Source organism: Heterodontus francisci, chromosome 19 (assembly GCF_036365525.1).
Source record: "Heterodontus francisci isolate sHetFra1 chromosome 19, sHetFra1.hap1, whole genome shotgun sequence".
NCBI classification, from domain to species: domain Eukaryota; kingdom Metazoa; phylum Chordata; class Chondrichthyes; order Heterodontiformes; family Heterodontidae; genus Heterodontus; species Heterodontus francisci.
In genome coordinates, this window is record NC_090389.1 from 87750395 (window position 1) to 87894573 (window position 144179).

Consider the following 144179-nt stretch of genomic DNA (forward strand, 5'->3'; position numbering starts at 1 on the left):
GCTGAAGTGGCAATTCCATTTTCCAGCATTAAAATTCTTCACCTTGAGCACAAGTGTAACTCCTCAGTCTATTCTGTCCTTCAATTCCACAGGAACATTCATGTGGACACTCCATATGAGATAGACCGACAGCCCGATGAGCTTCACTACACCTATCTGGACACATTTGGACGGCCTGTCATCATTGCTCACAAGTCTAACCTGGTGGAGCAGCATATTCAGGATATTGTAGTAAGTGATTGGATGGTGGTAGAGGGACTGGCAATGGATACAGTGATTGGACGGTGGTAGGGAGGGGTAGCGACTGATACAATGATTGGACGGTGGTAGGGAGGGGTAGCGACTGATGGTGATTAGGTGGCTCATATGGTACTAATGCTGTTCATATTGTGAATTTCCAAAAATGCAGTCTGTGCTACCATCCTCCTGGCATAGTTCCGCTTGCCTTTGTCCTTTACCTGACTTCGGACAGCTGACGTTGTGTTTGCACACCCAGGATCCATTCCAGAGCCACTGCCACTTCACAAAGGGATTATCCTGGGTTGGTGTTTGACACTGGGTCGGTTTTACACCACCCACCCTGTGTTCTGGAATGTAGTATTAGACCCTCCCCCTCAGCAGCAAATATACAATTGTCATTTGGAGCCCACTGTCTGGGACAGCCCCTGAATTGTGAGTTACTCCTTTCTTTACACTAGTGATATTCATTGTGGGCTCCTGATTTTGAGGTGCTGTCCAGTAACTTTCCCACACCTTCCCAAGGCGATTCTTAATCTGAGATTATGTACTGTGGTTGCCGATGGGTCATTCAACCACACGAGGCGTCACAGTCCAGCCTAATAGTATTGGCATGCCCATGGCTTCCAACAACAATCGCTGGCCTGTGACCAAGAACTTCAGCTGACCTTTGTTCCTCTTAGCCTCCTTCCCCTTGCACTGAGGAGAGGCAATTTGCAGCTCCCCATTTGTCGGCTCAGCCCAGGCTGTCTAACTTGGCACAGAATGGGGATCAAACCAATGACATGCCAGTCTGTGTGGCTTTGTGCCCGGCTGGGGAGGGAGGGGGATGCGTTTGACCATTGAAACATCAGGGAATTGCCTCCAGTAATACTCATGGGTTTTTTTCCTCACCCTCTCTTCAGATCCACTACACTTTCAACAGAATCCTGATGCTGCAGGAGCCCCTGCTTGTGGTTGGAGCTTTTTACATTCTCTTCTTCACCGTCATCATTTATGTGCGTTTGGACTTTTCCATCACCAAGGTGAGCTGGTTACGGTGACGTGTTTAATCATGTCTGTGTCACAGTGCTTCCCTAATTTGTCCCTCCAGAAAGTCTGGCTTGACCAAAACTCTGCTGCCCGTACCCTAACTTGCAGCAACTTCTGTTCAGCCGTTATCCCCTGTGTTCGCTGACCTACATTGGCTCCCAGTCCGACAAGACCTTGATTTTTAAGTTCTCATGCTTATAATCAGCCATGACTCAGTTGGCTGCACTCTTGCTTCTGAGTCACAAGGTTCCGGGTTCAAGTCCCACTCCAGGCTTTGAGCACAAAAAACAAAGCCAACACTCCAGTGCTGTACTGAGGGACTGCTGCACTGTTGGAAGTGTCGTCTTTCAGATGAGATGTTAAACCGAGACTCTGTCTGCCCCATCGGGTAGACTTAAAAGATCCCATGGCCACTATTTCGAAGAAGAGCAGGGGAGTTCTCCCCGGTATCCTGGACAATATTTATCCTTCAGTCCACATCACGGGAACAAATGTTCTGGTCATGATCACATTGCTGTTTGTGGGAATTTGCTGTAAACAAATTGGCTACTATGTTTCCCACATTGCAACAGTGACTACACTTCATTGGCTGTAAAGCACTTTGGAATATCCAGAGGTTGTGAAAGGCGGTTTATAAATGCAAGTCTGTCTGTCTTATGTTCAAATCTGTCCATGGCCTCGCCTGGGCCCTATCTCCGTAACCACCTCCAGTCCTACAACATAGGATCTCTGTACTCCTAAAATTCTGGCCTCTTGTGCATCCCTGATTTTAATTGTTGACGGCTGTGCCTTCAGCTTCCCGGGCTCTAAACTCTGGAATTCCCTCCCTAAACCTCCCCAACTCTCTGCCTCTCTCTCCTCCTTTAAGACATTCCTTAAAACCTTCCTCTGGCCCAGCTTTTGGTCACTTGTCTTAATATCTCTATGTAATTGTGTAAAATTTTGTTTCACAATTGCTCCTGTGAAGAACCTTGGGGCATTTTACTATGTTAAAGTTGCATTAGTTAATTACTAAGTCTACAATTTCACATCTATTAAACTTGCCATATCAGAATCTGCTTGATTCTCTGTTTTTTGAATTTCTTTCCCCAACACCACATTTCCAGGCTCTGTGAAGATATTGAATTGTACTGAGACCAATTTGATGGGTATAATTTTTTCAGCTGAGTGTATCAGCAGCATTTCTTAATTTTGCTTTATTTCTCTCCTTTCTACAAAACCACCACTATCCCCATCCCCGCAGGACCCAGCAGCAGAAGCCAGGATGAAGGTGGCATCCATCACAGAGCAGGTCCTGACTTTGGTGAACAAAAGGCTGGGCTTGTACCGCCATTTTGAAGAGGCTGTGAACAAGTACAAGCAGTCGAGGGATGTTGGCACGCTGAACAGCGGCCGCAAGACCCTGGAGACGGAACACCGGGGTCTGTCCGCCGACATAAGCTCCCTGCAGTCGAAACTGAAGGCTGAAGGATCGGACCTGGCTGAGAAGGTAAGAGATTTGTGCTCAGCCTGTTCTGGGACACTTTACCCATGTCAGGCTTCCCGCATCATTAAAGGACAGGTACAGCATGGGGTTAGATAGAGTAAAGCTCCCTCTACACTGTCCCATCAAACACTCCCAGGACAGGTACAGCATGGGGGTTAGATACAGAGTAAAGCTTCTTCTACACAAAAAAAAAATGGGGTTAGATACAGAGTAAAGCTCCCTCTACACTGTCCCCATCAAACACTCCCAGGACAGGTACAGCATGGGGTTAGATACAGAGTAAAGCTCCCTCTACACTGTCCCATCAAACACTCCCAGGACAGGTATTGCATGGGTTAGATACAGAGTAAAGCTCCCTCCACACTGTCCCTTCAAACACTCCCAGGACAGGTATTGCATGGGTTAGATACAGAGTAAAGCTCCCTCCACACTGTCCCATCAAACACTCCCAGGACAGGTACAGTATGGGGGTTAGATACAGAGTAAAGCTTCTTCTACACAAAAAAAATGGGGTTAGATACAGAGTAAAGCTCCCGCTACACTGTCCCCATCAAACACTCCCAGGACAGGTACCTCTACTTGTTAACTGGCTGAATTATTGGGAAGCCAAACGTATGTACTTCGGTGCTATTTTCACTGCCCTATCTGCAGATGATGAAATAAATCCCAAAGAATTTCTCTGAATTAAAATCCTACTAAGTTCAGACACACTCATTCATTGAACAACTGACCATATTAAACTTGAGGGAGGGAGGGCAGGGGGATGAAACGAAAGAGTCACCCAGTAGTTTGTGGTCTTGTCCTACACTGTGGAAGGGTCTCTATCCCCTGTTTTCAGAAGGGAGGAGTTTTCACCAAGCCATATCAGGTCCAGTTCTCTAACCAAAATTACTCAGTAATCCTGGAAGGCAGAGGTAACCTCTGGTTTCTCCTCTTCGCTGCACACCACTGCCTCATCCATCCTCACGAACGTGTGCGGAGCTCATGGATTTCTTTGTCTCCAAGATTGAGACCTCTGCTACTTCCCCTTGCCCAGCCCTGAACTTGCATCTTGCTCTAGTTTCTCTCCTATCTCTCATGCCCTCTCTGAGCTCATCTAGTCCATGAGATCCACCTCCTGCTCCCAAGACCCCATTCCCACTTTGGATGTTTTATTACATTAATGGCCTATAGAAATGCATGTTTTGTTTGCTGGGAGCTTGAGGTCACTCCCACCTGAATGTGGGAAGGAAAGTAGGTGGGGGGAGGCAGAGGAAAGAAGACTGTGTTGGGCTGCGTGTGATTCAAGGGCTGACTGTGTCCACAGGTGGCCGAGATACAGAAGCTGGACAGTCAGGTGAAGGACCTGGCACTGAAGGCATCTCAGGAAGCAGAGCGGCTGGTGGCTGGCAAAGTGAAGAAGGACACCTACATCGAGAGCGACAAACACCTCTCCTCCAAGCGGCAGGACCTGGTGTCCAAGATCGATACCATCCTGGACACCTTGTAGTGACCAGTGGAAACCTGCGTGTGTTTGGTTTATCTCCTCCTCATTTCCCCCTGCCCCACCCCTGTCCCGTAAATGCAAGATCGGATGGTATTAAAACAAATCGTTTCTTTTTTGATATATAATGTGGGTCGAGTATAATTAGGTTGAGGGGTGGGGACTGCTTCAGACTTTGAGGCTGTGCGCCTAGGAGAGTTTTTCGTTCAGTTTTTTCCATTCTTGAGCATTCCTCATTTTTCCCCCCTTCCTCGCCCCTTCGGTCCTAGCGACTGGTACTTTGAGCTTTAACAGCAGTGCCAAAGGCCCTGATGTTGTACGCTGGTGGGTGGCTGTTGGTGTGGAATAAAATGCAGTGCGAGGAGCTGGGTGTGAAACTGACTGCACTGGTTTTTTTTTTGACAAACTTTCACAGATCAAACGTTCCCCTCATGTAATCAGTTGTTGGTGAATTTTTTTTTAATACATTAAGAAAAAGCTGTTTTTCAACTGTGAATCTTGGCCACCTGCAGGACACTGGGCGGCTGTTCTGCAGGGGTGGTATCTCCCTCCCTCACTTCACGCCACCCCATCTTCCCCCAGTCCGAAGCTGACTAATTTCAATGCTCTTGGAATTCTTAAAATTGGACGGAGGGAAAATTAAAAGTACAACTGAACCTGTTTCCCCGTGTCTGATACTTGTGGCTGTTAATGTTGTAATTTTTATATAAATTTTTACATATCTCTGTCTTGTGCACTGCTGAGGGAGGGGAGAGTTGGAGGGAAAGCCAGAGCTGGATGCTAGAACAGAAAGGCACACTGCTCAACAGGAATATACCCAGCAACTACAAAACATCCACCAAGAAGTCTCAGTGTAGGATTAGTATAAATGGGTGGTTGATGGTCGGCACAGACTCGGTGGGCCGAAGGGCCTGTTTCAGTGCTGTATCACTAAAAACTAAACTAATGTAGGAAATTTGTCAATTTGCACAGTGTTTAACAATTTGGCCTCACTGGGGCTAGGGGTGAGGAAGAGAGAAATATCAGCCAGAGCTCTAACTCCTGATTGCTGTCGGGAGATCTTGGCTGGGAAGTGAATGTGTGACCATCATGACAGGATCAGGTTCCGCGGCAGGTGAATGATCTGTCGGCTCACCCTCATTCACATGTGCTGGCTGTCTTTGAAACTACAAGCACCTAGTCGATAAGGAGAGCTCCCTCAGCCCTTTTGTACCCGGAAAGAGTTGAGGTAGAGAAGGGGATAAAATTCAAATCCGACTGTTAACTTCACAGCTTGTCCCAATGTTGATTATACACTCACTTCAAAATTTAATTCATTTGCATTCTGAGGTGTTTTGGTGCAACCAGCATTTCTCCCTCAGCCACCATCACCAAAGCAAATGAACTGGTTATTTCTCATCAGCATGAGATCTTGCTCTGTTTAAATTGACTGCTGTGTTTCCTACAACAGTGATTATTATACTTCAAAAATACTTTGGCTCTAAAGGATGCCCTGAGGCTGTGAAAATTCCTAATGAAGGCAAGTGTTTACATTACTGAATCAGACTGGCTGTGAAAAAGTGAAATAACATTTTTTATTGCTAATTTTCCCCCTCAGCTCAGCCACTCACTGCTTTCTTATCCAGTTGTGATGTGTACTTCCTTCTGTTGATGATTCTGTAAAGCATGTGTTCCCACTGATGATCATAGATGCACACAAATCTCCAACCCAAATCCTTAGCCTATACAAGTTTGGTTCAGTCTGTAAATGATCAATTGCTTTGGTCAAGCAAAATGCATGTCAGCCCTCCGTTCACCAGCACCATGTTCACTACCAATGTGAAGTGTATTCTTTTTGCCAAAATTCCTGTATGCCACTCGTTTCCTAGAAGTCCCACTGTGCACTGAGTCACCCAATTGCTGGAAGGAATGCTGCAATTGGTTCCAACAGCCCTGAGCAAAGAGGAAAAAATCAGCCAGGTTTGTCTGCTGTTCCCAGGCTGGAGAGGTGTGATACCTACAGTCAAATAGCTGGGGAGCACTGAACAACATTCAGGAGGAGCCAACAGAGCTTGAAAATAAACAAAACTGTCAATTGGACTTAAGTTATCAATTCTCGTACAGGATGAATCCAGGAGATACTCTCATTAGGGCTGTTAATTGTAGTTAACTTAGGTAATTAACATAAGATTTCTAACGTGCGGAGGTGGAGAATGGGATACGGAGAGAACTGGGTATGGGGAGGGGGTAAGATTGGGAGAGTAGTGGACAAGGGAGAAAGGAAAGCCTGAGTCATTTGCAAATAGAGTTTGGGTTGGCACTTGTTACCCTTGCTAAAGGCTGGAAATGATTGAATAATAACTTTCCTTTACTGCTGCTGTTTTCCATTAAGAGATTTTTGAGTGCCTTTGTATTATGCTGTTAATTCTAACCACCTATATTCCTTGTACTGTCTAAGCCATCTTTAATTAATTTTGTTCAGACAAATCCGCTGCTCGTAACAGTAAAGATCAGGTTGACACCACAGAGGCCAAAAACGGCACCAATATAAGCAACATAGAAGTCAGAAATTATGAAAAATAAAACAAAATACTGCAGATGCTATGTGAAATGCAAATGGAAAATACTGGAAATGCCCAGCAGGTCAGGCTGCAGCTGAGAGAGAAACGAGAGTTAACCATTACGCTAAAAGTACAGCAGGCACAAATACTTAGCAATGTTACCAATTAAATGTGATTAAATCCAAGATTAATATTTAAAATTTTAATTGATTTTTTAATTGCTTCACAGTCCTAACTCATTTCTGTCTCAAGGTGAACAATGATTATGTAACTTCTTAACTCATGTTTATGCTTTGAATATCAATGCTGGGTGCATTTACCTATTGAACCACCAGAGAGAGCCTGTGGATTATTTTCACTCATCCTGTAGCCTCTGATTAAATTGTCAGTTCTGTGCTGTGGATACTGGTTTGAGCATGCTGAAACTCACTTTGTGTAGGACTTTTGCAGCTGAATGGGAAAGCCTCATCCCATCCGCCATGGCTAGGAATCAAAGTAGCTGTTCCAGCATGTGGCTGAGTTTAGTAGAGCTGGAATTTGGAATATTTATTGCTCAGAATTATGTCAGTTACAAGCTCACGTAATTATTTGATTATCTGCTAGTTTCTGCGCAGTCCAGATGAGGCTGAGTTAGAGGGTTGGGGTATATCCTCATCCTTTTCAAATCCTTTCATTGTTTCACACTTCCTATCTTGGTAACCTCCTCCAGACCCTCAGCCCTCCAAGATATCTCCACTGCTCCAATTCTGGCCTCTTGGGTATCCCCAATTTTAATATCTCCATAACGGGTGGTTGTGCCTTCAGCTTCCTTGGCCCCAAGCTCTGGGATTCCCTTCCTAACCCTCTCTCTACTTTAAGTTCATTGCATAAACCAACTTAGTTAGAAAAATGTACAGCATTTGGGAAGTAGTGGATTGGAGGGAATGGGTTTCGTTGCTGTGTGGGTGAAGGAGCTGCAAGATGGGTTTTTTCCTCCACTATCTTTAGTGGAGCCCTGTCCCGTATGCATTTATAGAGTACTTTTCATGACGCGGGACATTCCAAAGTGCTTTGTTGAAGTGTAGTCACTGTTGTAATGTAGGCAGTGCAGCTGATTTGTGCACAGTAAGCTCCTACAAACAGCAATGCGATAACTACCAGCTAATCTGTTTTGTGATGTTGGTTGAGGAATAAATATTGATCCAGGACACACTGCTTTTTAACAATCGGATCTTTATATCCGCCTGAGGGATCAGCTGGGGCCTTGGTTTTAACATTTCATCTGAAAGATAGCACCTCTGGCAGTGCAGCACTGGAAGTATCAGCCTTTTGTGTTCCAGTCCTGGAGTGGTGCTTGAACCCATGACCTGATTCGGGGGCAATAGTGCTACCAACTGAACTATGGTTGACACCCAGACTGTTTATCACATTGCACCTTTTGGGAGCTCGCTGTGCATGAATTCACTACCGCATTTCCGACATCATGATCGTGACTGCACTTCAATAAAGTACTTCATTGGCTGTGAACTGCTTTGGGAGCTCCCGCGGTTGAGAGGCGCTACAGAAATGTAAGTATATGTGCAAGGTATTCCTCCTGGTAACTTAAAGCCACCAATCAGAGCATCAAGGTGTAAAATATGTTTCTCATCCCCAATAAATAAAGACATTAGGGATCCTGATGCAATAAAGTAGCTCCCATTCTCCCGCCATCTCTTGTAGCAAATTTAACCCAACTAACACATCACCTTCCAACAGGACCCAGGCAGAGCTGGCTAATTCATCCGCCTGATTGCAAAAGGATTCTTTAAGAATAAAAAGTTTTGAAACAATGGAACTTGCTGCATAAACACCGCCTTTTAAAAAAAATCATAGACAATGTCAGAGATTTTCAACAAACAAAAAAATTGTTAATGAGGTCCTTCCTGTGACCAAGCCCCTTTATAGGTGGCTAACATATTCACCTATCCTATCAGCCGTCTTTTGTCTTTTTTTTCCTCGTGTGCGTGTGTTTACATAAACTCTTTTTGAAGGTTTATTTACGTTTAAATTTTAATTTAAACTTGGACTTTTTTTAATTCCAGGGTCCTTCCCCTTCTGATGTTATCATCCGGGGATTTACTCCTAGTCTTGCGCTGTCTGCAGTAATTGCCTGTAAAAGAATTATTTGTCAATACTTATTTTCTTTGCATTATGATTATGTTTAAAAACTCTTCTGAAATAAATGGAAAAGTAGTATAACTGTTACTTTAAAAAAAAACACGAGATCAATCGCCACTTCCCTTCCCATCCCCCGAGGCTGGACTGTTTTGACAGCCGGGTATTATGCTTTTCCGGCCACGCCTTCTTTAGCTGCCCGAGACGTTTGCCTGATAAGTCCGATCGCGCGAAAGGATATTTAAAATAGTGAGGTCATCCATTTGATGTTTAAAACAATAAAAAAATCCAATAAACTGTTAAAAATAGGAGAAATGGGTTTGAAGCGAAATATTTCCCCGACTAGTGGCTATTACAGGCCCATGGTTGGGGCAGCCCGAAGGAGGGGGCTTGACAGAGGTGGGGTCCTGCGTAAACAACATCCGGGCTCTCTTCTTCTTCAGCCACAGCTTTTTCTGGGAAAGCGGCGCCAAGATGGCGGCTCCCATACTGAAATGGAAGCGCGTAACCAACTCGAGCGGGCCGGTACCCAGGCCTCGCCACGGCCACCGCGCTGTCTCCATTAAAGAGCTCATGGTCGTTTTCGGTGGGGGTAACGAAGGGATCGTGGATGAGTTGCACGTTTATAATTCAGGTATAAAAATAAATATATATATTTTTTGAAACGTGGGAGCAGGAGGAGGAGCGGCTGGTGTTGGAAGTGCGCGCGCGCGCTCTTGCTTGAGGGGCGGGGGGGGATGAAGAAGAAACCAAGATGGAGCGGGAGAGACTCGGCTGATCCTCGTCGCCGCCGCCGCCCCTCCCCCCCGGTTCCGGCTTAAAATGGCGGCCGCGTGACCGGCGGACAATCCGGAGCGCGCCTTTTGGCGCCAAATGTTTTAAAAATCAATTTAAAAAAAAAACAACCTTCTATTTTTAAAAGCAACTTAAAACAAACAAAAATCTCACTTATCAAAGCAAATCCTGAGGTAAAGTCGGTGAATTCCGATTGTAGGTTTGGTTTATCGAGCAAACGTCAGAGCATTTCCCCCCCCCCCCCTCAACAGAAGAGCTGCGTCACCTTTATAAATGTACAAAAGGCAATTTTCTAGAATTATTCATTAAACAATTTTATTGGGTTTTTATTTGAAGGGGACCGACCCCTTTGGCTCTGTAAAGGAAACTCAACATGGCGGCGCCCGGTAGTTTAGTTTCTTGCCTTGTTTTTGTGGCTGTTTTCCAATAAAAGTTGTCATTTTTCTCCTCTGTTAAAGTATTTGGTGCTGTTGCGCTGGGTCTGTCTGTACGCATTGTTTCCAGTGGCGTAATCATGGTTTTATATATAGTTCTCTCTTCAATGTGTACAAACGGCGCCATTTCTGTTTGGTTGTCAAGGGAAGGAACCTCAAGCTTCATCATGTGTAGAGGGAGGTTTTGAAGACATTTAACATCCTCTCCAGTAAAGGAAGCATAATAGCCGGAAAAAAATGAACCTTGAAATCCTATTGTGCAAAATTACTACAAACATTTTTTAAATTTGCCTTTCTACTAAAAGCACCATTTCCTATCGGATTTTTCTTTCACTGCTGCATTTTCTTTCAAAAATTGAGGTTTATATTTTTCAATATTTTCTGATTGAAATTTTTTTTAGTTGTTGAGTGAGTTCTAAAATTTATCAGTGGTCCAGCTGCATTGCCCAACGTGTTTTGGAATATTTTGTTTCATTGACTTGGCTAAGATTGTTGCAGTCAGTGTGAGATCTAGTCTTAATTTAAAGTTGCAAAGATCTGGTGTTTTTTTGGGGTGTTTGAGATGCTGCTTCATTCTGTTGTAAAACTGCCTCATTATAGCTATTAAATAATGCGAATGAAGAGATTCACTCCCTCAACCTTGGGTATAAACACTGTTTTCACGCATTATGCTTTATTTTTTTTTAAACGTCTGTATTTAATTCTTCCTAGTTGCAGTTTTCTCCTACCTGACCTTTGTTGGATTTAAGGTCCCTTGAACACTAGCAGCTTTCCAGTAGCTCACTGCAAGTAACCACTCTTCATATGGTCTTTTGACAGTACAAAGCATCGCTTCGAAACCCAATCTTTTCCTCGGCTGGTGGCTGTAATGGCAGCACAAGTGATCAGGAGTCATGGTCGAATTTTTCATAGCCTTAGCTATGGGGACCAAGGCCAGTTATTACTGCCACTTTTCCTTGAAGTCCAAATACCTCTCCCTGCTCAGTGTCAGCTTTTCTTTCTCCTTTTATGTGGGGAATGCATTTGAAATACAAGTCTTCACAGTCTAGCAATCAAAAGTGAAAACTCTTGCTGAATACTTTTTTATTTTCTCCCTAGTTCATACTACGCACATTGTAAGATGCAGAAAACGTGTAGAGCTAAAAGATTTCATAAGTTCAGAAATTTTCTTGGGCTATTGAGCTATGGCATTAATCTGCTCTTAGTTGGGAATTTATTATCTGAATTTTAAAGGGGGTAAAAGGAACAGAGACCTGGGGATGTGTATGTACACATTTCGTTCCGTAGCCACCAACTCTGCTCTCCCTGGCTGCTGTCTGAGGCTCACTCAGGTGGTTTGCAACCTTGGTGTCGTATTTGACCCCAAGATCTTCTGACCATCACCTAGACCGCCATTTTTGTAGTTTCACCATCTGCACACCTGCCTCAGCTCATCTGCTGCTGAAATGCAGAACCGTGCCATTGCTACTTCTATGCTTGATTTTTCTGATGTTCTGGCTGACCTCCCATTTTCCACTCTCTAAGCTTGAGCATATCCCAAACTCTGCTGCCTGTGTCCTAACTCGCACCAAGACCTATTCATCTATCACCCTTGTGCTTGATTAATGTTGGCCTGGCAGTGCCTCGGTTTTTTTAATTCTCATACTTTTCAAATTGCTCCATAGCCTCGCCTTTCCCTATCCTGTAATCCCCCACCCCCCCAGCCCCACAACCCTCCGAGATCCCAGTGCTCCTCCAATTCTGGTCTCTTGCGCCTCCCCAATTTTAATCATTTCACCATTGCTGCCCTGCCATCAGCTACCAAGACCCTAAGCTCTGGAACGCTACCTCTGTCTAGCTTGTTAAGACGATCCTTAAAACCCTGCTCTTTGAACAAGCTTTTGATCATCTGTCCTAATATCTCCTTTTGCAAATTGGTGTCAAATTGTGTTTGATAATGCTCCTGTGAGATGCCTTGGGATGTTTTACTATGTTCAAGGTGCTATATGAGTGCAAGTTACTGTTTGAAAGTGGCACAAATTGAAAAGGCTATTAAGCATATGGGATCCTTGGCTTTATAAATAGAGGCATAGAGAACAAAAGCGAGGAAGTTATGGTGAATCTTTATATGTCACTGGTTTGTCCTCGGCTAGAATATTGTGTTCAGTTCTGGGCACCACACTTTTGGAAAGGTGTCAGGTCTTTTAGAGAGGGTGCAGAAGAGATTTATTAGAATATCAGAGATGAAGGCCTTCAATTTCATCGAGAGACCAGAGAAACTGGATTTGTTCTGTTATGATCGGAGAGGAATGCTGCAGTACTAGGTATAGTTTGAAGCTGGTAACAGTAACTTGCTTCATTGAAACAATGAACTGACAGCATCAGCAATACACTCCCAGTAAATTGTGCTGCTACATGCAACCCGTGTGTCTGCATGTCGTTTTGCATTTGTTTTCAAATTGGAGTCCACCACATCATTTGGAGCCAGTCTTGCCATATGTTGCAAACTCAAATTCACTATTCTGTATTTAACTAGCAAATCGCTTGTGTTGGTGTTGGCCAGTATAAAAGTCTACTGCAACAATGGCACACTTTTCCTATGGGTAGCTGATATTGACTTTTGGAATTTCTGGAAATGTATTGCTATTTTCAGGGTGTGTCTCGCACAGAAAAGTTTGAAATCAGTGCTCAAGGGTTCGTTTATAAGGGTAGACCGCTTTCTGCGCAAATAATGCAGCCTCACAGAAATATAAACTTAGCAAAGAAATAAGCTAGGTCTTGTTGCCATATTTTTATCGCAGTTGCCCCCACCGATTTATAAATTCCTACATCCACATTTAACATGGGACTCACCTGTGCAAACTTCAGTTCATTACCCGGCTGCATGGTGGCTTTGTGCCTTACCTGTGAACATCCCCACAGAACCCCTTGGAAAAATTTCAAAGCCTAGGGATGCAATGTTACTTTCTTTACAGATAAACTTTCTTAAGTCCTTTTTTAAAATCTTCTCTGCCTCCTCCAGGTAATTTGAATTTCAGTTGTTGTTGTCATTTTATCGATTCTTTCTGCCTCAAGCCTGTTGCTGTCCCATTGAATTCAAAAGTTCAATCTCATTTTCTTTCTCCACTGCTTTTTGAACCTGTCATAGACACTCAGTTGCCCTTTCACAATTGCTGCAGCAGAAAATCTTGCATTTTTCAATGGTGGATTGCTAATAATTTGAAGGGACCTGAATTTTAAATCCCAATTTCCTCTAGTTTGCTGAGGGGAGAAAGACGAGTAATAGTAGGGTAAGAGAGTGAATAATAAAATGATCCAGATACCCTCCCTTTTTCCCTTTTGAATTACCAGTGTCCGCCATGGCTGTGTTCTTAGCACTCCATCTTGAGTCAGAAGTTTGAGTTCAAGCCCCACTCCAGAGACTTGAGCACATAACCCAGGCTGATGCTTCCAGTGTAGTACTGAGGAAGTGATGCACTGTTGGAGGTGCCGTCTTTCAGATGAGATGTTAATCAAGGGCCCATCTTCCCTCTCAGCTGGACGTAAAAGATCCCAGAGCCGCTATTTCAAGGAAGAGCAGGGGAGTTCTCCCCGATGCCCTGATCGATATTTATTTATCCCTGAATCAAACTCTCAAAACTGTTGATTATTGCATTGCTGTTTGTGGGATCTCACTGTGTGCAAATTGATTGCTGCTTTTCCTACATTACAGCAGTGACTATGCTTCAAAAGTACTTCATTGACTGTAAAGTGCTTTGGAGAATCCTGAGCTCATGAAAGGTACTATAGAAATGCAAGTCTTTCTGACTTTTTACCAGCTTAGGTCTTGTATCCTCTCCTCTTCCCTCATCCAGGGATGTGGGTGTATGTTATTTGATCAGTGCTGCATTTATTGCCCAGCCCTAACCTGAGTGGCTTGCAAGGCCATTTTAGAGGGCATTGAGAGTCATCCATGTACTGGAAAATAATGTCACGTATGAAACAGATTGGGTAGGGGTGGCAGGTTTCTTCCCTTGGAGGAAATCGGTGAAACTGTTGGTTTTACGGACAATCCAGCATGTTCCGTGGTCGTTAGTTTGTGGCATAGCACCAGACATCAGATTGATTGAATTCAGTTTCACAAATTAATGTGATGGTGGCTGGGGGAAGGATTGTAGACACAACAGGTGAGGTGAGAATCAGTCTCTGCTGCCATCTCCTATGTTATCAGTCTGCTGACGCTCTAGCATGGCTGGTACCTGGGTAAGTGTTGGCGCTTTCAGTTGGGAAATCACACAACTCGTCCAAAAGAGAAAATATGTCTAGTTTTTAAGAAGAAACCTATAGTTTTTCTGCTAACCTTGTTGCAGGATCCAATTGCTTCAAGAGATTTTTACTTCACTATCCTGTCAGGAAGAATTTCATGCCACCTTGTCCTGGTATAAATGGTGGCTGAAAACATTATAAAGCAGCAGTGAATCTGTGTTTTAACAGTGCAGTGAAACAGTTACTATACTGATGTACATAAGGTGGCCATTCAGCCTGTCTTGCTTGTGCTGGCTCTTTTGAAAGAGTAGTCATGCTTGTTCCACCAGCTTTTTGTCCTTGACCCTGTAATTTCCTCATTGTCAAGTATACCTGTCCAACTTCCATTTAAAATTATTTATGGAATCAGCTTCCACCACATTTTCCAAGTACAACATTACAGATCCCGATGAGTCTTTTTTTTAAATGGCTCCTCATCTCCCCGTCTCCCCGCTAGATCTTTTGCCAATGATTTTAAATCTATGACCTCTAGTTATTGACTGCCTTTTACAGCAAGTTATCTGAATTGGAGGTGCAGTGCCCTGACTGCAAATTTTTTTTTCCCCTCCAGGGAGGGTTGAAGTTCAAGGTGAGGCCTGTATGCAGGAGGCATTTATATGTAATTCAGTGTTGATGTTTTGTGCTTTAATCTTGGTCAGGCTTACGCCAGATTTAAAAAAAAAAAGTTCTTGTGGCTAACAAGTCTGCATTTATTGCCAATCTTTAATTTCCCTGGGGGGGTGGGGTGGTGTGTGCGCGTGCGAGCCTCCATGGTGGTGGTCCCATGCGTCTGCTGCCCTCACCCTTCTAGGCGTTAGAGGTCGTGGGTTTGGAAGGTGCTGTCAAAGGAGCCTTGGCGATTTGCTGCAGTGCAGCTTGTAGATGGTACACCCTGCTGCTGGTGGTGGTGGGGGGGTTGGTGGGAGAGAGGTGGGGAATGAATGTAAGCTGGTGGATGGGGTGCCGATCGAGCGGGCTGCTTTGTCTTGGATGGTGTCGAGCTTCTTGAGTGTTGGAGCTGCACCCATCCAGGCAAGTGGAGAGTATTCCATCACACTCTTGACTTGTAGATGGTGAACATACTTTGGCAAATCAGAAGGTGAGTTACTCGCCACAGAATTCCCAGCCTTTGACCTGCCTTTGTAGCCACAGTATTTATATAGCTGGTCTGGTTAGGTTTCTGGTCAATGGTAACCCCCAGGATGTTGATGGTGGGGGATTCAGTAATAATGCTGTTGAACGTCCAGGACAGATGGTTAGATTCCCTCTCGTTGGAGATGGTCATTGTCTGGCACTTGTGTGTCACATGTTACTTGCCACTTATCAGCCCAAGCCGAAATGTTGTCCAGGTCTTGTTGCATGTGGGCACGGACTGCTTCAGTATTTGAGGATTTGTGAATGGTACTGAACACTGCAATCATCAGTGAACGCCCCCACTTCTGACCTCATGATGGCGGGAAGGTTACTGAAGCAGTTGAAGACGGTTAAGTCGAGGACACTGGCCTGAGGAACCCTTGCAGCAATGTTATGGGGCTGAGGTGATTGGCTTCCAACAACCACAGTCATCGTCCTTTGTGCTAGGTATGACTCCCACCATTGGAGAGTTTTCCCCCGATCCCATTGAGTTAAATTTTGTTAAGGCTCCTTGATGCCACACTGGATCAAATGCTGCCTTGATGTCGAGGGCAGTCACTTTCACCTCGCCTTTGGAATTCAGCTCTTTTGTCCATGTTTGGAATAAGGCTGTAATGAGATCAGGAGCTGAGTGACCCTGGTGGAACCCAAACTGAACATCAGAGTAGGTTATTGCTAAGTAAGTGGTGCTTCATAGCACAGTCGATGACACCTTCCGTTACTTTGTTGATGATTGAGAATAGACTCATGGGGCCGTAATTGACCGGAAGGATTTGTCCTATTTTTGTGGGCAAGACATACATGGACAATTTTCCACATTGTCAGGTAGATGTCAGTGTTGTCGTTGAACTGGAACCGTTTGGCTAGGGGCACAGCTAATTCTGGAGCACAAGCCTTCAGCTGTACAGCCAGGATGTTGTCTAGGTCCATAGCCTTTGCTGTATCCAGTGTGTCCAGCTGTTTCTTGATATCATGTGGAGTGAATCGCATTGGCTGAAGACTGGCATCTTTGATGCTGGGGTCTTCAGGAGGAGGCCGAGATGGATCATCCACTGAGCAGTTTTGGCTGAAAATGGTTGCAAATGCTTCAGCCTTTTCTTTTGCATGATGTACTGGGCTCCCCATGTTTGTGGAGCCTCCTCCTCCTGTTAACTGGTTAATTGTCCACCACTGTGCATGACTGGATGTGGCAGAGCTATGACGTGATCCATTGGTTGTGGGATTGCTTAGCTCTGTTTAAAGCATGATGCTTCCCACTATTTAGCATTCATGTAGTCCTGTGTGCAGCTTCACCAGTGATTTTTATAAATGACTTGGATGAGGAAGTGGAAGGCTGGGTTAGCAAGTTTGCCGATGACACGAAGGTTGCTGGAGTTGTGGATAGTGTGGAAGGCTGTTGTAGGTTGCAACGGGACATTGACAGGATGCAGAGCTGGGCTGAGAAGTGGCAGATGGAGTTCAACCTGGAAAAGTGTGAAGTGATTCATTTTGGAAGGTCAAATTTGAATGCGGAATACAGGCTTAAAGACAGGATTCTTGGTAGTGTGGAGGAACAGAGGGATCTTGGGGTCCATGTCCATAGATCGCTCAAAGTTGCCACCCAAGTTGATAGGGTTGTTAAGAAGGCGTATGGTGTGTTGGCTTTCATTAACAGGGGGATTGAGTTTAAGAGCCGCGAGGTTATGCTGCAGCTCTATAAAGCCCTGGTTCAACCACACTTGGAATATTGTGTTCAGTTCTGGTCGCCTCATTTTAGGAAGGATGTGGAAGCTTTAGAGAGGGTGCAGAGGTGATTTACCAGGATGCTGCCTGGACTGGAGGGCATGTCCTACGAAGAAAGATTGAGGGAGCTGGGGCTTTTCTCATTGGAGCGAAGAAGGATGAGAGGTGACTTGATAGAGGGGTACAAGATGATGAGAGGCATAGATAGAGTGGATAGTCAGAGACTTTTCCCCAGGGTGGAAAGGGCTATCACCAGGGGGCATAATTTGATTGGAGGAAGGTTTCGGGGAGATGTCAGAGGTAGGTTCTTTACACAGAGAGTGGTGGGTGCGTGGAATGCGCTGCCAGCGGTGGTAGTAGAAGCAGATACATTAGGGGCATTTAAGCGACTCTTGGATAGGTACATGGATGATAGTAGAATGAAGGGTAGGTAGTTAGTTTGATCTTAGAGTAGGTTAAAGGTTCGTCACAACATCGTGGGCCGAAGGGCCTGTACTGTGCTGTACTTTTCTATGTTCTATGAAGTGGTATTGTTACTGAACCAGTAATCCAGAGACCTGGACTAATGATTTGCAGACATGAGTTCAAATCCCACCATGGCAGTTGGAGAATTTAAATTAACTAAAAAGCTAGTATCAGTAGTGGAGACCATGAAACTGCTAGATTGTGCACTAATGCCCTTTTAGGGAAGGAAATCTGCCGTACATACCTGGTCTGACCTACACGCGACTCCAGGCTCTCAGTAATGTGACTGACACTGATTCTTAACTGCCCTCTGAAATGGCCTAGCAAATTGCTGTTATAGTCAAAAAGACAGCTCACTGCCACCTTCTCGAGGGCAATTAGGGATGAGCAATAAATGTTCGCCTGCATCCCGTGAATAAAAGGATGAAGCCACAGATCATCCATAATGTGCACCAGGGCATGAAGATAACTCTGTGACACTGTATCATCTCCAGTTGCTTTCACTATCGGGAGCTTACTGTGCTAATTTGGTAGGTAGGATTGAAGTCCCTTCACGTAGCAAAACCATCAGAAGTTGTTATTGGGTTTATTTACCCCATTGGTACCAGTATGGTAGAACTCAAACCAAAATATTCCCTGTGCAATGCTTTTTGTTCAAATTGCTTCCCCTTACAGCCACCACTGATACTGGTTACAGATATTCCACAGTTCAAAATGCTCTCCCCACGCTTTAGGTGAGAATCATAGAGTTATACAGCACAGAAACTGGCCCTTTAGCCCACCATGTCCATGCCAGCCTTCAAGCCTATCCATTCTAATCCCATTTTCCAGCACTTGGCCTGTAGCCTTGTATGCTACGGCATTTCAAGTGCTCATCTAAATACTTAAATGTTGTGAGGGTTCCTGCCTCTACCACCCCTTCAGGCAGAGTGTTCCAGATTCCAACCACCCTCTGGGTGAAAATGTTTTTCCTCAAATCCCCTCTCAACCTCCTGCCCCTTACGTTAAATCTATGCCCACTGGTTATTGACACCTCCGTTAAGGGCAAAAAGTTTTGTCCTATTTACCCTATCATGCCCTTCATAATTTTGTATATCTCAATCAAGTCCCCCTTCAGCCTTCTCTGCTGTAACGAAAACAACCCTAGCCTATTCAGTCTCTCTTCATAGCTGAAATGCTCCAGCCCAGGCAACATCCTGGTGAATCTCCTCTGCACCCTCCAGTGCAATCACATCCTTTCTATAGTGTGGTGCCCAGAACTATACACAGTACTCCAGCTGTGGCCTAACTAGCATTTTATACAGCTCCATCATAACCTCCCTGCTCTTATATTCTATGCCTCGGCTGATAAAGGCAAGTATCCCATATGCCTTCTTAACCACCTTATCTACCAGTGCTGCTGCCTTCAGTGATCTATGGACAAATACACCAAGGACCCTCTGACCCCCTGTACGTCTTAGGGTCCTACCATCCATTGTATATTCCCTTGCCTTGTTAGTCCTCCCAAAATGCATCACCTCATACTTTTCAGGATTAAATTTCATTTGCCACTGCTCTGCGCATCGAAATGGTCCAATAATCTAAGGCTATCCTCCTCACTATTTACGACACCAGCAATTTTCGTGTCATCTGTGAATTTTACTGAATATTCACATTAACTCATTTATTTTTATTTATTTATCTTATTTAGAGATACAGCACTGAAACAGGCCCTTAGGCCCACCGAGTCTGTGCCGACCAACTACCACCCACTTATACTTCTTTGGCCTCCTTATCTCGAGAGACAATGGGTAAGCGCCTGGAGGTGGTCAGTGGTGTGTGGAGCAGCGCCTGGAGTGGCTATAAAGGCCAATTCTAGAGTGACAGGCTCTTCCACAGGTGCTGCAGAAAAATTTGTTTGTCGGGGCTGTTACACAGTTGGCACTCCCCTTGCGCTTTTGTCTTGTTTCCTGCCAACTGCTAAGTCTCTTCGACTCGCCACACTTTAGCCCCGCCTTTATGGCTGCCCGCAAGCTCTAGCAACTGACTCCCACGACTTGTAATCAGTGTCACAGGACTTCATGTTGCGTTTGCAGACGTCTTTAAAGCGGAGGCATGGACGGCCGGTGGGTCTGATAACAGTGGCGAGCTCGCTGTACAACGTGTCCTTGGGGATCCTGCCATCTTCCATGCGGCTCACATAGCCAAGCCATCTCATGCGCCGCTGACTCAGTAGTGTGTATAAGCTGGGGATGTTGGCCCCCTCGAGGACTTCTGTGTTTGAGATACGGTCCTGCCACCTGATGCCAAGGATTCTCCGGAGGCGGCGAAGATGGAATGAATTGAGACGTCGCTCTTGGCTGACATACGTTGTCCAGGCCTCGCTGCCATAGAGCAAGGTACTGAGGACACAGGCTTGATACACTCGGACTTTTGTGTTCTGTGTCAGTGCGCCATTTTCCCACCCTCTCTTGGCCAGTCTGGACATAGCAGTGGAAGCCTTTCCCATGTGCTTGTGGATTTCTGCATCTAGAGACAGTTTACTGGTGATAGTTGAGCCTCGGTAGGTGAACTCTTGAACCATTTCCAGAGTGTGGCTGCCGATATTGATGGATGAAGCATTTCTGACGTCCTGCCCCATGATGTTCGTTTTCTTGAGGCTGATGGTTAGGCCAAATTCATTGCAGGCAGCCGCAAACCTGTCGATGAGACTCTGCAGGCACTCTTCAGTGTGAGATGTTAAAGCAGCATCGTCAGCAAAGAGGAGTTCCCTGATGAGGACTTTCCGTACTTTGGACTTCACTCTTAGACGGGCAAGGTTGAACAACCTGCCCCCTGATCTTGTGTGGAGGAAAATTCCTTCTTCAGAAGACTTGAACGCATGTGAAAGCAGCAGGGAGAATAAAATCCCAAAAAGTGTGGGTGCGAGAACACAGCCCTGTTTCACGCCACTCAGGATAGGAAAGGTGTCTGATGAGGTGCCGCCATGTTGAATTGTGCCTTTCATATTGTCATGGAATGAGGTGATGATACTTAGTAGCTTTGGTGGACATCCAATCTTTTCTAGTAGTCTGAAGAGACCACGTCTGCTGACGAGGTCAAAGGCTTTGGTGAGATCAATGAAAGCGATGTAAAGGGGCATCTGTTGTTCACGGCATTTCTCCTGTATCTGACGAAGGGAGAACAGCATGTCGACGGTCGATCTCTCTGCACGAAAGCCACACTGTGCCTCAGGGTAGACGTGCTCGGCCAGCTTCTGGAGCCTGTTTAGAGCGACTCGAGCAAAGACTTTCCCCACTATGCTGAGCAGGGAGATTCCACGGTAGTTTAGTTTTTAGTTTCGAGATACAGCACTGAAACAGGCCCATCGGCCCACCAAGTCTGTGCTGACCATCAACCACCCATTTATACTAATCCTACACTAATTCCATATTCCTACCACATCCCCACCTGTCCCTATATTTCCCTACCACCTACCTATACTAGGGGCAATTTCTAATGGCTAATTTACCTATCAACCTGGAAGTCTTTGGCATGTGGGAGGAAACCGGAGCACCCGGAGGAAACCCACGCAGACACAGGGAGAACTTGCAAACTCCACACAGGCAGTCCCCGGAATTGAACCCGGGTCGCTGGAGCTGTGAGGCTGCGGTGCTAACCACTGCGCCACTGTGCCGCCCTTGTTGCAGTCACCTCGGTCACCTTTGTTTTTATAGAGGGTGATGATATTGGCATCGCGCATGTCCTGAGGTACTGCTCCCTCGTCCCAGCACAGGCACAGCAGTTCATGTAGTGCTGAGAGTATAGCAGGCTTGGCACTCTTGATTATTTCAGGGGTAATGCTGTCCTTCCTGGGGGCTTTTCCGCTGGCTAGAGAATCAATGGCATCACTGAGTTCCGATTTTGTTGGCTGTATGTCCAGCTCATCCATGACTGGTAGAGACTGGGCTGCATTGAGGGCAGTCTCCGTGACCAACATTCTCCCTGGAGTACAGTTCTAGGTAGTGCTCAACCCAGCGGTCCATTTTTTTGCGTTGGTCAGTGATTATGTCCCCTGATTTAGATTTGACGGGGGCGATCTTCTTGATGGTTGGCCCAAAAGCTCTCTTAATGCCATCATACATTCCTCTGATGTTTCCGGTGTCTGAGGCCAGCTGAATATGTCTGCATAGGTGTTGCCAGTAGTCATTTGCGTAGCGCCTGGCTGTTCTTTGTGCAGTGCTTCTGGCTGCTTTAAGTGCTACGGATGTTAACTCGCTGGGGGCTTTCTTGTAGTTCAACGGTGCAATGCGCTTAGCGGCTATGACAGGTTCCAGCTCTTCATTATGAGATTGAAACCAGTCTGCATTTCTCTTCGTACGTTTGCCGTAGGTGGTCAAAGCTGACTCATAGATGGCGTCTCTGATGTGGGCCCACTTGGTCTCAGCATCCCCTGTGGGAGTGTTTTGAAGGGCTGTTTACAAGTGAATTTAGAAATTTTTGTAACAGCTGTGGATGAGAAATTCTGCTCGTGTTGATGCGCGGGTGGCCCTTCTGCTTGGAATGATGCAACCTCTTTGGTCTGAGTCTAACCTTGCTGCACACCAGGGAGTGGTCGGTGTCGCAGTCCGCACTGTGGAAGCTGCGTGTGATTTGAACACTGTTTAAGGAGGCTCGCCTTGTGACGATGAGGTCTAGCTGGTGCCAACGACGCAATCTTGGGTGCCTCCATGAAACCTGGTGACAGGATTTAGTGTGAAAGAACGAGTTGGTGATGCAGAGGTTCTGATATTAACCCTACAGTAATCCCATATTCCCTACCACCTACCTACACTAGGGGCAATTTACAACGGCCAATTTACCTATCATCTGCAAGTCTTTGTCTGTGGGAGGAAACCGGAGCACCCGGCGAAAACCCACGTGGTCACAGGGAGAACTTGCAAACTCCGCACAGGCAGTACCCAGAATTGAACCCGGGTCCCTGGAGCTGTGAGGCTGCGATGCTAACCACTGTGCCGCCCATTATGTGCACTACAAACAGCAAGGGACCCAGCACTGATCCCTGTGGTACACCACTGGTCACAGGCTTCCAATCGCAAAAACAACCCTCAGCTATCACTCTCTGCCTCCTGCCACTAAGCCAATTTTGGACCCAATTTGCCAAATTGCCCTGGATCCCATAGGCTCGTACCTTCTGAACCAGTCTCCCATGCGGGATCTTATCAAAAGCCTTACTGAAGCCAATGTAAACTACATCAACTTCTTCTTTGGCCTCCTTGTCTCGAGACAATGGGTAAGCACCTAGAGGTGGTCAGTGGTTAGTGGAGCAATGCCTGGAGTGGCTATAAAGGCCAATTCTAGAGTGACAGACTCTTCCACAGGTGCTGCAGATAAAATTGGTTGACAGGGCTGTTACACAGTTGGCTGTCTCCTTGCTCTTCTGTCATTTTTCTTGCCAACTGCTAAGTCTCTTCGACTCGCCACGCTTTAGCCCCACCTTTATGGCTGTCCGCCAGCTCTGGCGATCACTGGCAACTGACTCCCACGACTTGTGGTCAGTGTCACAGGACTTCATGTCGCATTTGCAGACGTCTTTAAAGCGGAGACGTGGACGGCCGGTGGGTCTGATACCAGTGACAAGCTCGCTGTACAATGTGTCCTTGGGGATCCTGCCATTTTCCATGTGGCTCACATAGCCAAGCCACATCAACTGCTTTACCCTCATCTACACACCCAGTCACCACCTCAAAAAATTCAATCAAATTTGTTAGACATGATCTCTCCCTGGCAAAGCCATGCTGACTATCGTTGATTAATCTCTGCCTCTCCAGGTGGAGATTAATCCTGTCTCTCTCAATTATTTCCAATAGTTTCTCTACCACTGATGTTAGACTCTTCTTTCTTCTTCTTCTTTGGCCTCCTTGTCTTGAGAGACAATGGGTAAGTGCCTGGAGGTGGTCAGTGGTTTGTGAAGCAACGCCTGGAGTGGCTATAAAGGCCAAATCTCGAGTGACAGACTCTTCCACAGGTGCTGTAGATAAAATTGGTTGACAGGGCTGTTACGCACTTGGCTCTCTCCTTGCACTTCTGACTTTTTTCCTGCCAACTGCTAAGTCTCTTCGACTCACCACGCTTTAGCCCCGCCCTTATGGTTGCCCGCCAGCTCTGGCGATCGCTGGCAACTGACTCCCACGACTTGTGATCAATGTCTCAGGACTTCATGTCGCGTTTGCAGACATCTTTAAAGCGGAGACAAGGATGGCCGGTGCGTCTGATACCAGTGACAAGCTCGCTGTACAATGTGTCCTTGTGGATCCTGCCATCTTCCATGCGGCTCACATGGCCAAGCCATCTCAGGCGGCGCTGGCTTAGTAGTGTGTATATGCTGGGGATGTTGGCCGCCTCGAGGACTTCTGTGTTGGAGATCCGGTCCTGCCACCTGATGCCAAGGATTCTCCGGAGGCAGCGAAGATGGAATGAATTGAGACGTCGCTCTTGGCTGACATACGTTGTCCAGGCCTTGCTGCCATAGAGCAAGGTACTGAGGACACAGGCTTGATACACTCGGACTTTTGTATTCCGTGTCAGTGCGCCATTTTCCCACACACTCTTGGCCAGTCTGCACATAGCAGCGGAAGCCTTTCCCATGTGCTTGTTGATTTCTGCATCTAGAGACCGTTTACTGGTGATAGTTGAGCCTAGGTAGGTGAACTCTTGAACCACTTCCAAAGTGTGGTTGCCGATATTGATGGATGGGGCATTTGTGACGTCCTGTCCCATGATGCTTATTTTCTTGGGGCTGATGGTTAGGCCAAATTCTGTGCAGGCAGCCGCAAACCTGTCGATGAGTATCTGCGGACACTCTTCAGTGTGAGATGTTAATGCAGCATCGTCAGCAAAGAGGAGTTAGTTCCCTGATGAGGACTTTCCGTACTTTGGTCTTCGCTCTTAGACGGGCAAGGTTGAACAACCTTCCAGCTGATCTTGTGTGGAGGAAAGTTCCTTCTTCTGAAGACTCACGGCCTGTAATTACCTGACTTATCCCTACTATCCTTCTTGAATAATGGTACCACATTCGCTGTCCTCCAGTCCTCTGGAACTTCTCCTGTGGCCAGAGAGGATTTGAAAATTTGTGTCAGAGCACCTGCAATCACCTCCTTTGCCTCACATAACAGCCTGGGCTACATCTCATCTGGGCCTGGGGATTTATCTACTTTTAAGCCCGCTAAAACCTCCTCCCTTTCAATGCTAATTTGTTTAAGTATATCACAGTCCCCCTCCCTGGTCTCTGCACCTACATCGTCCTTCTCCATAGTGAACACAGATGAAAAGTAATCATTTAAAACTTCATGTACGTCCTCCTGCTCCCCACGCACGTTGCCACTTTGGTCCTTAATGGACCCTACTCTTTCCCTGGTTATCCTCTTACCCTTAATATACTTATAAAACACCATGGGATTTTCCTTTATCTTGCCTGCCAGTGTTTTTTCATGCCCCCTCTTCGTCCTAATTACTTTTTTTAAGTACCTTTTTCCCCCCCCCCCCTCCCAACACTTTCTATACTCTAGGGCCTCTGCTGTTTTCAGCCCTCTGAATCTACCATAAGCCTCTTTTTTTCTGATTTCTTATCCAATCTATATCCTTTAACATCCAGGGTTCCCTGGACTTATTGGTCCTACCCTTCACCTTTACGAGAACATGTTGGCCCTGAACTCTCACTATTTCCTTTTTGAATGACTCCCACTGGTCTGATGTAGACTTTCCTACAAGTCGCTGCTCCCAGGCCACTTTGGCCAGATCCCGTTTTATCATATTGAAATCGGCCTATCCCAATTCAGCACCTTTTTATTTCCGGTCCATCTTTGTCCTTTTCCATAACTACCTTAAATCTTAATGGTCACTATCCCCGAAATGCTCCCCCACTGACACTTCTACCACTTGTCTGGCTTCATTCCCTAAGATTAGGTCCAATAACGCCCCTTCTCTTGTCGGACTTTCTACATGCTGGCTCAAAAAGCTCTCCTGGATGCACTTTAAGAATTCCACCCCCTTTGAGCCTTTTGCACTAAGACTATCCCAGTTAATATCGGGGAAGTTGAAATCCCCTACTATTAGAACAAGAGCAAAGAAAATTACAGCACAGTAACAGGCCCTTCGGCCCTCCAAGCCTGCGCCGATCCAGATCCTCTATCTAAACATGTCGCCTATTTTCTAAGGGTCCGTATCTCTTTGCTTCCTGCCCATTCATGTATCTGTCTAGATACATCTTAAAAGACGCTATCGTGCCCGCGTCTACCACCTCCCCTGGCAACACGTTCCAGGCACCACCACCCTCTGCGTAAAGAACTTTCCACGCATATCCCCCCTAAACTTTGCCCCTCTCACTTTGAACTCGTGACCCCTAGTAATTGAATCCCCCACTCTGGGGAAAAAGTTTCTTGCTATCCACCCTGTCTATACCTCTCATGATTTTGTACACCTCAATCAGGTCCCCCCTCAACCTCCGTCTTTCTAATGAAAATAATCCTAATTTACTCAACCTCTCTTCATAGCTAGCGCCCTCCATACCAGGCAACATCCTGGTGAACCTCCTCTGCACCCTCTCCAAAGCATCTACATCCTTTTGGTAATGTGGCGACCAGAACTGCACGCAGTATTCCAAATGTGGCCGAACCAAAGTCTTATACAACTGTAACATGACCTGCCAACCCTTGTACTCAATACCCCGTCCGATGAAGGAAAGCATGCCGTATGCCGCCTTGACCACTCTATTGACCTGCATTGCCACCTTCAGGGAACAATGGACCTGAACACCCAAATCTCTCTGTACATCAATTTTCCCCAGGACTTTTTCATTTACTGTATAGTTCACTCTTGAATTGGATCTTCCAAAATGCATCACCTCGCATTTGCCCTGATTGAACTCCATCTGCCATTTCTCTGCCCAACTCTCCAATCTATATATATTCTGCTGTATTGTCTGACAGTCCCCTTCACTATCTGCTACTCCACCAATCTTAGTGTCGTCTGCAAACTTGCTAATCAGACCACCTATACTTTCCTCCAAATCATTTATGTATATCACAAACAACAGTGGTCCCAGCACGGATTCCTGTGGAACACCACTGGTCACATGTCTCCACTTTGAGAAACTCCCTTCCACTGCTACTCTCTGTCTCCTGTTGCCCAGCCAGTTCTTTATCCATCTGGCTAGTACACCCTGGACCCCATGCGCCTTCACTTTCTCCATCAGCCTACCATGGGGAACCTTATCAAACGCCTTACTGAAGTCCATGTATATGACATCTACAGCCCTTCCCTCATCAATCAACTTTGTCACTTCCTCAAAGAATTCTATTAAGTTGGTAAGACATGACCTTCCCTGCACAAAACCATGTTGCCTATCACTGATGAGCCCATTTTCTTCCAAATGGGAATAGATCCTATCCCTCAGTAACTTCTCCAGCAACTTCCCTACCACTGACGTCAGGCTCACCGGTCTATAATTACCTGGATTTTCCCTGCTACCCTTCTTAAACAAAGGGACAACATTAGCAATTCTCCAGTCCTCCGGGACCTCACCCGTGTTTAAGGATGCTGCAAAGATATCTGTTAAGGCCCCAGCTATTTCCTCTCTCGCTTCCCTCAGTAACCTGGGATAGATCCCATCCGGACCTGGGGACTTGTCCACCTTAATGCCTTTTAGAATACCCAACACTTCCTCCCTCCTTATACCGACTTGACCTAGAGTAATCAAACATCTGTCCCTAACCTCAATATCCGTCATGTCCCTCTCCTCGGTGAATACCGATGCAAAGTACTCGTTTAGAATCTCACCCATTTTCTCTGACTCCACGCATAACTTTCCTCCTTTGTCCTTGAGTGGGCCAATCCTTTCTCTAGTTACCCTCTTGCTCCTTATATATGAATAAAAGGCTTTGGGATTTTCCTTAACCCTGTTTGCTAAAGATATTTCATGACCCCTTTTAGCCCTCTTAATTCCTCGTTTCAGATTGGTCCTACATTCCCGATATTCTTTCAAAGCTTCGTCTTTCTTCAGCCTCCTAGACCTTATGTATGCTTCCTTTTTCCTCTTAGCTAGTCTCACAATTTCACCTGTCATCCATGGTTCCCTAATCTTGCTATTTCTATCCCTCATTTTCACAGGAACATGTCTCTCCTGCATGCTAATCAACCTCTCTTTAAAAGCCTCCCACATATCACATGTGGATTTACCTTCAAACAGCTGCTCCCAATCTACATTCCCCAGCTCCTGCCGAATTTTGGTATAGTTGGCCTTCCCCCAAATTAGCACTCTTCCTTTGGGACCACTCTCGTCTTTATCCATGAGTATTCTAAAACTTACGGAATTGTGATCACTATTCCCAAAGTAGTCCCCTACTGAAACTTCAACCACCTGGCCGGGCTCATTCCCCAACACCAGGTCCAGTATGGCCCCTTCCTGAGTTGGACTATTTACATACTGCTCTAGAAAACCCTCCTGGATGCTCCTGACAAATTCTGCTCCATCTAGACCTCTAACACTAAGTGAATCCCAGTCAATGTTGGGAAAATTAAAATCTCCTATCACCACCACCCTGTTGCTCCTGCATCTTTCCATAATCTGTTTACATATTTGTACCTCTATCTCACGCTCGCTGTTGGGAGGCCTGTAGTACAGCCCCAACATTGTTACCGCACCCTTCCTATTTCTGAGTTCTGCCCATATTGCCTCACTGCTCGAGTCCTCCATAGTGCCCTCCTTCAGCACAGCTGTGATATTCTCTTTGACCAGTAATGCAACTCCTCCACCCCTTTTACCTCCCTCTCTATCCCGCCGGAAGCATCGATATCCTTGGATATTTAGTTGCCAATCGTGCCCTTCCCTCAACCAAGTCTCAGTAATAGCAATAACATCATACTCCCAGGTACTAATCCAGGCCCTAAGTTCATCTGCCTTACCTACTACACTTCTTGCATTAAAACAAATGCACTTCAGACCACCAGTCCCTTTGCATTCATCATCTGCTCCCTGTCTACTCTTTCCCTTAGTCACGCTGACTTCATTATCTAGTTCCTTACAGGCTTTAGTTACTACCTCCTTACTGTCCACTGACCTCATTTGGTTCCCATCCCCCTGCCACATTAGTTTAAACCCTCCCCAACTGCGTTAGCAAAAGCACCCCCAAGGACATTGGTTCCAGTCCGGCCCAGGTGTAGACCGTCCAATTTGTAATAGTCCCACCTCCCCCAGAACCGGTCCCAATGTCCCAAAAATCTGAACCCCTCCCTCCTGCACCATCTCTCAAGCCACGCATTCATCCTGACTGTTCTTTCATTTCTACTCTGACTATTACGTGGCACTGGTAGCAATCCTGAGATTACTACCTCTGAGGTCCTACTTTTTAACTTGGCTCCTAACTCCCTAAATTCTGCTTGTAGGACCTCATCCCGTTTTTTACCTATATCATTGGTGCCTATGTGCACAACGACAACTGGCTGTTCACCCTTCCCTTTCAGAATGTTCTGCAGCCGATCTGAGACATCCCTGACCTGTGTACCTGGGAGGCAACTTACCATTTGGGAGTCTCGTTTTCGACCACAGAACCGCCTATCTACTCCCCTTACAATCGAATCCCCGATGACTATAGCCCTTCCACTCTTTTTCCCGCCCTTCCGAACAGCAGAGCCAGCCACGGTGCCATGAACCTGGCTACTGCTGCCTTCCCCCTGGTGAGCCATCTCCCTCAACAGTATCCAAAACGGTATACCTGTTTTGGAGGGAGATGACCGCAGGGGACACCTGCGCTGCCTTCCTGCTCTTTCTCTGCCTTTTGGTCACCCATTCCCTTTCACCCTCAGCAATCCTAATCTGCGGTGTGACCAATTCACTAAACGTGCTATCCACGACCTCCTCAGCATCGCGCATGCTCCAAAGTGAGTCCATCCGCAGCTCCAGAGCCGTCATGCCGTCTAACAAGAGCTGCAGCTGGACACACTTCCAGCACGTGAAGGAGTCAGGGGCATCAGCCGTGTCCCTGAGCTCCCACATTGAGCAAGAGGAGCATAACACGGGTCTGAGATCCGTATTATTACCATATTATTTTTACACCTCACTGAGATTTGTCTATGTATCCGCCTATCTCTCCCTCACTGGAGGCCTGTAGTACACTCCCAGCAAAGTGATTGCCCCTTTTTTGTTTTCAAGTTCTACCCATATGGCCTTATTTGAGGAACCTTCTAAGATATCATTCCCTCCTTACTGCAGTAATTGACTCCTTGATCAATCGTGCAATGCCACCTCCTCTTTTACACCACCCCTTCGTCATGCCTGAAGATTCTATACTCTGGAATATTAAGCTGCCAATCCTGCCCTTCCCTCAACCATGTCTCTATGATAGCAATAACGTCATATTCTGTGTTAATCAACGGCCTCAATTCATCTGCATTACTTGTAAGATTCCTTGCGTTAAACTGGATGCAATCCAGCCTTGCATTATTCGCTTGTGCCTTAACAGGTCTATATTTGCTCTGCCTTCCAGACTGACTTAATTTTTCTTCTATATTTGGCTGTGCATCACCCCCTACTGTACCTCCACTCTGTATCCCATCCCCCCTGCCAAATTAGTTTAAACCCAACCCCTACCACAGCACTAGCAAACCTCCCTGCAAGGATGTTGGTCCCGTTCCGGTTCAGGTGCAACCCATCCGACTTGTACAGGTCACACCTTTAACAGAAACCGATCCAGGAAACTAAAGCCCTCCCTCCTGCACCATCTCTTCAGCCACCCATTCATCTACTTGATCCTCCTATTCCTATACTCACTAGCACGTGGCACCGGGAGTAATCCAGAGATTATAACCTTTGAGCTCCTGCTTTTTAATCTGCTACCTAGCTCCCTAAATTCTTGTTGCAGGATCTCATCCCTCTTTCTACCTATGTCATTGGTGCCAATGTGAACCATGACCTCTGACTGTTCACCCTCCCCCTTCAGAATGTCCTGCAGCCGCTCTGTGACATCCTTGACTCTAGCACCAGGGAGGCAACATACCATCCTGAAGTCACGTTTGCGGCCACAGAAACTCCTATCTGTACCCCTTACGATAGACTCCCCTATCACTATTAGCTCTTCCACTCTTTTTTTTCCTTCCCTCCTGTGCAGCAGAGCCACCCGTGGTGCCACAGACTTGGCTCTTGCTGCATTCCCCTGAGAAGCTATCTTCCCCCAACAGTATTCAAAGGAGAAAATCTGTTCGAGAGGGCGATGGACCCAGGGTACTCCTGCACTACCTACCTAGTTCTTCTACTCTGCCTGGCGGTCACCCATTCCCTTTCTGCCTGAGCAGTCTTTACCTGTGGTGTGACCACCTCCCTGTAGATGCTATCCACAATGATCTCAGCCTCACGGATGCTCAACAGTGTCTCCAGCTGCCGCTCCAGATGCGAAACGCGGATTTCGAGTAACTGCAGCTGGAGACACTTCCTGCACACATGTTCACCCTGGACACTGTAAGTGTCCCTGACTTCCCACATTGCACAGGAGGAGCACTCCATGCTGCTGAGCTGCCCTCCCATGACACATCCTTAATTTACTCCCTTAAATTACTCAAAAATTAGAGATTATTTATACTAGGTGTCTTGATTCCTTAATATTTAATTGTAATATTTTCTGCAGTTCAAATGGGTACAATCTGAGCATTTCGTCTAACCAGCATTGTGCTATACTCAACTCCTGATAACTTCTGTATTGAGCTTACTGCTACTCACTTTTGGGGGGTGGGGATGCATCAATATAATCAAGTTAATCTGTTGAACAGCTACTGTTTATGCTGTATTGTTGTTGCCTTAGTGTCAGAATGTTGTGCGTTTGAACCACACCGTTGAACTTGAGCATGTAATCTAAACTGACTTTTTTCGTGGCTTTCTTGTGTGCACTCACTCATGAAGAATAATAGATTCAATCTGCTGATCGCAACTGTGAATAAGATGGCTACCCAGGTTGGAGAGAATGCTGCCCGCCTTCATAATTTAGTGCTTTATTTAGCTTGGCAGATTCTTGGGCAAACCCAACTTGTGTTTAGCTTTTAGCCACCGGGAGCACTGAATTAAGATGCACAGCTCCTAGAAAAGATTACTGAAAGATATCTTAAAAATACTAAAAGATAAAAGACCTCGTTGCATATATTCTCTCCTGCCCTCTGCCCTATCACACGCCTTCCCTTTGGTGGTTCTTTCCCCTCCTCCTTTTCCCCCCCACCCTTCATTTGCTGAAAGCCTATTACATTTCTGGTCACAGACCTGAAACATTATCTATCTTTCACTCTCCACAGATGCTGCCAGACCTGCTGAGTATTTCTAGCACTTTCTGTTTTTATTTCAGATTTCCAGCAACTCCAGTATTTTGCTTTTACTAAAAGATATTCCTAGTCTGGATTACCTTGGTTCACGTCTGAACTTCATTTACGTAATCGGTTCTGCCTTTTTAAAAAAGAAAAAGACACTGATTTTAGTTTGTTGGACTTGGGCGTTATCTTTAAAATGTCAAAAGAATCACAGTGAGACATTTTCTCTTCTTTAAATTCTGCTTTTGGTACATAGAGAATAGAATAAGCTTGGAGCCCTGAACGCATTATCAATATGATTTAGTCAGTAACTCCGGGATGGTAGACGGTGAATCCGGATGGGCCTTGGAATTATTCTCATCTAGCAATTCATCACAAGATGCATTCTGTGGGATGGTAGTTATTTTTGTTCAAATATGATCATATAAGATGATTTATATTTGAATAAATGTTTATGCATGGCAACTTACACTTCCATTCTACCCATCGTCCCCTTTTGCTTTTTTTTTCTATTTGCAGTTGATGTGGATGGACTTTCAAAAGGCATTTGATAAACATAAGAATTTGGAACAGGAGTAGACTGCATAATAGATTTGTTAGCAAACTTGAAGGCCATGGAGGTTAAGGGGACCGTGGTGGCATAAATACAATATTAGCGGAGACTGAAAACAGAGTGAACAGTTTTTTTTCCAAAGGATGTTATCCTCAGTTGATAAAAAGAAAGACTTGCATTTGTCTAGTGCCTTTCATGACCTCAGGGTGCCCAAACGCTTTACAGCAAATGAAGTACTTTTGAAGTGTAGTCACTGCTGTAATGTTGAAAATACAGCTCATTTGTGCACAGCAAGCTCCCACAAGCAGCAATATCATGATGACTAGACAGTCTTTTTTTTTCTAATGATGTTGATTGAGGGATATATATTGGACAGGACACCAGGGAGAACTCCCCTGCTCCTCTTCAAAATAGTGACATGGGATTTTTTTTTAACGTTCAACAGAGAGGGCAAATGGGGCCCTGATGTCTCATCCGAAAGACAGCATCAGTGACAGTACAGCACTCCCTCAGTACTGGCCCAGGGAATGTCAGCCTAGATTTTTGAACTGAAGTTCCTGGAGTGGGCCTTGAATCCACAAACCTCTGACTCGGGCAAGACTACTACCCACTGAGTCATAACTGACATCACTAAATAACGACCACATAATTGGGCCATATCCAACAGGGTTCAGTGGTTAATGATAAAGAGTGGGAACACTGACTGAGTTCCCCTCCAATAACCCAGCCGTGATGGGGCCAATTGTATCACTCCTACCACCATTTTGGGTGAAATTATAAACCGTGGAACAGTCTGGAATCTTTCTCACCTGTTGGGCTAGGCTTCTCACTGAACTCTCTCAGCTATTCAACAAGATCCTTAGCTTTTTTAAAAAAAAACATTTAAAGGTTGAAAATGTTGCAAATAATTTTGGATAACTTTTTAAATTATAACTTCCCTCCCCCCCCCCCCCCCCCCCCCCCCCCCCGCGCTGATGTTCCAGCCATAATTTATGCCTTTAACTGACATTTGACAGCAGATATCCTTTAAGGATTAAAATCAATTTTAGTTGCCTCAGAGCTGGATGGAGATTTTCATTTTCTCAGCAGCAAATGCTTCCTTTGGTAGGTAGTCAGTGATTTGAGCTTGTACCAAGTCTGGAATGTTGTAATATTGCAGTCTCATTGACTCTGTGCTTTCCTCTCTCTCTCTGCTGAACCATCAGCAGCAAAACACACAACTTTTCCCTCTGGAGTTACTTCCTGAGACCCCTCCGTGCCGTCACCCCATCTCTAAAAGTCTCCTTGAAACCTATTTTCTTGACCATTCTTTTGATCATCTCTTCTAACTTTTCCATCTTTGGTAGGTCTGTTTCATCTTCTGTGTAGATGAGGCTCCCTGTCCTTTCATTCTGTAGTTAAACCAGAAGTGTCTCGAGACATATTGTAAATTAAAGCTGCTATATAACTGCAAGTTGTTTTTTAAAAATGCCTTATGGAATGATTATTTTGTCTTTTAAAAATAAGTGAAGAATTGAATTTTGGGGTCGATGTGATTGAGCCTCGATGTCACCAATTCATCTGTCTGCATATTCTGCTCCTGTGTTTAAAAAATCTCTCTGGAATCATGGCATGTAGATATTTTTTTTAAATCTAGGTTAGATTTTCAGATCAGCATTATTCTAACACCAGCATCAACTGTTTGAAATAAATGGTTTGCACCAATTGGAGTTGAGATTCCTGTCTCAGACTTGAGGTGTAGGTTTTAGGGTGTGGCATTGGACGCGATGGAAATTGATAAAATTGGCACCCAACGAGTTTTGTTCTTTACAACAGTTGTAATAGAAGTTAAGAGCCCTTCAAAAGACTATTCATCCTGATGGCACTGTTCCTGGTTTTTGCAGAAGGGTCCACTTCAGGAATGCAAGAATGCGATCTATAGTTGTACCACTGGTATTTGCTGTCTACCCCTTGCTACCATGTGTGAATGACAGAGACGTCACAGGGGGATAAAGACTGGGCAAAGGGGGTGTTGGTTTGATTGGTTTGGGATATTTTTTACCTGATTTTCAGCAGGATGGGTATATTCAGTCACAAAATCTTTCTCCCCACCAATTGCTCCTTATGTGCAAAAGATAAGCACGTGTTCCTACACACGCTCCACATTACTGCTTCACCCCCACCCCCACTCCCCACTGGCATCAGCATAAGCTCCTCAAGCCCTACAACCCTCCAAGATCTTTGCACTCCTCCAGGTGTGGCCTCTTTTGCATCCCTGATTTTAATCGCTCACTGTTGGCGGCCATGCCTTCAGCTGTCTAGGCCCAATCTGTGGTCCTCTCTCCTTCTCTCTCCTTTTTAAACAGCTTTTTAAAGTCCTTCGACCAGTGCATTCAGATCACGACAATTCACTGTATAAAATCGTGTTTCCTCATCTGGTTCCTTTCCCAATTGCTTTAAATCTGTGTCCTCTGCTTACTAACCCTTCTGCCTCAAACTGTTTCTCCGTATTTACTCTGTCACAAACAGTCCTGATTTTAAACACCTCAGTGCAATTTCCTCTTAACATTCTCTGCTCTAAGGAGAACAACCCCAGCCTTTTCATGTAACTGAAGTCCCTTATCCCTGGTGTCATTCTAGTAAATTTCTGTCACCCTCTTGAAGGCCTTGACATCGTTTGTAAAGTGTGCTGTCAAGAATTGAACACAATACTCTTTTATAAACGTTTAGCATAACTTCCTTGCTTTTATATTCAATGCTCCTATCAATAAAACCAAGGATCCCATATGTACTTTTAACTGTCTTAACTTGTCCTGCCACCTTCAAGGGTTCGTCTACATACACCCCATGTCTCTCTGTACCTGAACTCCCTTTAAAATGTACTAGTTAGTTTGTATTATCAGTGCTCAGTCTTCCTACCAAAATGTGTTACTTCTAATTTTTCTGCATTAAATTTCATCTGCCACATGTCTGCCCTTCGAAGTCTGTTACTATCTGCCTCACTGTTTACTACATTTTCAACTTTCTTATCTGTAAACTTTGAAATTATGCCCTGTATACCCAAGGTTTCATGATTGGGAAGATAGGAAGTAAGCTACCAAAATAAAAATTGGGAAAACTTCTTTCTCTCCAGACTGTAAAGCATTTGAAAAAGAAAACCCATCCTGAATATTTTAAATATACAATCCAGCTAATCTGCCACGATGGCTTGAAGTAATAATTCTAGCAGTTAGGCCAATTGGTTTGTGCTGAAATTATTTGGTTTAAAGTTCAGCATGTCACCGTTGGTGCTATCTGTTGACCCTGTGGCATGGAAATGGAATCATGTCGCATCCTAATCACTAGAATGATTTTTGCATCACTAACTTATTTGAAAAGAAGGTTTTGAAATCTGCATCTTTAACTTGCATCCCATGGCAATAAAGCAGTTCTTGTGCTGCATGCAGCTTTTTTTTTGAGACTGAAACACCGGAATATAGTGCAATTTAATTTTTACCATATGATCTGATTAAAGGATACATTGACTGTGGGTTCCATTTGTGTTACCAACTGAAACTTGTATCGCTTTATGGGCAGTAGGATATGGATCTTGGGATCAGGGCAGTCTATTTCTACCAGATGTGTGTGATCTCATCTCGGAAAGTATCTTCCCTATGTCATGAAATTAAAGTCACAGTTGAGAACAGAAGGGTTGGGGGAAGTAATGAAATATTTAACCATGCTGCTTCACCTCTAAATTTGATTTCACCAACAGCTTCTGACAGTCGCCCAACCTTCATTAATTCCAACATGTCTGGAATTCTACTGCCCATATCCCAACTCTCATTAATCCCAACCTGAGAGTCATTCTCCTCTTTCCCCCACCCCCACCCCCATCCTACTTGTCTCCTAAATGTATACAATTTAAAACCCTTTTGTCCAATCCTGTGTCCCCTGATCGTCGTGTAATCTCTTCTCCCCCACCTTCTTCAGCAGTCTCAGCTCTATTCCCTGGAACATCCTCCTCTCCTCTACCAATGAAAACTTTCTTAAAACTCATTTCTTTTTAAATAAGGATTCAGACATCACTCTTAACCTCAGCCGCCACCTGCCACCCCGCCCCTCTGCTGAAGTGCATTAGGATGTTGTTCTATGTCAAATGTACAATATACATACAAGATGATGTGTTTCATGTTAGCGTTGCTGGATTCATTCCAAGTTTTTAACTTTGCTTGGCAGCAGATGCAGTGTTATAATAAGTCTCTCAGTCTTGACATAATACACTCCAAAATTAATTTGTTGAATAAAGCACTTTTGAGATGTTTTGTGTTTAGTGGCTCAGTTAGTAGCAGTCTCTCCTCTGAGTCAGAAGAACAAAGAAAATTACAGCACAGGAACAGGCCCTTCGGCCCTCCAAGCCTGCACCGATCCAGATTCTCTATCTAAACATGACGGCTGTTTTCTAAGGGTCTGTATCTCTTTACTTCATGCCCATTCATGCATCTGTCTAGATACATCTTAAAAGACGCTATCGTGCCCGCGTCTACCACCTCCGCTGGCAACGCGTTCCAGGCACCCACCACCCTCTGCGTAAAGAACTTTCCACGCATATCCCCCCCCTAAACTTTTCCCCTTTCACTTTGAACTCGTGACCCCTAGTAATTGAATCCCCCACTCTGGGGGAAAAAGCTTCTTGCTATCCAACCTGTCTATACCTCTCATGATTTTGTACACATCAAATCAGGTCCCCCCTCAACCTCCGTCTTTCTAATGAAAATAATCCTAATCTACTCAACCTCTCTTCATAGCTAGCGCCCTCCATACCAGGCAATATCTTGGTGAACCTCCTCTGCACCCTCTCCAAAGCATCCACATCCTTTTGGTAATGTGGCGACCAGAACTGCACGCAGTATTCCAAATGTGACCGAACCAAAGTCTTATACAACTGTAACATGACCTGCCAACTCTTGTACTCAATACCCCGTCCGATGAAGGAAACCATGACGTATGCCTTCTTGACCACTCTATTGACCTGCTTTGCCACCTTCAGGGAACAATGGACCTGAACACCCAAATCTCTCTGTACATCAATTTTCCCCAGGACTTTTCCATTTACTGTATAGTTCACTCTTGAATTGGATCTTCCAAAATGCATCACCTCGCATTTGCCCTGATTGAACTCCATCTGCCATTTCTCTGCCCAACTCTCCAGTCTATCTATATTCTGCTGTATTCTCTGACAGTCCCCTTCACTATCTGCTACTCCACCAATCTTAGTGTCGTCTGCAAACTTGCTAATCAGACCACCTATGCTTTCCTCCAAATCATTTATGTATATCACAAACAACAGTGGTCCCAGCACGGATCCCTGTGGAACACCACTGGTCACACGTCTCCATTTTGAGAAACTCCCTTCCACTGCTACTCTCTGTCTCCTGTTGCCCAGCCAGTTCTTTATCCATCTAGCTAGTACACCCTGGACCCCATGCGCCTTCACTTTCTCCATCAGCCTACCATGGGGAACCTTATCAAACGCCTTACTGAAGTCCATGTATATGACATCTACAGCCCTTCCCTCATCAATCAACTTTGTCACTTCCTCAAAGAATTCTATTAAGTTGGTAAGACATGACCTTCCCTGCACAAAACCATGTTGCCTATCACTGATAAGCCCATTTTCTTCCAAATGGGAATAGATCCTATCCCTCAGTAACTTCTCCAGCAACTTCCCTACCACTGACGTCAGGCTCACCGGTCTATAATTACCTGGATTTTCCCTGCTACCCTTCTTAAACAAGGGGACAACATTAGCAATTCTCCAGTCCTCCGGGACCTCACCCGTGTTTAAGGATGCTGCAAAGATATCTGTTAAGGCCCCAGCTATTTCCTCTCTCGCTTCCCTCAGTAACCTGGGATAGATCCCATCCGGACCTGGGGACTTGTCCACCTTAATGCCTTTTAGAATACCCAACACTTCCTCCCTCCTTATGTCAACTTGACCTAGAGTAATCAAACATCTGTCCCTAACCTCAACATCCTTCATGTCCCTCTCCTCGGTGAATACCGATGCAAAGTACTCGTTTAGAATCTCACCCATTTTCTCTGACTCCACGCATAACTTTCCTCCTTTGTCCTTGAGTGGGCCAATCCTTTCTCTAGTTACCCTCTTGCTCCTTATATATGAATAAAAGGCTTTGGGATTTTCCTTAACCCTGTTTGCTAAAGATATTTCATGACCCCTTTTAGCCCTCTTAATTCCTCGTTTCAGATTGGTCCTACATTCCCGATATTCTTTCAAAGCTTCGTCTTTCTTCAGCCACCTAGACCTTATGTATGCTTCCTTTTTCCTCTTAGCTAGTCTCACAATTTCACCTGTCATCCATGGTTCCCTAATCTTGCCATTTCTATCCCTCATTTTCACAGGAACATGTCTCTCCTGCACGTCAATCAACCTCTCTTTAAAAGCCTCCCACATATCACATGTGGATTTACCTTCAAACAGCTGCTCCCAATCTACATTCCCCAGCTCCTGCCGAATTTTGGTATAGTTGGCCTTCCCCCAATTTAGCACTCTTCCTTTAGGACCACTCTCGTCTTTGTCCATGAGTATTTTAAAGCTTACGGAATTGTGATCACTATTCCCAAAGTAGTCCCCTACTGAAACTTCAACCACCTGGCCGGGCTCATTCCCCAACACCAGGTCCAGTATGGCCCCTTCCCGAGTTGGACTATTTACATACTGCTCTAGAAAACCCTCCTGGATGCTCCTGACAAATTCTGCTCCATCGAGACCTCTAACACTAAGTGAATCCCAGTCAATGTTGGGAAAATTAAAATCTCCTTTCACCACCACCCTGTTGCTCCTACATCTTTTCATAACCTGTTTACATATTTGTACCTCTACCTCGCGCTCGCTGTTGGGAGGCCTGTAGTACAGCCCCAACATTGTTACCGCACCCTTCCTATTTCTGAGTTCTGCCCATATTGCCTCACTGCTCGAGACCTCCATAGTGCCCTCCTTCAGCACAGCTGTGATATTCTCTTTGACCAGTAATGCAACTCCTCCACCCCTTTTACCTCCCTCTCTATCCCGCCGGAAGCATCGATATCCTTGGATATTTAGTTGCCAATCATGCCCTTCCCTCAACCAAGTCTCAGTAATAGCAATAACATCATACTCCCAGGTACTAATCCAAGCCCTAAGTTCATCGTGTAGGTTTGAGTCCCACTCCCATGATTTGAGCACAAAAATCGAGGCTTGACACTCCAGTGCAGTACTGAGGGAGTCCTGCACTCAGAGTTGTCAGATGCGACGTTAAACAGAGTCCCTGTCCGCTCCTTCGGGTGGACGTAAAAGATTCCATGGTACTATTTTGAAGGATTGGGTGTTATCCCTGGTCTCCTTGTCTAATACTTATCTGTCAATCAATATCTCAAAAACAAATTATCCGTTATTATCACATTGCTGTTTGTGGGAGCTTGCTGTGTGCAATTAGCTGCCGCGTTTCCTAGCAGTGACTTCAAAAGTACTTCATTGGCAGGTGTAAAGCACTTTTGAGTCATTCAGTGGTAGTGAAATGCAAATCTTTTTAATCTTTTTGTTAGATAAAATATTATATAATTGCAAATAACTGGCTTTATTTAGCATATTGATAATGGGAAGCTATAGGGAAATGTCACTTCATATGTTTTTGCCTTCAGCAACCAATCAGTGGTTCATCCCAGCAGTGAGAGGGGACATTCCTGCAGGCTGTGCGGCCTATGGATTTGTATGCGATGGAACCCGACTGTTGGTGTTCGGTGGCATGGTGGAGTACGGGAAGTATAGCAATGAGCTGTATGAGCTACAGGTAAGTGGGGAAGGGGGGATATCCTCATGGTGAGCCTCCCAGTAACTTAATTGTGAGCCTGCTTTTTTTTTATCTGTTTGAACGGTGCCTGTTGATACTTGTCTGGAGAAAATATAAATGTCTGTGTTAAATATGTATTACTAATTATAGGAGATGTAGGGTCGGACCCTAATCTCAGGAGTTGAACCTGTGATCTAGGCTTTATTGAAAGAGTGCTGCATTAGCGGAGGTGTTAGCTGACAGTTGAGGTGGAAGTGGAAGATCCCATGGTATTATCTGAAGAATAGTGAGTTCTCCTGTGTGCCCATCACCATTCACCTCTCAAGCAATGCCACCAAAAACTGATTATTGATCATTCATTTGCTGTTTGTGATACCTTGCTATCCATAAATAGACTGCGGCATTTGCCTGCGTGACAGCCATAAGTGCACTTCCCTTGCTTAGAGTCATAGTCATTTACAGCACAGAAGGAGGCCATTTGACTCATCGAGTCCACGCTGGCAGTGATTTGAGACATCCTGAGGAGTTGATATAAAAGAACTTCCATTCGTACATCAATAAACTTTGAGACTTTTTTTAAGGTTTTAAAGGGCTGAGCTCTACTAATGCTTGTAAAATTTAAAAATACTTCCTGCAGCAATAGCACAGTTTTCCTTTGGGGAGCCAACAGAAGTTAGGCTTGAATATGTGAATATGCAAAGAACTCGATGCATTTCTACCAGGAGTTGCTTGACAGGAAGCAAGGTTGAAATATTAGCAGAGCTTGCTATTTGTGGGTTTTTTTTTGGCTTCCAACCCTCCCCACATATAGCTCGGGAGATGTTGAAGCCACATTTTCCTCTTCCCTGCTGCTACCCACCTGACGTTGGTTAATAGAATAAAGATTGGGCTTGAGTTTCTGAGTGGTACATCGTGTGGATCATTTATAGTTACTGAATCACTAGGCAGGTCGATCAATGTTAGGTTCTTGGTATCTGTGTGGCAAGTTCATTTTAATGAAATGTTCTTCAAAGTTCACTCCACTTTTCCTCTACTCTCTGACAGTTCTTTTATTTGCTTGTTTCACGCTGTACTTCTGTAGCCAAAAATTACGATCGTGCATTTGGAACACTTTATCCAAATCATCTAGTTCCAGGCAATGTTTTCCAAAATAAAACCTTGATTACACGGAGCTTTCAGAAATGACCGTTCATACTGTTCTGGTCAAAACAAATTCTCTTCGTCCTAGGCTGGGTAAATCTCGCCTTCTGTTTACTAAAGCAGCGATTTAAGAAGAAAAAAAGTTTTGGCCTCTTCCCGATGGCATGTTTATTTCAACAGCATTGATACTTAGCCATAACTGTGAGCCAGCTGATCAGAGCACTTTTTTTTGTGACTGCATATTGTCCTGAAGCATCATGAACCAAAATTGTTCCGTAGGAACATTCCACTTAGAGCAACAGATGGTGGGAAATTTTCCACTCTTCAAAGTATTCACTCAGTGTGAGTGAAGAGAGAAAATGTTGGTGGGAAGAACTAAGTGTGATACTAGGAATTACTGGCTGTCATGGCAAGTAAAATAATTTTTTTTTCGTCTGCTTATATCGGGCTGTCCCAGGTCTCTGCATAGGTATGGTTTCAGCTGATAACTGGATGGGTCATCAGATCAGTTCAAAATCTAATGGCGTTATCGGACATTAAATGCTAATCATTTGAATCGGATGTGGCATTCATTTTGTTTTCCTGCTCACAGGGCACTGAACCATGGTAGGATATAATTCCACTGGGGCAGGTGGCTGCTTTGCTCAAGTGCTCCCCTTTTGAGTACAAGCCCAGACTTTAAACCTATCTGACCACTTGGGAGCTTCGCAGCCAAGCTCAATCCTCGCCTTGCTGTATGTGCAGTTTCAGCAGGGGCTGGGCTGGGGGCACAGGTGAAGAGTCATTGGATAACAATGAGAAGTGGCACCTCTTGTGATATTATGCAGTTACCAAGTAAACTGGGAGTTGTTTCTTTTCCCTGAACAAATCTCTGTGATTTTTTTTTATTCATATAGGGATGTGGGCGTCGCTGGCGAAGCCAGCATTTATTGCCCATCCCTAATTGCCCTTGAGAAGGTGGTGGTGAACTGCCTTCTTGAACCGCTGCAGTCCATTTGGGGTAGGTATACCCACAGTGCTCTTAGGAAGGGAGTTCCAGGATTTTGACCCAGCGACAGTGAAGGAACGGCGAGATAGTTCCAAGTCAGGATGGTGTGTGACTTGGAGGGGAACTTGCCGGTAGTGGTGGTGTTCCCATGCATTTGCTGCCGTTGTCCTTCTAGTTGGTAGAGGTTGCGGGTTTGGAAGGTGCTGTCTAAGGAGCCTTGGTGCATTGCTGTAGTGCGTCTTGTAGATGGTACACACTGCTGCCACTGTGTGTCAGTGGAGGGAATGAATGTTTGTAGATGGGGTGCCAATCAAGCGGGCTGCTTTGTCCTGGATGGTGTTGAGCTTCTTGAGTGTTGTTGGAGCTGCCCCCATCCAGGCAAGTGGAGAGTATTCCATCACACTCCTGACTTGTGCCTTGTAGATGGTGCTCAGGCTTTGGGGAGTCAGGAGGTGAGTTACTCGCCTCGGGATTCTTAGCCTCTGATCTGCTCTTGTAGCCACGGTATTTATATGGCTACTCCAGTTCAGTTTCTGGTCAATGGTAGCCCCTAGGATGTTGATAGTGGGGGATTCAGCTATGGTAATGCCGTTGAATGTCAAGGGGAGATGGTTAGATTCTCGTTTGTTGGAGATGGTCATTGCCTGACACTTGTGTGGCGCGATTGTTACTTGCCACTTATCAGCCCAAGCCTGGATATTGTCCAGGTCTTGCTGCATTTCTACAATGACTGCTTCAATATCTGAGGAGTCACGAATGGTGCTGAACATTGTGCAATCATCAGCGAACATCCCCACTTCTGACCTTATGATTGAAGGAAGGTCACTGATGAAGCAGCTGAAGATGGTTGGGCTTAGGACACTACCCTGAGGAACTCCTGCAGTGATGTCCTGGAGCTCAGATGATTGACCTCCAACAACCATAACCATCTTCCTTTGCGCTAGGTATGACTCCAGCCAGCAGAGGGTTTTTCCCCTGATTCCCATTGACCTCAGTTTTGCTAGGGCTCCTTGATGCCATACTTGGTCAAATGCTGCCTTGATGTCAAGGGCAGTCACTCTCACCTCACCTCTTGTGTTCAGCTCTTTTGTCCATGTTTGAACCAAGGCTGTAATGAGGTCAGGAGCTGAGTGGCCCTGGCGGAACCCAAACTGAGCATTACTGAGCAGGTTATTGCTAAGCAAGTGCTGCTTGATGGCACTGTTGATGACGCCTTCCATCACTTTGCTGATGATTGAGAGTAGACTGATGGGGCGGTAATTGGCTGGGTTGGACTTGTCCTGCTTTTTGTGTACAGGACATACCTGGGAAACTTTCCACATTGCAGGGTAGATGCCAGTGTTGTAGCTGTACTGGAACAGCTTGGCTAGGGGCGCGGCAAGTTCTGGAGCACAGGTCTTCAGTACTATTGCCAGAATATTGTCAGGGCCCATAGCTTTTGCAGTATCCAGTGCCTTCAGTCATTTCTTGATATCACGCAGAGTGAATCGAATTGACTGAAGTCTGGCATCTGTGATGTTGGGGACTTCAGGAGGAGGCCGAGATGGATCATCAACTCGGCACTTCTGACTGAAGATTGTTGCAAATGCTTCAGCCTTAACTTTCACACTGATGTGCTGGGCTCCCCCATCATTGAGGGTGGGGATATTTGTGGAGCCACCTCCTCCAGTTAGTTGTTTTATTGTCCACGGCTGAATGTGGCAGGTCTGCAGAGCTTCGATCTGATCCGTTGGTTATGGGATCGCTTAGCTCTGTCTACCGCATGCTGCTTACGCAGTTTGACACACAGATAGTCCTGTGTTGTAGCTTCACCAGGTTGACATCTCATTTTGAGCTATGCCTGGTGCTGCTCCTGGCATGCCCTCCTGAACTCTTCATTGAACCAGGGTTGGTCTAATTGCTTGATGGTAATGGTAGAGTGGGGGATATGCTGGGCCATGAGGTTACAGATTGTGGTTGAGTACAATTCTGCTGCTGCTGATGGCCCACAGCACCTCATGGGTGCCCAGTTTTGCATTGCTAGATCTGTTCGAAATCTACCCCATTTAGCACGGTGGTAGTGCCACACAACACGATGGACGGTATCTTCAATGTGAAGGCGGGACTTCGCTTCCACAATGTGCGGTGGTCACTCCTACCAATACAGTCATGGACAGAAGCATCTGCGGCAGGCAGATTGGTGAGGACGAGGTCAAGTATGTTTTTCCTTCGTGTTGGTTCCCCCACCACCTGCCGCAGACCCAGTCTAAAAGATATGTCCTTTAGGACATGGCCAGCTCGGTCAGTAGTGGTGCTACCGAGCCACTCTGGGCGATGGACATTGAAGTCCCCCACCCAGAGTACATTTTGTGCCCTTGCCACCCTCAAGTGGTCTACGTGGAGGAGTACTGAGTCATCAGCTGAGGGAGGGCGGTAGGTGGTAATCAGTAGGAGGTTACTTTGCCCATGTTTGACCTGATGCCATGAGACTTCATGGGGTCTGGAGTCGATGTTGAGGACTCCCAGGGCAACTCCCTCCCTACTGTATACCATTGTGCCACCATCTCTGGTGGGTCTGTCCTGCCGGTGGGACAAGACATACCCGGGATGGTGATGGCAGTGTCTGGGACATTGTCTGTAAAAGCGTACAGTAAAATCGTTAAGAACCAGACCATTCCCTTTTAGTAAGTTGCTCATGAAGAAAGTATTAATTTATCTATTTGACTTGTTTCACAAATTCTGTACAACTGATTGTGGAATTCAAAGGGCTGTTAATTATCCAAATTTGTGCTGGTAAAAAGTGTGCTTTGGAGAAGCAACTGTTCCCTCAGGAATGGGGCTGCTGTCCAAGAATTAGTCTGCAGTACTAATTTTGACATTCTTAATGTAGTTTTGGAGCCACTGAGGCTGTGTAATTGACACTGAACTGTTGGGTGATATTTAGGGAAGAAATCACTATTTTTTTCTGCTGTGCTCTTGTTTTCCAGGCAAGTAGATGGGAATGGAAAAAACTGAAGGCCAGAGCCCCCAAAAATGGTCCTCCACCATGTGCCCGTCTTGGGCATTGCTTTTCAGTAATTGACAATAAATGTTATTTATTTGGGGGATTAGCCAATGACAGTGAAGATCCAAAAAACAATATTCCACGGTAAGAAACCTGTGTGTTTTTATTTTTCTTCAAAACCTCTCCTCCTCCTCCCTTGTCAATCTTGACACCAGTCCAGAATTCCAGATGTGACCAAATTTGGTCATGGATGAATTACAAGAGAGAAACATATTTGATCAGATTGGGAATAGGAAATAGGTGATTTCTAGGTTCGTATTAAGGAGGCACAACTGCATCCTAGAGTTAGGAAGGAAACCGGTTCATCTTTGTGTTGATCTTTGAGAGAGACCTGTCCTACATGGACTGCAGCAGTTCAAGAAAGCAGCTCACCAACACCTTCTCGAGGGCAATTAGGGATGGGCAATAAATGCTGGCCTAGGCAGCTCACATTCCGTGAAAGAATTAAAAAAAAGACTGAAGAACCCATGATGGAGAGATGTGATCGTGAACTGCCTAGAAGCAAGTCGATTCCTTTTCTTAAGCTTGCACTTCATACACATGGATCAAGTGAATTCACACTCTGTGGAGGCAGCAAATGAGAAATAAAATATACAGGTGGTTTCCTGTTGCCTTATTGTAACCAGCAGCTTGAATTGGGGGCTTTGCACTGTCTAGCCTCTCAACACCAGCAGCCTAGAAGACACAGTGAAAACCTGATGCAAACGGGTATTCCAGCAGTCTGTCTTAACAAGTGCCAGCAGTATTATGTTTGGCTGTGTAAGACCCGCATCTTGGAATCCCTTCGGCTGTGATGCAGTGCAAAAGTGCCTCAAATTGTGGGAATGCTATCTTGTGCAAGTAGTGAAAATTGGGAGATGGTCAAGATTTATAATATTTTCAGCTAGTTTAAGGGAGAGTCTTTTCAAGTTATTTTCCTCCTTCACCAACAAAGTCATCTCCTTCCAATTCATGTAATAATCCTTTTTTTAAAAAGAATAGGGCAGACACAGAAACTTTAATTGGGGGGAGTGGGGGGTGAGAAGTCAAGGTAAGAGGGGCATAATGTTAGAGTTAGGCCATTTAGGAGTGAAAAATAATGTAAATCTGGAACTCTTTCCCCCAAAATTCAGTGGATCGATTGAAATTTTCAACACCAAGATCGGTAAATTTTTATTAGGTTAGTGTATGAAGCGATATGGCACAAGGATAGGTCAATGGAGTTAAGGTACCGATCAGCCATAATCTAATCAAGGAGCTGAGCGGCTTACTCCTGTTCCTCTGCTATTGTGGGACTGGAGTCGGTTGTAAGCTCGACAGGGTAGGAATGGTAGGTTCCCTTTCCTGAAGGCCATTGATAAACATTGTGTTTTAATGACAAAATGGCAGCTCTCGTGATCATTTTTGCTCCTGGTGCCAGTCCAGGAATTATCAGATTCGTTGAAAATAATTTCGTAACTTGCCATGGTGACATGTGAACTTGTGGCCTCTGGGTTGCTGGTCCTTGCCATAACTATTACCTGTTCAATCAAGTTACCTGCAGAATTGAACAGTAAAATCTACATTTCTGGTTTCCATGCAAAAAAAGACCACTTTGTTTTTTGATAGGTATTTAAATGACTTGTATATATTGGAGCTGAAGCCAGGATCAGGTGTTGTAGGATGGGACATACCGGTCACCTATGGAACCCCTCCACCACCCAGAGAGTCCCACACTGCGGTCGTGTATCGCAACAAGGACAACAAAAAAGCAAAGCTCATCATCTACGGTGGAATGAGTGGTTGCCGACTCGGAGACCTGTGGATTCTGGATATTGGTAAACATATTTTATTTCTGTACTGGCTACCTGTATGTTTTAGAGACTTTCACATTTGGAGATCCAGTAACCAAGCAGATACATTTTGGCCTCCCCGTGCTGCTTTCTGGGTATTTAAAGCTGATGCCATATCTCCTAGAGAAAACCTGCTACAAGCAAGGGAAGCCAACTTCCTGCTTTTAACTTTAAGCAGCATCCTGAAGGTAGCTTGTGAGACTCTCATTTTGACCAAGGAGGTCAGATAATTTATATTTAGAAGACCGCTTGGTGATAGGAACAGCTTGTGGTTGCCATCTGTTGCATTTTCCTAACCGGGAAACACCTTTAGAGAAGCAGGAGATTAAATGTTAGGTGGAAGATACAGAAATATGTGGGATGCTGGTAATCAGGAAGCACAATTGTTCCCCAGTACAATTATATTCCTTTGATTTTTTTTCTTTGCCTTTTACCATCCCTTGCTGCCCTTCTCAGACTCATGCTTGGAGACTTATGATCTTTGAGTTGTTGAACTGTATGGAGGATGGGGCAGCAAGGTTTTGCAGCCAAGCCTGATCCACCAAGTTCATGGACTAACTTTCAGCAAAGTTCACTGCGATGTTGAAAACAGAGGACCACCCTCTCTAACATGGTGACACACCGGCTAATCCTGGCACCTGCCCAGCTGTCTTGGCTAAGAATAGATAACTCGGCACTTAAGACCTCTTTGGTCTCTATGGCCACATTATGCACTGAGCTGTAGAGCTTTGTTCCATGCCCATCCCTTGCCCACTTTAGTTTTTTCCCCTCCTCTCCTAATGGTGCCAACACTTGTTGGTGTGTGTTTGGCACATGTCTCTGCTCTCTGGTACCTCACCAGAGTGGCTGTGCTTCATTTCTGAGTATAGACAGTGAGTGTTGGCAGGCAATTCGAGAGTGGAGGGAATCGCCATCAAACTTGACCTGATCTTCCCTGACATGCCATGCTTGCACAAGCACACATGCAGTTTCCAGCAGAGATCACGGGATAGAGACCTGCTTCTCCTGTCCCTCCCTCCAGCTGGAACCAATTGTAATGGACCTTTCACCATCCCAGGTGACACCTAACCTGGACCTGCCACCTTCCTGGTCTGTCTGTCTGGCTCAGTTTACTCACTGGATGAACACCTTAACGAGGGAGTTTTAAGGTTTTAGAACTTAAAATGTTTGAACGTCAAAACTGGAAAGACGCTTCAATCATAGAATGATGCAACACAGAAGAAGGCCATTTGTCCCATTGTTCCTGTGCCAGCACTTTGAAAGAACTGTCCAATCAGTCCCACTCACCGCCTCTTTCCCTATGGCCCTGCAGATTATTTTCCCTTCAGGTATTTAATACCGTTTCCTCTTGAAAGTTACTTTCGAATTTGCATCCACCAGGCAGTGTAATCCAAATTGTAAATAACTACGTTTTTTTTTAATTCTCCTTTTTTCCCCCCCCCCCCCCCCCCCCACTCTGGTTCTTTAGCCAATTACCATAAATCTGTGTCCTCTGGTTACCAATCCTCCTGCCGCTGGAAGTAATATTTTAAACTGTGGTATTTATTTACCAAATCCTTTTTCACTTTCAGGTTAACAAGATTTCTTAATTTATTTTATTTATATAATGCAGAGAATTTAACATGGAACAAACCAGAAGTTGCTGGAGTCCCGCCACTACCTCGAAGTTTACACTCTGCCACAATGATTGGGAGCAAGTGAGCATCTATTCTACCTCCTAATAGGAATTGCACTGAAATGTTTAATATTTGTGCTGATTGTGCTTGCATCCAACGACGCACTTAATTTTATTATATCCTTTTTTTTCCCCTCCCAGAATGTATGTTTTTGGTGGCTGGGTCCCCCTTGTGTTGGAAGATGTCAAAGCTCCCACGCATGAGAAAGAGTGGAAGTGCACAAATACTCTGGCGTGTCTGGATCTGGGTATGATGTGTTGCTTCTTAACTCTTCCTCTGTCAGTGCTTTTTCAGCATTGTTCCTGTGCTGTTTTATTAATAAGAAATCTTCAGTGGAAGAGCATAAATGCAAAATTGGTGGTATGTTATATAATAGCAATAGGAAATTCAGCATCGTGTATACCAGGGAGTGATTTCAAGCCATTATGTTCTGCGAGTTGGGAGTGAAGGTGTCAAATGATATATAAACCATTCAACTTTGTTCTTGTCTGTCATCTGAACTATGACATGAGGTTAAGCAATCCTGTGCATCTGTAATTTTTCATTGGTAGCATTGCCTTGGAGATGGGATTGGCTGATTGGTGGGGTTGGGGTGGAGGAGGTAAGAAGCTTTCTCTTTAAACTATGTTTCCCTCCTCTTTTTTTCTGGATGACTCGCCATTCCCTTTCTTTCAATAAGCACTTGACCAGCAAAGCACGTTTGATTGCAGTTGACCTTTCCTTAATGTGGGGTTATGTTACTGCACCAGCATGCCTTCGATGCCCCATAAATCTCTCATTTCTCTGTTGAACTAGAAACAATGACTTGGACGCAGATCTCTACCGAATCGTTTGAGGACAGCATCCCTCGTGCAAGAGCTGGTCACTGCTCAGTCTCCATAAGTACACGCCTCTATGTGTGGAGTGGCCGAGATGGCTACAGAAAAGCTTGGAACAATCAAGTCTGTTGTAAGGACCTGTGGTATCTTGAAACAGGTAAGTGCCGTTTCGGAAACTGTTTGCAGTTGTGTATATAAAGCAGCAAATGTTAGAAAAACTTGAGGCTTGAAAAGAGACAAGTGAGATGGTATTTCCGATGCCCCAGGTTTTGTGAATTGAGAGCACAAGTATGCTGTCTGATATTTATCCCTCAACCAACAATGCCAAGCCAGATTATCTGGTCTTTAGGGCGTTGCTGATTGTGGGGCCTTGCTGTGTGCAATTTGATTGTAGCAGTTTCTCTGTTACTACAGTGGCTACATTTCAAAAGTACTTCATTGGCTATGAAGTACCTTGGGACATCCTAAGGTTGTGAAAGGCACTATATAATTGCAAGTTCCTTCCTTTACAAAAGTGATGAGGTAGCGCTAAAGCTAAACAAATTATTGGTTAGTCCATAGTTAGAATATTGTCCAGTTTTGTGCCTCCCACTTTAATAAAGTTGTCTGAGCCATGTAGTCCGATTTGCTATGGTGATAGGGATGAGAGCTTTTGTTTATGGTGAAAAACTGGACTCTTCTCAACAGAACAGAGAAGGTGAAGAGAGAACTGATATAATTTTGAATATTTCTAAGGGGTTTTGGTAAGGTAAATGGGGCAAAAACTGTTTCCACTAGTCTGGGGATATATTTGAGATCATCACCAAAGGAGCAAAGCTGGTTCGGGAAAACTTTATTGGGTTGTTAGGAAATGGAAGGTCCTACCAGAGAGAGTGGTTCAAATGAATTTATTATAGCTTTTAAATAGTAGTGGTTAAATGCATGAAAAAAATTTGAGTATATGGGAAAGGGCAGGGAGCTGGCACTAAGTGATTAGCGCTTTGAAAGCTGGTATGAGCGCAAGGTGGACAAATGGTCTCCTTCTGTACTATAAGATTCTATGACATTATACTAAGCAAGAACATGGGGAGTAGGAGTAAACTGTTAACTGGCATTTTAAAGTCCAATGTCAGGGAACATGTATGTGCCTGCACTATGAGTATTGCCAGGATTTGGCTTCCAGGCAACATTATGAAGGCAGAAACTCTGCTGCCACATACTGTGCTGGGGAGAAGGATGAGCTAGATGGGCTAAATGGTCCCCTCATCTCTACCACATTTTTCCCCCCCCCCCCCACCATCCTCCATCTGTTCCATCTCTACCTATTTTTATGAAAACTCAGTTTCATATTGCTTTTGTCTTAATAGAAAAGCCCCCTGCTCCTGGCAAAGTCCAGCTGGTTCGAGCAAGTACCAGCTCCCTCGAGGTCAGTTGGGGATCAATACCCACTGCTGACAGCTACTTGCTTCAGCTTCAGAAGTATGACGTCCCGACAGCCACAGCCGCCGTGACCCCTTTGTCGAGCTCCGCCGTTTCGAGCATCCGGCCATCCAGCAGTCCCGCTCCCGCGGCAGCAGCACCGATATCACCTTCACCAGCACAACCAGGAATTCGCTTTGTTACACAGACAGCCACTGCTCTGGGTGTGCAGGCTGCATCCTTAACCCCTGGTGCATCATCACCGGCTGTAGTCAGGGTTCCTGCTGCTATAGCTTCTCCACGTGGGCCAGGTAACACAGTTCCTCTGACCTTTTTTGGTAGAAAAGTTACTAATGGAACCTCTGTTTATGATGTGTATATATAAGGGCACAGAATTTTCTGGCAAAATAACGGTGGGTTTAATGCATTGCTGTTATTGTGTAAGTAACACAGCAATTTGCGGTGAGGAAGATGTATGCTGTGAACTGCAAATCGCCGCTGTCTCGTGAAAGTGACATCTTGCCATCAGCCTCACTGAGTTTCACGAAATTGCTGTATTTGTGCTATTAAAATTAATTAAACTTGCTGCAGAAAGTTCAGGCTGGTACTTTATGATCTAAGGACCCTTTTAATGACTAGATTTATGTTCCAAACATCTCCAACCCAGAAAAGGAAGAATTGTGGAGTCTCATTCAAGTGCTAAATTGTTTCTAGAAGTTTTCTTTTTAATTATTATTTTTTCTCTCTCTTAATCCCATCTGACGTTTCCATCTTTCTGTATCTAATTCACCCTAGTTCCTTTGCGATTGTTTGCTGTTCCTTTCTCTATCCTTTCAATCGCATTGGTTAAGGAGATAGACTGTTGGTCCTGTTGTTCACCAAGGCCAGTGTTGCTTTTGCACTTCCAACAATTTGTGGCACAAGATCTTTCAACCTGAAGGTTGAGGAGAAAATCTTCAATGAGGCACATTGCACAATGCCCTGCTCCAAAATATTGTGCCCAATGTATTTTAAGCTGATAAATTTACACATATACTTGACTGCTTATAGTCCTCGATGGCTTGGGGTAAAGTTATCTGCTGGTGTGATTTTTAAGCAGTACAGACCAGAAGTTAACTTGTGTAGTTTAGCTGACCTCAGCCAGAAGTAGCACTGGGGCACAATGAGTGGCGTAGGTATATAAAAGATCCCATGGCAGCTTTTAGAGCAGGAATTCTCCTGGGTGTCCCTGAACCAACAGCAATAAAAACTGGTCATTTCTGCTGCATGCTGTTTGTAGAACCATGCTGTGTGCAAATTAGTGTTTGCCTACAGATCAACAGTGACTACACTTCAGAAGTAATCCATTTGATGTGAAAGGCTTTGAGACACCCTGACGCTGTGAAAGGTGCTATATAACTGAGAGTTTTCCTTCCTTTTCCTTTACCTCTAAGTCAGAGTACCAAGACCAGTCTGTATCCATAGCTTTATGCAGAATAATGGGGAAATTGATTTAAACTTTAGGTCTGCCATACAAGGCTCCATGGTATGCCCCGTAGAGGTTCACGAGGACAAAAGGCTTGGGCACGCCTGCTTGAGATGTCAGCCCTGGCTCAGTGGTATCTCTTTCGCCTTTTGAGTCAGAAGGTTGTGGGTTCAAGTCCCACTCTAGAGACTTGAGTGCAAAATCTAGGCTGACATTCCAGTGCACTACTGAGGGAGTGCTGCACTGTCACAGTTGTTGTCTTTTGCATGAGGTATTAAACTGAGGCTGTGTCTTCCATCGTAGGTTAATGGAATAGTGCTGTGAGATCTTTTACAAGAGCAGTGGAGTTCTTCCCAGTGTCTGGCCAATATTTATCCCTCAAACAACATCCCTACAAAACAGGTGGTCTGGTCACAATCGCATTGCTATTTATGGCAGCTTGCTGTGCACAAATTGGCTGCCATATTTCCTAAAATACAACAATGACACCAGTTCTGAAAAGTAATTCATTAGCTGTAAAACACTTTGGGATGTCCTGAAGTCATGAAAGCACTATAGAAATGCAAATCTTTCTCTTTTTGAGGTCCACTGGTTTCTTTGGGCTGATATTTAATTGACCTCTCCTTATTACAGGCTCTCCAATGATCAGGGCCGTGACAGGGCAGCCAGTGGTCGCATCAGCAGCTTCAACCACATCCCTCATCACAGTGCAACGGCAAGCTGCACCTCCGGGCAAAACACCCATCAGCATGGCAACCCTTCCACCAGGGGTTCGCATGGTGATGCCAGCGCAGACCACAGCAGGGACTGTAAGTTTTGTATGTGTTGTGTTGTGGTTTCTGTAGAGCACAGTGTGCAGTGAACTGTGTTGCAGGTGCAGTGTTATATACTGTGGCTTATGATTATCTCATAACCCAGTGTAATTTTTGGTCAAACTCTTCAAGCTGGGTAACTGATGCAACTTAGTTAAGAAGCTTATTTCAGCTGCCACTATATAAGCAAAGCAGGTGAGTTGAGGCATGCTTTTAACGGTCTGCATTGTAGGTTATTATTTTACAAAGTAAGTGTGTTAGCGGTTACTCGAGTATTGCACCAGAAAAATGTTTTGTGGCCATTTCAATAGCCCAGTTGATGCATGCCTTGCCAAGACACTCTGATTAAGAAAGTCCCTGGCCTTATCCATTGTCTGTGCTCAGTTGACTTGGTGCCCCTGGGTTTGGAGGAGAGGAAGAAAATCAAGTAACATTCATACCTCTGATTATTATCCAATAACTGATAATCCAATAAATAAAAACTGAGTGCTGGAAACACTCAGCAGGTCATGCAGCATCTGTGGAGGAAAAATAGAATTATTGTTTGAGTTCGATGACCTTCCATCAGAACTGAGATATTTTTAGCAAGTTGAGGTAAGGGGAAAAATGACAGGGGTTGTGGGAAAAGAACAAAGGGACATTTCTGTGGATGGAGGGTAGGAGTGATTAGTGACAAAAGGGATGCTGGTGCGAGGCAGAGGAGAGTGGTGATGGCACAAGTTTTTTTTAAAAAGTATCCAGAGAAGGTGTAAATGATTGGTTATAGCAGAATAACAGATTCCCCATGCTTCTCCCCAATCTCTCTCAAGGAGGAGAAAGTTCCTGTGGTCCGGGAATGTGCTGGAAGAAGGACTGGTAGACCCTAGGGGTGCAGACCAACCCACTGGCCGTGTACTTAATGGGGTTCCCCTGTCCAAGCACCAGCTCACACCATCTCCACTCCCAGTGGCTCTATTGGAGCCATCCTCCATCACCAGTATCTGCTGCCTGAGAAAATAGGAGCGGTAGTTAAGATCAGCTGTTCCTGGAAATGTGCATATGTGTCAACGTCAGGCCATAACTGCATTGGGTTTAGCTGTGATGGCCTCTTCAGCTAAGTAACACACCGGCCCTCCCATCGTGCCTGTGCTGGCTCTTTGAAAGAGTTACCAATTAGTCCCACTTCCCTGCTCTTTCCCCATAGCCCTGCAAATTTCTTCCCTTCAAATTTTAAATTTCCTTTTGAAAGTTGTTAGAGTCTGCTTCCACCACCCTTTTCAGGTACTGCATTCACAGTTTTCCTCATGTTGCCTCTGGTTCTTTTGACAATTATTTTCCCCCTTATTTGGAAATTGTGTCCCCTGGTTCTAGACTCCCCAACCAGGGGAAACATCTTACCTGCTTCTACCCTGTCTATCCCTTTAAGTATTTTGTAGGTTTCAATGAGATCACCTCTCATTCTTCAAAACTCTAGAGAATACAGGCCCAGTTTCCCCAATCTCTCTTCATTGGACGGTCCCGCCATCCCAGGAACAAGTCTGGTGAACCTTCGTTGTACTCCCTTCTATGGCAATAATATCCTCCCTAAGTTAAGGGGACCAAAACTGCACACAATACTCCAGGTGCAGTCTAACCAAGGTTCTATACAATTGAAGCAAGACTTCACTATTCCTGTACTCAAATCCTCTTGCGATAAAAGCTAACATACCATTAGCCTGCCTAATTGTTTGCTGCACCTGCATGTTAGCTTTCATTCATTTATTGACAAGGACACCCACGTCCCTTTGTACATTTACACTTTCTAATCTCTTACCATTTAGGAAATACTCTGCACATTTGTTCCCCCTACCAAAGTGGATAACCTCATATTTTTCCACATTATATTCCATCTGCCACATTCTTGCCCACTCGTTAAGTCTGTCCAAATCCCCTTGAAGCTGCTTTGCACCTTCCTCACAACACACATTCCCACTTAGTTTTGTGTCATCCGCGAACTTGAAAATACTACATTTGGTCCCCACATCCAAATCATTGATGTATATTGTGAACAGCTGGGGCCCAAGCACTGATCCCTGTGGTACCCCACTAGTCACAGTCTGCCAACGTGAGAATGACCTGTTTATTCCAACTCTCTGCTCTCTGCCTGTTAACCAATCCTTAATCCATGCCAGTATATTACCTCCCATGTGCTTTAATTTTGCTAACCAACCTCCTGTGGGGGACTTTATCAAAAGCCTTCTGAAAATCCAAGTATGCCTTGTCCATCAACTCCTCTTTTATCAATTCTGTTTGTAACCTCCTCAAAAAAAACTCCAATAGGTTTGTCAAACATGATTTCCCATTCATAAATCCATGCCCAATGAAATAATTATTATCCAAGTGTCCATTTATCACATCCTTTAGAATAGATTCTAACATTTTCCCAACAACAGATGTAAGGCTAACAGGTCTAATTCCCTGTTTTCTCTCTCCCTCCCTCCCTTAAATAATGGGGTGATATTTACTCCATCAAAACCATTTTGCTATTGAACACCTTTATCAAATTTCCCCTTAACCATTCCTTTTCTAAGAACTTGATGGAATTTGTTGAGGAGGGTTGAGGGTAGCGCATTCGATTATCGTCTGTGTGTATCTTAGCAAGGCTTTTGACAAAGTCCTACATGGCAGACTGATCAGAAAATTAAAAGCTCATCAGATCCAAGAGAAAGTGGCAAGTTGGATCCAAAATTGATTCAATAACTGAAGGCAAAGGGTTATGGGCAGGTGTTTTTGTGACTGGAAGGCTGTTTCATTGGGTTCTGCAGGGCTTGGTACTGGATCCCTTACTGTTTGTAGTATAAACACTGATTTGGACCTGTGTAGGGGGCATGATTAAGAAGTCTGCGGACACGAAGATTAGCCTTGTGGTTAATAGTGAGGAAGAAAGCTGTAGACTGGAGGAAGATATCAATGGACTAGTGCTCTACGGCAGCGAGGCCTGGACAACGTATGCCAGCCAAGAGCGACGTCTCAATTCATTCCATCTTCGCTGCCTTCGGAGAATACTTGGCATCAGGTGGCAGGACTATATCTCCAACACAGAAGTCCTTGAAGCGGCCAACACCCCCAGCTTATACACACTACTGAGTCAGCGGCGCTTGAGATGGCTTGGCCATGTGAGCCGCATGGAAGATGGCAGGATCCCCAAAGACACATTGTACAGCGAGCTCGCCACTGGTATCAGACCCACCGGCCATCCATGTCTCCGTTATAAAGACGTCTGCAAACGCGACATGAAATCGTGTGACATTGATCACAAGTCGTGGGAGTCAGTTGCCAGCATTCGCCAGAGCTGGCGGGCAGCCATAAAGACAGGGCTAAATTGTGGCGAGTCGAAGAGACTTAGTAGTTGGCAGGAAAAAGACAGAGGCGCAAGGGGAGAGCCAACTGTGCAACAGCCCCAACAAACAAATTTCTCTGCAGCACCTGTGGAAGAGCCTGTCACTCCAGAATTGGCCTTTATAGCCACTCCAGGCGCTGCTTCACAAACCACTGACCACCTCCAGGCGCGTATCCATTGTCTCTCGAGATAAGGAGGCCCAAAAGAAAGAAAAGAGAAGAAAGAAAAGAAAGTCAGGAGGGCAGAAAAGTGGCAATTGGAATTCAATCCAGAGGAGTATGAGGTAATGCATTTGGGGAGGACAAACAAGGCAAGGGAATACGCCATAAATGGTAGGATACTGAAGTGTAGAGGAGCAGAGGGACGTTGGAACATATGTCCACAGATAGTGAAGGTGACAGGACAGGAAGATGAAGTTGTCGAGAAGGCATACCAGATACTTCCTTTTATGGGCTGTGACCGAGTATAAGAGCAGGGAAGTTATGCTAGAACTGTATAAGACGCTAGTTAGACTGCAGCTAGAATACTGCATATCGTTCCGATCGTCACATTACAGGAAGGATGTAATCGCACTAGAGAGGGTCCAGAGGAGATTTACAAGAATGTTGCCAGGAATGGAAAACTTTAGCTATGAGGAAAGAATGGATTGGCTGAGGTTGATTTCTTTGGAATAGAGGAGGCTGAGGGGAGATTTGATTGAGGTATATAAAATTATGAGTGGGCTAGATTGAGTGAATAGAAAGGACCGATTTTCTGTTTGCAAGGTACCATTCTAGTAAATCTCCTTTTGAGGCTTTGACATCCTTCCTGAAGTTTGGCCCCCTGAATTGGCCACAATGCTCCAGCTGGGACCTAACCAGCATTTATAAAGATTTAGCATAACTTCCCTTTGTACTCTGCTTCTATTTATTATAAAGCCAAGCATCTCATAAACCTTAACAGCCTTCTCAACTTGTCCTGCCACCTTGAAAGGCTTGTGTACATACACCCTCCGGTCTCTGTTCATGAATTCCATTTAAAATTGTTCTGTTTTAGTTTCTATTGCCTCTCCTCATTCTTACTGAAATGAATCACTTCACTCTCTGTTAAATTTCATCTGCCATGTGCCAATTTCATCTGCTAAGGCCATAGATTTACTAAGAGGCACATGAGCAGCTTGCTGTTGATTTCTGCTTTTCCTCTGTGCTGCTCAGTCTCCACTCCTTGGAGACGAGGGAAAACAGAGAAGTTAGAACCTGCATCTGTGAAATCATACCACTTAGCAGTGGAGGGCTTTCCAATAAGTTTTACTACGCAAGCTTCATCTGGAGAGTGTTGATTTTTCTGCCACTTACAAATGTGAAATGTGTCATGGTTTAAGAGGGGGGTTGGTGTTGTGTTGGAGGTTGCTGTTTTGATGTTAGAATCCATTCTTGCCATTGTTTTTTTTAAATCTTTTTTTTTCTCCTCTCCACCCCCCCCCCTCTCTCTCTCCCCCTCCCCCCCTCTCTCTCTCTCCCCCTCCCCCCCTCTCTCTCTCTCTCCCCCTCCCCCCCTCTCTCTCTCTCCCCCTCCCCCCCTCTCTCTCTCTCTCCCCCTCCCCCCCCTCTCTCTCTCTCCCCCTCCCCCCCCTCTCTCTCTCTCCCCCTCCCCCCCTCTCTCTCTCCCCCTCCCCCCCCTCTCTCTCTCTCCCCCTCCCCCCCCTCTCTCTCTCTCCCCCTCCCCCCCCTCTCTCTCTCCCCCTCCCCCCCCTCTCTCTCTCTCCCCCTCCCCCCCCTCTCTCTCTCTCCCCCTCCCCCCCCTCTCTCTCTCTCCCCCTCCCCCCCCTCTCTCTCTCTCCCCCTCCCCCCCCTCCCTCTCTCTCCCCCTCCCCCCCCTCCCTCTCTCTCCCCCTCCCCCCCCCTCCCTCTCTCTCCCCCCCCCTCTCTCCCCCTCCCCCCCCTCTCTCCCCCTCCCCCCCCCTCTCTCCCCCTCCCCCCCCCTCTCTCCCCCTCCCCCCCCCTCTCTCCCCCTCCCCCCCCTCTCTCCCCCTCCCCCCCCTCTCTCCCCCTCCCCCCCTCTCTCCCCCTCCCCCCCTCTCTCCCCCTCCCCCCCTCTCTCCCCCTCCCCCCCTCTCTCCCCCTCCCCCCCTCTCTCCCCCTCCCCCCCTCTCTCCCCCTCCCCCCCCTCTCTCCCCCTCCCCCCCCTCTCTCCCCCTCCCCCCCCTCTCTCCCCCTCTCTCCCCCTCTCTCCCCCTCTCTCCCCCTCTCTCCCCCTCTCTCCCCCTCTCTCCCCCTCTCTCCCCCTCCCCCCCCCCCTCTCCCCCTCCCCCCCCCCTCTCCCCCTCCCCCCCCCTCTCTCCCCCTCCCCCCCCCTCTCTCCCCCTCCCCCCCCCTCTCTCCCCCTCCCCCCCCCTCTCTCCCCCTCCCCCCCCCTCTCTCCCCCTCCCCCCCCCTCTCTCCCCCTCCCCCCCCTCTCTCCCCCTCCCCCCCCCTCTCTCCCCCTCCCCCCCCCTCTCTCCCCCTCCCCCCCCCTCTCTCCCCCTCCCCCCCCCCTCTCTCCCCCTCCCCCCCCTCTCTCCCCCTCCCCCCCCCTCTCTCCCCCTCCCCCCCCTCTCTCCCCCTCCCCCCCCCCCTCTCTCCCCCCCCCCCCTCTCTCCCCCTCCCCCCCCCCTCTCTCCCCCTCCCCCCCCCCCTCTCTCCCCCCCCCCCTCTCTCCCCCCCCCCTCTCTCCCCCTCCCCCCCTCTCTCCCCCTCCCCCCCTCTCTCCCCCTCCCCCCCTCTCTCCCCCTCCCCCCCTCTCTCCCCCTCCCCCCCTCTCTCCCCCTCCCCCCCTCTCTCCCCCTCCCCCCCTCTCTCCCCCTCCCCCCCTCTCTCCCCCTCCCCCCCCCTCTCTCCCCCTCCCCCCCCCTCTCTCCCCCTCCCCCCCCCTCTCTCCCCCTCCCCCCCCCTCTCTCCCCCCCCCCCCTCTCTCCCCCCCCCCTCTCTCCCCCCCCCCCTCTCTCCCCCTCCCCCCCCCCTCTCTCCCCCCCCCCCCTCTCTCCCCCTCCCCCCCTCTCTCCCCCTCCCCCCCTCTCTCCCCCTCCCCCCCTCTCTCCCCCTCCCCCCCTCTCTCCCCCTCCCCCCCCCTCTCTCCCCCTCCCCCCCCCTCTCTCCCCCTCCCCCCCCCTCTCTCCCCCTCCCCCCCCCTCTCTCCCCCTCCCCCCCCCTCTCTCCCCCTCCCCCCCCCTCTCTCCCCCTCCCCCCCCCTCTCTCCCCCTCCCCCCCCCTCTCTCCCCCTCCCCCCCCCTCTCTCCCCCTCCCCCCCCCTCTCTCCCCCTCCCCCCCCCTCTCTCCCCCTCCCCCCCCCCTCTCTCCCCCTCCCCCCCCCTCTCTCCCCCTCCCCCCCCTCTCTCCCCCTCCCCCCCCTCTCTCCCCCTCCCCCCCCTCTCTCCCCCTCCCCCCCCCTCTCTCCCCCTCCCCCCCCTCTCTCCCCCTCCCCCCCCTCTCTCCCCCTCCCCCCCCTCTCTCCCCCTCCCCCCCCTCTCTCCCCCTCCCCCCCCTCTCTCCCCCTCCCCCCCTCTCTCCCCCTCCCCCCCTCTCTCCCCCTCTCCCCCTCTCCCCCTCTCTCCCCCCCCTCTCTCCCCCCCCTCTCTCCCCCCCCTCTCCCCCCCCCCCTCTCTCCCCCCCCTCTCTCCCCCCCCTCTCTCTCTCTCCCCCCCCTCTCTCTCTCTCCCCCCCCTCTCTCTCTCTCCCCCCCCTCTCTCTCTCTCCCCCCCCTCTCTCTCTCTCCCCCCCCTCTCTCTCTCTCCCCCCCCTCTCTCTCTCTCTCCCCCCCCCCTCTCTCTCCTCCCCCCCCCCCCCCCCCTCTCTTCTCCCTCCCAGCCACTTACCTCTAGCCCACAGATGAGTGGAATGGCAGCTTTGGCTGCAGCAGCTGCTGCTACTCAGAAGATTCCTTCCAGTACAGCAGTTACCTCAATCGGACTTCATCCTAGCACAACCTTGGTGAAAACTATGGCAGTCACCCCTGGAACCAATACCAAGGTAGCCACTCCCTCAGTCATGGTATGTCATTTCTTTTAAATCCATTGTGAATAACTATTTTTGTACCTTTCACTACTTCGGTGAAATAGTGAAAGGATTTGCAGGTAGATTAACAGTGAATGTGAACACTCCCTCCATGGCCATAACCATCTTTATACTGGCCAATAGGGTGGTTAACCATATATGGCAGGTGGGTTTTATAGGCTCTCACAAACCATACAATGAGAGGGACTCACCCACTGAGTATCTCGCTGGATGTTTACACAGAACGCCACATCGACTGCCGCAGTTTAAAAGGTGGCTTACTACCTTCTCGGGCAATTGGGGATGGACAATCATGCTTGCCAGTGATGCTTACACTTGAGAATGAACTTTTTAAAAAAAAAAAAAATACAGAGCCACAGCACCGGTCTCCACTCACTGGCACTAACTGCATTGTGGAGTTGAAACTATGCAGCTTTTGGACTTGGAGGCAGGAATACTACCACTAAGCCAATGTAGAATGCTTGAGCTCACAAGGGGAACAAGGACTGCCTATCCAGTCTATCTAACCCCCCAAATTTTATACACTTCAATTAACTCTCCCCTCAGCCTCTTTTTTTCCCAAGAAAACAACCCTATCCTATCCAATCTTTCTTCATAACTAAAATTCTCCAGTCAAGGCAACATCCTAGTGATATAAAAGCAAAATACTGCGGATGCTGGAAATCTGAAATAAAAACAAGAAATGCTGGAACCACTCAGCAGGTCTGGCAGCATCTGTGGAAAGAGAAGCAGAGTCAACGTTTCGGGTCAGTGACCCTTCTTCGGAACTAGCAAATATTAGAAATGTCAAAGGTTATAAGCAAGTGAGGTGGGGGTGGGGCAAGAGATAACAAAGGAGAAGGTGTAGATTGGACAAGGCCACATAGCTGACCAAAAGGTCATGGAGCAAAGGCAAACAATATGCTAATGGTGTGTTGAAAGACAAAGCATTAGTACAGATAGGGTGTTAACGGACGGAAGATTGAACAGCAGTAAGTACAGACATGAAAAAAAACAGTGGGTAAGCAAACTGAACAAACTACAATGAAATGAAATTTTAAAAAATAACTAAAAATAAAAGTAAAATGGGGGGCCCGTCATGCTCTGAAATTATTGAACTCAATGTTCAGTCCGGCAGGCTGTCGTGTGCCTAATCGGTAAATGAAATGCTGTTCCTCGAGCTTGCATTGATGTTCAGTGGAACACTGCAGCAAGCCCAGGATAAAGATGTGAGCATGAGAGCAGGGGGGAGTGTTGAAATGGCAAGCAACTGGAAGCTCAGGGTCCTGCTTGCGGACTGAGCGGAGGTGTTCTGCAAAGCGGTCACCCAGTCTGCGTTTGGTCTCCCCAATGTAGAGGAGACCACATTGTGAGCAGCGAATACAGTATACTACATTGAAATAAGTACAAGTAAATCGCTGCTTCACCTGAAAGGTGTGTTTGGGGCCTGGGATAGTGAGGAGAGAGTAGGTAAATGGGCAGGTATTACACCTCCTGCGATTGCAGGGGAAGGTGCCATGGGACAGGGACGAGGTGGTGGGGGTAATGGAGGAGTGGACCAGGGTGTCGCGGAGGGAACGATCCCTTCGGAATGCTGACAGGGGAAGGGAGGGGAAGATATGTTTGGTAGTGGCATCATGCTGGAGGTGGCGGAAATGGCGGATGATGATCCTTTGGATATGGAGGCTGATGGGGTGGAAAGTGAGGACAGGGGAGCCCTATCACGGTTCTGGGAGGGAGGGGGAAGGGGTGAGGTTAGAGGTGTGGGAAATGGGCCGGACACGGTTGAGGGCCCTGTCAACAACAGTGGGGGGGGGGGGGGCGGGGGGAATCCTCGGTTGAGGAAAAAGGTCATATCAGAAGCACCGTCATGGAAGGTAGCATCATCAGAGCAGATGCGTCGGAGACGGAGAAACTGGGAGAATGGAATGGAGTCCTTACAGGAGGTAGGGTGTGAAGAAGTGTAGTCCAGGTAGCTGTGGGAGTCGGTGGGCTTATAATGGATATTAGTAGACAACCTATCCCCAGAGATTGAGACCGAGAAGTCGAGGAAGGGAAGGGAAGTGTCAGAGATGGACCATGTAAAGGTGAGAGAAGGGTGGAAATTGGAAGCAAAGTTGATAGTTTTCCAGTTCGGGGCGGGAGCAGGAAACGTCACCGATACAGTCATCAATGTACCGGAAAAAGAGTTGGGGGAGGGGGCCTGAGTAGGACTGGAACAAAGAATGCTCGACATATCCCACAAAAAGACAGGCATAACTAGGTACCCATAGCAACACCTTTTACTTGAAGGAAGTGAGTGGAGTTGAAGGAGAAGTTGTTCAATGTGAGAACAAGTTCAGCCAGGTGGAGGAGGGTGGTGGTGGATGGGGACTGGTTGGGCCTCTGTTCAAGGAAGAAACATCCTAGTGATATCTCCTCAGTATGATGTCCAGTGCAGTGACCAGAACTGCATGCAGTACTCTACTTGCGGCCTAACTAGTCTTTTACACTATTCCAGCATATCCTCCCACCTGTTATATTCAGTGCCTCGGCTAATAAAGGCAAGTATCCCGTATGCTTTCTTGACCATCTTTATCTACCTGTCCAGCTACCTTCAGGAATCTGTGGACATGCACTCCAACGTCCTTCTACACTTCTCAGCATCTTACCATTTGAAGGATTGGCCACACTATATTCGTCTGCCATATTTCTAGCCCCTTCCCACCACCACCCGGCAATCTTCCACAACCCCAAATCAATATTGCAGCTGTAGTATATGTCACAGTTCAGAGAGTCGAATGAGTACAATGAATTTGAATATCCACCAATGTCTGCACAATCCAGGTATCAAACTTTAGAATCTAAAGATCTGTGTTGTTTAGCGTTCTATTCGGTGATCCTGACCTGACTTTTTGGGAAGCTTCAGGGCTGTATTTGGAAGAATTGGTGGTGTGGTGGCGATGGGTGCCATGTGTGGTATCAAAGACCCTTTGACTGTGATGTCTTCATATTACTGCAGTTCTAATCCAAGCTGTGCAGGGATAGGATGCATTCCTCCCTGGAAGGCCCTTGACTTACTTATCCCAATGTGAATTTGCATCTGCTTTTCAGGTCAACACACCGGCAACCTCAATGTTGAAGACAGCTGCTGCCCAGTTGGTGACCCCCACTCATGCTGCCACTTCCACTGCTCCAGCTAGACCCATTATCACAGTGCACAAATCGGGGACAGTCACTGTGGCCCAGCAAGCACAGGTGGTGACCACTGTGGTGGGAGGGGTTACAAAAACCATTACACTGGTAAAAAGCCCTATCTCCATGGCAGGAGGAAGCACACTGGTAAGGATATTGGTGTTAGATGATGTATACCTGTTTATTTTAGCAGCTCCTTAACTGTGGTGAGTTTGTGTTTACTGTCAGTGTTATTGGGAAAATGATTGATTATAAATTATGACCTTGTCATTTAAAAAAAAATTGTGACTCCTTACTCTGGCTTTTTTTTTTAAAGCCTCATAAAAGTCTTTGAAAGTCAACCTAGTACTTGTATCAATGCTATTGCTGAATGTTGGGTCTGTGTTTTGATACTGTTATTGCACTTGCTGATTTGAAATGGTGTTTGTCATTTGGACATATTGAATCTTCTGACCTGTTTAGTTTTGCTTCCTGTCGTTTTCCTCTCCTGAAGGTGGTGATTCAGAATCATAACTGAACAGACGGAGGCCATTCAGCCCATTGAATCCATGCCAGCTCTCTGTAGAGCACTCCAATCAGTCCCATTCCCCCTCTATCACCATAGCCCTGCAAGTTTATTTTTCTCAAGAGCCTATCCAATTTCCTTTTGACATCATTGATGTCTCTGCTTCCACCATCCTTTGTAGGCAGTGAATTCTAAGTCATTACCAATGTCTGCATAAAAAAGTTCTTCCACACATTCCCCCCCATATCTCTTGCCCAAAACCTTAATTCTGTGTCCCCAGTCCTTGTATCATCAACTAATGGGAACAGCTTTTCTTTGTCTACCTTATCTAAACCTGTCATAATCTTGTATACCTCCTTTGCTCCAAGGGGAGCAACTGCAACTTCTCCAACCTAACCTTGTAGCTAAAATTCCTCATCCCTGGAACCATTCTGATAAATCTTCTCTGCACCCTCTCAAGGACCCTCACATCCTTCCTAAACTCTTGATGACCAGAACTGGATGCAATAATCTACTCTCGCTGGACTACCTGTGCCAGTCAATCTATGGTACCTCGCCCATACAGCCATTGTTATGAGTTAACTTTGAGCGTCAACAAGACTGTTTAGTCCAAGGGAGAACAGCCAATCCTGTCCCTCCCTGACCACCTCCCTGCAATCTAAAGCAGAGACTGTGAGCTTCCACCCTCCCAGGGATACTCAAGTAAATCTCAGCAGGAAAGTATTTCCAAAGTATATCCAATGAGCTGCCATGAGTAAGATGGTCACTTCACCTCTGGGTGCAAACCTTATGTGAGAAATGGGAATAAGTGAAAAAGGGGGATAATTTCCAAAAATAAATTGTGAATCTGTACTGTCCTTTAAAAAGAGAAGTTTTAAGATCAAACTGTTTAGCACAAAAATGGCTAACACTCTTAAAGTACCCCTTTTGTAAACTTCCTAATTGTTCTCTGATTGGAGCAGAGTAGCCCTGTTCTGTAGCAGGCCTAGTGAATAAAAACACCACTCCGTGCAAGTTCAACCCTCATTCTGCCTAGTTACCTGATCCCACATGGGGCATCAGTTTCTTCACTGCAGTTATCTTTGGCCTCCTTATCTCGCGAGACAATGGGTAAGCGCCTGGAGGTGGTCAGTGGTGTGTGGAGCAGCGCCTGGAGTGGCTATAAAGGCCAATTCTAGAGTGACAGGCTCTTCCACAGGTGCTGCAGAAAAATTTGATTGTCGGGGCTGTTACACAGTTGGCTCTTCCCTTGCGCCTGTGTCTTTTTTCCTGCCAACTGCTAAGTCTCTGGCGAACGCTGGCAACTGACTCCCACGACTTGTGATCAATGTCACAGGATTTCATGTCGCGTTTGCAGACGTCTTTAAAGCGGAGACATGGACGGCCGATGGGTCTGATACCAGTGGCGAGCTCGCTGTACAATGTGTCTTTGGGGATCCTGCCATCTTCCATGCGGCTCACGTGGCCAAGCCATCTGAAGCGCCGCTGGCTCAGTAGTGTGTATAAGCTGGGGGTGTTGGCCGCCTCGAGGACTTCTGTGTTGGAGATACGGTCCTGCCACCTGATGCCAAGTATTCTCCAGAGGCAGCGAAGATGGAATGAATTGAGACGTCGCTCTTGGCTGACATACGTTGTCCAGGCCTCGTTGCCATAGAGCAAGGTACTGAGGACACAGGCTTGATACACTCGGACTTTTGTGTTCCGTGTCAGTGCGCCATTTTCCCACACTCTCTTGGCCAGTCTGGACACAGACACAAACACACACAGATAACCTCTCTGGTTCTTTCACTGACGTGCATTTCAGCTGTACTGCTGCAGCTTCAGGTGAGCAGCAGCGAAAAACTCTTGGGGCAGTGGGGAGCGGTGGGGAAATGAGAAACTTGTTTTAACATGCCAAAAAAAAATAGATGTTACTCAAGTTTTCAAAGAATTGATATTCTGCATTATATTTAATGGATTTGAAAACTTTACCTTTATTTTTGTGAATGTCTATTACTTTAATGTCCCAATTACTTTAATAGAAAAGCAAAATACTGCAGATGCTGGAAATATTTAGCAGGTCAGGCAGCATCTGTGGAGAGAGAAACAGGGTTAACATTTCAGGTCAATATCCTATTCTGTTTTTATTTTAAAAGTAAAATCAATTCCTGTCTATACAATATCAAAGCCAGTGTTGTAAGAGGAGAAATTGTGTTGAAGTTCAATCCTTCACCGCTCCCCACCCTCCACCGGCCAAGGTGGTAACTCTGCTGCTCAGCCTGGAACCGAGTGATAGACCAGGAAGGTCCCGGTTTGATTCCCAGGTTCAACTGAGTTAACTGAGCTCAGTCAGGGAGCTGGTAGAGGTGCTATTGTTGGCAGGGTTCCTGCTTCTAATCACCTGTCCAGTAACTCAAGCTGGACAATTCAGGAGGGAGGATGGAGTTGGTTTAGCTGTGATGCCTTCCGCCATAGAATAGCCTGTTGGCACTCACTGTCTTGGCAGACGCATGAATTGATATCACATGGGTGCTGGTACCTGTGGTACTTTAATCCAACAAGAGTTTCTGCTTCCAAGGGAAATGGGGGGGCGGGGGGAAATTGGTGTGCAGGAGACACTCCAGAAAATAAAACTCCTCACTCATTGACCTGGTAATGTGATGCATGTGATTTGAACGGCACTACAGTAGCCTAGAATTTTATTTTATTTATTTTATTTAGAGATACAGCACTGAAACAGGCTCTTCGGCCCACCGAGTCTGTGCCGACCAAGAACCACCCATTTATACTAACCCTACAGTAATCCCATATTCCCTATCACCTCCCTACACTAGGGGCAATTTACAATGGCCAATTTACCTATCACCTGCAAGTCTTTGGCGGTGGGAGGAAACCGGAGCACCTGGCGGAAACCCACATGGTCACAGGGAGAACTTGCAAACTCCGCACAGGCGGTACCCAGAACCGAACCCGGGTCCCTGGAGCTGTGAGGCTGCGGTGCTAACCACTGCGCCGCCCCAGGCAGGTTTTATGCTTAAAAATATTTGTTGTGTGGATGATGAGCCAAGAGGTTTCATCAAAGCAAAATTTCCTCTTTAGCTTATGGTGGCTTATCCAGGGAAGGGTGGGGTAAGGGAGTTGTTTGTTTTAGTAATTTTAAAGGAAAGTACCAGAAGTATGAAGGTGAGCCTTGGTATTTGTTTCTAATTTAATCTCTTTTGGATGGTTGAAGTAATGATTTTCCCAGTGTTTTACCTATGTTGCAGTTTTCCCCTCTTATCATCCTAGATTTCCAACCTGGGAAAAGTGCTAACTCTACAGGCTAAACCGGGGCAACAGGCCACCATCTCAGCCCCAGGCTCCAGTGGGCCACTTACACAGATCTTCCAGGTTGGCAAATTGCGCTGCATTGCAAGACACACGAGTGGTTTGTTTTGTAGGTTAACATTGTGCTTTTTTTTTTAATGCCATCACTGGAAAAGAGAGCCTGCATTTATTCTTCGAGAGAGAAAGGAAGTATGATAGCTCATGTGAAACAAGGAGCGGGCTTGATGACCAGCTTCCTGCCCATCAATTTTATATGGGTACAATGTAGTGAAGATGCATTAAAGCAAGTGGGTTTGTATGCCCCTTGAGTCCTTACTCAGTTAATTCAAACTCGGCAATTCTTCAGGCATGCAGAGTCTTTCTGACCAGTGTAATGTGTCTTTTCCATTAGCTGGGGTATCTTGGGAACCATGTGTTCCTCTGCTCTCCCCACCTCCCCCCTTCTCCACAGTAAGATTTGTGCAGTTTTTATGGAGCAATTGGATGTGAAAGTGGAGAACTGCCATTGCACCAACCTGCCCCATCCCACACTTCGAAGGGAGCTCCAATTCTGGTCATTTCAAAAAGAAACTCTGCTTAATTCCCAGAGATTTAGTTTTAATTAGAAAAATTAGAGTTTGGTTTAAATTTAACATCCTAGCACATAAAATTTAGGCTATTGAATCACTGCTTTGTTATTGTAAAAGGATCGTGCAATACCAGCCTTCAAATGTTCTGGCATAGACCTATCCAGATTATTCTTGAATTATGCATTGTGTAAAGCATGTATATGAAGCATGAATAATTCCCAACTTCTTTGTTTAAACCTATATGTTGCAAGCATTTTTAATTAAAATTATAAGATGCTCTGGCTAACTGCAAAAAATTGTATAGTTTTATTATTCAGTGACTAACTTTTGCTGCTGTTCTCTCAACTCTGCTGCATATGTTTGTAGTGGTGATTTTATTTTGAAATGACATCTCTTGCATGTACTGCCAGGCTTCCATGAGAGAAATGTTTGTTCAGATGCAAATTATTTTGTACTGTTGGATTCATTCTCCTGTAATAGAGCTGGCAGCTTTTTATTTTTGAACTTGACAGACCAAAGGACAGCTGCCTCCAGGAGCTACCATTTTGAAGCTTGTCACTTCAGCAGATGGGAAGCCCACCACCATCATCACCACCTCCCAGGCCGGAAACGTGGGCCTTAAGCAGACGTTCGTCAGCCTCAGTAACGTGTCACCTGCCTCTTCAAAACCAGCAACCACCATTCTCAAAACCATCCCTATGTCTGCACTTATTTCACAGCCTGGTTCTACAGGTACAGACCAGAGAAAGGCACCAATCTGTTTTAATATAGCTAAGTTTGAGGTGGTGTATTTTAATAGGAGGAAAATGACTCTAAATGGGGTATAGAAACAAAGTGATCTAGGGATACAGATTCACAAATCATTAAAAGCAGCAATGGAGGTTAACAAAGCCATTAAAATGCATCAAAGCACTGGGGTTCATTTCTAGACGAATAGAAATGAAAAGCAGTGAAGTTATGTCAAACTTGTACAGAACCTTAGTACTGTGAGCAGAAAAAGGATATGGGGGCACTGGAGTAGATACCAGTCCTGAAAGGATTTAACTATCAGGTAAGACTGAACAGGTTGGGTCTCTTTTTTTCTCGATAAAACACCAGTTTGAAAAGTGACCTGACAGCGATCTTGAAAATAAAAGGGTTTGACATGGTAGACTGAGAAGAGATGTTTCCACTTTTGAAGTATTCAAAACTAGGGATCATAAAAAGGTAGCCACCAATAACTCCAGTAGGAAATTAGAAAAGCTTCTATACCTAGAGACTGGTTAGAATGTGGAACTTGCTACTACAGGGAGTGGTTGGGGTGATTAGCATCGATACATTTAGGGGGAAGCTAAATAAATGCATGAGGGTGAAAGGCATAGTAGGATATGCTGTTAGGGTTAGATGAAGAAGAGTGGGAGGAGGCCTGTGTGGATCATAAGCGCTGGCATAGGCCTGGTGGGCCACTTGGCCTGTTTCTGTGCTGTAAATTCTATATAATACTGTGTACCATACAGATAATGTGTGCTTTAATTTCAGTCCAATATTTTTCCTTCAGTTTACACTTTTATCTCAATGCTACTTTTATATCACTGCTCCTTTTAACTGAGGTGAGAGCAAGCTAAGCTGCAGGTCTCCGCATGATGGTTTCAGTTCTTTTCCACAATTGATTGGTGAAAAGAGAGTGAGTGAGGTCTTTTTAAAAAAAAAAAAAAAAAAATTCCTTCCCCTTGTGCAGTATCCCACTCTGGTTCTGCACTCAGTCCAGCCAGATTTTTTTTTTTGTTTCAGTTGCACCCCATGGTGGAGATTTCAACCTATGACTTTCACTTGGGAGGCAGGTGCTATTGATCTGTACTAACTTAATGTTTTAATCATCAAAAATGATGTGCGTACATAAACCTAGGTAAAGGACAGTATGGGGCTCAGCTGTGATTTCCATCGCAGATGGCTAGTAGTACTGCCTCCTAATGTGCTCACCTGAATGATGGGAACTTTGGTAGAGTATGGGGGTTTACTGGTAACCATGGCACCTTGCCCCAGCATGAGGCAACACCTTTGCAGGGAGAAGTCAGTTTTATGCAAAATAGTACCACAGCCAGGAAGGTGATGCCATCAGAAGAAAAAAAAATTAAAAAGAGAAAGTAGAGTCTGGGTTTGATTGCTGTTTTCAAGGACTGGAGGACAAACCATTTGAGGGTGTTTCCCAGAGAACTTCTGTTTAATGCTTTAGGTTAACGGAGAACGCAGATCAAATACTTTTTTTTGGAAAAAATAGACTGCAGAGGTAACACCTGAAGAACAATGGGTTTCGCCCTCCCAGACTTCAGGTTGCAAAACAAGGAGTCAGTGGTTCTGAAGATCCAAATGTACCAAGCAGCTTTTAACACCTGGGAACAATGGAAGGCCTAAATGGCTCTGTGAAACCAGACTTCTGGACTTTGCATATCAGAACAGGATGATAAGCTATTGACTTTTGAGTCCAGATAAATTTAGCATTTTCTGAAGGCAGACAGGCTGTAAGAGAGGAAACCAGCGGTTGCGGCCTCGAGGCAGGCTGTAAGGACGACAACCAACTGGGAGGGCGGCTACCGAGAGAGAGAGTACACCTGCTCTCAGAAGCCTGATACAGTAAAATGCTGCAAAGACTTGAACCTGTTTTGAAAGTTGAACTTTGCGGAGAAGGAAAAGACTAACAGGATCACCAGGAAACGCCTTATTCTCGGGCGTCCAGGTTGGAAGTGCTCGGAGAATTGAACTAAGAGGACATTTATGTTTGAAAAGGTCTGGGAGATCCAACCCATTGCAACTGGGAGGAGTTGGGACTTTTAACTGCAAAGGATGTTGCCATTAAAAAGAACTGTATAATGTATAATGCGGTGTGAGGGTTTCAAGTATTTTGATAAGTAAAGAAAATACCTTTCTTTGTAATTTGGGGTGTCAGCTACTTACACTCGAGGAAGTGGACGGTGCCTTGTCAGCTACCAAACCAGACAGAGCAGCAGGAGTTGATGGGATTTACCCAGAATTCCTGCAGAACCTCATCATAGGGAAGGAAGTGGCTAGCAAAGCTGTTTCGCAACATCCATAGCACAGGCATCATCCCAAACCTCTGGCTCCAATCTAAGATAGTGGCCATTGCCAAGCCAGGGAAACCACTCAATGACTTACACAGCTACTGCCCCACTCTCAATAACATATATAAAATCCTGGAATGTCTCCTACTAAACAGACTAGGTCCTATCCTGAATGCAGTGATTGCCCACCCCCACCCCCGGCTTCTGAAAACAGGTTGGTTTTCATACAGGCCGCAACTTTTTTAAAACATTTTTTATGGATGTGGGTGTCGCTGGCAAAGCCAGCATTTGTTGCCCATCCCTAAGTGCCTTTGACAACTGAGTGGTTCGCCAAGCCATTTCAGAGAGCATTTAAGAGTCAGCCACATTGCTGTAGGTCTGGAGTCACATGTAGGCCAGACCAGGTAAGGACGGCAGCATTAGTGAACAAGATGGGTTTTTACAACAATTGACAATGGTTTCATGGTCACCATTAGACTAGCTTTTAATTCCAGATTTATTAATTGAATTCAGATTTTGCCATCTGCCGTGGTGGGATTCGAACTCCTGTTCCCAGAGCAGTAGCCTGGATCTCTGGATTATTAGTCCAGTGACATTACCACTATTCCACAGCCTCCACAACTGCTCTGAGCAGGTCCTGACATTGACCTCGACTATTGGGGATGGTTTTCAGCAAGGCCCAAAGACAGGAACCACCTTTGTTGACTTATCCTGCACCTATGACAGAGTGTGGCGTAAAGGCATGCTGCTGAAACTCTCCAAAATCATCTGCTGTGTAAAAACCCTACAACTTATCAACTCCATGATCAGCCACCAACAGTTCAGTGTGCACCTTGGAGATCAAATCAGCCACTCACGCATAACCAACAACAGACTCCCACCAAGATCAGTTCTCGCAGTAGCCCTCTTCAATATATATACCAGCGATCTCCCTCCCACAAAGTCATGACTCTTCATACATGCTGATGACTTGGCCCTGGCTTTCCAGGCTGAAGAACTTCAGGACATTGAGAAAACACTCACTGAAGATCTATGTGCTCTGGAAGCCTACTTCAGAAATTGCAGACACTGACCCAGTGCTGCCAAGACTATTGTTTCAGCCTTCCGCCTGAACCAATCAAAGGCCAGGGAAGAAATTCATGTCCAGTTCTGCGGCCGACCGCTCACCCATCACACAACACCAAAATACCTTGGCGTCACTTTTTACCATACTTTTGACCTACTGGTAACACCCTCAGAACACTGGAGCCAAGGACAAGATGAGTGAATCTTATAAGGAAACTGGCTGGTATCACCTGGGACAGCAGAGCCAACACAATATGCACTGCTTCACTCACCTTGGTCTACCCAACAGCAGAGTACTGTTGCTCAACCTGGCTCAGGAGCCGCCAGACAAATGTGGTAGATATCCACCTCTGGGAAATCATGACTTATTATTTCTGGAACATTGAGACCAACACAGCTAGAGTGGCTTCCTGTGCTAGCATACATTGAACCTCCGGATGTCCGCAGGGAAAATATTCTCCTCAAAGAACACCTCCAGCTGACAGCTAATGAAACGCTCCCATTGACACAACACCTCAAAAAAAAATCTCGTAGCCCCCTACTGGAACACACTCCACACCCTACAAACTGATAGCCCCAACTCTCAATGCCACACCTCCTGCTAATATCACCAACTGCAACCTGATAACTGACCCGTGCGGTGAAGTCCCAGGTTTCAACCTCTCATTGATCTGGACAACCCTCAACCGCTTGAGGATGGGTCGGGGAATATGTGGCCACCAGCTCCACAAGTGGAATGTGAGGACCAGCTCAAATTGTGACTGTGGCCATCCAACTTAAAGAAAGAGCATATAATTGCGCAAAGATGGGTGGCAGGTCAGAAGATTTGGCAGAATATAAAAAAACAGCAAAGAATGACTAATCGATTAATAAGGAAGGAAACATTAGAACGAGAGAAAGCTGGTGAGAAATATAAAGACATAGCAAGAGTTTCTATAGATATTTTAAAAAGTAAAGAGTTAACAAAGTGAGTGTTGGTCCTATAGAAAGTGAGTGGGGATTAAATGAGGGGAAAATAAGGAGATGGCAGATGAATAGAACAGGTATTTTGCATTGGTCTTCACCATAGAGGATGCAAGTAGCATCCCAGAAATAGCTGTAAATCAGGAAATAAAAGGGAGGGAGGGACTCCAAGAAAATTAAAATCACCAGGGAAGCATAACTGAGCAAATTGGAGCTGCGGGCTTACAAGTCCTCGGGTCTTGATGGACTTCATCCTAGGGTGTTAAAAGAAGTGACTAGTGAGATAGTTGATGCATTGGCTTTGATTTTCCAAAATTCCCTAGATTCGGGGAAGGTTCCATTAGTTTGGAAAATAGCCAATGTAACTCCTTTATTCAAAAAGGGAGGGAGACTGAAAGCAGGAAACTACAGGCCAGTTAGCTTAACATCTGTCATATGGAAAATGTTAGCTATTGTTAAGGATGTTACAGCAGGGCACTTAGAAAAATTCAAGGTAATCAGGCAAAGTCAACATGGTTTTGTGAAAGGGAAATCATGTTTAACTAATTTATTGGAGTGCTTTGAAGAAGTAACATGTGCTATGGATAAAGGGAAACTGGTGGATATACTGTACTTCGATTTCCAGGAGGCATTTGATAAGTTGCCACATCAAAGGTTATTGCGGAAAATAAAAGCTCATGGTGTCGGGGATAACATTTTGGCATGGAAGGATTGGCTAGCTAACAGGAAACAGTAGGCATAAATGGGTCATTTTCTGGTTGGCAAGATGGAACGAGTAGTGTGCCACAGGGATCAGTGCTGGGGCCTCAACGTTTTACAATTAATATAAATGACTTGGATGAAGGGACCGAAGGTATGGTTGCTAAATTTGCTGATGACACAAAGATAGGTAGGAAACTAAGTTGTGAAGAGGACATAAGGAGGCTTCAAATGGATATAGTTAGGTTAAGTGAGTGGGCAAAGATCTGGCAAAAATGTGAAATTGCCCATTTTGGCAGGAAGAATAAAAAAGTATATTATCTAAATGGTGAGAGATTGCAGAGCTGAGATGCAGAGGGATCTGGGTGTCCCAGTGCATGAATCTCAAAAGGTTGTATGCAGGTACAGCAAGTAATTAGGAAAGCCAATAGGATGTTATTGTTTATTGCGAGCGCAATTGAATACAAAGGTAGGGAGGTTATGCTTCAACTATACAGGGCACTGGTGAGACCACATCTGGAGTACTGTGTACAGTATTAGTCTCCTTATTTAAGGAAAGATGTAAATGCATTGCAAGCAGTTCAGAGAAGGTTTACTAGACTAATAGGGTGGGTTGTCTTATTAGGAAAGATTGGACAGGCTAGGCTGGAGTTTAGAAGAGTTGGAGGACACTTGATTGAAACATATAAGATCCTGAAGGGTCTTGACAGGATGGATGTGGAAAGGATGTGTCCTCGTGTGGGAGAACCTAGAACTAGGGGTCACTGTTTTAAAAATAAGCCCATTTAAGACAGAGCTGAGGCGACATTTTTTCTGAGGGTCGTGAGTCTTTGGAGCTCTCTTCAAAAGGCGGCAGAAGCAGAGCCTTTGAATATTTTTAAGGCAGAGGTAGGTAGATTCTTGATAAGGGGGTTATTGCGGGTAGGCGGGAATGTGGAGTTGAGGTTACAATCAGATCAGCCGTGATCATCTTGAATGACGGAGTAAGCTCGAGGGGCCTACTCTTCCTAATTTGCATGTTCGTATATTGAACTCTTGCCCTGAGAGATCTATTCCTGGTGGCATCACAGCTATTCACTGCATCAGCTGAAGCCGTTGAATGGATTGTTAACCTCGACATCGAATTAATAACTGCTTCCCAGCCATACGACTATATATATATATATATATATATATATATATATATATATATATAGTAATTGGGGATTTCTTTTAATTTAATTGTTATAATAAAAGTCTTAAAACGTGAAATCCTGTCGTATTGGTCTGAGCATTTATATCTCTTATTTTTCATCTTAACGATCTCACTGAGGTCGTAACACAACTAACTCGCATTTTTACTCTAGAATTGGATATGTTCTCATACCAGTTATCATGTAATGTAATGAATGTTCATTCTGTGAGACCCCATGTCCCCTCAGGTGGATGTAAAAGATTCCATGGCACTACTCGCATAAGAGCAGGGCAATTCTCTATGCTGTTCTGGCCAATATTTATTCCTTAAGCAACATCACTAAAACAGATTATCTGGTCATTATCTCATTCCTGTTTGTGGGATCTTGCTTTTTGCAAATCGGCTGCAGCATTTCCTACATTGCAGTGACTACACTTCAAAAAGTAATTTATTGGATATTTGGGTAATTATGTTAGAGTAAAGGGTAAGGAGGGGGAGAAATTTCTGAAATGTGTTCAGGAAAACTTCCTTGACCAGTATATTCTCGGTCCAACTAGGAAGGAGGCATTGCTGGATCTGGTGCTGGGGAATGAGGTGGACCAAGTGTACTTGAGTAAGAGTGATCACAAATCATAAAGTTTAGATTGGTATTGGAGAAGAGTAAGGAACAATCTAAAGTAAAACTTCTGAATTGGAAGAGGGCTAGCTTCAGTGGGATGAGAGGGGATCTAGTCATGGTAAAATGCAACCAAAGACTGACAGGTAAAACAGTAAAGGAGCAATGGGTGATCAACAGGCACTTGGGGAGGTTTGAGTTAGAGAGCCAGCAAGGATTTGTAAAAGGCAGATTGTGCCTAATGAATTGAATTCTTTTATGAAGTAACAGAGAAGGTTGATGAAGGGATGTTGTCTTTATGGGTTTTAAGAAAGCATTTGACGAAGTATCACAAAAATTGGGCTCATGGAGTAGGAGGGTCTGTGTCCGTTTGGATTAAAAATTGGCTTAAGGACAGAAAACAGCAAGACGTGGTAAATGTTTTTTTAAGACAGGAGGATGGTAGGTGTGCATGCGTATGTTAAAAATCAACATTTTCTGATACCAGACTTGGAGGCGTCTCAACTGCAACAGGACATAAATAGGCTAGCAGAATGTGCAGACAAGTAGCAGATGGATTTTAATACAGAAAAGTGTGAGCTGATGCATTTTGACAAAATGGATAAGGAGGCAATATAGACTTAATGGCACAGTTCTAAAGAGTGTACAGGGGCAGAGGGACCTTGGGGCCCATGTGCACAGATCCTCGAAAGTGGCAGGACGTGGAGTAGTTAGCAAAGCAACCGGTATCTTGGGCTTCATAAATAGAGGTATTAAGTACAAAACCTGAACCTTTTATAAATCTCTGGTTAGGCCACAGCTAGAATATTGTGTCCAGTTCTGGTCACCACACTTTTTAGGAAGGATGTGAGAGTCCTCGAGAGGGTGCAGAGGAGATTTACCAGAATGGTTCTAGGGATGAGGGATTTTAGTTACAAGATTAGGTTGGAGAAGCTGGGGTTGTTCTCTGAGCAAAGGAGGTTGATGGGGAGATTTGATAGAGGTATACAAGATTATGACAGGTTTATATGAGGTAGACAAAGAAACACTGTTCCCATTAGCTGATGGTACAAAGACTAGGGGACATAGATTTAAAGTCTTGGGCAAGAGATGTGAAGAAGCACTTTTTTTACACAGCGAGTGGTAAAGACTTGGAACTTGTTGCCTAGGAGAGTAGTGGAAACAGAGATGATTGATGATTTCAAAAGGAAATTGGATAGGTACCTGAGGGAAATAACCCTGTAGGGTTATGGGGATAGAATGGGGGAATGGGATTGACTGGATTACTGCACAGAGAGCCGGCATGGACTCAATGGGCCGAACAGCCGCCATCTGTGCTGTAAAGGGCTTTAGCACATCCTGAGATTGTGCAAGCTGCTGTGAAAAAGCAAGTCTATCTATTCATCTACCACTCAAGCTAGACAAATCCAATTGTCATGTAATACAATAGAAATTCATATCTGTGAGTGTGGTGAGTGACCTCAATTTCACCATGTTTTCCTTGCCTGCTATTTCAGGTGTCACTGGGAGCCCTGGTATGAAATCCCCGATTACCATCATCACTACAAAAGTAATGACATCAGGAGCTGGAACACCGACAAAATTCATCACTGCTGTGCCCAAACTGCAGACAGGGCAACAGGGACTCACCCAGGTTAGCACAGTATACATACTGTTGTGAATTTTTTTGTTGTTTAAATTTCCTTCCTTCCCCTCAAAACAAAAGTAAAATGGATAACAATCACAAGTGAGTTTTTTTTGGTGCGTGAGGTTTTATCAAGAAACCCAAATGAAGGAGGAAGGTTGTAGTGTAGAACTTAGCCTCAGTCAGAGAGTATTCTAATTACTGCAGGGCACTTGGAGAAATCCTGATTACGAATTTGAGAGACTAGAAGAAAAGTTGTCGGGAGAAAGGAAAGCCCTATTGTGGAGGACAGATTCTTGGAATGTATGCGAGATGGTTTTCTAGAGCAGTACGTTGAGGAACCAACTAGGGAACGGGCTATTTTAGATTTCATATTGTGCAATGATAAAAGAAAAGAAGCCTTTAGGAAAGTGTGACCATAATATGATAGAATTTTACATCAAGTTTGAGAGTGATCTAGTTACTAAGAAACTAGGGTCTTAAACCTAAGCAAAGGGGTAGCTATGAAGGTATGAGCGGCAAATTGGCTAGACTGGATTGGGAAACTACGTTAAAAGGTATGACGGTAGACAGGCAATAGCTAACATTTAAAGAACTAATACATAGTTTACAACAAAAATGCATTCCTTTAACTCGGCAAGGAAGTGTTCCAACCGTAGCTAACGAAAGAAATCAAGGATTGTATTAAATCAAAGGAAGAGGAAGAAAGTTGCCAGAAAAAAAAGGGTAAGCCTGATGATTGGGAGCATTTTAGAATTCTGCAAAGGAGAACCAAGAAAAGGATTAAGAAAGGGAAAATAGAATACGAGAGTAAACTAGCGAGAGACATAAAAACAGACTGCAAAAGCTTCTATAGGTAAGTGAAAAGGAAAAGATTAGCAGAAACAAATGTGGGTCCATTACAAGTGGAGTCAGGAGAATTTATAATGGAGAATAAGGAAATGGCAGAGAAACTGAACAAATACTTCGCCTCTGTCTTCACAGAGGAAAATACTAGAAACCTCCCAGAAATAATGGAGAATTAAGAGTCTAGTATAAATGAGAAATTGCAAGATATTAATTTTTTTTTTAAACTGGAGAAATTAATGGGGCTTAAAGTAGATCAATCCCTTGGACCTTCTGATCTACATCCCAGAGTGTTGAAAGATCTAGCTTTAGAGATAGTAGATGGTCATCTTTCAAATTTCTATAGACTCTGGAATGGTTCCTGCAGATTGGATGGTGGCAAATGTAACCCCACTATTTAAGAAAGGAGGGAGAGAGAAAACTGGGAACTACAGACTTATTAGTCTAATATCAGTCGTGTGGAAAATGATAGAATCTATAAGGATGGGATAACGGGGCACTTTGTAAATAATGGTAGGATTGTGTAGAGTCAACATGGATTTATGAAAGGGAAATTATGGCTAAAAACCTGATGGAGATTTTTGAGGATGTAGCTAGCAGAATAGATAAGGGGGAACTAGTGGATGTGGTATATTTAGATTTTCAGAAAGCTTTTGATAAGGTCCCACACAAGAGGTTAGTAAACAAAATTAGAACATATGGCATTGGGAGGAAATATACTGGCATGGATTGAGAACTGGTTAACGGACAGAAAACAGAGTAGGAATAAATGGGTCGTTTTCAGGTTGGCAGGCTGTGACGAGTGGGGTTCCGCAAGGATCAGTGCTTGGGCCCCAGCTATTCACAATCTATATCAATGATTTTGGATGTGGGGATTAAATGTAATATTTCAAGTTTGAAGATGACACAAAACTAGGTGGGAACAGGAACATAGAAGCAGGAGTAGGCCATTTCTTTTTTTTTATTCATTCATGGGATGTGGGCTAGGCCAGCATTTGTTGCCCATCCCTAATTGCCCTTGTACTGAGTGGCTTGCTAGGCCATTCAGCCCATCAAGCCTGCTTCGCCATTCAATACGATCATGGTTGATTTTTCACTTCAATGCCTTTTTCCCACACTGTTCTCATATCCCCTTATGTCATTTGTATTTAGAAATCTCTCAATCTCTGCTTTAAACATACTCAATGACTGAGTTTCCACAGCCCTCTGGGGTAGAGAATGCCAAAGAATCACAACCCTCTCCGTAAAGAAATTTCTCCTCATCTCTGTCCTAAGTGGCTTCCCCCTTATTTTGAAATTGTGTCCCCTGGTTCAAGCCTCCCCAACCGGGGAAACATCTTGCCTGCATCTACCTTGTCTATCCATTTAAGTATTTTGTAGGTTTTAATGAGATCACCGCTCATTCTTCAAACTCTAGAGAATACAGGCCCAGTTTCCCCAATCTCTCTTCATAGGACAGTCCTGCCATCCCTGGAACAAATCTGGTGAACCTTTGTTGCACTCCTTCTGTGGCAATAATATCCTCCCTAAGGTAAGGGGACCAAAACTGCACGCAGTACTCCAAGTGCGGTCGAACCAAAGGTTCTATACAATTGAAGCAAGATTTCACTATTCCTGTACTCAAATCCTCTTACGATAAAGGCTAACATACCATTAGCCGCCTTAATTGCTTGCTGCACCTGCATGTTAGCTTTGTGACTTATTGACAAGGACACTCCACGTCCCTTTGTACATCTACACTTTTTCTAATCTCTTGCCATTTAAGAAATACTTTGCACATCTGTTTCCCCTACCAAAGTGGATAACCTCATATTTTTCCACATTATATTCCATCTGCCATGTTTTTGCCCACTCGCTAAGTCTTTCCAGATTCCCTTGAAGCCGCTTTGCACCTACTGCAAAACGCACATTCCCACCTTGTTTTGTGACATCCGCGAACTTGGCAATACTACATTTGGTCCCCACGCCCAAATCATTGATATATATTGTGAACAGCTGGGGCCCAAGCTCTGATCCCTGCGGTACCCCACTAGTCACAGCCTGCTAACGCGGAATGACCCGTTTATTCCTACTCTCTGTTTTCTGCCTGTTAGCCAATCCTTAATCCATGCCAGTATATTGCCTCCTACCCCATATGTTTTAATTTTGCTAATCAACCTCCTATGGGGGACTTTATCAAAAGCCTTCTGAAAATCCAAGTATGCCACATCCACTGACTCCCCTTTATCAATTCTGTTAGTAATATCTTCAAAAAAAACTCCAACAGGTTCAACAAAAATTATTTCCCATTCATAAATCCATGTTGACTATGCCCAATCAGATCATTATTATCCAAGTGTCCATTTATCACATCCTTTAGAATAGATTCTAGCACTTTTCCGAAGACTGAGGTAAGGCTAACAGGTCTGTAATTCCCTGTTTTCTCTCTCTCTCTCTCTCTCTCCCTCCTTTAAATAGTGGGGTGACATTTGCGACCTTCCAATCTGCAGGAACCATTCCAGAATCTGTAGAATTTTGCAAAATGATCACTAATGCATCCACTATCTCCATAGCTACCTCTTTCAAAACTCTGGGATGTAGAATACCAGGTCCTGGGGATTTATCATCCTTCAGCCCCATTAATTTCTCCAATACAACCTTCTTACTAATAATTTTTTTCAAGCTCTCGTTCCTCCTAATCCTTTGGATCTCTAATTCTGGTAGATTTCTTGTATCTTCCTCTGTGAAGACCGGCACAAAGTAATCATTTAGCTTCTCTGCCATTTCTCTCTTCCCCATTATAAATTCTCCTGACTCTGCCTGTAATGGGCCCACATTTGTCTTAGCCAAATGTTTCCATTTTACATACCTATAGAAGAATGTGAGGCCTGGACAACGTATTTCAGCCAAGAGCGACGTCTCAATTCATTCCATCTTCGCTGCCTCCGGAGAATACTTGGCATCAGGTGGCAGGACCGTATCTCCAACACAGAAGTCCTTGAGGCGGCCAACATCCCCAGCTTATACACACTACTGAGTCAGCAGCGCTTGAGATGGCTTGGCCATGTGAGCCGCATGGAAGATGGCAGGATCCCCAAAGACACATTGTACAACGAGCTCGCAACTGGTATCAGACCCACCGGCCGTCCATGTCTCCGCTTTAAAGACGTCTGCAAACGCGACATGAAGTCCTGTGACATTGATCACAAGTCGTGGGAGTCAGTTGCCAGCATTCGCCAGAGCTGGCGGGCAGCCATAAAGGCGGGGCTAAAGTGTGGCGAGTCGAAGAGACTTAGCAGTTGGCAGGAAAAAAAGACAGAAGCGCAAGGGGAGAGCCAACTGTGTAACAGCCCCGACAAACAAATTTTTCTGCAGCACCTGTGGAAGAGCCTGTCATTCTAGAATTGGCCTTTATAGCCACTCCAGTCGCTGCTCCACACACCACTGACCACCTCCAGGCGCTTACCTATTGTCTCTCGAGATAAGGAGGCCAATGATATAGAAGAATGTGAGTTGTGAGGAGGATGCAAAGATGCTTCAAGGGGATTTGGAGAGGCTAAGCAAGTGGGCAAAAATTTGGCAGATGGAATAGAATGTGGAGAAATATGAGGTTATGCACTTTGGTAGGAAAAACCGAAATAGAGTATTTCTGAAATGGTGAGGGGCTGGGAAGTGTTGAACTTCAAAGGGACTTGGGTGTCCTTGTTCATGAGTCACTGAAAGCTAACATGCAAGTACAGCAGGCAATTAAGGCAAATGGTTTGCTGGCCTTTATTACAAGAAGATTTGAGTATAGGAGTAAAGGTGATTACTGCAATTATATCGAGTTTTGGTGAGACCGCACCTGGAGTATTGTGCACAGTTTTGGTCTCCTTACCCAAGGAAAGATGTACTTGCCATAGAGGGAGTGCCACGAAGGTTCACCAAACTAATTCCTGGGATGGAGGGATTGTCCTATGAGAAAAAGACTAAATAGACTGGGCCTCTATTCTCTGGAGTTTAGAAACATGAGAGATGATCTCATTCAAACATACAAAATTCTTACAGGGCTCGACAGGGTAGATGCAGGAAGGATGTTTTCCCTGGCTGGGGAGTCTAGAACCAGAGCACACTGTCTCCGAATAAAGGGCAGGCCATTTAGAACTGAGATGAGGAAGAATTTCTTCACTCAGTTTGGTGAATCTTTGGAATTCTCTGCCCCAGAGGCTCAGCCGTTGAGTATCTTCAAGACTGAGAGCGATAGATTTCTACAAAATAAAAGCATCAAGGGATACAGGGATAGTACAGGAAAATGGTGTTGAAGTAGAAGTCAGCCATGATCTCATTGGCTGAGCTGGCTCGAAGGGCTGAATGGCCTTCTGCTCCTATTTTTTATGTTCTCTGAAACACCGGGGTGCCTGCCCTATTGGGCACTGGAGGTGTTGGTGGGAGATAAATGGGTTGGAAGGATTCCTGACTGCAAAAAAAAAAGTATCCATCATCCAGGATATCAGAAGCTGTATCTGATCTTGTTTGCTTTGTTAACTGTTGATGTGCTTTCTTCTTTACAAGTGCAGCAAAGATTGTGCATCTATCATTTTTGGCAGGAAAACTCTTTCTTTCTTTCTTGGGGGTAGATATTGGGACTAAATGGCTGGTGCAACTCTGATCCAAAACTGTGCTTCACTTTATTGTTTTAACTATTGTAACTATTTTAAGCATGGAAACTGATTTAATGTTTGCTTTGTATTTGCTCTTGTCTGCTTCAAACATTTAGCAATAACATTTTTTTAAACACCTTTTCTCTCCTCCCTTCCCCGTCCCAGGTATTGCTGAAGGGTGCTGCAGGACAGCCTGGAACTATCCTGCGAACAATCTCTGGGACACCAGTGAGTGGAGTCAGGTTGATCACCCCAGTGACTGTATCTGCCACCAAACCAGCACTCACAACTTTGGTAGTGAAAGGCACCACAGGTACGAACTTATGCCATGTGTGGATAGTTCTTGTTTAGCTATCTACTGAAACCATCTAATTATTTATGTAATGCTTCTTAAATGTTATAAAATGTTCCAAAATGTTTCAGTGCCAAACACACCAAGCAGTGATGGGTTGAGGGTTGGGGAAAGTGAGCAAAGGCATGGTGAAGAGGCAAAGTAAGCTTTTTAAAAGATAGTGAGGGGCAGGGTGAAGAGGTTTAAGGAGAGCATTGTTAAGTGAGGCCCAGACAGCCAAGGGTCTGACAGCAGGAAGAATGGAGAGGAAGCTAGAATTGGAGAAGCAGAGTGTGCACTGGCATTTAGAACTAGAGGAGGTTGCAAAGGAAGGGTGGAGTGTGGCTGTGTCGGGGATTATGGACAAATTCAAGGATTATGAATTTAATGCAGTGGTGAAAATGAGAACAATAAGGGAGTGGGATGTAGTATGTCATAGGATATGGATGTCAGTTTTAGATTTTTGTAGTTTACGCATGGTGAAATTCAAGGGTATAGCAGAGAGCATTGAAGTCATCAAGCCTGGAGTTAAGACCTGGCTGAGGGCATCAGTGGAGTGAGTCAGATTATGTTGTAGAGGTGAAAGCAGACTCTTGGTGGTGACTTGTTTGAGAAGTCATTGCTGAAGATGCGCTTGCTACATTGGGATGGATAGGTGTGGAAACAATTGATGGCAGTACAATAGAGGAATGACAATGGAGGCGTGTAGAGTGATCAGCTTTATTAAATGTGACCGAGGTTGAGGAGGGCAACAATGGGTAAGGTACTATGGTCATGCTGAAAGGATGGCATTTGTGACCTTAACCAGGGCTGTACTAGTACTTTGAAAAGAACAGGAAGCATTCTGAAAGGATGTGGCAGAAGTTGTGGGCATGGCAGTAGATAGTGACAACATGTTCAGAGCCTGAAAGGGAAGGAAGATTGGACATGGGTGATATGCGAAAGAACAAAGTGGTCACGAATGTGCTTTTATGAGTAGGGTGAATGGAGTCTGAGTAAAGGAAGGCATTGACTGCCAACTGAATGGAAGTGGTTATATGATGAAGTGTTCGGATGGAACAGGATTGAGGGTGGATCTTGTGGAAAAGTTGAACTTGCTGTGGTTGGGGAGATAATGATGTAGGGGAGAGGAACTCACCATGTGGAGAATCCTGTTTATAGAGATGAAGAAAATTCATCAGCTCCATAGACAAAGTTGGAGGTGTGAATGGCTTGGGGCACGTGAAGGGGTCAGAGGATGTAGATTGTCATTGAAAGGAGACATTTGAGTTGTCCTTGTCTTTCAGTATAATCCTGGAGTAGTGGGGAGATTTGGCCACATTTGAGATTACCCAGTCAGAAATGATGGTCATTAAAAGGCCAGCAGGTGCACTCTAGTCTGCAGTCTCCAATTTGACTGTGTGGAAATGTAAATTGTGCCGAGGGGAAATAGTTGGTAAGGGATGAAGGATGCAGGGACATTGAAGCCAGAGGCAAGGGAGCTGTTGAACAGATTTAGAGGTGGCAAGTGGAGGGTCAGAGGACGGGAAGCTGGCAGTCATCCTTTCCTGAGATGGCGGCAGGCAGCAAGATGTGACTGTTAAGTGAGACAAAGGAAGTGGGTTGGAGACAGAAACATCAGAGATTCCTCGGTCTCGTGAGATGGGATTGAGGTGATGGTTGGTGGATTTGATGTGCAAGGTGAGGTTGAGGGTGGGGCTAGAGGAATTCAGATGAAGGATGAAATCAGCAAGAAAGAAGAATTGTTGAGCAGAGGAAATTTCCATTGAGGAAGCCACAAAGGTTCAATAGACATAGAGGGCAAGACAGTGGACGGTAAGGTGCCAAAGGGGAAATAGGTGGACCCGGCCCTGTGGCAGGTGCACAAAGAGAAGAAGGACGCGCTGAGGAACCTGCAGCTCATAGGGTCCCGAGGCGCGTACGTGAGGTCGCGGATCCAGATCCTGGAAGATTTGGACCGCGCCTCACCCTTCTTCTACTCGCTGGAAAAATGGCGGAGAGTCTGTAAGCAGCTCATCGAGCTGCTGGCCGACGACGGATACTCCATTACGGATCCGGAGGGAATGGGCCTCCTGGTCCGTACTTATTACAGTGCGTTGTTCTCTCCGGATCCGTCCAGCGAGGATGCGCGCAGTTTTGTGGGAGGACCTGCCGCAGGTCAGCCCGGAGGACGCCAAAGGATTGGAGGCTCCGCTCACATTGGCGGAGCTGACTGGCGCCCTCCACCAGCTCTCAAGGGGCAAATGCCCAGGGCTGGATGAGTTGACCGTGGAGTTCCTCAGGGCGTTCTGGGACGTCCTGGGGGATGATTACATGCAGGTCCTGGCGGAAATTCTGTCGACCGGGGTGATGCCCCTCTCTGGCGCAGGGGGTCATCGTCCTGCTGCCGAAGAGGGGCGATCTCCGCCTGCTTAAAAACTGGCGTCCGGTCTCCCTCCTCAGCACGGATTATAAGATCTTTGCCCGGGCTATGTCTACCCGCCTGGGCTCCGTGCTGGCCCACATGATCCACCCTGACCAGTCCTACACGATCCCGGGCCGGTCCATCCAGGACAACATACACCTGGTCCGGGACCTGATTCATCTTTCCCAGAGGACTGGTCAGTCGGTCGCCTTTCCCTCGATCAGGAGAAGGCATTCGACAGGGTGGATCACGAATACCTTTTCGGGACTCTGCGCGCTTTCGGACTCGGGCCGCATTTCGTGGCCCGGGTCCGACTTTTATACGCCGCCGCAGAGTGTCTAGTCAAAGTTAATGGGTCCTTGACGGCGCCCCTTCGCTTTGGGAGAGGAGTGCGTCAGGGATGCCCCATGTCCAGCCAATTGTATACCATCTGCGTGGAGCCCTTCCTGTGCCTGCTTCGCAGGAGGTTGACGGGATTGGCTCTGCGCGAGCCGGCCATGCGGGTCGTCCTCTCGGCTTATGCCGACCACGTGCTCCTCGCGGTCACAGATCCCGTTGACTTGCGGAGGATGTCGACTGCCAGCAGACTTCTTCTGCCGCATCCTCCGCAAGGATCAATTGGGAGAAATGTTCCAGTGGGTCAGTGGCGGGTGGACTCCCTGCCGGAGGAGATGACACCTTTTGCGTGGAGCACCACGCACCTCCTCTATCTGGGAGTCCACCTTAGCCCCGCTGAGGAAGACTGGCCGGCAAACTGGCAGGAGTTGGAGGCGAAAGTCACCGCTCGGCTGGGGCGCTGGACAGGACTGCTCCGAGTGCTTTCCTACAGGGGCCGAGCGCTGGTCATAAACCAACTGGTGGCCTCCATGTTGTGGTACCGGTTGGTCACTTTGACCCCGCCCCCTGCATTTGCCAACAAGATCCAGACGAAACTCGTCTATTTCTTCTGGGGCAAGAGGAAACACTGGGTCTCTGCCGCGGTCCTGAGTCTCCCAATTGAGGAGGGCGGCCAGTCGCTGGTGTGCATCCGCACCCAGGCTGCGACTCTCCGCCTTCGGACCCTGCAGAGATACCTGTACGTCGAGCATCCTTCCAGATGGTGTGCGCTGGCGACTTATTTTTTTCCGCCAGTGTCACTGCCTTCAAGACGACACGCAGCTCCCGGTGGAGTCCGTTAGTCGCGCTTCTCTGAGGGAGTTGCCTGTCTTTTACCAGGATCTATTCCGAGTCTGGAACATGGTCGCCTCCAGTCAGGGCGCACCCCCGCCGGCGGAGGAGAGCACCTCGGCTGTCCGGGCAGCCGACACCGGGGACTGTCCGGCGGGCGGAGGAGTAGCCGAAACCCCCGGGACACCCCTCACTGCGGGTTGCGAGGGGGCTCGGGAGTGCGGAGCGATCCCGGCCGAGCTGACACCCGCTCGGCCGGAACTGCTCATCGGACCCAGGCCCCGAAACCCTCCTCGGGAGCCGGTCCCGCACAACCCGAGCCGCCCCTCGGAAATGCCCTCCGTGCCATTCCAACCGGCACAGAGGAGTTTCCTGTATGGCCTGCTCCTGCACACTCTCCGCTTCCTCGCCCTCGTCAGCCAGCCGGACACACCCTGGCGGTCCGCGTTGCCATCTGGTGGCGAGGGGAAGCCCCGATGGAGGTGTCTCTATGCGGGAGTCTTCCCCCTTTACATCGGGGACTTGGGGTGGAGGGTGTTGCACAGAGCAGTCCCGTGCAATAGGCTTTTAAGTAGGTTCACGGACTCCCAGTCCGCCTGTACTTTCTGCGGCCTAACGAGTCCATGTTCCACATATATACGGAGTGTGCGAGGTTGCAGCCCCTATTTGAATATCTGAAGGGGCTGCTCCTCAAATTCTGGCTGCACTTCAGTCCCATGCTCCTGATCTTTGGGCACCCGGTGCGGAGGGGCGTGGGCCGGGAGGAGGATCTCCTCATCGGTCTGCTCCTGGTACTGGCCAAGGTGGCAATTCACAGGTCCAGGCTGCGGGCCGTCGGGGGGGTCCGTCCTCCCCGATTGCCTGCCCCTCTTCCGCGGTTACGTTCGCGCCCGGGTGTCCCTGGAGAAGGAGCATGCGGCGTCCGCCGGTGCGCTTGAGGCCTTCCGCGACCAGTGGGCACCGCAGGGACTAGAGTGCATTGTCGACGCCGAGAATGGCATTTTAATTTGAGTTTTTTGTTTATTTATCTGGTTTCAATAAAGTTATTTTAAAAATGTAAATATTTATATAAAGGGGGCCTGAGGAATAAAGGCCCCCTCGACATGAAAAATATAAAAGGGGCCTGGGGTATAAAGGCCACCTTCCCAAAAAAAAAAATACGGGTTAAAAAGAAAAAAAAAGGGGAAATAGCACCTTTTAAGGGGAGGTGATGGCCTAGTGGTAATGTCACTGGACTGGTAGCCCAGAGGTTCAGGCGAGTGCTCTGGGGACATGGGTTTGAATCCCACCGCAGCAGACGGTGAAATTTGAATTCAATTAATAAATTTGAAATTTTAAAAAAAAATCTAGTCTAATGCTAATCATGCAACCATTGTTGTAAAAGCCCCCATCTGGTTCACTAATGTCCTTTTTAGGGAAGGAAATCTGCCATCCTTACCTGGTCTGGCCTGCAGGTGACTCCAGGTCCACAGCAATGTGGTTGACTCTGAAATGCCTTCTGAGATGGTGTAGCAAGCCACTCAGTTCAAGGGCAATTAGGGGTGGGCAATAAATGCTAACCTAGCCAGCAATGCCCGCATCCCATGAACAAATATTTTTTTTAAATTGATTTGGGACCTGGCTGAAGGCCACATCATTCTCTGGTGCTTTAGTGGAATATACACCTATTGAGGGCAAAGCAATGAAGTTGGTGAAGGAGACACTGTCCTGTGAGCAGATTGAGAGATGACAGGTGCCGGGTCAGAAGACAGGAAGCTGGTTGTCGTTCTTTCCTGAGATGGAGGCAGGCAGATTCTAAAGCTTCATCCAGGATGAGGTTGTGAATGATGAGAATCTTGCTCACAAGGGAGATGATGGCTTCAAGGACAATATGGATTGGATGAGTAGCAGGCGACATGCCAAGTTGGTGGCTCAGTGGACAAATATTGCACTGTCCCATAGAGGTCAGGAAGGTGTCTCATTTGATTTGCCATTCTCTACTGAATTGGCTGATCTCAGTCATCGTGTCACTTTAATTGACTGACGCACATGGACTAGAGATTGGAGAAATAGTAGCAAGAATTTGTGCTCATGATTGGTACAAGGATAATGCTTTCACTTGGCCGTGTGCTTGTCCCTCCTTCAGATGTCAGGCCAGATGGGGAAAGAATAGGTGATGGAAATGCAAAACAAAAAGTGCAAATGCCTAAAAATGGAAAGTGGAAAGAGAGTCTACAAATGTTTCTCAAAATAAAAGTCATGGGACAGTTTGGTTTGAATGTATTTTTTGTCTTGACATTTAGAATTGATTGATAGCTATGTTATTCAATGTTTCTTATTGACTTTTTAAAATTGTTTTTGTTAGGTGCAAGTACATTGGGGACGATAGCAGGTACAATGGGCACCACACTTGCAGGAGTGTCCACTGTTTCACCCACGCTCAACACACCCATTGCCACCCTTGGCACCATCGCCAACCTTACAGGCCAGGTAATCAGTGCATCCCCCAACACCACTCAGAAACTTACTGCTGTTACTGGAACCACTTCCACAGCTCCCATCATCACCATTCAGGTAGGAACTCAATTGGCGCAGAACATTATCCACCCGAGCCTATAACACCACATGACATCCCTGAAATTATGGAAAGCCCCAAACCTTGAAAATTGTTGATGTTCATTCATTTCAATGGAAACACCAGTTTAGTAAGGTAGATAGAAGTGGCTCAGGATCCTGGCAGAGAGAACTTTGGTATTTGATATGCTGGGACAGATGGCGATCGCAACAGAGGCTGATGCAGTACACCTCTGCACCTACTAAGATGTGTGAAGTATCACCAAAGCCACTGAGGCACACAAGTTGCTTTTATATTGACCCTGTTATAATTTGGATTCTGTGCTTGGATACCGATGTCAGCAGCATATTCATAGGCTTATTTTATTTAGAAAAAACTGTCCATAGTGTAGAAATTTGACCAGTTAGTGTCTGTTTTTCAGGCGCTAAACGCTAAGCCTTTGATACAGCGGGCAGAAAGCACGTGCTCGTTACGAGTTGGAGTGCATCACCTGCCATATTGGAAAATCATTGTGCAGTGTCTGGAATGAGTGTTCGGCCCCTTACTCGCATTTGCAAAAGGCATGGCACATGTTTGAGGCAGCCACTGGAAGATGAATTTGACTGCTACACTTGGGGTAGTTGGGTGTGTGGCAGTGGCGGTGGTGTAGGTCTTCATGAAACTGCCTGTTGGGCCACAAGCAACTAAGTAAGATTGTAAAATATACTTGCCTTAATGTGGAGCTGGGAGGAGTGGGCTCAATCTTCGCTGCCACTTAGGCCGTAAGCTGCCTGTTACTGTCCGCACTTCCACGGCACTCTGGAAATGAGGCCCAGTATTTGGTATGCCTCAGGTCTCACCATTCAGGAACAGGGATTGATCCCTGTGCCCATCCCCCCCCCCCCCCCCACATGCCCATAAATTGGTGAACCCAAATTTATAGTCCTGTGAATCCCCTGCCAGGTCAAGGGAACCAGGTTTGTGTGTCAGTGCCAGGATGGAGTTTATAGGTGATGCTGTTCCAGAATCTGAATTTAAAAAGAGATCAATGTAGAGACCACCAAATTCCTCCCTAGCCCATGGCCAACTATAACATCCTCCTTCGGACTGAGACTAGCTCTCTTCAGACCAGGTGTTTACATTTTATATCCTAGTTTGCATTGTATTTCTCCACTGATCCATCACCCTGATCTGTTGGGAGCTTCCCCCCGCGCCCCCCCCCCCCCCCCAACAAAAAAGCTCCCTCTTTTCAATCCCATTGCTTTTACTGTGTCGCTGTGCACCTTCCATTACTAGTTTAAAATGGGTGAAGTGCAATGACCTGTTGGCATGGTCTCTCCATTTTGCCAAATCTTACCTTTGTCTGTGAATTCATTTCAGCCTGTGTCTGAGCCAAACCGGGTCACAATTGTCGCCTCCCCCAGTGGCATGGTGACGCAGCAAGCACAACAGCTCGTAAATTCAGGGTCATCTTTGGTTGCAGCCTCTCGGGTCCCTACCGTGAATTCAGAAACTCAGACTCAGCAACTCGATTTGATAGAAATGCCAGTCAGGTGTTCAAATCCTCCCCACGAGACGTCAGAAACCAACACTACCAACACATCCACAACCACCACAGCAAATATTGCGGCAAACCAAGGCAAGTGCACAGCAGGAATGAGAACGTTGGGGATAGCTTGGTTTACTGATTTGACACATTTTTATTAATTGTCCCTGATTTCTTACCATGCATCAAGTTTTTGGTACGATTTTTTTTTTTCTATCTCTTCCCTTTCTACTTTGCCTCTTCCCCTGCACCTCTCCCCTCCCCCCTGAGATTGTTAATAGAGTTCCCTGGCACTACCAGCTCATTTGGCACCCTTTTCCCTGCCCCCACCCCATACCCAATCTAGTTGAGGCTGAGGGTCAATTCAAAACTCAGATTGACTTTTTTTTGTCAGGCAAGGGCATCAACGATTACATAGGAATAAGAGTAGGCCCTTTCGCCCCCTAGCCTGTTCTGCTATTCAGTCAGATCGTGGCTGATCTGCGACCTAACTCCATATACCCGCCTTTGCTCCATATCCCGTAGATTTATGTTAACCAAAAGTATTATCAATCTGAGATTTAAAATGAACAATTGATCTAGCGTCAGTTGTTTTTTGTGGAAAAGAATTCTAAACTTCTGCCACCCTTTGTGTGTAGAAGTGTTTCCTAATTTCACTCTTGAAAGGTCTGGCTCTAATTTTTAGACTATGCTGCCTAGTCTTAGATTCCCTGAGCAGCGGAAATAGTTTCTTCCAATCTACCCTATCTGTTCTCCTTAATATCTTGGAAACTTTGATCAAATGACCCTTAAGCCTTCTAAATTCCAGGGACCACAACCCAAGGCTTAACCCTTGGAGTCCAGGTCTCATTCTGGTAAATCTACGCTGCACACTCTCCAAGGCCAATAGATCCTTCCTAAGATGTGGTGCCCAGAACTGCTCCCCATGCTCCAGGTGTGGTCTAACCAGGATTTGTATCGCTGAAGATGACTTTTGCAGTTTATTTACAATTCAGTTCTTTTGAGACCACTCTATGAACTCAGAACTAAGGCAGAAAGATGGAGTTAAGATACAGATCAGCCATGATCTATTAGAATAATGGAACAGGCTCAAGGGGCTGAATGGCCTTCTGTTCTTATGCTTGTCTCTCACCCAGATGGTCATTCATCGAATGTCAGCTTTTAATGCTATGTTGTCAAGTTATGTAACTGCTTTTAACTGAGTAGTGTCAGCTGTGGCCCAGTTGGTAGCAGTCTTGCCTCTGAGCCAGTGGTTGTGAGTTCAAGTCCCACACCAGGGACTTAGACGACAGTCCCATTTCAGTACTGTGGGAGAGCTGCACTGTCGGAGGTGCCATCTTTCGAATGAGACATTTAAACCAAGGCTCCAACTGCGCTCTCAGGTGAATGTAAAAGATCCCATGGCACTATTTTGAAGAAGAGCAGGGGAGTTCTTCCCAGTGTCTTGGCCAATACCTATCCCTCAATCAACAAAACAAAATCAGATTCTGGCTATTATCATATTGCTATTTGTGGGATTTCCCTCTGTGCAAATTGGCTGCTGCATTTCCTATATTACAATAGTGAGTACACTTCAAAAGTTCTTAAATGGCTTTAAAGTGCTGTCTGATATCCTGAGATTGTGAAAGGCACTATATAAATGCAAGTCTTTTTCTTTTAACTGTGGGGGTGAATTTATCAAAAGGGAAGCCAATGAAATTTGTTGTCTTTCATGTTTTTCCTATACTAATATTGACATCAATATGTTAAATAAGCCTTGTAACAACATTGAAGCTACAGGTTAACCTAATTTAATCTCTAATCTTTTCCTTCCCCTTCCAACTCCTACAGTCCAGCCGCCCACCATGAACGTGCAAGGTATCCCTGAAAGTGTGCACGGTGAAACAGCAACTGCAGGAACAACAAACACTGCAACCACTGCATCTACAGCTCAGAGTGGGGCAGTTACCATGGTAACACAGTCCACACCTGCACCTGGACCCTCCACGCAGGTAGGGCAAGGAAGAAATACATAGGGGTATGGCACTGATACAGGAAGGTGGGCTTAAACCCAGTTGAGTGCCTACTCACTAATTCGATGCTATTTGATGATGGGTAGTTTCAAAATAGACTGGCACTGCAGAACTGTACATGGGGAATGCTGCATTGTTGGAGGAGCCAATCTTCAGATGAGGCAGTAAACTATGTGGATGTAAAGATCCCTTGAGAATATTCAGAGTATGTCATGTCCAAGTGTCCTAGTCAACATTCCTACTTCTACCAACACCACCAAACAAATTAGATTATAGTGTCATTTCTTCCATTACATTTTCTGGAATCTTGCTGTGTACAATCAGATGCTGCAGTCAGTCATTTATGGCAGAGAAGGCTGACATTCAGCCCATCTACATAAACAACAACTGGAATAACTTGTATTTATATGGCACCTTTAACATAGAAAAACTATCCAAGATGCTTCACAGAAGTGTAATCAGGCAAAAATGGGTGCTGAGCCAAAGGAGGAGTGAAAACTTGGTCAGAAAGATCTTAGATGAGGAGGGAGAGAGTTATAGGAAGGGAATTCCAGAGCATAGAGTCTAGACAGCTGAAGAGATAACCACCAATAACCGTAAGAGAAGAGGGGGAGTGCACAAGATGACAGTTGCAGGAACGTCGAGATCTCTTTAGAATTGTAGGGGCTGACGTAGGTTGCTGAGGTTAAGGGGTGAGGTGCTGAGGGGCTTTAAACATGAAGGCAAACTTTTTAAATTTGAACTGTTGAGAGTCCAGGAACAAGTGTAGGTCAGCAAGATCATGGGTAAGACAGATATGTGGGATAGGATACAGACAGAATTTTGGATGAGCTCAAGTTTATGGAGGATAGAAGCTGGGAGCCTGCCAGGTGAGCAATGGAATAGTTGAGTCTGGAAATTCCAAAGCATAGATTTATCAGCAGATGGGTTGACTCGAGGGTTGAGGTGAACAGTGTTAGAGATTGAAGTACATAGCTTTTTTGATGGGGAGGATCTGTGGTCAGAAGCTCTACTTGGGGCCAAAACAGGTGCTGAGGTTGTTACCAGTCTGGTTTAACCTGAGGCAAGGAGCAAGTTGAAATTGGTGATGAGGTTACAGAATTTGCATTTGGGACAAAATCTGATGGCTTAAGTTAAATTTAAGGATGATATGTGAAGCACTTTGAGAATTTTAGGAAATATGATGAGGTACTATATCAATGGAAAACTTAATTTGGGCTCCTCTGTTCAAACAGTTGAGATTGAAAGGAATTTGACAGGACTATGGCAGGAAGAATAAAAAAGAAGCATATTATCTAAATGGTGAGAGATTGCAGAGCTCTGAAATGCAGAGGGATCTCTGTGTCCTAGTGCAGGAATCGCAAAAGATTATGCAGGTACAGCAAGTAATTAGAGAAGCTAATAGAATGTTAGCATTTATCGCGAGGGGAATTGAATACAAAAGTACGGAGAAGGTTTACTAGACCTGGAATGGGTGGCCTGTCTTACGAGGATAGATTGGACAGGCTAGGCTTGTATCCGCTGGAATTTTGAAGAGTAACAGGCGACCTGATTGAAACATATAAGATCCTGAGGCGTCTTGACAGGTGGATGTGGAAAGGATGTTTCCTCTTGTGGGAGAATCTCGAACTAGGGGTCACTGTTTAAAAATAAGGGGTCGCCGATTTAAGACAGAGATGAGGAGAAATATTTTCTCTGAGGGTCATGAGTCTTTGGAATTCTCCCTCAAAAGGCAGTGGAAGCAGAGTCTTTGAATATTTTTAAGGCAGAGGTAGATAGATTCTTGATAAGGGGCTAGAATGTTATCGGGAGTAGGTGGAAATGTGAGTAATCAGTTCAGCCGTGAACTTATTGAATGGCGGAGCTGGCTCAAGGGGTCAAGTGGCTTACTCCTGCTCCTAATTCATATGTATGCTGAGAAAAACATGCTGGGTGCTCCACAGTGCATTATTATAGATTTGCATGGCTCAAGAGGTTCTCTTGAGGTATTAATTGGAAGATATTGTATCTTATCCTGGAGATCCTGCATGATGCTGACTTCAGCCTGGACATAGCCCTTCGTGATCTTGCTGAAGAAGGGTGAAAGACATTTTGGTGTTTTCATATCCAAAGACGGGTTCATCTTGTGGTGTTGAGGAAGTTTGAGACTTGAGACAACAGCTACTGGTAAACACTACCTGGAGGCCAGGTATGAGAATATATACATACTTATCAAGAGATTGGTATGAAATTGGTGTCTGACTGATTAGGTTACAGAAAGGTGAGCTGCTACATCTACAACTGATGAAACTTCCGTTCAATGCGGGGTGCAAGATGTTTGGCTTTGCTCGTTCAGAAGAACGATAGCAATGTATTGCCAATGGTATGGTGAGTTGTGCTGCTCATGAGCAGCTGCTAATATCTGCTATTCACATCATGACTTTTCAAATCCACATTCATCAGTTGTCTAGTAACCATTGTCTTTTGGGTGGCTTCAAGTTGACATTCCTGACAGGTTTGGCAGTCTGCTAATTCTTATTGGTAATCTGATTCATGAGTCAGGCAAGTCTGGGGCACACCAGGACACAATTGATCAATAGCTTGTTAATGAGACTTGGTGATGTAGATCTTTCCCAGAGAGCTAGATAAGTCCAGATAACCCAGCAGACATGTAATGTTGGTGCTGGGTCGAGCAGTGGAAATCTGACCTGTGCTCTATTTGGGATGCTGCTCAGTTCTAAAAAGTTAAATTGCAGCAGTACCCCTACTTGGTTGTGGTCGCCGAGCATTGGTTTTTGCTGTATATCTACTTTCTAAATGAGTCATGTCCTTGCAGGGAGTGTGTGTACACTCCATGTCGGACAAACGAAAGCTCCATGTAACTTGGTTTGGAAACTCTTGAGGTGTTGATGGGTTTTTGCATGTGTCTGACAACTAACTGAGCAAAAAAAAGGCATTTAACTAAATACCACACGTGTGCACAGATGCACACAGACACACCGTCTTACGCAGTCACACACACAAACATGCCACTGGGTGTCACAGCATGGTAAACAGCGTTGGGAACTCAGTGCATTTAAACCTTGGAGCTTGAGCTCTCAGTCTGAAATGCAGCTGATAATTCTGACAAGCCTCCCCAGTGCCATGTCTTCGATTTTTCATTCAATTCGCCAATTCTGGTTGCATGATTTTTTTACATTGTGATTTATTATTGTAATTGTATCGTAATTATTGTGATCTCCTCCTTATTTGGTAAAAGTATTTTCCCCTGCTGTTTAGCCAAGGAGGGAGCTAGTTCTGGCAGTGTGTGTTTCTGACTAATACTAAAGAGCTGCAGAACAGACACTTGTGATTTCAGGTTAATTCCTTCTGAACATTCAGATTGATGATTGTTCTGTGCAGATATTGGGGCTGTGACAAGCTGGTGTCATGGCTTAATTACTACAATGTGAATGAAGTCCAGATTGTTGGAATCCCATACAGTGATTATGGACAAATCATTGAGCTCCCGAATTATTTTTCTCTCCCTGTAGGCGGCCCCATCAACTGAAGCACAGTCTAATAATGTTGAGCAAGGTTCCGTGTCTACAGTGGGACAGACTGTTGGACAGATTCTGCCTGCCAGCTCTTTAGGTGCTGCAGTCGGCGCCACATTAGCGGTTCGGGTCTCCGGCGGCACAAAACGAGAAACATCAGCGACTACCTTGGCGCAGTCACTGCAACCTCAGCCCAGCGTCAGCCTTCAGCATGACCAGCTCCTCCCTCCTCGGGAGCTGCTGGCCGACAGCCGGCCTGAGACCCTCGCCGAGCTGGGCCTGTCCCCCGAGGAGCTGGCTGTAGCAGCTGCTGCTGAGGAGGCAGCCCGTTTGGCGGCGCTGGAGGAAGAAGCCAGGGCGGCGGCAACACCAGCATCTAAAGGGGCTGCAACTACAGGTAAGTGTACGGTGCAGGTCTGGGTTCCCTACCTTGTGGATTGTAAGTGGGACGCAAGTGACTGCAAGCTAAGCTAGAGGCAAGATCATCCCAATGAAAATGTTGCATGGATGGTGTGGGCACTCAGTGCCACTGGGCCACAGATTCAGTGTGTTGGGCACATTTGTGATCACCTGAGCAGTTCAGTAGCTAATCAACATTCAAGTTATTCAGCCCCTCCTCAGTCCTGCTGCAGTATTCAATTAATGATCTGTATATTAACTCCATCTACCCACCTTTGCTCCAATTCCCTTGATACCCTTGCCCAACAAACATCCATCAATCTCATTCTTGAGAACTTGACCCACAGCATTCACAGCCTTTTGAGGAGAGAGTTCCAGATTTCCACTGTTCTTTGTGTGAAGGTGCTTCCTGATTTCCTTCTTTAAACAGCCTAGCTCTTTAAGATTATATTCTCCTCTTGATTTTTTTTTCTCTAACTACCCTAGTTAATCCTTTTTAACATTTTCAACACTGCAGTCAGAACATTTAGCAGTCATCTATACTTGAGGGAATACAAACCTAGTCTATGCAACCTTTCTTCATAATTTAATCCTTTCAATTTTGATAAACTTGCATTGCACCCCCTCCAAGGCCAATATATCTTGTCTGAGATGCAGGGCCCAAAACCAGACACAGTACTCCAGTTGGGGTTTGAGACAAATTTTGTTGTTTAGGACCACATGAAGATGACAGAGAGCACATGCTGCCTGTGGAATTGTACACCAGCAAGGAGAAGATGAGGAAATTGGCAAATAGCAGAAAAAGAGATGGTTGGTTAATTAGGTTCAGAGATGATTCAAGTTAAGTGCTTCAGTGAGCACAAATCCCACTGGACTGGGACCGTTCTGTGAGGCCTGTCCCTGCTTCAGACAAGCAGGATGAGGTTAGTGGTGCTGAGCTGTAGTAATGCACCTTTCACTGTGTGACCGAGATGGCATGAAGAATACACTTTTTAAAATGCCTCCAGCACAAGTAAAGTACAATCTCTGTTTACTCAGCTCCTCATTTCTACTTGCAGGTGACACTAGTTGCAGAGAAACAGGTAGCAGAGGAGCCCTGCAGATGCGCATTGCGGGTATCCTGTATCATTCTAGTCTCTAATTCTTCTCCAAAGCGGTGACGCCCTTCGTCAGTTCTTATGAAGCATATCCACCTGAAACATTAATCTGTCTACTTTTTTCAGACACACTATAGTGTATTTTCTGTTCCATTTCGTCTTTTTAATTTATTGATGGTCTTTCGAGCATCCCTATTTTTCTTTAATTCATTCACAGGATATGGGTGTCGCTGGCAGGGCCAGCATTTATTGCCATCCCCACTCCACTTGAAGGTGGTGGTGAGTCGCTGCTTTTAAATACAACTGAGTGGCTTGCTAAGCTACACAAAATAAAAGGTCATGGTGTCGTGGGTACCCTATTGGGATGGATAGAGGATTGGTTAGCCAACAAGAAGCAGAGGGTAGGGATAAATGGGGCATTTTTGGGTTGGCAAGTTGTAACTAGTGGAGTGCTGCAGGGTTCAGTGCTGGGTCCTCAACTATTTACAATCTATATCGATTATTCGGATGAAGGGACTGAATGTATGTTTGCTAAATTTGCTAATAACATAAAGGTAGGAGAGTAAGTTGTGAAGAGGATGTAAAGGGTCTGCAAAGGGATATAGATAGGTTAAATGAGTGGGCAAAAATTTGGCAGATGGCATATAATATGGGGAAATGTGAACTTGTCCACTTTGGCAGGAAGAATAGAAAAGCAGTATGTTATTTAATCAGAGAGATTGCAGAACTCTGGTACAGAGGGGTCTGGGTGTCCTGGTACATGTATCACAAAGTTAGTATTCAGGTACAGCAAGTGATTAGGAAAGCAAATGAAACGTTGTCATTTATTGCAAGGAGGATGGAATATAAAACTAGGGAAGTTTTGCTACAGTTGTACAGGGTGTTGGTGAGACCACATCTGGAGTACTGTGTACAGTTTTGGTCTCCTTAAGAAAGGATATAATTGCATTATAAGCAGTTCAGAGAAGGTTCACTCAACTGATTCCTGGGATGAGAGGGTTATCTTATGAGGAAAGGTCAGACAGGTTGGGCCTGTACCCATTGGAGTTTGGAAGACTAAGAGGCGATTTTATTGAAACATACAAGATCTTGAAGAGACTTGACCAGGAGCATGCTGGGAGGACATTTCCCATAATGGGAGAGACTAGAACCGGGCGGACACAGTTTAAAAAAATTAGGGGTCTCCCATTTAAGATGGAGATGACAATTTTTTTCTCTTAGGGTCGTTGGTCTTTGGAATTCTCTTACCCAGAGAGCAGTGGAGGCAGGGTCTTTGAATATTTTTAAGGCTGAGTTACATAGATTCTTGATTGACAAGGGAGTCAAAGGTTATAGCAGGTAGACAGGAAAGTAGAGTTGAGGCCGCAATCAGATCAGCCATGATCTTATCAAATGGCATAGTGGGCTCGAGGGGCCGAATGGCCTACTCTTGCTACTAATTCGTATATTTGTATTTCAGAGGGCAGTTAAGAGTCATTACATTGATGTGGGTTTGGTGTCACATATAGGCCAAACAGCAGATTTCCTTCCCTAAAGGCCATTAATGAACCAGATGGGATTTTACAACAATCCAGTAGTTTCATGGTCATCATTACTGATACTAGCTTTTAATTCCAGATTTATTTAACTAACTGAATTTAAATTCTCCAGCTGCAGTGGTGGAATTTGAACTCGTGTCTCTGGATCAGTAATCCAGGGCTCTGGATTACTAGCACAGTAACAGAACCACAATGCTACTGCACGCCCCCCCCCCCCCCTCCCCAGTACAGTTTCAAAAAAAGAACTGATGTTTTGTAGTTCTAGTGAATACTTACCCAATTGTAGTGCTCCTCAGTCTGCAGATAACTAACTCTTAATAACACTGCAGCAGTTTTGAACCATTTTCTTTCCACCTTCTTTAAAATGCAGCAAGGGAAGAGACCATGGATACCTCATCGGCAGATTTAGCAACAATGCAGCCAGCACAGTTGTCACACCAGGCACTGCAGACACTGGTGTCCCTGCAGTCTATCGTACCGTTAGCTGAACTTGCACAGCAGGACATAGAAAGAGCACGCCAGCAGCAGGCTGCAGAGAGCAACCAGCCCTCCCGGCCAGCAGAGGCTCTAGCGCCAGCAGATAGTCTCAATGATTCTACCTCGGAGACCAATGGGCCACAGGAACTGCCCAGCACGGTCTCAAGTGTTCAGATGCCTATTCTGAAGACCACAGGTGAGTATAACAAAATAGCTTTTTTTTCCTCTTGTGTTTTTCATCCAAACTCTGCTGTCCGTATTCAAACTCCTTCATCGATCATCACCCCACCCCCCACCCCCCCCCCCCCCCCCCACCACTCCTCGGCTCACTGATCTGCATTGGATCTGGTCCAGTTTTAAAATTCTCATCCTTTTCAAATCCCTCCATGGCCTTGCCCCCTTAAACTATCTCTAATTTCCTCCAGCCCTACAACCCTCTGAGATTTCTGTGCTCCTCCAAAACTGGCCTCTTAAGTGTCCCAGATTTTTCACTGCTCTATCGTTGATGGCCATGCCTTTAGCTGTTTAGGACTTGAGCTCTGAAATCTCCTCCCTTAACATCTTCCCCTCCCTCTCCTCCTTTAAGACATTCCTTAAAACCTATTTCTTTGACCAAACCTTTGGTCAGCCATCCTAATATCTCCTTATGTGTTTCAGTGTCAAATTTTGTGTGATTTACACTCTGATGAAATTCCTTAGGACATTTTACTATGTTAAAGGCGCTATATTAATTCAGTTGTTTTCAGGGGTGTGGGTGATGGTACACCCATACAAAAAGAGCACAATGGTGTTTTGTGGCTGGTGTTTCACCTAGTGGCTTGCTAGAGCTTGGGAAGCTGGCCTTGTAATGTGCGCCAGGAGTCCAATGTTGGCCAGACTAGGTAGAGATGGCAGCTTGCCAAAAGCAAGCCAGTGAACTAGTTGAGTTGTTATAACAGTCTAGCAGCTTTCGTGGTCACTTCTTTTTCCCCCCGGTGCAAGCTGGCAATTCAGTTTCACAACATGCCATAGTGCAGTGTGACCTCATGACATTTGAGTTGTTTGTCCAGTATCGTAATCACTACATTGCAGTATTAACAGCCACGGAAAGGAAAATCCCATTGATTGGATGCCCAAGCATTCCAAAGTAGTGTATTAACTTGCAGATAAGTGCCACGTTTTTAAATGTGAGAAAGAGAAATTGGGATGTTGGCTGTATGCACATTACTGACTACTTTTAACCTGGGAAAAGCTCATTTGGCATGCAGTCTGAATGCAGGGATGATTGCCAGAATGATTCATATGTGCATCAGTTCAATAAATAATTAGAAACCTTGTATGCTGTACCAAAGTTGCATTATTCCCAAGCTGCACTGAATGAAATTCTTGCATTAGTCTAACACCATTGTTGAAATGTCTCAAAGTACTTCATAGTTTTTGAAGTGCAATGTTATCTCGGTTAAAAACAACAGTCTTTCTGTGCCAGTAATGTCCCACAGACAGAAAAGCAGATTATAGTTGCTGGAGAGGTACATCAAGTCTTGTCTCCTGTTCCCATCGTAGCATCCAACTGGGTTTTGACTATCCCTGTTACCCTTTTTAAGGTATATGCAAAATATTTATTTTGTGTTCTAAAGACAACTTAACAGAAGCAAGCCATTGCCTTTATTTATTCTTTCATGGATATGGGTGTCACTGACTTAGTCAACATTAATTGCCCATCTCTAATTGCCCTTGAGAAGGTTGTGACGAGCCGCCTTGAACCGCTACAGTCCATCTGGTACTCTCCCAGTGCTGTTAGGAAGGGAGTTCCAGGATTTTGATCCAGCGACAGTGAAGGAGCAGCGATTATAGTTCCAAGTCAAAATGGTGTATGGCTTGGAGGGGAACTTGCAGGTGGTGGTGTTCCCATGCATCCACTGCCCTTGTCCTTCTAGGTAGTAGAGCTCGCAGGTTTGGAAGGCGCTATTGAAGGAGCCTTTTTTAAGTTGCTGCATTGCATCTTGTAGATGTTGCACACTGCTGCCACTGTACATTGGTGGCGGAGGGTGTGTATGTTTAAGTTGGTGGACGGAGTGCCAGTCAAGCGAACTGCTTTGTCCTGGATGGTGTCGAGCGTCTTGAGTGATGTTGGAGCCGCACTCATCTAGGCAAGTGGAGCGTATTCCATCACACTCCTGACTTGTGCCTTGTAGATGGTGGACAGGCTTTGGGGAGTCAGGAGATTAGTTACTGTCCTCAGAATTCCAAGTCTCTTGACCTGCACTTGTAGCCACAGTATTTTTGTATGGCTGGTCTATTTTAATTTCTGGTCAATGGTAACCCCCAGGATGTTAGTGGGGGATTCAGCGATGGTAATGCCATTGAATGTCATGGGACGATGGTTAGATTCTCTCCTGTTGAGATAGTCATTGCCCGGCACTTAACTGGCAAGTACCATTCATGCCACCCATCAGCCCAAGCCTGAATATTGTCCAGGTCTTGCTGCATATGGACACGAACTGCTTCAGTATCTGAGGAGTTGCGAATGGTACTGAACATTGCGCAATCATCAGTGAACATCCCCACTTCTGACCTTGTGATGGAGGGAAGGTCATTGATGAAGCAGCGGAAGATGTTTGGGCCTAGGACACTACCCTGAGGAACTCCTGCACTGATCTCCTGGGACTGAGATGATTATATAAATCTGCATGTACAATATATATATAAACTTAATATGACAGGATTGTTGTGAACCCTAGTGTTTTTTGTGTCTCCTATCCTTCGTTCCTGACTAATTATTCTGCCCTCCTTCCCAGCTTGTCACTCTTCTCTTTCTTTGGCTCATCCACTTAGGCACCAGCTAATTACCAATTGTTAACTCACTCCTCATCTGTTGTCTTCAACTTACTGTTGTGTCAGCTTGGCACACATGTCAACTAGCAAGCACAATATACAGGCTCATATCACGAGACAATCATTTCCTTGAAATAGAAACTCAATTCCATTCTGTTACAGGATAAGAATATTAAAAGGCCATGGCATGACATCCCAATGCAGAAGCTTTCGAACTACAAATTGTAATTGAGGGATATATTATGGTAAAACTGACAAGTGCTTTCCTTTATTGTAAAACAGGTTTGACACCATATACTTCTCTCTTGACATCATCAACCAACCAAATCTCCAGTCCAATGAAATTACAGGCAGCTACTGCTTTAGCCCAAGTGGCCAATGGAATTGGCCTTCCTGCATCGGTACGTACTCCTGTAAGAGTGGGCAATTTGATATTGTTGCCTCCCTTGTAAATTATTGGTTGGCCTGTACAACCAATCCTAGACACTTCAAAATATGCAAAATGAAAGTTAGCAAAATTATTTAAAAACTGCTAATTTACATTGTGTCTTGTTACAATTTCAAAACATCTCGGAACTTCACCCAATAATGTTAGGAATTCTGAACAAGGGACAGGCTTTTTATCTCTGGGACATGGATTCGGATCTAGCACAGATTGATGGGATGGGCATCTCTTTCCGCTGATTCGAAGGGTCCTTCAGTCTCCACCCAGTTCCTGTTGGGTCTACAGCATCAAGCTGACTCAAATTCTAAGTTGTGCTGAAATCCTACTAGTGTGTGACCTGTTCATGTTGTATGGAATGCTTCTGAAGATGTGGCTGAGGCATATAGTTGAGCTGAAGCAGAGGGAGCTTTTCTCAGTAATAAAAACAAAAAATGCTGGAAATACTCAGCAGGTCTGGCAGCATCTGTGGTGAGAGAAGAGAGTTGACGTTTCAGGTCAGTGACCTTTCATCAGAACTGAGCTTTTCTCAGTGTTCAACTGGTCCTTACTCAGGACGACTTGATACACTGGGTTCTTTGAAATGGGAAGGTGTTGCATTTCCCGAACGCACACCTCTTGCCCTCGAGCAAGCATATGCAGAAAAGTAGCATGTCATGAAAAGCCCAATATCCACCTAAAACTGGTATTGTGCAAAAAGAAAAATCAGTTTGAAAAGATTTCTTTGAAGTTAAGTATAAATTTAGAGTTGGGCTGTTTGCATGCGTATGATTCAAATAATGCTTGCTGTTGAGTAATAGCTTATCCATTCCTTTCCCCAACCCCCCCCCCCCCCCCCCCCCAACCAAAAAAAAACTAAGAAACACTTCATATATGCTAAATTACTTTGAAATAGTGAATAATTTGAAGGCAGATCTGGAAGCTATTTTGTGTATAGCAAGATCCCACAGCTTTCAAGGAATGTATGACCAGTTATTTTTTTTTTTTAGCGGTTTTGATTCAAGGAGGAATATTTGCCAGGACACCATCTGAAGTGGTTCACATGAAGAATTGCTATTGCGTTGAAGCAGTCATTGTGTAGGGAAAAGTGGCAGCTACTGGAGAGGGAGGTTTTTTTTTTTAACCTGGCCTCTGGGTAAACCTGTCCGTCCACCTGTTCCAGTGGATCGGGTTGGTATTAAAAGTCCTATGACTTTACTCAAAGAACAAGCGGTTTTCCTGACTGACATTCACCCCTGCCACTCAACCAACACAGTGACATTCTTGAGGCAATTATGTATTGTTACTGAAGTAGAATGACTGGCATATTTGCCAATATCAACAAGCTCATAATTTCACTTTATAAAGACTCTGTGATGTGGCTAGTACTATATGGGTATGTTATTACAATAGATAATTTATTTCACCTCTAGAGTAGTTCCACACTATCATAGAATAGACATTTACAGCATGGAAGGAGGCCGTTCGGCCCATCATTCCTGCGTCAGCCATCAAGTAGACATTCGACCTAATCCTACTTTCCAGCTCTGTCGTAAGCTTCATTTTCTTTATCCTTTCGTTTAAGCTCCTTGACTTCCCGGGATTCTGGATTTGTTGGTCCCACCCTTTTTCTTTATGGAAACATATTTGCTTTAAACCTCACCATCTCTTCCTTGAACGCCTCCCACTGATCTAGCACTGATTTCAAGTAGCAGTTTCCAGTCCACTTTAGCTAAATCACATCTCGGCTTAGTTAAAGTTAGCTTTTCCCCAATTGAGAACTTTTATTCCTGGTATATCTTTGTCCTTTTCCATAACCACCTTAAATCTGACTGGGTTACGATCACTTACACCAAAGTGCTTCCCAGTTGATACCCCTTTCATCTGCCCAGCTTCATTCCTTAAAACTAAGTCCAGAATTGCCCCCTCTCTTGTTTGGATTGCTACATACTGGCTAAAAAAGTTCTCCTGAATGCATTTTAAGAATTTTGCTTCCTCTGCATTTCACACTAATCCTATCCCAGTTAATATTAGGGTAGTTGAAATCCCCCACTATTATTACCCTATTGGTGAGGCTTGAAACTTGTCCTGACTTTATCTGGCAGAGCAGAATTTGGAGAATTGAGGGCAACATGCACAACGGCTGAAAGTCATGATCACAACCCTAAATTTCTGCCCTAGATTCGAACTGTATGTGTCAGAGACAATCCAGCAGAGGCTAGAGTACAATATAATGTTTCTGTCTGTATGAGCTCTGCCAACAATTGGTACAGAATGCATCCCAGGACGGGCACCACCAAGTTATGAACATAACAAGGAAATTTCTTTGGGGTTGTTATTACTTGGAAAAGTTGACAATAATAGATCAACCGAACAAAGGCACATGGCTAGATGATGCGATGGAGTGGGCAGGTAACGTCCAGGCTGGTACAGTCCTGGTGTAGAGACCAGAAAATATTGAGTGCACTGTTCAGCAAACTCCAAAGATGATGTGTGCGATCTTGGGATATTTTACTACATTAAAGGTGCTATATAAATGCAAGTTGTCGTCGTCATAGAAGGAGAGAGAAATCTTTCAACCTTTTGTTTGCGTGCCTCGTACTTTTTAAAACAAATGCACAGCAGATCTGCCAGCATCCTTTAAAATTAAACGGTCAACATTTCAAGTATACAACCCTCATCAGAATTCATCTGCAGTATTTTCCTTGTGATCATTGCTGGTTTGCCCCATTTTATTTTCTAACTCCTTCTGTGGAAATCTAAAGCCGAGTGCATTTTTATTTAATAGGATTTTTACTACGATTTTTAATATGATTCCTCAAAAACAGGATGCATCGCATACCCTGCCAAAGCCAACAGCCAGGAAGGAAGCAAATCAGTGGTATGACGTTGGTGTATTTAAAACTACAAGTACGGTGGTGGTTTCCTATTTCCTGCCTGCAGAGGGCTCCCAAGGAGAAGAGGTAAGATGTGCGTGCAAATGTTATTGTTGAAGTGGCCACACCCTTTTATGTGTGCTTTAAATACAGACAATCCTCAGTACTTTTAAACTGTAAAACCTTTCAGTACATTGCATCTCCCTTGCTGTTCTCCCAAAGGCCATAGATGTTGCTGGGGTATGGTTCAATGGGCACCAGCTTCCTTCATTACCTATTCTCTTCCCCAGCACCACCACCAAGTGGTGGCTGTTCATATGTAAGCCCAAACATTGCACATGGGCAGACTGTTGGATTGTGGGTGGAAGGAGAAACGGGTGGGGTTCGCAACCCTGGGGTTTGCAGTGTCCCAATTTACCGAGATCCACGAGGGATCGAAGCTGCAATCCTGCTGTTCTCTCCAACTCAGTTCTGCACAACACCACGTGATGTAAATCTGCTCTCAGCCATCTGGGGAAAGGGGGAAGGAATCTTATGTGTTATTCAAGATAAATTGTTTGTACATATTTGGAAGAGGCGCCTGATTGCTTTAGCTTATATAATTTGTCCTACCTTTTATAAAAATGCAGTTCTCCCATCATCTTATCAATGCCATCCCTTAGTTTCCTATTTTTGGAATCCGTTATTTTATAATGAATTTTTTTTTAATTTCATGAGATGTGGGTGTTGCTGGCAAGGCCAGTGTTTCTTGCCCGTCCCTAATTGCCCTTGACAGCTGAGTGACTTGCTAGGCAATTTCAGAGGGCAGTTAAGAGTCAACCACATTGCTGTGGGTCTGGAGTCACATATAGGCCAGACCAGGTAAGGACGGCAGATTTCCTTCCCGAGAGGACATTAGGGAACCAAATGGGTTTTTAACGGTAGTCGCTAGTTTCATAGCATCGCTACTGAGACTAGATTTCAATCCAGATGTTTTTATTAAGTAATTGCATTTATTAATTGAATTTAAATTTCACCAGCTGCCATGGTGGGATTTGAACTTGAGTCCCTGGGACATTAGCCTGGGCCTCTGGATTGCTAGCCTCTTTTTAACAAAATAATGGAATTGCTCAGAATTATGTAGAATTTTACAGCACAGGAATAGGCCATTTGTCAATGTTGATGTTCCATATGCGACTCATTCCACCCAATTACCCAATTATTTCACTCCTTAGTTAGTTTCCACTGAAAAGTATTTCTGCTATTCACTCTAACTGCTCCTTGTGGTAGTGAGTTCCACATTCTAACCACTCTCTAAGTTCCCCTGATGGATTTATTTGTGACTATCTTATGACCCCTAGTTTTGGTCTCCGCTGCAAGTGAAAACATCTTCTGTACCTCTACCCTATCAAACCCCTTCATAATTTTAAAGACCTTTATAAGGTCACCCTTCTGTCTTCTCTCCCCTAGAGAAACAAGTCCCAGCCGGTTCAGTTTTTCCTGATGAGTATAACCTGTCAGTTCTGGTATAATCTGAAAGGATAGTTGTGGTGTTTTGCACCTTGCATTCCATTGTTGCAGCTAATTAGATTGTGATAGATCAGGAAAGTATATTCATTCTCAGTCCTACTGGTTTTGAAGCACTGGTTCAGAAGTGCAGTCTTTTCACATGGCTTATTAATTGGGTAGTGAATTTTTCTGCATCGTAGCATTTTAAAGGAGAGCTTTTTATTTATTTAGATTGCACCACATAAAGAACTTGTCAGCTTAACTTGGTTGGTAGCACTCTTGCCTCTTGTATCAGAAGACTGTGGGTTTGATCCCTACTGCAAGCTTGAGCACATAATTTAGACTGACACTCCATTGCAGACTTGAGGGGATGCTGCTTTACCAGAGCTGCCATCCTTCTGATGAATGTAGAACTTAAACAGTGGATTTATCTCCCTGCTTGGGTGAAATAAAAACAAATCCCATGACACTTTCTGAAGAAAATGAGTGTCTTGTCTTTAATAGGGAATTCAGGAGAAACTCCTTTACCCAGAGAGTGTTAGATTGTGAAACATGACACTACAAAAAGTAATTGCAGCAAATTGCATGGAAGCGTTTAAGGGGAAGTTAGATAACCACATGAGGGAGAAAAGAATAAAAGCAAAATACTGCGGATGCTGGAAATCTGAAATAAAAACAAGAAATGCTGGAAATACTTAGCAGGTCTAGCAGCATCTGTGGTGAGAGAAGCAGAATTAACGTTTCAGGTTGACTTGAAACGTTAACTCTACTTCTCTCTGCACAGGTGCTGCCAGACCTGCTAAGTATTTCCAGGGAGAAAAGAATGATGTGCTGATAGGCTTAGATGAAGTCGGGTGGGAGGAGGCTCATTGGAGCATAAATGTTGGCAGAGACCAGTTGGGATGATTGGACAGTTTCTGTACTGTATATCTTTGAGCAGAGTGATTTTTGGTGTTGAACCTTTGATTGTAAGGGAAAGTGAAATCAATTTAAAGATTCATTCAAAAGATGTTTCTTTCTCACAGGATGGAAGTGGAGATAACATCCCGGATCACAGCAACCTGAAGACTCTGAAACTACAGTCGGGTACTGCCTATAAATTCCGAGTGGCCGGCATAAACGCTTGTGGGCGGGGTCCATTCAGTGAAATCTCGGCCTTCAAGACCTGCATGCCAGGATTCCCGGGTGCACCGTCTGCCATCAAGATCAGCAAGGCAAGTGACGAGCATTTTAAATTGTAACTTCCAAATTGTATATCTGAATTTTGACCTCTAAATAGAATAGCCTGAATAATTTAAAGTGGTTTCTTGTTTCAATGGCCTTGCGCTTGGTTTCTCTCGGGTGCTGCTGCAGTTTTTCTTTGGATTATCAGCAACATTAAAGGCCTTCCCAGAGAAGGAGCTTCACTGTAGGGCATGAGGGCTTTCAGATTGGGGTTTTGCAGATTCCTGACATTTCCTAATGTATATCTGTGGCTGGGTTTGTCATGAGCAGAGCTGTCTGAATTTTGTATCATTTTACTTTTTGTTGACTTAGTGTCATTCTATTTCTGTTGCTATTAGCAAACCCTACTGGTGCTAACCCTGGGCTGGTCTTTTACCCTTTCATCATCTGTATTCTCCCCTCCTTTTCTAAAAGTGCTGCCACTTTATGATTGATAATAGCCTTGCCTAACAAATACTAAGGACTACAGAAACAAGACAAATAGATGGAGTTGAAATACATATCAATCTTGATCTAATCGAATGATGGATCAGGCTCAAAGGGCTGAATGCCCTACTCACGCTCCTATGATACAGGTCCATTGGTATATATCATCCTCCTGCAGTTATTTTTCATGTCGGCCAAGCCAGTGGATTATTTGACTGTAGGAGGTATCACAACTGAGTCCAATCTTGACCACATCTGCCATTGTAGCATTTATTTCTTTTCACTTGGCTATTCCACCTAGTCCCTGATCTTGTCGCTGAGCATTTACTAAACCAGGAGTGATCTAATCAAGAACAGTCAGTAAACATAGTGTAAGCTGTACTTCCTGCTTTACAACAGAAATGTTATCATTTCCATGCCCTCTGTTATCCATTCAAATTTTTAAGATTATATAATAATGAGCAGTTGGAAACCCGTGGAAGCTGATACTTAAAACATTTGATCATCTAAAAAATAAAGAACTTGCATTTTATATATTGGCTTTCGCAACCTCAGGACATTCCAAAGCGCTTCGCAGCCAATTAATTACATTGCCTGCAAAATGAGGACTACACAAACGCAGCAGCCGATTTACACACGGCCAGGTTCCACAAGCAACAAAGAAAGGAATGATCAGTTAAATTGTTTGGTTTGGCGGGGGGTTGGGGGGGGGCATGGCGTTGCAGTGGTGAAAGAACTCCTCTGCTCTTAAATAGTCCCATGGAATCTCTTGCATCCACCTGAACAAATACATTTTGAAAAACCTTCTGACTCGGGTGAAGTACCACCATTGAGCCCAGGCTCAGTTCATGTGACTTCATTTGATCATTGCTTGTATCATGAGTGTTAAAGAGCACTAGCAGTCTGAGCAGTGTATTAGCAACAAGAGGTTAAGCAGCTTATTAATTACTGTTTAAAGCATTGGTTAGCAGTATAGTGGATATGGTGAATCGTATGTATGAATAAGTTATTGATCAGTTAATAAAAGATCATTTGGGCTCTGGGCCGAATTGATTCCTGTAACCAGATTCTACTGTAATGCTTTGTGTTGTATTGGATGGTTTAGAAAACATGTTTCAGAATTTAGCTGAATGGGATTGATAATTCAGGTACATTTTATTTTGTAGGTTGTTGAAGGTGCACAGCTCTCCTGGGAGCCTCCTGCCGTCACCTCTGGAAACATCATTGAATACTCTGTATATCTGGCACTTCCAGGGTCACAGGCAACAGATCCCAAACCTGCAGGGACTTCCCATCTGCTGTTTGTCCGGGTTTACTGTGGGCCAGTTCCCAGCTGTCTAGTGTCGTCATCTAACCTAGCAAATGCACACATTGATACAACCACAAAGCCTGCAATAATCTTTAGGATAGCAGCCAAGAATGAGAAGGGCTACGGGCCAGCCACCCAGGTCAGGTGGCTACAAGGTGAGCTGGCATGATGCATATTCTCGTGTGGAGTGAAGGAGGATCAATGGGATTGTATAAGTGTGACTGACCCGGAGGCTATAACAGCATCTTGCATTTATTATAACTCCTTTAACTTCACGGGACTGTTCACAAGCAAAATTTGACACAAGCCACGTGAGATATGACACGTGACCTAAAGTTTGGTCAGCAAGGTAGGTTTTAACAAGCATCGTAAAGAGGGAGAGGTGAAGAGATTTAGGGAGGGAATTCCAGATCTTGGGGCCTAAGCAGAATAGCACCAGAATATGTTACATATTCTCACTCAAGTTCAAGTTCTGTGGAGTTTTGCTGGGTAAGGGTATGGGGAAAGGTTGGGTAAATGGAATTGAGGTGTAGATTGTTAATGGACTAATAAAATGGTGGAAGGGGCTCGAGGGGCAAAATGACCTACTCCTATTACAATTTTTCGTTCCTCCCCATAGAAAATGCTGACTTGTGTTGGCGTTTGGTTCCATTGGCATTCTTCACCCTTTACTGCCTCACCCCAGTGAAGCCAAGACTCTGAGGGAGCGGAAAATAGTGGGTGCCAAATGCCATTCAGTTATATGTATCTTCCAGTGTTTCGTTCAGCTCCTTTCTTGCTATCTGGTTGGGTAAATTAATTCAGGGTAAATGGAAAAAATATATTGGCGATCATTCTAACTATTTGTACAGAATGTTGGAGCTGTACAACAGGTCCGTCAGTCCACGCCTACTGAGAAAGCAGGTGAATGTTTCAGATTTCTCTCCTATCTCGATTCATACCAGCTCCGAGCTCATCTTGTCCATGAGACACACCTCCTGTTCTCTTAAACTTATTCCCACTAAACTACTGACCATCAACTTTCCTTCCTGGCTCCCAGGTTAGCCAACATTAACAGTTCCCTCTCCTCCGGTTCTGTCCCCCTCTCCTTCAAATCTGCCATTGTCACCCTTATCAAAAAAAAAAGTTGACCTCTCCATCCTTGCAAACTACCACCCCATCTCCAACCTCCTTTTCATCTCCAACCTCCCTTTCCTCTCAAGTCTTTGAACGTGTTGTCCCTCCCAAATCTGTACCCGTCTTTCCTGAAACTCCATGTTTGAATCCCTCTAATCAAGTTTCTGAACCTACCACTGTACTGAAACTGCTCTTACCAAGTCAGAAATGACATCCTATGTAACTGACAAAGGCCAATTATCCCTCTTCAACCTTCTCGAACTGTCTGCAGCCTTTGGCACAATTGATCACACCTTCTTCCCCAATACATCTTCATTGTCGTCCAGTTGGGTGGGACTGCACTCACCTGGTTCTGTTCTCATCTAATCGTAGCCAATGAATCACCTGCAGTGGCTTCTCTTCCCACTCTCGCACTGTTACCTCTGGTGTGCTCCAAGGTTTTATTTTTGGCCTCCTCCTATTTCTCATCCACATGGTGCCCCTCAACAACATAATCAAAAACATGTCCATTTCTGCACATGTGCTGACGATAGCACTATCTCACCACCACCTCTCCCGACCTCTCCACTGTCTCTAAATTGTCAGACTGCTTGTCCAGCATGCAGTACAGGATGTTTGTTGACCTACACTGGCTCCTGGTTAAGCAACGCCTCTATTTTTAAAATTCTCATCCTTGTTTTCAAATTCCTCCATGGCCTCGCCCCTCCCTATCTCTAATCTCCTCCAGACCCACAATCCTCCAAGATATCTGCACTCTTGTAATTCTGGCCTCCCGAGCATCCCCATTTTTAATCACTCTGCCATTGGTGGCCTTACCTTCAGCTGCCTGGGCTCTAGGCTCTGGAATTCCCTCCCTTCATCTATCTGCCTGGCTTTCCTTCCTTGAAGACACTCCTTTAAAACCCACCTCTTTGACCAAGCTTTTGGTCATCTCCTTATGTGGCTCGTCAAATTTTGTTTTATAATGTTATATGAAGTGCCTTGGGACGTTTTATTATGTTAAAAGCAGTATGGAATTACAAGTTATTGTGTGAGCCTTCGTTAGAACTGAGCAAGTGTCCACACCTGAACCATTATTCTGTCTCTTGTATCTTCCGTGTATTTCCAGCATTTCCTAATTTTTTTTTCGGTGGCTTTTCTCTATAATTCAGTCTGAATTTTCAGAAGTTTTTCTAATGCTGAGATACCCATGTGTGTATTTTTGCTTTTTTGAAGATAAGTGGGTTTTATCTGTCTCATGCATGTTTTAATTTAAATCAAATAGTCTGAACATTTTAATTGGATTATTTAAATGTAAAAGTTCATTTCGAGGGCTTTAATTCTTTCTCACCTTGTGTCAGATCAAGGCTTTTTAAAGGATTTTATTGTCATGTATAAGTCCAGTATTAAATGTTCTGTGCATGTTCATAAGTTATTCACTCTGTGGAAGTTCTCCAGGAGGGCGAGGACGGAGAGGGAATGTTTATTAACAAGCTGACGGCTGGTTTTAGTATCTCCTGCAATTTAAATGAATAGGGAATGTCTGATCCACTGTTCCCCACAGCTAGAGTGGATTAGCACCAAACTGTACATACAGGGAGGCCTTGGATTCACTCCAGGTCTCTGAGTTGGCTGATAAAAGGGGAAAAAGAAGATTTGCCTTTCTATAGCACCTTGCACAACCTCGGCACATCCAAAAGCACTTTACACCATTGAAGTACTTTTGAAGTACAGTCACTGTTCTAATGTAGGAAATGCTGCAGCCAATTTGTGCACAGCAAGCTCCCACAAACAGCAATGAGAAAATGACAAGATAATCTGCTTTAGTGATGATTGAGGAATAAATACTGATGAGGACACTGGGGAGAACTCCCCTGCTTTTCTTTGAAATAGTGCCAGGAGAGCATATAAGGCCTCAGTTTAACATCTTTTTCGAAAGAAGGCACCTCTCACCGTACAGCACTCCCTCAGTACTGCACTGAAAGTGTCAGCCTGGATTCTGTCCTCAAATCTCTGGAGTATGATTTGCAACCTGCTGACTCAGATGAGAGTGCTATTCACTGAGGCATAGCTGACATTTAAAGTTGGATGTGGTGTGGGTGGGGGGGGGGGTGAAGGATATTGAAAAAAGTCAGTTCCAACAAGTTTCTATTTTGTTTTCTAGATGCCAGCAAAGATGGGGCAAGGCCTGCAACCAAACGTCCTGTTGCATCCCCTGATAAGTGAGTATTTTGTGTTGTGAGAACTGTTTCCATTAAGAATTGAATTAAGGTTCATTTCACACTGCGGCACAGTGGCGCAGTGGTTAGCACCGCAGCCTCACAGCTCCAGTAACCCGGGTTCAATTCTGGGTACTGCCTGTGTGGAGTTTGCAAGTTCTCCCTGTGTCTGCGTGGGTTTTCTCCGGGTGCTCCGGTTTCCTCCCACAGCCAAAAGACTTGCAGGTTGGTAGGTAAATTGGCCATTATAATTGCCCCTAGTATAGGTAGGTGGTAGGGAAATATATAGGGACAGGTGGGGATGTGGTAGGAATATGGGATTAGTGTAGGATTAGTATAAATGGGTGGTTGATGGTCAGCACAGACTCGGTGGGCCGAAGGGCCTGTTTCAGTGCTGTATCTCTAAACTAAACTTCCTCTCACACAGAGCTGAGAGAACACATTGCCTCAACAGGCCATTGCATCAGTCATGTTGAGGTGTTGGGAGACAGATTTTGAAAGCAATGGACATCGAGAAAAGATATAGTGCAGTAAGGGTCATTGTTCTGAGAATGGAGTGAATGCATATTGAGACAGCATAAAGGGAGCTTTACTCTGTATCTAACCTGTGCAGTACCGGCCCTGGGAGTGTTTGATGCGACATTGTAGATGGGCACTTGGAATGAACAAGACAGAGTTTCCATGGCTAACAAAATGGCAGCCTACTCCTGTTCTGGGCTGGAGTCAAATCCAGAGTCAATGGCACCCAAGGATAACCTACTAGCCCATTACACCGCCCACTTCCCCTCTTGCAAGAATAAAATTTCACTTCAGTCTGTCGCCCAAATTGCTGTACATGTCTGATTCTTGACGCTGGGTGTCAACAGGCTATTTAGCTGTGAAGCGAATCTCAGCCAAGCCTGACCCCATCCAGAATGGGTCCCTTTATAGTCACACCAGGCAATGGTAGGTGAATTTATTTTGCCCCCTTTCCATCCCATGCTGAGGCCAGTTGTAGTGTCATACTGATGCCAAGCCCAAGGTCCGCTTACCATGGTCCAGACCAAACACTTGTGGTCTGTAAGGCGTAGCAGCTCAGACCTACTTCAGATCTGTCTTGCAAACAGTTTGCCAGCAAGAATTGCTGAAACCACCATATTTATGCTGATCTAGGAGACGGCAATGAGGAGATTTGTTGTGTTGGTGTTCTGGGAGGATAAACTCAAATGGGCCGATAGGTCTTCATTTCAATAAAAGCGAAATACTGCGGATGCTGGAAATCTGAAATAAAAGCAGGAAATGCTGGAAATACTCAGCAGGTCTGGCAGCATCTGTGGAGAGAGAAGCAGAGTTAACATTTCAGGTCACTGACCTGAAACATTAACTCTGCTTCTCTCTCCACAGATGCTGCCAGACTTGCTGAGTATTTCCAGCATTTCCTGTTTTTATTTTAAGTCTTCATTTCAACATGTCTTATGAGGGGTTTAATCTTGCTCATTGAATAGTACCATTGCTGCTGTTTATAAGGGGGCCACAAACTTGATCCTTTTGTAAAATTAACTCTCTCTCTCTCTCTCTTTCATCATAAACAGCAAGCTATTAAGTGTGAACAAGAAGCCCAAGGCAGATGGATCCTAAATCCCACATGCATTGTGAACTTTCGCCTTTTTATTTTAAATGACTAAGAACACAACTAGATTCAGAATCCACCTTGATATATCGGCAACCTCCCGGCCGGAGGATTTTGCTTCAGAAGAACAAAGTCCTTACTTTTATTACTGTTCATTTAAGAGGACAAGAATCTCATTTGAAAGTACCTGCAGTGAACTGATGGTATTATTTGAAGACAAGGCATCCTGTTGTATTGAAGAGCATTTACCTGCCAAATGATCTAAATCGCCAAAAAAAAAATTTACTGATATTTCTCATCAGAGTAGGAATTTTTTTAAACCCCTTCCTCTCTAGCTCTTTCTCCTCCCTCCTCCTACTCCTGTAAGAGCCACTTTCAAAGCAGCAATAGTTTCTTTCTGCACATCACATGACTTTGTCTCTAACTCATTTAATTTTGATAACCTGCAAATCTTGAGACCAGAATACACACCATGTTATCAACCGTGTTGCAGCCTTTAATAAAGAAGCATTTCTTGGAACTCCAAATGACCTTCCTTCCAGTGGACCTATTGAAGGTTACTAGGTTTTTTCTCCCTCTCGGAAGAACTGGTGTGTGTGTCTCTTTTTCTCTTTTTTTTTCTCTTTCTCTCTCTCTCTCCCTCCCTCCCTCCCTCCCTCTTTCCCCCCCCCCCCCCTTTCTCCCCCACAACCTCCCCGCATAATTGGGGGAAATTAAAACTTTGAATGCATCTTCTATACCACCCACCCCCCAACCTCTTTTTTGTTAAACGGGAGAGAGCTGAAGCAACAGTTGCGCCACTGTAGTTCCCCCATGTAGTTTTGTGGAACATCTGTGTGTGTTTGTATGCGTGTGTGTGTGTACTATTTCATTATATTTATTAGGAGTTGTGACTATATATAGTGTTACAGTTTGACACTGCCAAGACACAAGGCTTTGTCTGCACTAAAGTTGTGCCATTTTGTCACAGGTTTACACAAAAGAAAACTGCAGTGTTTGCTGCTAGTCCAGATTAGTTCTGCGTGTTTTAGATTGAGTTCGGTTTTATTGGAGTGAGGGCAGAAGGGGCTTCAACTCTGATTAGAAATGCAGTGAATTCTGACGTGGGGCTCACTGGCAGGAACTGAAGGTTTTGTAGATGTGGCAGGGGAAGCAAAATGGAGCTTTTTAATGCAAGTTTCTAATCTGTATAGTTTTAAGAGTGTCTGAGGGAGCTGGTTAGCTGTATGTTGAGTGGGTGGGATGTGAAGTACCTGGTTACCCTGCATGATCAGTTGCTGAGTAGTATTGTTCTTCATAGACTCACGGGATGTGGTTGATCTGGAAAAGGAGATTTATCCCTTAAAGCTTTCCCCAAATGCAGTCGGGGTGGTAGAAAACTGATTTTTCACAGAAGGCTTCGCTATCTGTCCTGCATGTCTGGGGGTGGGTCTGCGCTCAGTGTGAGAGGGGGCAACAAGTTCTAACTATTTCACCATCCCAAAGTGCCACAGAAAAGCATGGTGCACGTTTGTGTCTGTGTGTAGAACCATCTCTGATGCTATTCTCAGCCCTTGCACAATCCATCTTATTCAGGACAGTGAGTTTCTGCCCCTTCCCCATCCCCAGCGGTAACTGGATCTTGATATGAAAGGCAAGAGATTGAATGTGTGATGGGAAGGTGCTCAGATCGGGGAGGAACAACTTCTTTGGTGTTGCACAGCTGCAGGACTGGAAATCAAAGTAAGTGTATTGGAATGGGATCTGTGTAAACAACTAAAGCAGAGTGCGGCTGAGTCACTTTGTCTCACAGCTGTGTGGGAGTGACAACTCTGACTCGTGTCCAGCCTTCTGTTTGACGTGTAGGGGTGTGGCCCAAGCACAGAGTCCCATGATCACATCCCTGTTTTAGAAATGTTTTGAGTCGGTGTTAGTTGTACACACAGAGCCAGGTGGGTAATAGCTAGGAATGTTCCGAGAGTGGATTGATGAGTAATTGCAGTCTTTGTAGTGCTGTGTCAGGCAGGCAGACCTGTAGGTCCTGTGTTCAACTGCCCATCCTCTGCTGAGGTGATTGAAAGTTACTGGGCAGTAGCAGGATGGTTCCATAATCACTCCAGTGCCTCTGGGGAACCAACCTCTTGGTTGGCCATGTTGAGCACTACCAAGCAACACCTCCTGGAGAGATGTGTGCTGGTTGAGATAGGGACTGCCTTGGGCTCTGGTAAGATGCCCTTGCGAATAGCCTGTTAACGCTCATTCTAGATTCCTGAAGAACAGCCACTGGTGGCAGCAGGTCTGAAACCACGTCAGCAAAACTTGGAGGAGAATTTTGGGGAGCTGTTTATTTTTTTTCAAGCTAGTTTTCTGCCCCACCTTTCAACAATGTGCTGGATTTTACGCACGCTTTCTGCTGCACACTACCTGCTAAGGGCAGAGCGCAAACTTCTTATTTCTTTTTCTCAAATAATTTTATTGAAGTATTTGATGTGTAAATTCATTCCTGATCTATGTCTTGCACTGTTGTCCCTAGGATTTCTTTGACATGTTGATACCACCATATTATACTAAAATCTGCTATGCATTGATATGCCAGTACACTTATGTGATGCTCTTTATTCATCCCCTCAAACTGTTCCCATCTCCATTGACGAGCCTGTACCCACCAGTACTGTACCCCAGTGTTGTATAGTGACCTGTATCCTGGTGCTCTACAGCAACAGACCTGTACGCACCAGTACTGTACCCCAGTGTTATATGGATCCAGATATTCTGTCCAGACACCAAGCTTGGAGGAACAATATCTATAATTTGAACCAGGTGATTTTTAGTTTTTAAGTGATCACAGCATGAAAATTTAACATACCTACTGTTACTGGACTGAAATCCCGGGCATCTCGCAATTTATTCATAAGCTACATTTGACTTCTGATTTTTTTAAAAAGCATTTTTAAAAAAAATATATATAATATATATATATGTATATGTGGATTTAAAAAGAAAACATCCAGCATTGTTCCCTGTGAAAATATGACCTTTTTGTTCTGAAAGCAAACACAATAATTTTACCTTTATTTTGTCAAATTGAATTCCTGCAGCAGAACCCAGCATATCAGAAATATCTGAATTGCTGCTGCAATAAGGGCTAAGGCCCAGTTTTTTTATATTTGTGGGCTTTTCCTTTCTTCAATGATCAGAAATTCCACCCAACAGTCAGGATGAGTCCGGGCAAGTTATGGGGAGCATTGCAATCCTATTCTCGAGTCACGCAGAGCCACTCTCTTTTTATCCAGCAAGATATTTCGAACAACATCTCCAACACAAACCACATAATAATCACCTTGGTTTTGTTTGCCAGTGCATGGAAACTGAAGATTTTTTAAAACTATAATAATTGGTATCCTGCTTTTTTTTTAATGTATAGTTTTTCAAAGATATGGGAGAAGGAAAAATACTGATGTTTCTCCCACTTTATTTAAACCCTCCTTTTGCTGAAGGAATGTGTATGCTGTGTCTATCTTAATTTCATAACTTCAGAAATTGTACATATACTTCAATTTTTTTCCCACTCCTTCCTGGATCAGTTCTATTTGACTGTCTCTTGAGTTCAAATGGCATCCCCCAGGTCATACGGCCTTTTGCTAAAGCTTTCAACAAAAAAAAAGCCCATGGTTTGTTGCTTTTGTTAGGCAGGCCAATGGTGAAATTGGAAGGGTTTTGGTTATCTGGGGAGAGCTGTTCTCTCTATACAGGGTATGTCTTTAAATGATGCAACAAAAAAAAGGCCTGAGTTTGGCTTCAGTCATTTTGTAATATTGTGTACAGCTTGGATAGGAAGTGTGCTAATGTGTTTTTTTTTAAGGAAAGGGTTTTGTATAGTTTTTACATGTTTAAAATGGGCAGGGAGGGAGTTGGGGAAATAGTTAGTTTATAATTTGCTCTTTGGAAGAAGATATTTCCCTCTTTCTCTCGTCCTGAATTCTGTATGTAGCTATGTTTCCCCATGCTGTGAAGTTGGTACCATTTATACATACTTCTCTGCTGCTTTCACCAGTTGTAATGAATTTATATTTTTTTGGATTTAAAAGAAAACATGGAAAAAAAACATTGTCCATTGTAGAAAAGTCAAATTATAAATCATTTTGCTACCTTTTTTGTGCTTTTTTTTTGAATAAAACCTTTTTTGAATAAATGTTTCTTTTTCCCTGGAATGTTAAACTTAATTCTCTCTTTCTTTCTTGTATTTGTATTTTCAGTTGTCTGTCTCCTCCCCCAATCTGGTCAAATGTACTCAGGCTTGGAGCATGGTTGAGCTGTGTAAGCAATCTGGTCCTGAGTTCATTCCAGCAACAACAACACGGTCACAGGGAGAACTTGCAAACTCCACACAGGCAGTACCCAGAATTGAACCCGGGTCACTGGAGCTGTGAGGCTGCGGTGCTAACCACTGTGCCGCCCCGGCAACTTGATTTATAAATCAGTTCAAGTGTAAGTTGGTCTAGAAGTGTGTTGGAATGCTGGGTTCTGCATTCCTAGTCATGCCCACAGCGACACTGAACAAAGGCCAGGCGCTCTCCTGAAGGAAGGGAGGCAAAATCAGATGGAGAGTCTACACCAGACTGCTTGCCTTCTCAATATCTCGGTCAAATAGTCTATCAACACTGGCTGTCTCAGCCCCTTACTTGGAATGGACATTGTTCCAGCTCCTTTCTGTTACTTGTTGACCACTGGTAATTGCATGTGAATATTGGGTAACGGCACTGCGCTTTGTTATGGTGCACTGCATGCTTAAATAACATGTCAGCAGTCCGCTCGCACACTGGTCATTTGGGCAAGATATGTGTGGTGCATATCACACAATTGAACAGTGTATAGGGGATGGGTTGGTGTGTTTACATATGGGGGAATAACAATCAAAGGGGATGAGTTGCAAAGCAAGTAAAGCCTTGCCAAAGAAAAGCAGAACTTGGGTGCTGTGTGTGTGTAAATCATCCTAACCTTAAAAAAATTCTCATCCTTGTTTTCAAACCCCTCTGTGGCCTCGCTGGCAGCACCCCCTGCTCTTTGTAAACCTCTCCCAACCCTCCAAGATTTCTGCGCTCCTCTGATTCTGGCCTCCTGAGCACCCTGATTTTAATCGCTTCATTGTTGGTGGCTGTGCCTTTAGTTACTGAGGCCCTAAGCTTTGGAATTTCCTCCCTACACTTCTCTGCTTCTTTCCTCCTCCTAAAGATGCTCATCTAATTTAATATCTCCTTATGTGGCTCAGTCAATTTCTGTTTTATAAAATGCGTCTGAAGTACTTTGGGACATTTTATTATGTGAAAAGTGCTATATGAATAAAAGCTGTATTGTTACTGCATTAAACATTTCTATCTATTGTAACAGTCACTGACCCATTCCCTTACCCCAACCTTCCTCAGGACAGTGGCCTGGACCCATCAGCAGTCAGGGTGTTATGGGAAAAGTAAAGAGCTTGCATTTATACAGCAACTTTCACAACTCTGGACATCCCAAGGTGCTTTTACAGCCAATAAAGTATTTTTGACATGTAGTCACTTGTAATGCAGGAAATGCAGCAGTTGAATTGTGAACGGTAAGTAGAAGCAAATGATCAGAGTATCTGTTTTAATGAATTTAGTTAAAGGATAAATAGTGGCCAGGTGAGAACTTCCCCCTGCTTTTCAAAATAGTGGCCATGGGCTCTTTTACATCCACATTAGAGCAGACAGACGGGGGTGGGGTCTCTGTTTAACGTCTTAACCAAAAGACAGTACTCCTGACAGTCTCTGGAGTAGGACTTGGGACTTGAACCCACAACATTCTTGACTGAAAAGCAAGAGTGTAATCATTACACAACAGCTGATGCCCTTCACAGATGAAGATGAAGAAGCCCACAGCAGGACCTGGTTTACATCCAGGGTGGGGCTGGCAAGTGGTGCGTGGCATTTGTACCACATAAATCCCAGGCAATGACCATCTCCAGCAAGAGAGAGCCAAGCTATTCACCACTGATGTTAAACAGCACTACCATTGTACTTGTGCTACCAGCAGTTAACTAGATCAGCTATAGCAACACCAAGACATGATGGGCCAAAAGGCCTCCTGCGCTGTAACAATTCTGGGGCGGCACAGTGCCGCAGTGGTTAACACCGCAGCCTCACAGTTCCAGCGACCCAGGTTCAGTTCTGGGTGCTACCTGTGCAGAGTTTGCAAGTTCTCCCTGTGACCGCATGGGTTTCTGCCGGGTGCTCCGGTTTCCTCCCACAGCCAAAGACTTGCAGGTTGATAGTTTAATTGGCTGTTGTAAATTGCCCCTAGTGATGGTAGGAGAATGGTGGGGATGTGGTAGGGAATATGGGATTAATGTAGGATTAGTATAAATGGGTGGTTGTTGGTCAGCACAGACTGGGTGGGCCAAAGGGCCTGTTTCAGCGCTCTATGACCAAGAACAGGGTATAGTAATAAATAATTAAGTAGCCTGTACCTGTCTATTTGTTTGCTGCTGCTATTCACAACCAATTAGGGATTAAAGACTATCCAACATGTTGGGCCTGAGGTGTTTTCTGATTGTACAGACAATCTAAAGACTTGCTTATTATTTACAGGCTATGAGGAAACAGCATCTGTCTTTACCAAGGAAGAAGATGCTGCCCAAGTCATAGTGAAAGTGGAGGTAGTTGAGACACTGGATAGGCTAATAATTGATAGCGATATTAGAAAGGCTCAGTTAATTTGATAAGTTACCAGGACTGGATGCAATACATCCGAGCATACTCAGGGAAGCAAGGGCGGAAATTGCAGAGGCACTGACCATGATCTTCCAATCCTCCGATGCCAGAGGACTCGAGAATTGCAAATGTTACACCCTTGTTCAAGAAAGGGTGTAAGGATAAATCCAGCAACTACAGACCGGTCAGTTTAACAGCAGTGATGGGAAAGCTTATAGAAATGATAATCTGTGACAACTTTAACAGTCACTTGGACAAATGTGGATTAATTAAGGAAAACCAGCACAGATTTGTTAAAGGCAAATCATGTTTAACTAATTTGAGTTTTTTTAATGAGGTACCAAAGAGGGTTGATGATGATAATGCAGTTAATGTGTACTTGGACCTCCAAAAGGCATTTGATGAAGTGCCATGTAACAGGCTAGTCAGCAAAGTACAAGTCCATGGAATAAAATGGATAGTGGCAGCATAGATACAAAATTGGCTGAATGACAGAAAACAGAGAGTAGTGGTGAATGGTGGTTGTTTTTCGGACTGGAGGAACGTATATAGTGGGGTTCCCCAGAGATCAGTATTATAACCACTGCATTTCTTGACCTATATTAATGATCTAGACTTCAGTGTACACGGCACAATTTCAAAATTTGCAGATGAGACAAAACTTGGAAGTATTGTGAACTGTGAGTAGGATAGTGATAGACTTCAAGAGGACAGAGGCTGGCGGAATGGGTGGACCAAACACATGAAGTTTAATGCAGAGACGTGTTACATGGGATACATTTTGGGAGGAAGAGTGAGAAGAGGCAATATAAAATACAGGATATAATTTTAAAGGGGCTGCACAATCAGAGGAACCTGGCAGCATATGTGCACAAATCATTGAAGATGGCAGGACAGGTTGAGAAAGTGGTTAATAAAGCATATGGAATCCTGGGCTTTACAAATAGAGGCACAGATTACAAAAGCAAGGAAGTTCTGGTAAACCTTTATAAAACACTGGTTCAGCCTCAACTGGAGTATTGCGTCCAACTCTGGGCACTGCATTTCAGGAAAGATGTGAAGGCATTGGAGAGGGTGTGGAAAAGGTTTACGAGAATGGATCTAGGGATGAGACACTTCAGTAACGTGGATAGGTTGGAGAAGCAGTGGCTGTTCTCAGAGAAGAGAAGGTTGAAAGATTTGATAGAGGTGTTCAAAATCATGATGGGTCTGGACAGAGTAGATAGAGAGAAACTGTTCCCATTGATGGAAGGGTTGACAACCAGAGGACACAGATTTAAGGGATTAGTAAAAGAAGAGGAAAAACATTTTTACACTGGATGGGTAGGATCTGGAATGCGCTGCCTGAGAGTGTGGTGGAGGCTGAATCAATCCTGGCTTTCTGAAGAGAGTAAATTTGCAGGGCTACTGCGAAAAGGTGGGGATTGGGACCAGGTGAGTTGTTCTTGCAGAGAGCTGGCACAGACGCAACAGGCCAAATGGCCTCCTATAATTCAGAGCTTTCTACCATCTGAAATAGTGGTTGTCTCAGCTGTGTTTTTCCCCTAAAATATGAGCAAATACACTGTATAATAACAAAAGTTAAAGCTATTCCTAAAACCATTCTGTGTGGAAAGTTATATATTATTTAAAAAATTGGATTGTGATATTTTAAAATCCAGGCTTTTTTTTAAAGAAGATAAATGCTGATTCACCCAGTAAGCTGGTCATTCCAGTTTCTGCCGAGTCAGTAGCAGGGGGCGGGGAGGACAAAGCAACCTCTGATGTCCATGGTTCAAGGAGGAAGATGAGCCACAACAGATATGCTCCTCATCACAGTCTGCAAAGTGTAGCGATGTCGGTTGTGGTTAGGTTTGGATTGGACCACGATGCCTTCAGCAGTCAAATAGCTTGCTGACCTTTGGGCTCAGGGGTGATGCCTCTCCTCCTGCACTTGCCTGACATGATGAAAGTGGGACACTTGTACAAGGGGCCGAAGCCTAGAGATCCGCAGCCCAGTTACAGTTGAAACCTTCAGGAGAGGAGTGGGAATGTAGTCGTTAACCAGGAAATACTCTGAGTAAAGTGTTCCAGAGCAAAGTGGGATGAGAATTTCAGTTCCTGTTTCATATACTTAGATTAAACCCTCAGTTTTGTCTGCCATGCAGTTAAGAAATCGCTGCTTGTGAGTGTGAAAACTGCAGTCCTGTTCAAAGGAAAAGCCTGTATTTAAACAACTAATTATCACTCAGCTGCACATACAGTGAATTACTTCAAAGTTCATTCACTGTTTCTATGTGAATAAATGGTGCAATTATCGTGCTCAGAGCAAGGTCCCCCAAATAGCAACGAGATGAACTGCCCGGTCTTTTTTAGGCATTGGCTAATGCTGTGGTTCTCAACTAGGGGTCTGCAACACCAGGGGGTTGCTGAGGAGGTTTCAATGGTTCGCCAAAAATAACCAATAGAAACTCTCATTTCATCCATCTCAATCTGCCAGCTTCCTGACCAATAATCTGCCTAACTTGAACTTTTGTGGCCAATTTAGTTGTTTGCCGGTCCAAAGCGCTGTTAAAAAACAATGTGAAACCCATCAGTGCAGTGATTAGAGGTGTCATGTTGGAGACAATGTCACTGTCATCTAAGCATGGTGACAGATGCAGAGAGAGATATACCAGCACTGCGGCAACAGGGAGAACATTGACGTTATCCAGCAGCATCAAAAAGGTCGCAGATTTCCTCAATTCATTCAGTAAGGAGCAGAAGCAAATGAACAATAAATTATCAGCAATAGCAATAGAGTCATCAACAGACAGCTTCCTTTTGACACACACTCGCTGTGTTGGGTGTGAGGAATGCTGGGGTTTAGGGCCTGGTTCAGCTCATCTGACTAGACAGTAGTGGAAAGAAAATTGCATTTAATTTCCAGATATTGATTAAAGGATTAATTGGATTTTGTCATCTGTATAATAAATAGTTTAATGACTGTGTATATATCAGAGAAAATTTTGTTCATTCAAACATATAACACAAGCATTGTGGGATTCTTTCACACTCCTGAAAGCACATGTATGTCCCGACACCGACATATTGGGCTGCATTTTATGAATGCGCCGCAAATCGCTGTGTGTTGAAGATGGCGGTCCGCCCACGTGGAGTGGCCGCCACTGAGCTCCCAAGATATTTCGCGCAGGGGCTCATTTAAATGGAGGGGATGGAGCAGCTGCCCCCGATGACGTAGAGGGGGTAGTCGCACTGTCCCTGGCAATGGCGTCCGGCGCTACTTTTAAAGGGCATCAAGCCCTTCACTAGCATTTGTATTTTTAAAGAGAACAAACGTTCAGTATTAAAGTTACACAGGCAAATACCATTTTAATTCCCCACACCCCGACCCCCCACCCCCAAGGCAGAATCAATTCATTAATTGCCCATTCCCCCTCCCTCCAAAAAAACTTTCATGCAAATTCCGACCTTTCCTCGCCCAACCTTTATTAACTTTAAACCTTAACCCCTTCCCGCCATTCCCCGCCACCAATCAAAAGACTGTTCCCCGCTCCCCCCCCCCGCCCTGAGAATTACACTCCTCCCCCCACCCCACCAGTGTCTCACCTCAGTTTCTCAAACGGGGATCTGAAGGCGTGGGACTTCTGTCCACTGGCTGGAATATCGGTGTGGGATGGCCGCCCAGTCTAGGTACATTTATTTACATTTTTTTGAATACATTTTGCAACACAAATGAAAGCCCCGACACTGAGCGGCGGGGGGGCCGTTCTGAGGCCTTGCTGTCGCCAGTAAAATGCAGCAGGGCCTTCTCGGCATCAGGAGTCAAGGCCGGCCTCTCCTGGCAGAATTTTCTGCGCCCCCCCAAAAAAAACACAGCCCTGTTTCACGCCACTCAGGATAGGAAAGGGGTCTGATGAGGTGCCGCTATGCTGAATTGTGCCTTTCATATTGTCATGGAATGAGGTGATGATACTTAGTAGCTTTGGTGGGCATCCGATCTTTTCTAGTAGTCTGAAGAGACCACGTCTGCTGACGAGGTCAAAGGCTTTGGTGAGATCAATGAAAGCAATGTAGAGGGGCATCTGTTGTTCGCGGCATTTCTCCTGTAGCACTGGATATTATGTGATCTTCTAGTCACATTAAGTAAGTAAAACAAAAATAATAACAATAGACATATATGTTTAATTGCATTACAGAAAAAATACTTGTGTTACAGGGAGTCTGTGGAATTTTTATAACATGGAGGAGGCCTCAGAAGTAAAAAGGTTGCAAACACCTGGCCTAATGGATTGAATGTTGGTTAGGAAAACTGTTCATAAGTGGCAAGTAACATTCGCGCCACACAAGTGCCAGGCAATAATTATCTCCATCAAGAGGGAGTCAAACCACCTCTGCTTGACATTCAATGGTATTAGCATAGCTGAAATCTCCACCATCAACATCGTAGGAGTCACCATTAACCAGGAACTGAACTGGAGCAGTCATATAAATACCATATAAATGGTGGCTAAAAGAGCAGGTCAGAGGCTAGGAATCCTGAGGCGAGTAACTCACCTCCTGACTCCCCAAAGCCTGTCCACCATCTACAAGGCACAAGTCAGGAGTGTGATGGAATACTCTCCACTTGTCTGAATGAGTGCAGCTCCAATAATATTCAAGAAGCTCAACTCAACAGGACAAAGGAACCTATTTGATTGGCACCCCATCCACCACCTTAAACATTCACTCCCTCCACCGATGCACAGTAGCAGCAGTGTGTACCATCTACAAGATGCACTTCAGCAACGCACCAAGCCTTCTTCGACAGCACCTTCCAAACCCGCGACCACAATGGTGGCATTGGGCTTGTAGCTTCCAGTTGCGACCTCTACCATCTAGAAGGACAAGGGCAGCAGATACATGGGAACACCACCACCTGCAAGTTCCTTGCAAGTCATACACCATCCTGACTTGGAACTATATCACCGTTCCTTCACTGTTGCTGGGTCAAAATCCTGGAACTCCCTCCCTAACAGCACTGTGGGCATACCTACCCCACACGGACTGCAGCGATTCAAAAAGGTAGCTCACCACCACCTTCTCAAGGGCAATTTGGGATGGGCAATAAATGCTGGCCTGGCCAGCGACGCCCACATCCAAAAAAAAAGATGCCATGGGATCTTTAGTTTCTGCCTGAAGAGGTAGACAGGGCTTCAGTTTAACGTCTAACCTAAAGCAGGTCACCTCTGTTGAATAATTAGCCTAGATTATGTGCCAAAGTCCTGAAGTGCAGCCTGAACCCATGATCTTCTGACTCAGAGAGTGTTACCAACTCAGTCACATCCAAACTAACACCAACAGTTTTCAAAGCCTTCTCTGAAAATGGATTGGTATCAAAGGAAGCTGATAACAGTCACGCACAACAATAGAAGGGGAAACTATATCATATTCAGTAAATAGAACAAAACTGTGGTATTGTACATCATCCTTAAAGTATCTTCACATGATCTGAGGAGACATGAGTCAGGAGCAGGAGTTTGGGTGAACACAACGGTTTTTAACTCTCACTGTGGCAGGAATTGGGGCAGTTCCTTTTAATAACAAGTGAGTCTGTTACAGTTGGTGGCAATGCGTGTCTAGCTGCCAGGTGTGTGCTTACACCAGATGGAAGTAATCTGGGGGGTACCTGCCTGTCTGATTAATTTCTAAAAATCCCAGCAATCTCCCCTTCTCTCCAGATGGCTTTGATTCCTTGCTGGAGGTTCCACAATAACAACAACGTGCATGAATACTGCACCTTTACCATCTTAACAGCATAAGCCCCAAAGCACAAGAGGATAATAGAACTAAACAAAACTTCTTACTGAGCCACTTAAGAAGAAATTAGGAAAGATGACCAAAAGCTTGGTCAAAGAGAGAGGTTTGAAGGAGTGTCTCAAGGAGGAAAGTGAGGTAGAGAGGTTTGGGGAGGGAATTCCAGAGCTTGGGGCCCAGGCAGCCGAAGGCATGGCCGCCAATGGTGCAGTGCTGAACATCGGGGACGTGCAAGAGGCCGGAATTGGAGGAGTTCAGAGATCTCAGAGGGCTGTTGACAACGTTCCCTGTAAGCTGCGCGACCACGCAGCAAACTGAAATGCACACAAAGGCAATGTACAAGTCGGCCCTTTTAGGTTACTGCGCGTGCATAGCCACGCAAAGAAAATAAAGAGGCCACATGCTTAAATAAAGTACGTGCGCACTTCAAAAGAAAAATTGGTTGTAGGCTGGAGGAGATTACATAGATAGGATGGAGCTGGATCCTGGAGGAATTTGGAAACACGGATGCAAGTTTAAAATTCAAGGCATTGCTGGACTGGAAACCAGTGGAGGTCAGAGAGCACAGGGGCGACGGGTGAACCTTTGGTGCAAGTTAAGACACATGCAGTCGAGATTCGAATGAGCCTTGGTCTATGGAAGGCAGAAGGCAGGCAAGCCAGGAGATCATTGGAATAGTCAAGCTGACAAGTAATGCCTAGACAGTGAGGGTTGATGGTCTGTTCCACCTTGCTGGAGTTATCGAGTCGTTTATGGCACAGAAGGGGGGCATTCAGCCCATCGAATCCATGCTGGCTCTCCATGGAGCTATTCCCACACCCCTACTCGATCCCTGCAGTTAGCTCAAAGTGGAGCCTGATTCTGTCCTCACCTGATACCTGATACCTCTCACAGCCCTGCTTTTCCATTAGGAGATGATACCCTGCCTGGTTTTTCTGCCCTTTATGCAGTGCTGCAGTTCAGATTGAGCAACTTAGCACAGATCGGGGATAAAACGTGGCCTGCACACATTAGGTAGGTAGAGTACAGCTTCATCATCACTTCCATCCCAATAGTTTGGACTAGATTTAAAGACTTTTGTTTCTATAGCGCCTTTCATGACCACAGCACATCCCAATGTACTTTACAGTCAATGAAGTAAAGCCTGGCTCAGGTATAAAATTAAAACCCAGGCCCGACCCGACCACAGCCAAACCGAACCCGAACCGGGCCCGAGTCCTTTAAGTTTTTTTCGCGCCCAACCAGACCCAAATCCTGGACTCTGAATTTCGACCCGACCCGAACCAGACACATGCAGTCTGGTCCAGTCGTGTTCGGGTCGGGTAGTCAGAATTTACAATGAAGTACTTTTTGAAGTGTAGTCACTGTCGTAATGCAGGAAATGCTGCAGCCAATTTGTGCACAGCAAGATCCCACAAACAGGAAAGTGATAATGGCCAGATAATCTGTATTTTAGCGATTCAGGCTGAAGGATAAATTTTGGACAAGACACTGGGGTAAATACCACTGCTTTTCTTTGAAATAGGGGCTGTGGAATCTTTTACATGAAGGAAGACAGGGCCTCGGTTTAACATCCCATTTGAATGGTGGTGGACAATTAAGCAACAAGTGGCAGGAGGAGGTTCCATGAGGACCACATCCTTAACGATAGCAGATGTCAGCCTGTGAGTGCAAAAGCAACTGAAAGACGGGAGAAAAGTAGGAAGAATCAAACCAGAAAAATATGAGGAAGCAGAAAACGTAATGATGTAATGCTCTGAGCACAGGAGGAAGTTGCCTCACTCTCACAAGTTCTACAAAACTGAACCAGCCGGCAGAACGTGGACTAACACACAAAGCAGCCTGTATATCTGCAACCAAACAGCAGCACCCCCCATCCTAAATCAAAAACCTCCCAACCTAACCCAAAGTCAGATCGTGACCCCTGAACCTAGCTGAAAGTCAGTTATTTCATTGCTGTTTGTGGGATCTTGCAATGCAATAATTGGCTGCCATATTTCCTACATTACAAGAATAACTAAAATTCAAAAGTACTTCATTGGCTGTAAAGCATTTTTGCAACATCCTGAGATTGAAAGAAGTGCGATAGAAATGCTAATTTTTCTCTCTTGAGAGCGACGCCTGTGCATTTTCCATTGAAGGTCAGTGATCAACAGGAACCCTCTCTGATTCAAAGACTAAATACTGCGGATGATGGAAATCTGAAATAAAAGCAGAAAATTCTGGAAATACTCAGCAGGTCTGGCAGCATCTGTGGAGAGAGAAACTGAATTAACGTTTCAGGTGCTATCGAAATTGAAGTCTTTAAATCTAGTCCAAACTATTGGCATGGAAGTGATGATGAACTCTACCTACCTAATGTATGCAGGCCACGTTTCAGCAAAACTGTGAGAAGTTCGAAATGTAATGGGTTTTAAGCAAGTGAAAAGGGGGAGGGGCAAGAACTAAAGGGTAGAAGACAGGAGAGATTAAATAACAAAATCCTTTCATGGTGCAAGGTTTTCCCTATCTGATACCCCAAATGCAAACCCCTGTTCTTTCCCTGGCTCAGATCACCTCACTCAGGACAAACAGGGACTGAACCTGAAAATTCGGATGTATGAGCTGAGCTCCACCTGAAAACCCTATTGGCAGAGCCAACAGTGACACCACATTACTTCCCTCATTCGTAACAAAATAAGAAAGCGATGAAAGTGCTCGGAGACATTTTTTTAACTCGTTAAGCCCAATGGCACATTTTCACCCATCATCAAACACTCCCAGGGCAAGTATAGCACGGGGTTAGATACAGAGTAAAGCTCCCTCTACACTGTCCCATCAAACACTCCCAGGACAGGTACAGTACGGGGTTAGATACAGAGTAAAGCTCCCTCTACACTGTCCCCATCAAACACTCCCAGGGCAGGTACAGCACTGGGATTGGCTGCCCACTGATTTGGGAGCCTGAGTGCATCAACGAGGTGCAGCTGACAGTGCTGGTGGCAGTTGGAGGTTGCAGAGGTGGAGAGAGGAGCTACACTGAGCAAGGGAGAGCTTCTACAAACAAGCAGAGGAAAACTCCAACAACAATCACCTTTAAAAGAGAAGAAAGTGACATTCTTTTTTTGTTGGAAACAAGGCTTTGTCTGGAGGTGGGTGCTGAACACCAGTAATTTACTTTGGACTGTTGGGGGAGGAACAAGTGGCTGGAACAACAAGGGGTGGGGCTGCCAATTCAACAGGAATCTGTGCTGCTGCAAAAGCACACAGGAAAGCTCCCTCCCCACCCCAATTGCCAAGCCTGGGTCAGCTGAAGCTGCCCAGCTAAACAGACGGAAGGGGATAGATAGTGCCTGGGCAGCTTCAGCTGACCCAGGTGAAGACAACTCCCCCAACCAGAAGACCGGAAGACCAACTTCAAAGACTGTTTTAAGTGTACTGTGAGCACCACCTCCAGAAAGCAAGTCATCCCTTCCAGCCTGCCTTTGCCTCTCCTCTATTACCTCAGCCTCTCCACTAATCTGTTGTTTGTTTGTTTGTCTTTACTACACATGCAATATTTTCAGTTAAATCGCTGATATTTGGTGTGCAAGTCCACAATTTGGGGTGGGTTTAGCTCTTGGACCCATGGCAAGCCCTTCATCACCGGTGGCGGGGCCCTCTACTACCTACGCAGCTGCAGCTTCTGTGGCTGCCCACGTGGCCCCGTCACCCTTTAAATTATTGACATGCAGCCATGGGGTGAAGAGCTATCCCCACCCCAACATGTCTATTGAGGCCTGCGTTAAGGCAATGGCCGTGGTTGTCGGCCCCTCGGCCATTGTTGCGGCCTCAAAGATGTATGGGAAGGCTGTGTTCTTTTTGAAGACCGAGCGGGCGGTGTCCCTGGCCCTGAGTAAAGGGCTCACTGTGGGGGGGACCTTCCTGCCAGTGGACCCTCTGGGGGCCACTGCGCATCGGATAATGTTGTCCAACGTCCCACCCTTCATTCCCAGTGAGCTCCTCCTCCCCCACCTGCACCATCTGGGGGAGGTGAGGTCGGGGATCACCCCAGTCCGGCTTGGTCTTCGGGAGCACAGCCTCCAACATGTCTACTCCTTCCGCCGCCAGTTATTTATGCAGCTGGCGCGGGAGGAGGACACGGAGGGCCAATTTAATGTGGAGTTCCAGGGGACGGCCTACCGCGTCTTTTGGACCTCGGACGGGGCGCGGTGCCACGTCTGCAAGGGGGTGGGGCATGTTCGGAAGAACTGCCCCAACCTCCCGGCCGCCAGCTCCACCTCGGCGGCCCAGAGTGGTTCCACAGCACCTCCTCCCACTCCCCCCGCACATCCAACAGACACCGCTCAGTCGGTTCCGGAGGCTGTGGTTTTCACAGCCTCTGGCGGGGAGGGGAGCATCCGTCCGAGCGGAAGGAAGACGCGGGGAAAAAAGAAACATCGTGAGGCGCGTCCCCTGGACACTTTGACTCAACCCGAGCCTGAGCTCAGCCCAAAGCCCATTCCCATGGAATCCACCTGTCCCAGGGCTGGGCTCAGGCCCAGGGTGACTAAAAAAGGAAAATAGGAGGCGGAGGCCTCTGATGACATGGAGGTCTCTGAGTCTCCGCGCCCAAGTGCGAAAAAGAGGAGAAGGCACCCCTCCACAGAAATAACACAGGGCCCTGAGGTGCAGGGCCCATCTGTTGGAGGGGAGCTGCCTCCTGTTTCTGGTCCTCAGGTGCCCCCTACCGCCACCACCAAGGCTGCAAAGTCCGGGCAGGTGCTCCCTATTCCTCAGGATGGAGGGGAGGGGATGGCCCCGGTACGTGAGGCCCCTCCTGAAGGAGTAAGTGGGGCCCTGCTTGTGGTGGGGGAGCCTGGGGAAACCGCCCATTCCGCCACTGCTACTGGGTCGGGTGTCCTGAATGAAGGGGAGGGCGAGGCCCCAGAGGGTCGGGCCTCCCAGCCGGAGTCCACCACCAACCAGGAGACACCCGACCCAGTTATAACTGAGAATGCTGCCCCATCTGCTGGGCCTGTGGGTGCTGGCGGAGCGGGAGATGGCCTCCTCTCGCCGCCTCCAGTCTCGGCTCCGGCTGGTTTCCCGGAGTCCGGAACTTCTGTCTCCCCTGGACCAGTCATTGGCCTGGGGATGGAGGTGGAGGGGGGTCCTGAACCGCTGGTGCCTACAGGCTCCAGTTTCACAATAGAACCCAGAGAGGACTCCTCCGCCATCGATCCTGGGGGTGGGATCGTGACGGAGGCGGGACCAGCTGGCGCGGCCGGGACGTCCGCCCCACAGTGTGTGGTGGATGTGTCGGCCGCTGGCGGTGACGACCCGGAGGAGGATGGGGATTCGGTGCGGGGCACGGAGGATGATCTTGATTCCATCGCCAGTGAGGTGGTGGAGTCCCTCGTGCCTCCCACCGAATCTCCTCTCATCCCCACGGCGGAACTCCGGGATTTCCTCGCGGCTTGCAGAGGTTGCCGCAATAAAGTTCAGCTGGCCCTCGACCGTTGGTCGAATCTGGCGCTGATCATCCAGTCCGTCCGTGCCGCCCTTAAGATAGCGGGCAAGCGCGCGGACGTGAAACTGGTTGAGAGGCGCCGTTTTAATGTGTTCCTCAATGGGTTGCTGGGGGAGTGGAGGGCCAGGTGCACTTCCACTCCCTCCTCACAGTGAGCTGTTGGTGACGGGTTTTAAGTACCTTTGACATGAAGATAACCATAGCCAGCCTCAACATCAACGGCAGCAGAGGGGCTCACCGCAGATTTCACAATCTCTCAGTCCTTAGGGAAGGGAGATACGCGGTGAGCTTTCTGCAGGAAACCCACACCGTTCCGGGAGACGAAGCCACCTGGCTCCTGGAGTGGCAGGGTGGGGTCTACATGAGTCACCTCACCCCTATTTCTAGTGGGGTGGCTATCTTGTTGGCCCCGACTTTTCAGCCGGAGATCTTGGGGGTCAAGGAGCTAGTGCCGGGCCGCTTGCTCCACCTCGCCGTTCGCCTGGGTAGCGTGCCGCTCCACTTTGTGAACGTGTACGCGCCCAGGCCCGGCGCTTTGCAAGCGCGCTTCTTTGAAGAAGTGTCCGCTCTCTTGAGCTCCATCGATAGCGGCGAGTGCATCATCCTCGGGGGGGATTTTAACTGCACCCTCGAGGTGGGGGATCGCTCCGGTCCCCAGCGCGGCCAAGCGTCGGTGGAGAAGTTGAGGGGACTGATCAGCTCCCTTAACTTGGTGGACGTCTGGCGGAATCTCCATCCCGACTCCAGCGCCTTCACGTGGAGGTCTGGAGGAGGGGGGTCGCGAATCGACCGCCTCTACATTTCGCAGGCGTACGTCTCCCGCGTTTCGGCGGCCTCCATGCGGCTGGTGCCGTGCTCGGACCACCGCCTGGTGTGGGCGGAGTTCACTCCGCTCCGCACGCGGGCGGGGTCCGCGTACTGGCACTTTAACAACCGGCTGCTGGAGGACGTGCGATTTCGGGACTCGTTCTGTCGATTCTGGGCCGACTGGAGAAGGAAGCGGGGGGCTTCCCCTCCTTGAGGCTATGGTGGGATGTGGGCAAGACTCACATCCGCGTCTTCTGTCAGGAGTACGCGAAGGGGTCGACCAAGAGGCGGGAAGCCGAGATCGGGCGCCTTGAGAGGGAGGTGCTCGACTTGGAATCCCGCCTCGGTCATGCCGTCGCGGACCCGGCCCTGTGGCAGGCGTACAAAGAGAAGAAGGGCGCGCTGAGGAACCTGCAGCTCATAGGGTCCCGAGGCGCGTACGTGAGGTCGCGGATCCAGATCCTGGAAGATTTGGACCGCGCCTCACCCTTCTTCTACTCGCTGGAAAAATGGCGGGGGGTCCGTAAGCAGCTCGTCGAGCTGCTGGCCGACGACGGATCCTCCATCACGGATCCGGAGGGAATGGGCCTCCTGGTCCGGACGTATTACAGTGCGTTGTTCTCTCCGGATCCGTCCAGTGAGGATGCGCGCAGAGTTTTGTGGGAGGACCTGCCGCAGGTCAGCCCGGAGGGCGCCGAAGGATTGGAGGCTCCGCTCACGTTGGCGGAGCTGACTGGCGCCCTCCACCAGCTCTCGAGGGGCAAATCCCCAGGGCTGGATGGGTTGACCGTGGAGTTCCTCAGGGCGTTCTGGGACGTCCTGGGGGACGATTACGCGGGGGTCCTGGGGGAAAGCCTGGCGACCGGGGAGATGCCCCTCTCGTGGCGCAGGGCGGTCATCGTCCTGCTGCCGAAGAGGGGCGATCTCCGCCTGCTTAAAAACTGGCGTCCGGTCTCCCTCCTCAGCACGGATTATAAGATCTTTGCCCGGGCTATGTCTACCCGCCTGGGCTCCGTGCTGGCCCACATGATCCACCCCGACCAGTCCTACACGGTCCCGGGCCGGTCCATCCAGGACAACATCCACCTGGTCCGGGACCTGATCCATCTTTCCCAGAGGACTGGTCAGTCGGTCGCCTTTCTCTCCCTCGATCAGGAGAAGGCGTTCGACAGGGTGGATCACGATTACCTTTTCGGGACTCTGCGCGCTTTCGGACTCGGGCCGCATTTTGTGGCCCGGGTCCGACTTTTATACGCCGCCGCAGAGTGTCTAGTCAAAGTTAACGGGTCCTTGACGGCGCCCCTTCGATTTGGGAGAGGAGTGCGTCAGGGGTGCCCCATGTCCGGCCAATTGTATACCATCTGCGTGGAGCCCTTCCTGTGCCTGCTTCGCAGGAGGTTGACGGGATTGGCTCTGCGCGAGCCGGCCATGCGGGTCGTCCTCTCGGCTTACGCCGACGACGTGCTCCTCGCAATCACAGATCCCGTTGACTTGCGGAGGATGCGCGACTGCCAGCTGACCTTTTCTGCCGCGTCCTCCGCGAGGATCAATTGGGAGAAATGTTCCGGACTCCTGGTTGGTCAGTGGCGGGTGGACTCCCTGCCGGAGGAGATGACACCTTTTGCGTGGAGCACCACGCACCTCCTCTATCTGGGAGTCCACCTTAGCCCCGCTGAGGAAGCCTGGCCGGCAAACTGGCAGGAGTTGAAGGCGAAAGTCACCGCTCGGCTGGGGCGCTGGACAGGACTGCTCCGAGTGCTTTCCTACAGGGGCCGAGCGTTGGTCATAAACCAACTGGTTGCCTCCATGCTGTGGTACCGGTTGGTCACTTTGGCCCCGCCCCCTGTATTTGCCACCAAGATCCAGAAGAAACTCGTCGATTTATTCTGGGGCAAGAGGAAACACTGGGTCTCTGCCGCGGTCCTGAGTCTCCCGATCGAGGAGGGCGGTCAGTCGCTGGTGTGCGTCCGCACCCAGGCTGCGACTCTCCGCCTTCGGACCCTGCAGAGATACCTGTACGTCGAGCGTCCTCCCAGATGGTGTGCGCTGGCGACGTATTTTTTCCGCCAGTGTCACTGCCTTCAAGACGACACGCAGCTCCCGGTGGAGTCCGTTAGCTGCGCCTCTCTGAGGGAGTTGCCTGTCTTTTACCGGGATCTTTTCCGAGTCTGGAACATGGTCCCCTCCAGTCAGGGCGCTCCTCCGCCGGCGGAGGAGAGCGCCTCGGCTGTCCGGGCGGCCGACTCCGGGGACGGTCCGGCGGGCGGAGGAGTAGCCGAAACCCCCGGGACGCCCCTCACTGCGGGTGGCGAGGGGGCTCGGGAGTGCGGAGCGATCCCGGCCGAGCTGACCCCCGCTCGGCCGGAACTGCTCATCGGACCCAGGCCCCGAAACCCTCCTCGGGAGCCGGTCCCGCACAACCCGAGCCGCCTCTCGGAAATGCCCTCCGTGCCATTCCAATCGGCGCGGAGGGGTTTCCTGTACGGGCTGCTCCTGCACACTCTCCACTTCCTCGCCCTCGTCAGCCGGCCGGACACGCCCTGGCGGTCCGCGTTGCCATCTGGCGGCGAGGGGAAACCCCGATGGAGGTCTCTCTACGCGGGAGTCTTCCCCCTTTACATCGGGGACCTGGGGTGGAGGGTGCTGCACAGAGCAGTCCCGTGCAATAGGCTTTTAAGTAGGTTCACGGACTCCCAGGCCAGCTGTACTTTCTGCGGCCTGGACGAGTCCGTGTTCCACATTTATACGGAGTGTGCGAGGTTGCAGCCCCTATTTGAGTATCTGAAGGGGCTGCTCCTCAAATTCTGGCTGCACTTCAGTCCCACGCTCCTGATCTTTGGGCACCCGGTGCGGAGGGGCTTGGGCCGGGAGGAGGATCTCCTCGTCGGTCTGCTCCTGGGCCTGGCCAAGGTGGCAATTCACAGGTCCAGGTTGCGGGCCGTCGGGGGGTCCGTCCTCCCCGATTGCCTGCCCCTCTTCCGCGGTTACGTTCGCGCCCGGGTGTCCCTGGAAAAGGAGCATGCGGTGTCCGCCGGTCCGCTTGAGGCCTTCCGCGACCGGTGGGCACCGCAGGGACTGGAGTGCATCGTCGACGCCGAGAATGGCATTTTAATTTGAGTTTTTTGTTTATTTATTTGTTTTAATAAAGTTATTTTAAAACTGTAAATATGTACATAAAGGGGGCCTGAGGGATAAAGGCCCCCTCGATGTGAAAAATATAAAAGGGGCCTGGGGTATAAAGGTCACCTTGGAAAAAAAAAAAAAAAAAAAAAAAAAAAAAAACAGAGCAGTCCCGTGCAATAGGCTTTTAAGTAGGTTCACGGACTCCCAGGCCAGCTGTACTTTCTGCGGCCTGGACGAGTCCGTGTTCCACATTTATACGGAGTGTGCGAGGTTGCAGCCCCTATTTGAGTATCTGAAGGGGCTGCTCCTCAAATTCTGGCTGCACTTCAGTCCCACGCTCCTGATCTTTGGGCACCCGGTGCGGAGGGGCTTGGGCCGGGAGGAGGATCTCCTCGTCGGTCTGCTCCTGGGCCTGGCCAAGGTGGCAATTCACAGGTCCAGGTTGCGGGCCGTCGGGGGGTCCGTCCTCCCCGATTGCCTGCCCCTCTTCCGCGGTTACGTTCGCGCCCGGGTGTCCCTGGAAAAGGAGCATGCGGTGTCCGCCGGTACGCTTGAGGCCTTCCGCGACCGGTGGGCACCGCAGGGACTGGAGTGCATCGTCGACGCCGAGAATGGCATTTTAATTTGAGTTTTTTGTTTATTTATCTGTTTTAATAAAGTTATTTTAAAACTGTAAATATGTACATAAAGGGGGCCTGAGGGATAAAGGCCCCCTCGATGTGAAAAATATAAAAGGGGCCTGGGGTATAAAGGTCACCTTGTAAAAAAGAAAAAAAAAAAAAACAGGGTTAGATACAGAGTAAAGCTCCCTCTACACTGTCCCCATCAAACACTCCCAGGACAGGTACAGCACTGGGATTGGCTGCTCCCTGATTTGGGAGCCTGAGTGCATCAACGAGGTGCAGCTGACTGTGGCTGTGTGCAGAGGTTGGAGGCTGCAGGCTGTGTGACTGCTGCAAGAGGGAGAGACTCAAACTGAAACAAAAGTTTTTTCCAAATTTCAACAAAGGAAGGAAGGCAGAGAACTGGAAGAACTGGAAGCTCTTTTTGTGAGTTTGCTTGGTACTGATAGTCTTTTTCATTGATTGTTGGGGGTGGGGAAAGAAGAGACCTGAAGACCTTGGGTGGGGCTGTATTGTTCAATAGTGAGCTCCTGTGTTTAACATCTTTGGATAGGGAGCTCCCTCCCCACCCCAACTATTAAGCCTGGGACAGCTGGAGCTGCCCAGGTGAAGAGACTTATTATCTGAACATCGAAGGAGGCGTGTGCCTGGGCAGCTTACAGCTGACCCAGGTGAAGACATCACCCCACCCTCCCAACTGGAAGACCAGCTACAAGACTTGTGCAATACTAACAAAGACTGATTCCTCTTGGCCTTCCTCTCCCTCAGCCCCTTCCCCTGTGCTACATCCTTTAAGTGTTACATTTTTAATTTATTGTATTTGCTCTTTTCTTTTTTTTCGCTCTCAACAAAGTGCCTGTAACTCTTCCACCCCATGACTTCTCAGTCCTCTCCGGTGGCGGGGCCCTCCTATGCTGCAGCAGCTGCGACAGCTGCTCCTGTGGCCCCGTCACCATTTAAAATCTTAACATCAAAGCATGGGGTGAAGAGTTACACCCATCCTAATATGACTATTGAGGCTTGTGTTAAGGCAATGGCCGTGGTTGTCGGCCCCTCGGCCATTGTTGCAGCCTCAAAGATGTATGGGAAGGCTGTGTTCTTCCTGAGGACCGAGCGGGCTGTGTCCCTCGCCCTAAGTACGGGGCTCACAGTGGGTGGGATTTTCCTGCCAGTGGACCCTCTGGGGGCCACTGCACATCGGGTAACCTTGTCGAACGTCCCACCCTTCATTCCTGATGAGCTCCTCCTCCCCCATCTACACCATCTGGGGGAGGTGAGGTCAGGGATCACCCCAGTCCCGCTTGGTCTTCGGGAGCACAGCCTCCGACATGTCTACTCCTTCCGCCGCCAGCTATTCATGCAGCTGGCGCGGGAGGAGGTCTTGGAGGGCCACTTCAGTATAGAGTTTCAGGGGACGGCCTACCGCGTCTTCTGGACCTCGGATGGAGCGCGGTGCCACGTCTGCAAGGGGGTGGGGCATGTTCGTAAGAACTGCCCCAACCTCCCGGCCGCCAGCTCCACCTCGGCGGCCCAGAGTGGTTCCACAGCACCTCCTCCCACTCCCCCCGCAGATCCAACAGACACCGCTCAGTCGGTTCCGGAGGCTGTGGTTTTCACAGCCTCTGGTGGGGAGGGGAGCGTCCGTCCGAGCGGAAGGAAGACGCGGGGAAAAAAGAAACATCATGAGGCGCGTCCCCTGGACACTTTGACTCAACCCGAGCCTGAGCTCAGCCCAAAGCCCATTCCCATGGAATCCACCTGTCCCAGGGCTGGGCTCAGGCCCAGGGTGACTAAAAAGGGAAAAAAGGGTGCGGAGGCGGAGGCCTCTGATGACATGGAGGTCTCTGAGTCTCCGCGCCCAAGTGCGAAAAAGAGGAGAAGGCACCCCTCCACAGAAACAACACAGGGCCCTGAGGTGCAGGGCCCATCTGTTGGAGGGGAGCTGCCTCCTGTTTCTGGTCCTCAGGTTCCCCCTACCGCCACCACCAAGGCTGCAAAGTCCGGGCAGGAGCACTCTATTCCTCAGGATGGAGGGGAGGGGATGGCCCCGGTACGTGAGGCCCCTCCTGAAGGAGTAAGTGGGGCCCTGCTTGTGGTGGGGGAGCCTGGGGAAACCGCCCATTCCGCCACTGCTACTGGGTCGGGTGTCCTGAATGAAGGGGAGGGCGAGGCCCCAGAGGGTCGGGCCTCCCAGCCGGAGTCCACCACCAACCAGGAGACACCCGACCCAGTTATAACTGAGAATGCTGCCCCATCTGCTGGGCCTGTGGGTGCTGGCGGAGCGGGAGATGGCCTCCTCTCGCCGCCTCCAGTCTCGGCTCCGGCTGGTTTCCCGGAGTCCGGAACTTCTGTCTCCCCTGGACCAGTCATTGGCCTGGGGATGGAGGTGGAGGGGGGTCCTGAACCGCTGGTGCCTACAGGCTCCAGTTTCACAATAGAACCCAGAGAGGACTCCTCCGCCATCGATCCTGGGGGTGGGATCGTGACGGAGGCGGGACCAGCTGGCGCGGCCGGGACGTCCGCCCCACAGTGTGTGGTGGATGTGTCGGCCGCTGGCGGTGACGACCCGGAGGAGGATGGGGATTCGGTGCGGGGCACAGAGGATGATCTTGATTCCATCGCCAGTGAGGTGGTGGAGTCCCTCGTGCCTCCCACCGAATCTCCTCTCATCCCCACAGCGGAACTCCGGGATTTCCTCGCGGCTTGCAGAGGTTGCCGCAATAAAGTTCAGCTGGCCCTCGACCGTTGGTCGAATCTGGCGCTGATCATCCAGTCCGTCCGTGCCGCCCTTAAGATAGCGGGCAAGCGCGCGGACGTGAAACTGGTTGAGAGGCGCCGTTTTAATGTGTTCCTCAATGGGTTGCTGGGGGAGTGGAGGGCCAGGTGCACTTCCACTCCCTCCTCACAGTGAGCTGTTGGTGACGGGTTTTACGTACCTTTGACATGAAGATAACCATAGCCAGCCTCAACATCAACGGCAGCAGAGGGGCTCACCGCAGATTTCACAATCTCTCAGTCCTTAGGGAAGGGAGATACGCGGTGAGCTTTCTGCAGGAAACCCACACCGTTCCGGGAGACGAAGCCACCTGGCTCCTGGAGTGGCAGGGTGGGGTCTACATGAGTCACCTCACCCCTATTTCTAGTGGGGCGGCTATCTTGTTGGCCCCGACTTTTCAGCCGGAGATCTTGGGGGTCAAGGAGCTAGTGCCGGGCCGCTTGCTCCACCTCGCCGTTCGCCTGGGTAGCGTGCCGCTCCACTTTGTGAACGTGTACGCGCCCAGGCCCGGCGCGTTGCAAGCGCGCTTCTTTGAAGAAGTGTCCGCTCTCTTGAGCTCCATCGATAGCGGCGAGTGCATCATCCTCGGGGGGGATTTTAACTGCACCCTCGAGGCGGGGGATCGCTCCGGTCCCCAGCGCGGCCAAGCGTCGGTGGAAAAGTTGAGGGGACTGATCAGCTCCCTTAACTTGGTGGACGTCTGGCGGAATCTCCATCCCGACTCCAGCGCCTTCACGTGGCGGTCTGGAGGAGGGGGGTCGCGAATCGACCGCCTCTACATTTCGCAGGCGTACGTCTCCCGCGTTTCGGCGGCCTCCATGCGGCTGGTGCCGTGCTCGGACCACCGCCTGTTGTGGGCGGTGGAGGACGTGCGATTTCGGGACTCGTTCTGTCGATTCTGGGCCGACTGGAGAAGGAAGCAGGGGGGCTTCCCCTCCTTGAGGCTATGGTGGGATGTGGGCAAGACTCACATCCGCGTCTTCTGTCAGGAGTACGCGAAGGGGTCGACCAAGAGGCGGGAAGCCGAGATCGGGCGCCTTGAGAGGGAGGTGCTCGACTTGGAATCCCGCCTCGGTCATGCCGTCGCGGACCCGGCCCTGTGGCAGGCGTACAAAGAGAAGAAGGGCGCGCTGAGGAACCTGCAGCTCATAGGGTCCCGAGGCGCGTACGTGAGGTCGCGGATCCAGATCCTGGAAGATTTAGACCGCGCCTCACCCTTCTTCTACTCGCTGGAAAAATGGCGGGGGGTCCGTAAGCAGCTCGTCGAGCTGCTGGCCGACGACGGATCCTCCATCACGGATCCGGAGGGAATGGGCCTCCTGGTCCGGACGTATTACAGTGCGTTGTTCTCTCCGGATCCGTCCAGCGAGGATGCGCGCAGAGTTTTGTGGGAGGACCTGCCGCAGGTCAGCCCGGAGGGCGCCGAAGGATTGGAGGCTCCGCTCACGTTGGCGGAGCTGACTGGCGCCCTCCACCAGCTCTCGAGGGGCAAATCCCCAGGGCTGGATGGGTTGACCGTGGAGTTCCTCAGGGCGTTCTGGGACGTCCTGGGGGACGATTACGCGCGGGTCCTGGGGGAAAGCCTGGCGACCGGGGAGATGCCCCTCTCGTGGCGCAGGGCGGTCATCGTCCTGCTGCCGAAGAGGGGCGATCTCCGCCTGCTTAAAAACTGGCGTCCGGTCTCCCTCCTCAGCACGGATTATAAGATCTTTGCCCGGGCTATGTCTACCCGCCTGGGCTCCGTGCTGGCCCACATGATCCACCCCGACCAGTCCTACACCGTCCCGGGCCGGTCCATCCAGGACAACATCCACCTGGTCCGGGACCTGATCCATCTTTCCCAGAGGACTGGTCAGTCGGTCGCCTTTCTTTCCCTCGATCAGGAGAAGGCGTTCGACAGGGTGGATCACGATTACCTTTTCGGGACTCTGCGCGCTTTCGGACTCGGGCCGCATTTCGTGGCCCGGGTCCGACTTTTATACGCCGCCGCAGAGTGTCTAGTCAAAGTTAACGGGTCCTTGACGGCGCCCCTTCGATTTGGGAGGGGAGTGCGTCAGGGGTGCCCCATGTCCGGCCATTTGTATACCATCTGCGTGGAGCCCTTCCTGTGCCTGCTTCGCAGGAGGTTGACGGGATTGGCTCTGCGCGAGCCGGCCATGCGGGTCGTCCTCTCGGCTTACGCCGACGACGTGCTCCTCGCAATCACAGATCCCGCAGACCTTTTCTGCCGCGTCCTCCGCGAGGATCAATTGGGAGAAATGTTCCGGTCTCCTGGTTGGTCAGTGGCGGGTGGACTCCCTGCCGGAGGAGATGACACCTTTTGCGTGGAGCACCACGCACCTCCTCTATCTGGGAGTCCACCTTGGCCCCGCTGAGGAAGCCTGGCCGGCAAACTGGCAGGAGTTGGAGGCGAAAGTCACCGCTCGGCTGGGGCGCTGGACAGGACTGCTCCGAGTGCTTTCCTACAGGGGCCGAGCGTTGGTCATAAACCAACTGGTGGCCTCCATGCTGTGGTACCGGTTGGTCACTTTGGCCCCGCCCCCTGTATTTGCCACCAAGATCCAGAAGAAACTCGTCGATTTCTTCTGGGGCAAGAGGAAACATTGGGTCTCTGCCGCGGTCCTGAGTCTCCCGATTGAGGAGGGCGGTCAGTCGCTGGTGTGCGTCCGCACCCAGGCTGCGACTCTCCGCCTTCGGACCCTGCAGAGATACCTGTACGTCGAGCGTCCTCCCAGATGGTGTGCGCTGGCGACGTATTTTTTCCGCCAGTGTCACTGCCTTCAAGACGACACGCAGCTCCCGGTGGAGTCCGTTAGCCGCGCCTCTCTGAGGGAGTTGCCTGTCTTTTACCGGGATCTTTTCCGAGTCTGGAACATGGTCGCCACCAGTCAGGGCGCTCTCCCGCCGGCGGAGGAGAGCGCCTCGGCTGTCCGGGCGGCCGACTCCGGGGACGGTCCGGCGGGCGGAGGAGTAGCCGAAACCCCCGGGACGCCCCTCACTGTGGGTGGCGAGGGGGCTCGGGAGTGCGGAGCAATCCCGGCGGAGCTGACCCCCGCTCGGCCGGAACTGCTCATCGGACCCAGGCCCCGAAACCCTCCTCGGGAGCCGGTCCCACACAACCCGAGCCGCCTCTCGGAAATGCCCTCCGTGCCATTCCAATCGGCGCGGAGGGGTTTCCTGTACGGGCTGCTCCTGCACACTCTCCACTTCCTCGCCCTCGTCAGTCGGCCGGACACGCCCTGGCGGTCCGCGTTGCCAT

At 46.6% G+C, this 144179-nt stretch overlaps 2 protein-coding genes across 5 annotated transcripts in view; both read left to right on the forward strand.

Moving 5' to 3' along the window:
- Positions 1-4898, forward strand: part of rpn1 (ribophorin I) — a 27689-nt gene extending 22791 nt beyond the window's left edge. Inside the window, exons 7-10 of the mRNA XM_068052167.1 lie at positions 93-231; positions 1143-1262; positions 2513-2758; positions 4062-4898. Of these exons, the coding sequence (XP_067908268.1) occupies positions 93-231; positions 1143-1262; positions 2513-2758; positions 4062-4244 (688 nt within the window). The 3' untranslated portion in view covers positions 4245-4898. The remainder of the gene's footprint in view (positions 1-92; positions 232-1142; positions 1263-2512; positions 2759-4061) is intronic.
- Positions 4899-8982: 4084 nt separating this feature from the next.
- LOC137380276 (host cell factor 1-like) lies at positions 8983-119780 on the forward strand. Of its 4 annotated transcripts, none has more exons than XM_068052164.1 (26): positions 8983-9545; positions 40238-40386; positions 45481-45641; positions 47145-47353; positions 48981-49065; positions 49185-49291; positions 49840-50019; positions 51209-51571; positions 53359-53534; positions 60717-60878; positions 63996-64223; positions 67849-67950; positions 68969-69188; positions 77526-77662; positions 83284-83431; positions 89365-89573; positions 90934-91192; positions 92930-93090; positions 96624-97023; positions 100031-100333; positions 103234-103352; positions 106201-106335; positions 108762-108950; positions 110553-110850; positions 113955-114012; positions 115581-119780. In XM_068052164.1, exons 1-26 carry the CDS (start codon positions 9386-9388, stop codon positions 115624-115626), a joined length of 4764 nt encoding a protein of 1587 aa, XP_067908265.1. In that variant the 5' UTR covers positions 8983-9385; the 3' UTR covers positions 115627-119780. The 4 variants fall into 4 exon arrangements, with proteins under 4 accessions (XP_067908265.1, XP_067908264.1, XP_067908266.1 ...); XM_068052163.1 differs by having other exon boundaries at positions 8984-9545; positions 60717-60899; XM_068052165.1 differs by having other exon boundaries at positions 8984-9545; positions 60717-60899; positions 89365-89489.
- Positions 119781-144179: the final 24399 nt, after the last annotated feature.

Bases quoted from the DNA above. Each gene is read 5' to 3' on its own strand.
- LOC137380276 (XM_068052163.1), top strand. From the start codon at position 9,386: ATGGCGGCTCCCATACTGAAATGGAAGCGCGTAACCAACTCGAGCGGG. The intron at 100,334-103,233 runs GTGAGTATAACA...ATTGTAAAACAG, and splicing joins GCCTATTCTGAAGACCACAG to GTTTGACACCATATACTTCT. The intron at 114,013-115,580 runs GTGAGTATTTTG...CATCATAAACAG, and splicing joins CCTGTTGCATCCCCTGATAA to CAAGCTATTAAGTGTGAACA.